Source organism: Biomphalaria glabrata, chromosome 17, assembly GCF_947242115.1.
Source record: "Biomphalaria glabrata chromosome 17, xgBioGlab47.1, whole genome shotgun sequence".
NCBI lineage: Eukaryota > Metazoa > Mollusca > Gastropoda > Planorbidae > Biomphalaria > Biomphalaria glabrata.
In genome coordinates, this window is record NC_074727.1 from 275634 (window position 1) to 419812 (window position 144179).

At 35.9% G+C, this 144179-nt stretch overlaps 1 protein-coding gene, 1 long non-coding RNA gene and 1 pseudogene across 12 annotated transcripts in view; 1 reads left to right on the plus strand and 2 right to left on the minus strand.

Annotated features, from left to right (window-relative positions):
- Positions 1 to 6537, minus strand: part of LOC129923634 (uncharacterized) — a 17659-nt gene extending 11122 nt beyond the window's left edge. The window contains exons 1-2 of one of the 11 annotated variants that reach the window (XR_008775605.1): positions 6050 to 6210; positions 223 to 897 (exon numbers count right to left, since the gene is read on the minus strand). This is a non-coding gene — a long non-coding RNA (uncharacterized LOC129923634). Of the gene's footprint in view, positions 1 to 222; positions 898 to 1532; positions 1660 to 2811; positions 3102 to 5147; positions 5230 to 5555; positions 5575 to 5878; positions 6021 to 6049; positions 6211 to 6518 lie in introns of those variants that run through there. The other 10 variants (XR_008775606.1, XR_008775614.1, XR_008775604.1 and 7 more) reach the window with 10 other exon arrangements.
- Positions 6538 to 13316: 6779 nt separating this feature from the next.
- Positions 13317 to 101057, minus strand: LOC129923713 (dynein axonemal heavy chain 6-like; annotated as a pseudogene).
- Positions 101058 to 137708: 36651 nt separating this feature from the next.
- Positions 137709 to 141371, plus strand: LOC129923714 (uncharacterized). The gene has a single exon (XM_056016177.1). The coding sequence runs from the start codon at positions 137709 to 137711 to the stop codon at positions 141369 to 141371; it is 3663 nt and encodes a 1220-aa protein (XP_055872152.1).
- The last annotated feature ends 2808 nt before the right edge of the window (positions 141372 to 144179 follow it).

Consider the following 144179-nt stretch of genomic DNA (forward strand, 5'->3'; position numbering starts at 1 on the left):
ACATGACACCAGGGTGGACCAAAAGTTAGGGCACCTTACCCAAAAAAATAAAGTCAGCTATCTAGAGAGCTGAAAGGGGCAGTCCCCATCCCCAGTTGGGTTGGGTATGCTCAAGGCATCAAGTTTTCATTCCTCTTTTCTCAACCACTATGAAACAAAATGTAAATTAATAGTAACAGCTTGAACATGAACTATTATTCAATATATAAATAAAACACTTACCTTGTATAGTATTGTTGGATAAAAATATTTAGGCTTGCTGGTGTGTTTGGCTTTGCTCTTAATCCTCCAGGCAGCTCCAGGACTGTACTGCTAGTCAAAGGTCATAAGTTATGTGAATAATAACTTGATTCCTAATCACTTTTAATAGTTTCATCAAGCATAGATTGAGTCTCATCAGAAACTAGTTCTGTTATAGTTTCATTGACAGTCCTAGGTTCAACATTACCTTGCTGAATTTGATGTTTCATTCTCATCACTTGATTACTCAGCTTCTTTGAATGTTTGTAAATCATCTGAAGTTTTTTGTAATTGTATGACCTCCTGGTCTTCGTGATCAGATGATATTGAAACAAAACCATCATCATCATGACTTTCTTTTACCTGATCATCCTCCGAAATTTCTACATCTCTTTTTGTGTGCTTTATGTGCATATTTACAGCATTGATGGGAAAATTCACATTTGATGATGCTGTACTTTCTTCAAATTCATTATTCTTGCGTACATTCCAAACATTATTGTCATCTGTATCACTCATTTCACTTGGTACCTTCATTGTCTCATAATTGTTATTATTACTTTTCATCACTGGAGAACTTGTGCAGATGGTTATTTTATACTATTAATGTTTAATCACAACATTGAAGAAAACTTTGAAAGACTTTATGAGCAAATCCTATTAGAAAAAAAAAAATTGAATTATTTCATTTTATGTGTACACTTTTGACAAGCTTAATTCAAATTGTTTGTTCTTAATAATATAAGGTGTAAATGTCTATTTTGTTTTCAATCTTAACTTAGTAGAACTAGCTGGTAGCCTTACAATATTATTTTCAGCCATGTTATCATTAATATAATACTGGAATTGCTTTATCAAGTGTGATCTTCACCGTTTAGAAGTTAATAGAACTAAGCACCTTAACACACTGCAGCTAGTTCGGAGGCATAGTGGCTGAGCAGTACATCGCTTTGCTGGTGAACCTGGGTCCCGATTCAAATCCTGATGAAGACTGGGGTTTTTAATTTTAGGATCTTTGGGCACCTACCCAGCTCTAATGAGTACCTGACTTTAGTTGGGGAAAGTAAAGGTGGTTGGTCATTGTGCTAGCCAAATGACACCCTCATTAACTATGGGCCACAGAAACAGACAACCTTTACATCATCTTCCCTATAGATTGCAAGGTCTGAAAGGCGAGCTTTATTTTACCTTTACTTTACTTTACTATGGATATAATTCAATTAATTTCACAAGCTGTCTGTATATTATATGCTTCTCTAGTGGTTGTGCAGAGTAGAGTTAGAACTACTTACTCAACTTACAATTACTGGTTAATTGAAAACTTATGAATGGGTTAACTAGAACTAGCTGCAGTGTGTTAAGGTGCTTAGTTCTATTAACTTCTAAACGGTGAAGATCACACTTGATAAAGCAATTCCAGTATTATATTAAAGATAGATTGTAGAATATTAACATTCTGAAATGAAGCTTCCCAATCAAATTGTATAAAGGCAGATTAAATAAATACAATCTATATCTAGTCATACACAAAATACATTGAAGTGACAGTAATAAAGTCTAAACTATACAAAAGATTAGATACAGAAAACAGCAAGGCTCTTAAAAATGGTACCTCAATCCCTGTATAATAGAACACAGTAAACCAAGTGTCCCTCTTATTTAATTATATAGGTTACATACGTTTATTCAAAAAATAGATAATTATGTCTTTCTAATTATGAATTTCATGTGTCAGTCTAGTCATACATGTTAATCAGTGACTTAAACTCTGCTAAGTAATTGTTTTTCCCAACTGATTCATGAAACGAACTACACGCTCATTTAAACTATACTATTCTTAACAACACTCTTCATATAGCTATTTCTACAAGAGAGGTCATTAGTACTATCAAAGCAAAGATGGACTGGCTTAATGGGCATTCTGGCAAATGTTCAAATGCCTGATGGGTAGACACTACAACTGGACCAGTGGACCACTGAATAGGCCCTTTGAATGATATTAAGGCCTGTTTAAGTTTTTAATATTTTTTGTAAAAGGTGTCCTTTTACCTTTTTAAAGATCTTTTTATAAAATGTACAGTGTATACTAGCCTTATACACATTTTTGATAATGATAGAATGGATTATATGATATAATATATGGCCTAAATTCAAAATATTAGGTGCATATAAGGACTGTAGTGCATCTTACGGCAAGGTGCAGGGCATAGTAGGCCTATTATTTTCGGTATTGTACTGACTACAGTTCAGTGACTGTACTGTTAATAAAGTACAATACATTTTAATCAAACATTTAGAAAAAAATCAAGTCTTGATAAAAAAAAAAGCAATTACTTTTGTGATTTAATAACTCATATCTACGGTGTACGTCTACGTTATTATTTAAATTTAGACTATTTATTATACTAGATCTAGACAATCTTAGTCAATCTAGTAACTAGTCTAGATCTAGATCTAATTCTAATCAAGTCTAATGTTTTGTTATTTCAATGAAATCAATGCAATGATGTAAAATCATAAAGAATCTACACACAAAAAGTACAATAATCAAGTTATATTTAATACTGGTACTTTTCATTTGTTGAACAAAAGAACGTCATTTAACCTCGTTCTTCTTTCGACATAGATTCTATCTAAAAAAGGAAAGAGAATACAATCATAACAATGTGAGCCACCATAGTCCATACTGATGCTTTTACTGTTGTCAACAATAATATTACGGTGTATAAGCAAAAAGTCCCCTGAGAAATGTTGAGAATGCTGTACAACTATAAACCTAGATCTAGAACAGGGGTTCTTAACCTGTGGTCGCGACCCCTTTGGACGTCAAATGACCATTTCACATGGTCGCCTAAGACCATCAGAAAATTGGAATTGGGGGGGGGGGGGGGGATTTTATAATTTTTATCGCTAGTTTTTTTTGTTCTTATGTGTTGTAACATTTTTGTACCACAGTGGATATAGATTTATATTGCAAATTATAGAGATGGGACATTACTCAAATAGCATTATTACCAAATAAATTTAGAAACGATCGTCAAGTTTCAATTTTTTAAAAAAGTGGCGGTGACAAATATAATAATAAGGCTAGTCTTCGAGTCTGAATTTTAAGATTAGTGAGGAATGCAGTATTTCCCATGGCTGCGCAGTCCCAGCTGTGACCTACATATAACATAGACATACCCTATATATTGCAAGACGATACAGAGGGTACTTTTTAGTGAAAGTAACATCCTTGTTTGATAGTAGTTTGTTATTTTTATTTGTTCTTCTTTGTGTTTCTTTTTTTTTATAATTGTCATTCAAAAATCGATGTTACAGACCACATCTTTGTTGTTGCAAAATATATTTTTCAAGAAATAAATTTACTGTCTATCAATGCATCGAAACACCATTGTGGGATCAAACATTTCTTTGGTGAAAATATAATCACGTCGTGAAGAGAATTCAATTAATAAATATGCCATCATATTATAGTCAATGGAAAAAAGTTCATTATGTAACAACTCACGAACACGGACTTGTAACAAAAGAAGGTTAATAAAAGAAAAGAGAATGACGATTTTTTAATATTTTTTTTTTGCGGTATAGTTTTAGCAGAAACCCGACGCAACATTTGTAATGAAGTTCTCTCTGCCATATGTATTGAGGTCGAACAAACATCCAAACTTTGCCGATTATGACATACAGTGGTTTAGTTTAGATGGTTTAGACTCATATGGCAAGTACCATAATTGAAACATATCAGCCTATGAATCTTCTTGTTTGGTAGCTGTCAGAATCGCCAGAGTTCTGAAACCTCACACCACTACCAAGCAGTTATTGTCAGTGGCTAAAGATATGATTGGAGCCAAATTTATTAATAAATTTAGTGTAATTTGCATAAATAATGACACTATTTACAGGAGATTAGTTGACATGTCTTCTGATATTAAGGAAATGATATCTGCTTCTTTTACAATATTTAGCATCCAGCTTGATGAATCCACAGGCGTTGTAAATTGTTCACAATTACTAGTTCTGGTAAGATATACCAGTATACACAAAGGAGATTTTCAAAGATTAGTTTCAATGCAAAACTCTATAAACGACCTCTACAGCGCCTGATGTAATTGACAAAGTTGGTTAAATTTGAAAAAGCAAAAGACTTCTTGGAAAAATAATTGTGGCATCTGAACAGATGGTGCTCTAAGTATGCTTGGATGTCGGTCTAGAGGTTCTATCTTTGGTATAGAATGAGTCCTCATAAGAATTCATCCTAATTCACTGTATGATTTATCGACATATATTAGCAACGTCAATAGCAATGCATCTAAATATTTCTCTTCAATGTCAATTACAAAATTCTGGATCAATTGTTTGCAGTCATATCTTCACAACATAAATAACATATATACACACACACATATATATATATATATATATCTTTAAATACAAATTATAAATTCTAAGCTTTTACTTTAATTACTATAATCTACATGTATGTTTGAACATTTCATTTTTTTATATATAATATTCACATAGATAGGCCTACCTACTACTACTATAGTCTATATTACTATATTAGTATTAATCAAACTTTGTAGCACCTATGTTAAAAGTTAACTCTATTTTAAATAAAAGATCTAATAGATCTATAAATATTTATTGGCTGACAGAGTAGTCAGTAGATCTTATCAAATATAGAGCTAATTAACTGGATCTTCTAACTCTTTGAGTACTTAGACTGATTTTTATACTAGAACTAGATAATCAAGAATGTCTAGATCTAATCAAGATGTCATTTTAATTCTATAATAGTAAAAGAGTAGATCCTTCAATTTACACCTATCTATATCTAGGTCTAATAAACAAACTAGATCTAGAATCTAGTAAGTATTAAGTATTAGAGATCTAGACATACTCACAATAGTCTCTGAGTCTAAGTCTAGACTTTAACTTGTCTAGGAATAGAGTGTCACTAGAGTACTGCTAGCTGCTAGAGCTACTAGTTAACTAGATATTATATTTTCTCTAGATTTAGTTAGGTCTAGCGGCAGTCTAGCCTAAACCTAAATCCAAATTACTCTAGATTTAGTTCTAGATCTAGATCTTGAAATTTGATCTAGACACTAATTTAGTAATGATAGAAGACTAGCCCTAGCTAGAATCATCTACTTGATCTAGAGTAGAGTCTTGCATTTTTTAAAATACGTTTTTTATAATTAGATCTAGATCTAAAATCTAGATTTAATTAGATCTAGACTTTAAAAGTAGAATATTATTTATTTTTTTAGATCTCTATATCTGATAATAGATTATAATAGATAATCTACTTTTGATCTACGCTGCTTCTGCCCAGGGACTAGTCACTAGAGTGACTAGACTCTAGTAACTCTACTAGTCACTCTAAGTCTAGACCTACCTGCCTAGTCGGCTAGTGGTAGATTGTAACTACTGTAAGATTCTAACTAAATATTCAAATTATCTAGATCTTATAGTTAATAATCATTGACATCGATCTATCATTATCATCTACTGAGATGATCTAGACTAGACTTAGACTATATAATAAATATACTAAATATAGATCTAGATCTAACTATCATCATCATGATTATTCATAATCATACGACGATGCGGATGATACGGTTATTACGGTAATTTCGCATTTTCATTTTCGGGTAAATACGTTCAACTTCTAAAATCATTTTAAAATGTAGAAATAGATCTAGAATCTAGATCTCTAGACTTGATTTAGCCTCTATGTCTGGTTTCCTGGTTTCAATTTTTATGCCGGCAGATCAAACTTATTAGAACTAGATCTTACTAAATTAGGCGTCTCAGGCCGGGGCCTTACTGATTTGTTTCTAAATTTTGTTTACGTTTTTGATAAAAAGCGAAAGTTCGGAAAAAAGCGCATGCGCCGTAACTTAAGAATTGTAACTTCCTGTCTTTCTTTGAATTCGACTTATTAAGTTTTAGTTTGAAAGATCAAAACGTGAATGCGAAAAAAAAAAAAAAAGTCCTATACCGAGCCGGCAATCAGTCGTACTGGCATTTGCCGGCAAGCTTTTTTTTTTTACTTCGATTTTGCCGGCATGCCGGATAGCTGGCGATCTTGCATCCATGACAAATTTTTTGTTATGGTTGGGGGTCGCCTCCTAGTGAAAAGTTGTGTTAGGGGGTCGCGGAGCTAAAAAGGTTAAGAACCGCTGATCTAGAGTGAGAATATAGACTATATCTACTTCTGATAACTTAAACTCACTAAACCTGTAGCATAAAAATAAATGACAAACCTAGATCTAGTCAATTAATTGTTTCTTCTACAATAATAAGGCTTCTCTTCGAGTCCGAAGATTAACGAGGAATTCATATTTCCCGTGGCTATAATACGCATTTATTGTCAGCATAATCTAGACTACTATCTGACCTAGGTCAATATAAAGAATGACGAGCGCTATAAAACAAGTAGATCTAGATTTCCAAGGGTACGCTATTCTGCCTCAAAGTGGCACACTGGGTGGAAACGATTACTTAAGTAATTAGGCTAAATGAATAGCAAAACAAAACTCCTGTGGGAGTGTCCAAGGGAATGCCAGAGCTTTCCCATTGCACGGTGCGGAGTTGAAAGTTTCCACGTCCCTGTCGATAATCCATGTGCCGTTCCTCAAGGAACCGTTACAATAATGGCGAGTCCTGCACGGTTAGCTTGGTAAAACATAGGGAAATGGCGGGGTGTTCCCGGTTTGCTCGGCCTTCGGCCATGTATTCTAGTCCATGCGATCGGAAACAGCAATGTCTTACATAGGCATTGACTTGGACCTCTTTCAGACAGAACGGTTTGTTCAAGCAGGCTTCGGCTCAACTCTTTTGACAATCACAAGGATCTAGATTTCATTTTCTATACCCACACCATTCGGACACGCAAGTCAAATTGAATAAAGTTTTCGCCGCTCTTTGTAGATCTATCAAGATCTGTCAATGATGTCACAATTAAAATTCTACATTGTAAAATCATAGATTGTTTCTTGATTAAATTTGAATTAAGCTAAAGGCCTAAAAAAAAAACTCGTCTTTTTATATTTTTTATCAATTTATCATGTTCCGTCAAAATAATATTATGAAAGAAATTTTGAGAAATATTGAAATGAGCAGAGTAGTTAAGTAATCCTATCAGACCTTGTGGTCTATTTTGGGCTAATGTTGAAAAGGTTATATGTTTCTATGTCCGACGGTTAACTAGAATGTCATGTGGCCAGCACAACGATCAAGTTCTGCCATGTTACATGCTACATGTAATGCCCTCGAGGGGACAACTCTAGAATAGTTCTGCCATGTTACACGCTACATGTAAAGCCCTAGAGGGGACAACTCTAGAATTTTCTGCCATGTTACACGCTACATGTAATGCCCTTGAGGTGACACCTCTAGAATGTTCTGCCATGTTACACGCTACATGTAATGCCCTCGAGGGGACAGCTCTAGAATGTTCTGCCATGTTACACGCTTCATGTAATGCCCTCGAGGGGACAACTCTAGAATAGTTCTGCCATGTTACACGCTACATGTAATGCCCTCGAGGGGACAACTCCAGAATAGTTCTGCCATGTTACACGCTACATGTGATGCCCTCGAGGTGACACCTCTAGAATAGTTCTGCCATGTTACACGCTACATGTAATGTCCTCGAGGGGACACCTCTAGAATAGTTCTGCCATAATAAACGCTACATGTAATGCCCTAGAGGGGACAACTCTAGAATGTTCTGCCATGTTACACGCTTCATGTAATGTACTCGAGGGGACAAGTCTAGAATAGTTCTGCCATGTTACACGCTACATGTAATGCCCTCGAGGGGACAACTCTAGAATAGTTCTGCCATGTTACACGCTACATGTAATGCCCTCGAGGGGATAACTCTAGAATAGTTCTGCCATGTTACACACTACATGTAATGCCCTCGAGGGGACACCTCTAGAATAGTTCTGCCATGTTACACGCTACATGTAATGCCCTCGAGGGGACACCTCTAGAATAGTTCTGCCATGTTACACGCTACATGTAATGCCCTCGAGTGGACAACTCTAGAATGTTCTGCCATGTTACACGCTTCATGTAATGCCTTCGAGGGGACAACTCTAGAATAGTTCTGCCATGTTACACGCTACATGTAATGCCCTCGAGGGGACAACTCTAGAATGTTCTGCCATGTTACACGCTTCATGTAATGCCCTCGAGGGGACAACTCTAGAATAGTTCTGCCATGTTACACGCTTCATGTAATGCACTCGAGGGGACAACTCTAGAATAGTTCTGCCATGTTACACGCTACATGTAATGCCCTCGAGGGGACACCTCTAGAATAGTTCTGCCATGTTACACGCTACATGTAATGCCCTCGAGTGGACAACTCTAGAATGTTCTGCCATGTTACACGCTTCATGTAATGCCCTCGAGGGGACAACTCTAGAATAATTCTGCCATGTTACACGCTACATGTAATGCCCTCGAGGGGACAACTCTAGAATGTTCTGCCATGTTACACGCTTCATGTAATGCCCTCGAGGGGACAACTCCAGAATAGTTCTGCCATGTTACACGCTACATGTAATGCTCTCGAGGGGACAACTCCAGAATAGTTCTGCCATGTTACACGCTACATGTAATGCTCTCGAGGGGATAACTCTAGAATGTTCTGCCATGTTACACGCTTCATGTAATGCCCTCGAGGGGACAACTCTAGAATAGTTCTGCCATGTTACACGCTACATGCTATGCCCTCGAGGTGACACCTCTAGAATAGTTCTGCCATGTTACACGCTACAAACGGTTCGAGATGTGTAAAGAGAAGACAAATCCGTAACAGTGCAAGTGTTATTTCACAACGAGGATGTCTACATACATACATAGCTATTGCAGGTGAACAAAATCAATGGGCAAACTGCCTTTACGTTTTCCTACTTAAGTCAGGTACCCATTTTGAGATGGCTGGACTCAGGGGCGTCCTAAAAATAAAAAAAATTCAAATAGTCTACCATTCTTTTCTGGTATTTGAACCTGACTAAGACTAAGACTAAGACTGCTTTATTGATCCTTACGGAAATTTGTTGTGATTACAAGGACTTGTTTCTCATATAAAGACAACACAACAGAAAAATACACATAAATACAACAGACAACATAAAGAGTTCATTCAGCGACTACACACAGGTATCTTGGTGCATTTCATGTTCCCTGATCAATGAGTGGCGGTGATAGAGTCTGACCGAGTGAGGTACGAACGAGTTTTTGTACCGCTCCGTTCTTGTTTTGATTGACAGCAGTCGCCCACTTCGCGACGACCTGGCGTAGTTCTGATGGAGCGGGTGGCCGTTGTCTTCCAAGATTTTTTCGATTTTTCTTAGGCACGTTTGTTCAAAAAGTTCCTTTAAATGTGGTAATGTTGTGAGTGTAATTTTTGATGCTTTTTTAATGTTTTCTAGACGTTGCAACAGTTTAGATGAGGCGTTGCCTTGCCAACAACTTATTCCGTATGTTAGCAGATTTTGTACTGTCGCGCCGTAAAATGTCTCAAGGATCTTCTTGTTTAATTTAAAACTGTTGAGTTTGTATAGAAAAAAGAGTCGCTGGGCTATTTTCTTTGTCAGAGTTCCAAGGTGGTCTTCCCATGAAAGCTTGTTGTTGATGACCTCGGACCTCGATTCGAAAGTCAAGCCCATGACCGTTCGGCCGTCACATCCTCCCCTCCCCTCTTCCAAAGAGCAGAGTAATATGTTTCAAGAGTTGATATTTCGCTTTCAAAACTTAATATAATTAAAAGAGGCCAATACGAGATGCGCATGTTACATTTTAGCAGGTCTATATTCTATTTCTTGGTCTACAATTCTAGAATAATTAGAAATCTACTTGATTAGTAGTAGGTGGGACTTAACTATTGTAGCCTAAGTAAAGTAAAAAAAATAAAAATAAAGTTCCCTTTTAGATCTTGCAATCTATTGAGCAGATGATGTAAAGGTAATCTGTTTCTCTGGCCCATGGTTAACAATAAGGGTGTCATGTGGGCAGCACAACAACCAACTGAAATGACTTTTCCCCAACTATTGTCAGGTACTTCTATAAGAGTTGGGCGGAATCAGGCTAAATAGTAGTAAAGCATTCAAACTTTATTATAGCGGTAAAATATTTCCACTTTATAATAGCAAGTGCTTGAATACTTTATATTATGTCTTTGGCAGCATACACATAGCTTCAGAAAGAATGGTCAATTTCAATTGGAGAAACAGAGGAGTGATTTTTAATTCAATATTTATAGTCAATATTTTATAACTATTTAATCTACTGTGCACCTTTTATATTAGTAGAATATGTAACTAAACATGAACAGAATTAACTACAACATTAAATTGTCTGCTTGTATGTTTATATATTCAATAATAGCTGTAAATAGAAAATTGTTAAGTATTTAAAGACCAGTAGTTCTTCAGTTACAAAAAATATTCCTTACATATTTAGTTTAAAATTTGTGCTCTGTGTATTATTGCTTCTTAAGTTTTTACCATTTACCTGCACCTGTACCAACTGTATTTGGTTATACTATTATTTATATGAATGTAGAATGACTTATTTAAAGAATCACGACACATAACCTATGATAAAAGCAGCACTAAGCTACCAAGGTTATTGAGAGACGAGTAAAAAAGTAAAGTTCTCCTTTCAGACCTTGCAATCTATAGGACAGATGACCTTTATATCATATATGTGGCCTATATATGTGGCCCACGGTTAACAAGGGTGTCATGTGGCCAGCACTATGACTAATCTCCTTTACTTTCACCAACTAATGTCAGGTACCCATTAGAGTTGGGTGGACTCAAGAGGTGTCCAAAGATACTGAAATAAAAAATCACAGAGAAGAAAATATGAAGAAATATAGACATGTCCCTTGTAGAACTCAAACCACTAAACTGACATGGCACCATTGTCTCGCCGTGACCAGGTATCATTCTAACACTCTCTGTCCCGCACTCCAAAAAAAAAAAAAAAAAGCATTTGCATACAGATAACTTTTTTGAAGTGCTAGTAATTAGATTAATGACACAAATGAGCTACCTTAGTGCTGCTATCATTATATGTTACAGTGTTACAGGTTATGTTTATTTATAATTTGTTTTAGCACTCAAAGCTTCAATGTCCATTAATGTTTTGCGAGAACCGTGATCACATTTAGACGACCACAGTAGATGTTGAGATGAGATCTGTATACTACTCAATTGTTCGTCCAGTTTTGTTGTTAATCATTTTGACTAAGTCTACACTAGAAACTCTCTAGACTTAAAGACACATAGTGCAAGGAAATGGAACACAAAATGCATGCACACAGTTAAAATAACAACATAAACAGAAGAAGACATAAACCAGACTTGTCGATTTTTTAAATTTTAAAACTCAAAGTAAAAATAAAAGACTTAAGTATATAGGTAAGTGTTACTGAACTGTTCTAGGACTAAATATTAACCCATTTATGCCAAAGGTTGCAATGTGTTGAGTATTTTTCTGCATGAAATTCACATATGTTTTGTAGAAAAAATTTAAGAAACATGAATTGGAAGAGAACAAAAAAGCTGTATCCTCTTCCATTTTTGAGTTATGAGTTGCTCCAAAATTAGAACTCTAAGCAATCCACTACAACAATAAATAAAAGTATTACCTGCTGCTGAGTGTGATTTCACAAATAAGGTAACATATTATTCATAACAAAATGTTTTGTTTTTATAACATTGCGCACACTGTGCTTTTCCTGTTTGACATTCAGGTTATCATAACATGATTCATTGTTGTGCTGTTGAGAATGTCTTTCTTTTCCGCCTAGGTCAGAAGGCTGGCCATGGTTCTTTAAACAATAACATGCAATAAGTCACCAACTCCAGAAGATCCACAAGCTTCTTATAATGTGTTTTATGTAAATGCCATTTATTTTGAGAAACAAGTTCAAAACATAACAATGAAGAACTTGATTATCATTTCCAAGGAATGATGCCTAATATTTTCATCAATGTTTTTATCAGCTCTGTCTACATCTCCAATGAAATGCTATTAGACTCTAATATATTAGATGTCATGATTAGATCTACGATCTAAATCTAGATCATTAGAGATGATATCTAGACTAGATCTGGAACTATGTCTAAGACTTTATGTCTATATAATGAATATAATCTACTCTAGATCTAGGCTCAAGAGTGTTACCGATGCCGTGGATCCGCTACAAACGTAGACCGTAGGTCTATTCTATACTAAGACTAAGAATCTAGCCTAGATCTAGACTATATGGTAGTTATCGATCTAGATCTAGTCAATCTAAATTTTAAATCATACTAAAACTAATTTCTACTAATGAACTTACAAAAAAAAAAAAAGTCACGTTGGTGTTTCAGCTAACTGACGGTACCAACCTGGTACCAACCCGCCACTCCCTCACTCTCGCGTTCTTCATTTCTAGACATCTAATTGCTATTTAGAACCAATCAACGTATAGATCTGGGCACATTGTGTTCACCCCACCTTTTCTGTTTCCCCTCTCTCCCCACAGGCGGGCTTAGCGTGACCTCCTTGACCGCTTGTAAGCTAGTCTAGAGAGGAGAAAAAAAAAAGGATACGAAAATGCGTAACGCGACGGGTTAAAAGCGTATTTGCGTACTGGCGGTCATTTTTGGGAGATTTTGCGTAACGAATGCGCATTTTGCGTAACGGTAGGCAGGTCTGTTAGAGCATGGAATGAGTTGCCTGAGCTAGCCAGGAAAACCAGTGACTTGGCAGAATTTAGGTCATTGGTTAATATGCATGACTAGATTGACTAGGGACACGGGTAGGACATGATCATTTTCTTTTTGAAGTAACATCTGTATTTTATAAGATCAAATAATGTGGCTCTTTCTACTTTATTTGAGCACAACATATGGCAATTTGTCAATGCGATACTTCTAACTATACCTGTTGCTTCATTGAACTGGGCAAAACCAAAAGTGAAATGCTAGTGAAAAAGGTATTAAACACAAAATAGTATTATCCAATAAACTGCAGAACAAGAATCGCACTGACATTGTAATCTTCATAATTATTATCTGGGCATTTTTACAAATATTGCTGAGACCAGAAAAAGAAAAATAGACTCCTAGACTGGTTAAACCAGACCAACTTGAAGCTAAAATGAATGGTCTTATACAAATAAATTGTTTGCACCCATGACAATCATGTTAATGTACCATGGATAATTTAATCAAGGCTGAAATATAATAGATCTATATTTTACTTGAATTAAATTTTCTGTATTGAGTTCATTAAGTTCTTTTATGGGAGGTCACAGATTAGAAAATTTGCATTTTCAGTGTCATACAAGTTTGAAACTATGGTTACAAAGCGATCAGGTCTCATTGCAACACTTAAACATTATGTGCTTCTGTTCTTCATCCCCAGAGAGATTCTACAGGTTTAAAAGGAATAGCTATTATTAGTGATACTGGATTTGCCTGGATACTGGAACATACAAAATTAGAAGCCTATAATTAATCCAACAATCATAACTTTTCACAGCATCAGTATTACAGAAATAATACATGAAAAAATTTTTTAGTACTTGACATAAGTTCAGAAAAGTTATTTTCATTAACCTTCATAGGTTTCAAAAATGTTCAGAAAATGTTCATTACTTTTTTACAAGGCTGCAGAACACCAATCTCTGCAATGCTGTGATAGTAAGGGGTATTCCATGAAAGCTTATTTGAATAAAAAAAAGCACATTCCCGTGGTGGACTAGAACAGTAGGATATAAATAAGTACCAAGGGGGTCGGTGTTCCAATAATGGATCACTTGGCATAAATGGGTTATTGCCAAAACATACAAGAGGAAGTAGATATGCATACAAATAACAACAACATGAATACTAAAAAACAGTCAAAGTCTATGTGAAAGTACTTTAACATACAGAATGAACTCCACAGTTCTGAATACTACAATGTTTGAATTAAAAAAAAAAAAATTTTTTGTAGGACTTGTATAACAAAAAATGCCTTTCAATGTTTAGAACACAATGTGGCATCAAATTTATGTTTTGAACACAATATGGTGTTACAATGTAAGTGATAATACACAATATTAAAAAAGTCAAATGTTTAAAAAAAACCAACTATAATAACACTGTAAAACTTTTAAAATACAACACTTGTAAATGCAATTTAAAAAATGTCAAAAAGATAAACTCATATTTGCTAAAGCTTTAACCACAAGAGCATTACCCAACAATCAACATTACATTGGCATCATTAAGAAATGGCATCAGTTAGTAGAACTGTGCTTTACCTATCAAATTATTAATATCAAGAGTTTTTCATTAGGATATTTGCCAGTTCCATAGTACTTACATTCTATAAAAAATCTCTCCAGCCAGAAATGACCTCTGGTGAGGGTTTACTGACAGCTGTCCATATTTTAACCTTGAACTTGATGATGACGACCAGACTACATGAAACTATTCAGGGCCTAAGACTTGACTCAGTCAGTTAAAGGCTTTTGTTTTTGCTGCGCATCATGAGACTAAAGTAGATGTGAGTGAAAAATTCAACAAGTTGTACACAAACACCTGTGTATTCATTATAGTTGTGCTTCTTTTAGAAGTGGACTGACCCTTCTCCTTGTCACCTTGTTTTCTGCTCCAATGCTTGTACACACTGGAGAGGCCACTTGGGAGTCACACACATTGATGCTGGTTGAAGGACAGAGCTGAAATAGTCAACCAATAATGAATTGTTTGCTAAACATTTTCTATTCATCATCAATAGCATTGTACAAGTTTGTAATTCAAATAAATTTATTATAGTTAACTCTTTCAGTCAGTAAATAGAGATTGTAGCATTAAGTAAATTGGGAATGTTTTCATTAAATCAATAAGTAATAATTACCTTCAATCAAAAAGGAATGTTCATAATAAGAAAACAAAACTTATTTTAGAAGACCTGTCTTCTTTGATTTGTTTTACATGTTTTCAAAAAGAGTAAAAAAAAAAATAAGTTCCATTGTTTTTTTTAATCTAGCACTCATTAGCTAAATAAGAGAAAAACAATCACTCTATAAGTTGTATAAAGGAGGTATTGTCTTTTTAAAAAAGTATTTTTAATGTTTTTATTTTAAATTTGTTTGGCTTAAAATTCTCAGAAATACTTTATTTTTCTTTATTCTTTTCATTCTATGTTTAGGTTTTATATATCTAAAACAAACAACTTTTAATTTATGTCCCAATAAACAAATGTAACCTTGGTGACATGAATGCTAAACAACTACTCACACAATGTCCCCAACAAGGAGTTAAGAGATAGACGCTGGCTTGGTGATGACATAGGCTGCCCATCATGGAGTAGCCTTCAGACCTGAAATATATATAAACTGAACTTACAAACAATGTCTAAAAGTCCTCTGACTTAATAATTCTCTTTTTGTTGAAAAAAAAAGACAGTTGATAATGATTGCTTTGACACTTAGTCAGATTCTACTTTCATGTGTGATGTATGTGGCAAGAATGCCTCTCAAGAATAGGGCATAATAACCACCGCAAGAACTGCTCCTAAAGATGAGCCAAAATCAATTTATGACTGAAGGCAGCCAACGAAGAAAAAGATGAAATTTGTAACCAATATCATATTTTAAGCTCTGATTTGATCAAAATTATTAACAGAAGTATTTTGGTCTTTAACTCATTGTTTCTGATTTTGTTATCCATCATTGTAGTTCTCAGCAAAAACACATTTCAATTAGAATAATACATTAAAAAAAAGAAAAATGAAACAAATTCGAACCTTGTCTAGTTCATGAGCTTAGGGGATATTTTATTTTTACAAAAGAGATTTAACATCTTATCTTCTTATCTTAACATTAACAACCATCAGGGTTGGAAAGAGACCGAGCTAGTTTCAGAGTCATTTTGTTGAAGTCCACTACTTGTGGAGGACATGGCACAAGATAAAACAGTTTTTTACATGAAAAGAAGGTAGTGAAAGAACAGGACTAAATTTAAAGACTTTAAATAAAAGCATTAATAAATGTTAATTTATGGGTATGATGCTAAATAATTCTGGACATATTTTTGTTTTTGTTATTAAATAATTTGGTCTTCATTATTTTTTTGTTCTAAAAAAATTCATGCCTTCCACTAGATCAGCCAAACCTACTCAAATACTTAGATTCACAATGATAGAGGCCCATATCTTACTCCATAGGCTAGGTCCTACAAGTGCTTCTTCTTCCCTAGTGCCAGTAGAGAATGGAATGGCTTGAATCAGCCAGTACAGGAAACCCAACCACTTAGCAGAGTTTAAGTCACAGATTAACATAAATGACTAGAAATGTGATGAATGTAATTATCTTCTTTTTTGAGATAACATCTGTAATCTATACAATATGATGTAAATCACTACAGTCTGTAAATGTCAAGCAGAGATTAAGAGTATTACTAAATAAGAAGGTTAATTAACTTAGGACATTTTATGAGTCTAAGAGACAGTCTCTGGATTTATCCTAAGTTAATCAACTTGACATACTTTTAGATCAATTATTTCAGACCTTTGAAAGCTTTGAAATTGATCCGATTCTTTTTTATTTTCTTGTCTATGTGTTGATTCTTTTAGCAATCTTTAAATCTGATGACAATAATTTATAATTATTAATTTGATATTTACCTGTGTTTAACTGTTGTGGTCAGCTTTATGTCCAGAATAACTTGAATCATATACCTCTAGGTTGTCCACTGACTGGGTTCTGTAGATAGCAAATGGTACTTGCCTACCTGTCGACATAAGTCTTCGTACAGGTGACCATACATCTGGTACTTCCTGACAGTAGCTTTCTTCACTAGAATCTGGGGATAAAAAGTTCAGGGATTTTATAAAATATATTCAGGCATGACAGATAACAGCCATGGACCTAGAGTTGTTGTTTTTTAAATTTGAATCAGAAAATTTCCTAATCTCAGGATTCCCTTTGAGTATTTTTTTGTTGAAGAAATTAAAGACGGATCATTATGTTGATCAAATGTCACCTACATCAGTAACAGGTTAAATAGCTAGCTAGGGAAACTGTAGGCATAGTTAGTCAAATTAATGAAACATCGATATAAATGATTTGCATAACCACAAGGACGGAAGAATTGATGATGCGCGGTGGTTGAGTGCATAAGCACTAGGGTCCTGGGTTTGAATCCCAGTGAAGACTGGGAGTTAGAATTTCGGGCACTCATGAGTCCACACAACTCTGATGGGTACCTGACTTCAGTTAGGAAAAGTAGAGGCGGTTGGTGCTGGTCACATGACATCCTGCTCTTTAACCATCATCTGCCCTATAGATCACAAGGTCTAAAAGGGGGGAACAATAAATAAGTCATCCCATCTCCAGTAGAACAACCGGTATTATTGCATGCTAAGAGAGCAATCTATTGTTAGGTATTATTGCATGCTAAGAGAGCAATCTATTATGTTAGGTAGTATTGCATGCTAAGAGAGCAATCTATTATGTTAGGTATTATTGCATGCTAAGAGAGCAATCTATTATGTTAGGTATTATTGCATGCTAAGAGAGCAATCTACTGTTAGGTATTATTACATGCTAAGAGAGCAATCTACTGTTAGGTATTATTACATGCTAAGAGAGCAATCTACTGTTAGGTATTATTGCATGCTAAGAGAGTAATCTACTGTTAGGTATTATTGCATGCTAAGAGAGCAATCTACTGTTAGGTATTATTGCATGCTAAGAGAGCAATTTACTGTTAGGTATTATTGCATGCCAAGAGAGCAATCTATTATATTAGGTATTGCATGATAAAAACTAAGACACTACTATATAAAGCTAAACAATAAAGCATCACAAGAACTAAAAGACTATCATGTAATACTAGGAACTATGGAATGATAGGATCACTAACAATATTAGAAACAGAAAGGCCTACTAAGAATTAAAAGGATGGCCTAGGATAAAGGAATATGGAAATCTATTGCTGATGGCCCATACTTCAATAGGGGTGATGGACTGTAAGTAAAGTAAGTACTAAGAATTAAAAGGATGGCCTAGGATAAAGGAATATGGAAATCCATTGCTGGTGGCCCATACTTCAATAGGGGTGATGGACTGTAAGTAAAGTAAGTACTAAGAATTAAAAACTACCATTTTTACTTGGAACTAATAATATTAGTACGTACTGTAAACATATTGGGATTCGCTCTTTCAATATCCAGTTTGTCAATCAATCGATCCAGGACAGCCTCAGCAAGTTCATAAGTAATATCATCATTAGACATCCAACCATCAGCTGCTACGATTCTCGGTTGAACATCAAGTATTGTAGCTAGATAAAAATTTGTTTTACTCCTTTAGTTCTGCATGAACAAAAATTTTTGTCTTAAATTCCAAACAACCCACCCTTTTTTTGTTGATTTATTTGAATGAGAAGAATCAATTGATTTATTAGTGCTGCTAACAAAACAGTAAGCTCAAGGTAATAGGTGAGCAAAACAGATATATAAAGCAAGAGTTTCGAACTGGTTTGAATGTTCTTCTTGAACATTATCAAATGTGGTTCTCCTGAGATCAACAAAAAGCAAGTTCTAAACGACCCACAATCTGAATCTTTTTAGAGAGAAAAGTGGCAAAGGAGTCTGTCCATAGAGCATAAGACTCACTGATAGCTACAATGTTGTAAGCTATAATAAAGCAGTGTAAAAAAGATTATATGCCAATTTATTATATGACAATGAATCATATTCTTAACTAAAGTATTTCAAAACAAAACCAGTGTAAGTGTATATAGCAGTAAATTGCGACTGTTTTTGTTTCTATACTAGCATTAGCAAAACAAACACAGTCTTACCAAGTAAAGCATTGGTTTCATTCAACTGAAAGGCTATGTTTGCATTCTCATGGAGCCCAAAGATTTCTGGCTCATCTATAAGTGGTAGAGATTCAATGTAAGCCTTGACAGTAGCCAATGTCTTGACAAGAGGTGGATAGTAAATACCTTCAAAAATAGATTAAATTTACAAAATTACCTTCCATGGCCCATTGTATTTAATACAAAACAATAACTTTTTTTCTCAAAGACATTCTTTCTTATGAGGCTGATGACTTTTGGTAAGCAATTACTTTGCTATTAATTACTAATGAATACTACATTTTAAACAAAAGAACAATTCCCTCTCCCCCATACCTTGTTGATGTCTAAGAGCTGAGCCGAAGGCTCTTCGAGCTCTAAGTTTGAAAAAAAACCTGTTTGGACGCCAAACAGTAAAAAAAAACAAACCTGTGTGAACACACAGTTCTGTTTGGGAGAGACCCTAGACAATGCCTATGTAAGGCATTGCTGTTGACCGATGCGTTCGGCCCCCGACACGTGGGCTAGAGACACGGCCGAAGGCCGAGAATGCACCGGGGACTTCTGCCATTTTCCTTCAATGTACCAAGCTAACTGTGCGGGATCCGCCATTTATGTAACGGTCCCTTTGAGGAACAGCGCATGGATTGGTGACGTGTTTGTGGGGACTTTATTACAACTCCGCCCGTGCAATGGGTGGACTCTCGTCTACCCGTGGGCATCCCCACGGGAGTCCTGTGTTGCTACCCATTTAGCCTAGCCAATTCCTCTAATGGCCGTTTCCACGCGGGCGCCACGATGAGGCAGGGCAACGTGCCCGCGCTCCCCCATACCTGAAATAAATCAAGGTTAAGGGCATGTATAAATCTAGTCAGAATATATAAAATTCTAGATAGGTGATACAGATGCAGACATGGCAATATTTTAAAAAAGGGTAGCCTAGACTAGACTACTGGATCTAGATATTAATACAAGTAATCAAAGTTTCAAAGATGTCAAATGTTCTTGAAAAAGTTGAATGTATTTTTTGAACTCTTTGACCTCCAGACAAAATTTAATTGTAAGAAATTTATATTTTTAAAAATTATAATGGTCAAACAAGTTTCAAGTGCGGCCAATTAGCTAGTTATTCTTTTCCCAAAGTTATACTTAAACTGTTAAATTTGTTAGAGCTATTTTTGAGATCTGTGTCCATCCAAGTTTTTTTTTTTTTTAACCCTTTTGCCAGCTGATAAAAGGAATAGTAAAATAAACAATGTATCACGAGCTAAAAAGTTCCTCACCCTGACAGACTAACTAAAACAGTCTTAATCAAATCTACTTTCACTATGTTAAATCTTTGCTCAAGTTGCATAGGATTCTGAAGTCAGATTAGAATGGATTTAATCTAATTTGTTATATCAATTTTGATTAGGCTCATACTTCAATTCTGTAACTGGTTATAATTTATGTATGTTTTTTGTTTGCATATTTTTGAAAAGGAATTTTTGCTTTGATCACTCCATGCAACTATTTTAAAGTGCATGTTACACCCATCTCTATGACATTGATCTTAATAGCAATACAAACTTTTTGATCAGTTGTCAACACTTCTAAACCCTGCAGCTTCTCTACAATCAATAGAGATCTAAATAATGTTGATGTGCCATAAGCTATTGACTATACCAGCATCTTAATCTTTTACAAATTATTAGTAGAACATTATACAAACTTACTGATGAGAAATCAATTTTGAATATTTGTATTTTACATCAAAATATGTTGATCAGTGTTAAGGACAATGTGTGTATGTGTGTGTGTACTGAATGAAGTAATACTTGTACGAAGACGAAGATGCTACTTTCAAAGGTTAGATCACAGATATGGTGTATAAAAAGAAAAAAAGGAAACAGATCCTCAATTTATTTTAGTCCTAGTTTGAAACCTGCTAATAAACATCAACATCTGCCGCAAATAAATGAATAGGACTTCCTTTATATTGAACATACAATTACCTGATTCCGAGTATTTATATTTTGGTTTTAAGGTTTCAGGTCTGAAAAAAAACTTTAAAATTGTCCTTAGACATCTTTGATCTTGGGCATCTGTGACTCGACCACCATAGGTAATCTGTGGTGATAAAAGAAGTTTTAAATCATTCAACTAATTGTGTATTATACTGTACAAAAAAATAATCATTCATAAATGTTAACCTAAAATTTGAAAATTAACGAATATAGATTAATGTATGAAGTCTTTTATGGATGTATGTAGTTTGAAAATTGTGGTGGTATTTTATTTTAAAATGTTAAAATGCACAATTGCATTTTAAGAAATGTGATAATAATTAAATGTGAGCCATCTGTGGTCTGATGACAAAATGATACTTTTCTCTCTTGACTCAATTTAGCCCACTTCTGTTACTCCTTTAATTCAGCTTGGTCTCAAAGCCTGATATTGCATGTCTAGCTGCTGAGCAAAATCCATATAGAATATATGATATAATGTGCACTGTTTTGTCATTTTCGCTCCACATGAAGTGGGCATACATGTCTGGTCAATTCCAATTACAAAATTATTAAATAAGTTGTCTCAAACTATTACAATAATTTCCTTTAAATTTTTTCTTTTTAATTACATGTTTATAACAAAGTCATGAAAAGTCAAGAGATAAATATTTTTGGCTTAGTGTTTTAGAAAGAAACTAAAATATTTATATCTCATGAGCAAATGACAATACACACAATACTCTACCTCTCCTGTTATATAGATCAGTGTCTCCCAAGGGATGTAACCATCTTTACAAAACATTTCCATGTTGAGCAATGCACACTCTCTATCACTATCACTAAAAGCGTACTAAAATAAAAATAGATACGACTTATTTATAAGAAAAACTGTATACATACATTTTGTTTTCTAAAAAGATAATATTTTGAAATGAATTACTTTAGGAAAGTGAAGAAATGATCATCCAGAGAGGACTAGTGACATTCAGAAACCCTATATAAAGAAAAAGAGAGAGTTGCAGAGTCAAGACAGTCTAGCACAGTGGAGTCCAGTACAAGATCAGAACAGTACAACAGTTATTCAATTAGAAATTTTGTGTTGCCAATAGTACACTATTTGGCATGTAATACATCAGACTCAATAAAGTACACTATTTGGCATGTAATACATCAGACTCAATAAAGTACACTATTTGGCATGTAATACATCAGACTTAATAAGGTACACTATTTGGCATGTAATACATCAGACTTAATAAAGTACACTATTTGGCATGTAATACATCAGACTTAATAAAGTACACTATTTGGCATGTAATACATCAGACTCAATAAAGTACACTATTTGGCATGTAATACATCAGACTTAATAAAGTACACTATTTGGCATGTAATACATCAGACTTAATAAAGTACACTATTTGGCATGTAATACATCAGACTCAATAAAGTACACTATTTGGCATGTAATACATCAGACTCAATAAAGTACACTATTTGGCATGTAATACATTAGACTCAATAAAGTATCACCCTATTTAGAATCTGAGTTGCCACATTCTCGCAATTGGTGGTAGCTGTTTTGATTTCAATCAAGAAACAAAGGAGAGAGACACAACAATATCATTATTGTTAACTGTGTTAAGTTCATTATGATTTATTAGTTGTTTAATTAACAGGTCCATATTGCTGCATGTTTTGATGCTGAACATTTTCTTTTTTAAAAAATAAAAGAAATATTTATACTTTATATGTGTGTTTGTTATATTTTTGTGTGTGTTGAGCATTTTTTTTTTTTATATTCATGAGCCACCAATTTTAGAACTTGCATTGCCAGGATGGTCTGTACTGAACAAAAACACAATTTTCTTCCCCAATTGCATTTTCTATTTTAAATTGAACAAATCTAGTCTACCATATATCACAGTAGCTACTCCCATAATACAGCCTCTCATTACTTTCAAACATTGATTATCTCTTTATCTCTTTCTCTTTTTTTTTTTCTACACAGCACAGGGAATACATTTTTCTAATACATAACTTCCTTTGCCAGTTGATTAATGTCTGCCAGGAATCTTTTATCCAAATAAGATTTAATAACAATATTATATAAGTAATCATCCAGCTTCAATTAATTCTGACTCTATACTGGTATAGTCTTTCACAATTGTTATAAGGAAAGGTCAAAAAATGTATTTTCAATATACCAGGTAGATGAATTTTCTCGAAAAAAAAAGGTTGTTAGACAATTATAAATGTTTAACAAAATGTCCTAGTAACCTAGAGAAAAGATTTATTTTTGAATATCCAGCACTAAATGAAATTTAATAATCTTAACACAGTCAGATGCCCCATGCCTAATTAGCATTAAGTAAGGCCAACTCTCGTCAAATTATTATTTTATATCAGCTTCATGTCATAATTAATTTAATGGGACAAGCCTTAATAAACAAGTTGATTCTTTTGGAATAAAAACAAACATTAAGTTCTAATAATAACAATAGAAACACTAAAAAAACAACAACATAATTCCTAAGCTTTTTCTTTATAGCCTCACTGTTTTTTTTTCCAGCTATTTTTTAACATAAATAACTTTTGATTTTTTAGATAACTTCATGACACATGTTGCTGAGATTGCTTTTCTATTCCTTTTCATTGTTCAGATTGTAAGGTTTTCTTTGCTGGAGGTGGTAATGGCAATAAGCACTATACTACTACTGGAATGACATGGGAGCAAATGAAGAAAGCTGCTCAGAACCGAGTTTGGTGGAGAGGTGTGGTTGTGGCCCTATGCTCCCCTGGGAGTGCACAGGATTAAGTCAAATAAGTCGCCAACTACAGCATTCATTTTCGTGACTGAAGGATTATATATATATATATATATATATTTCTATGAATAAAGATAGGACAAAAGCAATTAAGAAAACTACATGACAAATGTAGAGAGTATAGATTCCCTATTCATCATGAACTGCCAGGTTTCTTTAATCCACTTAGTTTGCAATCTTAGGTACCCTACCCTGATTAAGTGTTGCCTGAAAAAGTATTTTGAGCACTGGTGCTAGCTCGTGGCTTAGTTCTTTAAATTAAGCTAATATGAGTTTTCTTTGCCTCAACTCTTTTCTTCTGACCCACACATAAGTCAGCTCTGCAAAGATCTCTATCTGCAGCTGGGCAGATTAGACCAGATCTGACCATATTTGACAACAGAGTCAACAAAAAAAAGTTAGCTGTGATATTCATACTCTCCTGCCTTGACTACTGCAATCCCGTGCTAGCAGGTAGGTATACAGGACAACATCATCATTCAGCTAGAGCAGGGGTTCTCAACCTGTGGGTCGCGACCCCCTTGGGGGTCGATTGACAATTTGCCAGGGGTCGCCTAAGACCATCGAAAATATAGATTGTTTTTTTCTATTCTTCTATTGCTGTGTGTGTGTGTGTTAGGGGGGGTCGCGTTAGAGTGGGGGATTCTAAAAGGGGTCGGCGACCTTAAAAGGTTGAAAACCGCTGAGCTAGAGCAAATTCAGAACAATGCTGCATGAATGGTCCTATGAAAAACAAGAAGTGATTCTGCTACTGCTCTCTTGTGTACACTCCATTGAATGCAAGAATTGACTACAAAACTAAGAATGTCCTTTTACTTTAGTGAACTGATCACTCCATATGTTAGAGAGAGAGCCCTGCAGTCCATGGACTCAATGTGACATGTTTCTCACTAAAAAGTTACAGTTTGTGGGCCTTTTCAGTGCTTGTCTAAAGGTTTCGAACTCACTCCCCATTGATCTCAGACAAACAGCTTGCTTCACTACTACATTCAAGAAGAACATTAAGACCTATCTGTTCAAAACTTTTTTTTTAGATTAATGGGTCATTTTAACACTTGAGTTTATGTCTGTTATGTAATAGCTTTAATAGTATCTAAAAAACAAAAAAAATTGAATGGGTCCTTACACTAATACATAATATTCCAGTTCTTAACATTACTCTTACTGTAATATTATGGTTCTACACTCTAACTGTAATATCCCAGTTCTACAGTCTTAACATGACTCTTACTGTAATATTCCAGCCTAATGGTCCAAATTTTTTCCTCTCAAGAATAACAGCATGAAAAAAACAAATGCCAAAAATGATCTTCCTCCAGTCCATTCCCAGAGCTGTTATAAAAATTTTTTTAAATTTATATAGAAACAATAACACAAGTTAAGTCAGTCATTATTATTACTAATCTTTAAAATGTCTTTTTTTTGTCATTTTTAAATTAAAAAATCAATCAACCTACACTATAATAACAAATATAACAAATATGGAAAAGCTCCAGACCTTTGTTAACAGATGCCTACGCCGCATATTAGGAATTATGTGGCCAGAAAAGATAACTGCTATCGATTTGTGGGCGAGAACTAGACAAAAGCCCATAGCCCAAGACATCACAAAATGAAAATGGAGCTGGATAGGACACACCCTGTGAAAACCAGCTACCAATGTTGCAAGGCAGGCACTTGACTGGAACCCACAAGGAAAGAGGAAAGTGGGCAGACCCAAGCAAACCTGGAAGAGGTCAGTCATCAGTGAAGCTGAGGGTACTGGAATGACATGGCAGCAGATTAAGAAAGCTGCTCAGAACCGAGTTCAGTGGAGAGGTGTGGCTGCGGCCCTATGCTCCCCTGGGAGTGCACAGGATTAAACCAACACTATAATAATCCATACACAATACATAGTGTAAATAACATTATTACTATTAACACAGAGGACTACATTATCATCTCTCAATACTATCATAGTGTTGGAATTTATTGTTAATTATTAAACAATTCTCTAACAAAAACAAAAAAGTCTTACGGTGGTCTTCAAAAAATGAAGTTGACATATCTATGAATGCCCTTCTTAGATTGGCTCTAATGCCCTTAGGTGGCTCATTAGTGACTTTGACACTATTCTGAAGAACACTGACAAGGAAATGTTTGGCAGGCATTGAAGACAGATAAGAGTCTAAAGTTACTGTGTAAAAGTGAACTGGTCTCCTGGATATTTTTTATAATGTCTTCCATGGCATTCATCCATGAAGCGGCTAAATGGCAATTCTAAAAAGAATTTTTCAGTTAAATTTAAACTAAATGTTTTGGTTTAAATAACTTTTTAAAGCAAAAAATGTTAAGTCTTTTAAAATTAATACAATCAAATTTTTAATTAATATATTTATAAATCTGGGGAAAAAAAATCTATGTTTATACAAAAATAACAAACATTGGTTTCTGTTTAGTCAATGGTTAGGAGAGATTATAATATAACAGTTACCTATATACTTTTTGAAAATGACAATAGGAAAGGTCTAAGAAAAAAAAAATGCTAGCTTCTGTTCCTTACCTGTACAAAAACCCATTCACCAAATTTGGTTGCATTCTTGATCATTTTATCCGCCACTGGACCTTGACCTTGGCCAAGTGAAATTGATTTCACACTATAAGTGAATAGTTAAAATAAGGAATCAAACCTACAAATTACTTTCTAAATGTGATGAGGATTTAATAAAAACAACCACAATGTAATTAAGCAATAACTAATCATCCATAAATAAAATTTAGGAAATGTCATGTCTTTCGTTAGCTCTAATAATAACATAATAATTAAATTTCCCTCAGGAGAAATTCAGAGAGAGACAGACCCCTTTACATCGTTTTCGTTGATCTTACTAAAGCCTTTGATATGGTCAGCAGAAGTGGCCTTTTCAAACTCCTAAGGATAATAGGTTGCCCTCCCAAACTACTGAAGTTCATTGAGTGCTTTCATGAGGAAACGAAATGTACTGTCAATTCAATGGAGCCCAATCAACACCTTTTGAGGTGAGCAGTGGTGTCAAGCAGGAATGTGTGCTTGCACCTACTCTGTTTGGCATATTCTTCTCCTGTCTACTGCATCATGCGTACAACGACATCAACGAAGGTGTGTTTCTCCATACAAGATCCTCTGGAAAACTATTTAATGTATCAAAGCTGCGGGCAAAAACCAAGGTTAGGAAGCTACTTATCAGGGAACTCCTGTATGTTGATGATGCAGCTATTGTGGCTGATTCTGATATTCAGCTTCAATTCCTAGTTGACAAACTATCTGCTGCTAGCCAGTTAGGCTTAAAAATTAGTCAAAGTAAGACTAAGATACTAGTCCAGAACACAAATACTGCACCTCAAGTAAACATTAATGGCCAACCACTAGAAATTGTGGATCACTTTTGCTATCTCAGCTCCATCATATCCAACAATACTCTACTGGATAAAGACATTAACAACAGGATAGCCAAAGCAATGGCCACCATGTCACAGTTGCAGAAAAGAGTGTGGGACAACATATTGCTGACTAACAATACTAAAGCCCTAGTCTACTGGACCTGTGTGGTTGAGCACCTTGCTATACGGAAGTGAAACTTGGTCAACTTACTCATGGCAGAAAAAAAGCTGAATGTCTTCCACCTCCGATGCCTAAGGCGGATCTTTAAAATAAGGTGGCAAGATAGGATAACCAATAAGGAAGTGCTACAAAGAGCAGGATGCCAGGACATGCGCTCTGTTATCAGCAGCAGATGCCTTGGCTGGCTTGGCCACGTTCGTAGAATGCCAGTAGATCGACTTCCACAAGATATTCTGTATGGTGATCTAATAGAAGGCAGGAGAGCCGCTGGTCGCCCACTTTTACGTTATATGGATGTATGCAAAAGCGACATGAAGCTCTTCAAAATCGACACTAGCAGCTTGGAAAAAGTAGCTTTGGATAGATCTACAAGAAGAGTGAGCATAAAGGAAGGGTCTCGGATTGCAGATGCCATACACTACAGAAGCAGAAAGAAGGGTGATAATGCAATGGCGCCTGGTGATCACATATGCCCAACCTGCGATCACAGCTGTGTATCAAGGATTGGCCTCTTTAGTCACACAAGATGTTGCAAAGGGAAAAGATCGTCTCTCCTGACGTAAAATGCCACAGAAATTTCCCTTAGCCAGCTTGCTCCAAATTAAAAGTTATACAAAGAAGAATTTATCAAATATATAATTAAACTGTATAAAGATAAAACAAATAAAAAATTGATAGGTTTCAAATAAGTAACACTTCTATCCTTCTGATGGTATTTATATTGTATCATCAGAGGGATAACATACCATCAGAACTTTTAAAATACAATGGCTCAAATATAACAAAATTTTTAGGACAATCTGACAGAAAATATGGGATTAAAAAATATTGCCACAAGAATAAAACCAAATTTTTTTTTATTCCACTGCTCCAGAAAGAAACTTGAGACAATAAAAAAACAAACAAACTATAGAACGATAAAGTCTAATAGTTATCCAAGCAAAATAATGCTGAAAATAATTTCAACAGACTCAAAAGTTGAGGAGGTCCTTTGCAAAGGTAGAAGCATTCTTGAACATATATTTAACATTAGACTGTTAAAGGAGAAAATGTCTTTAACAGCTAAATAAACTGGTACACGACTTCACAGATTTAAGAAAAAAACGTTTGACTGGTTTTGGCATCATGGTATGTGGTAAGTGATGGGGGAGTTCAGCTTGGATAAAAACATTATCAATAATATCGAAGCCCTACACCCTAAGGTAAACAGCTCAATACTTCTGAACAACAAAGTTGGAGAAAGTTTTAGGACATCCATTGGAGTGAGGTAAGGATGCATTATCTCTCCAGCTCTTATTAACATATTTCTGAAGCATATTATGATGGAAACTCAAGAAGGATTTACTCCTACTTGACCATATGGGCAGCCTTTGTCCATCTCGGGTTTGAAGACGATATAGACCTCATTGGGGAAATTTCAGACCAGGTACAAGATATTACTTCAAAACTGTATACTAGAGCAGTCTGCATGGAAATCAGTGCTGATAAATTCAAAATACTAGTTTGTGCTGGAGATATAATGAGATGTTGAGGATGTTGGGGTACAGTCGAACGAACTAACATTAGAAGAAGTTGACTCATTTAAATACCTATGGTCAAACATTGGAAGAGATGGACTTCAAATCAATAAGAAATAAAAACCCTTTTAAGCTTGGCAGTTGCTGTCATAAGCAATCTAGAGAATCTGGAAAAGTAACAGCTGCATTCTTCCCTAGTGGTCTCTGAACCCCCACATGGTTGTGTAAGTTGGATACTGAACACAGAAAGAAAAAATTCAAATAAATGCTACAGAAAAATGCTGGGTTTTTACTCTTACAAGTCAACACTCTGGATGACAAAAAAAGGAGGAACTTCTCAAGTCTATAATGTGAAAAGACAAAGCTGAGCTGTTTCAGTCATATGGGTAAATTTGAGGAGATTACAGAAACTCTTGGAAAATGAGGAAGCAGGGGGAACACTGTAATAAGAAACTCTCAGTCTAACTAGAGTTAGAGCCTTGACTTTGTGAATGAGATGATGTAGATCTACTTGTATTAAAAGCTAGTGTTGCAAAGAAATCTAGTTCCCTATGTTGTTTCGTTTAAAACTTAATTTTCAAGAACTAACTGATATGAAAGGGCAGCAGACTGACACCAGACAAAAAAGATGTCACAAAAATGGCAGCAGTTTCTCCATGTAAGCTTTATGTTTCTCTTTTCCATAACAATCATATTTAAATTCCCATAGAATTTAGCTTAATTTAAAGAAGACATTTATGGTAGAAAACTAATTTAATGAATATATTTATTGAAAAATGTCTGTGTTTACTTTTCATGAACTCCCATATCTTTAGCAAAATGTAGAAATGATGTCATTGGATCTGATCCTGGAGAAAGAACGAAGACCAGTGGAGTAGTCTTAGACATACTTTCATAGAGTTCTGGCAATGTGACAGGAGGACTTTCAACAAATTGTTTCCCTAAACATTCAGAAACAAACTCTGTCACTGCAAATGTTGTCTAGGATAAAAACAGAATTGACATAATATAAAAGTTAACAATAAATCCAAAAAGGATATAATTAATTTTTATTCACATAAAACCCAAGAAAAATATCTTTGTTGAAAAAATTTACACACAGTGCTTTATAGTTAGAAGATTATTTTGATCCTAACTGCTACTTTTTTCTATCATTTTTAATGGATCAACAATCTCAATAGCCCCAAGATATCTATTAGCATTGAAGGATAACCCTAGCATCAATTTAGATTAATCTAGATCTAGATCTATTCAATTAGTCTTTCTACCTCAACATTAAGTTAATTCATGTTACAGAGAATATCAACTCCTTTTAAACATTTGAACATTGTGAGTGTAAGCATTATTTTTAATTCATCATATTGTAAAAAGCCAGAATGAGCCTTTAACTGGGAAGAAGTTTGGTTAGCAGGCCATAGATCTAGATTATCCATTTGACTGCCCTAACCCAGGGATCTAAGATGTGATGTGATTTTACAGAGAACCTGTGCCGCAGAACATAGATCTAATATTTAAACTATGACCATGGTAAGAAAACTTAAGGCTATGGCGCAAGATCCTTTGATCCCCTTTGCCAGTTTCACAGTTAGAATAGTAGGTCTATGTACTGGTTTGTAAGACGTGAGTGTGATGCTCTTTCTTGGGCACACAACAAAACTTTTAATTGAAAACTCACCCTTTCCTCACGGAAAACTTTAACAAACATTAATTTTTGAAACGCTGTCAGGCAATCATTCCAATTTCCATTAACTCTATCTGGAAGAGGCAGATCACCATCGTTATATTCAGGGGGATCCAAGACAGCGTAGAGAAAGCGCTCCGGAGGAGGATTTGCTTGAACCTAAAGTTTTTGATATAAAAAAAATCATGCTTTCTCAGTTATAATCTATACAATTTTAAAACGCAAAAACTTTCACAAGCTTCTTGCATTCATAACATTGTAAAACCTAGACCTAAAGGCCCAAGTCAAGCTGAATATAAAATACATCCTTGTTAATAAAATGAGCCTTTTTAAAAATTTTTAACAGTTATTGTAAAGAAAAACACTTTTTTTCTCTTGCCTCCTGGAGTCGAAATACACTGAATGACTACACAACACACATCTCTAATATTTGCTGAACACATTCTTATGGAAAGTTACAAGCACACGTTAACATAACAACAACAACTGATACATTAAATCATTTTCATAACATTCACCCCATACCCCCTCCAGTTCAAATTGTGCCTAGGATTTACAAGGAAAGAACTAAACTAACCATACACCAAAATAATTGTTATCTTGTTCATTTTCTTTATTTCCAACAGTTATTGTATAAACTTTATGTCCATTGCTTACATAGATTGATAAATCATTATGTAAAATGGGAATACCCACTAGAGAAAGTGAAATAAAAAACTTTATGTTTGTCACAAGGCACTATTGTTTTGTTATTGTCACAAGCACTACAATTTTTGTGTGAAAGATGCCAACTCACTTAATTGTTCCTAGTTGGAGGCTCAAATTTACACTCTTGAATTTAAAGGTTTATGTCTGCATCTTCTGCCTGTTGTTCCTTATGTCTGTATCTTCAAGGTGTTTTTCTTATGTCTGCATTTTCTGCTAATTGTTTCTTGTCTTAATCTTCATGCTTGTTTCTTTTGTCTGCAAGCTTGCTGGTTGTTTGTTAAGTCTGAATTTTTGTGGGCGTCTCCTTAATCTGCATCTTCTGCTTTTGTTTTGTTTTTTTATGTTTGCACTTTTGTGGGTTTTTTTTCATCAGATAACTGGCTTGATCAATAAAATGCATTTTGACCTCATGAATATTATCATCATAAGGTTCAACAAAAGCTGTTGCATTTTTGGTGCAAAGATAGCAACTATCTGCTCTTAATTTTACGATCTTCATTTGGTCCATTTGTTCAGCTTTTTAAGATAGTAATAGAGCTTCGTGAGTTTGTGGTCAGGAAATCCTGATATGAAGCTAAGAACTAACCAACCCAATAAATGTGACTGGACTTGCAATCTGAGTCTAATTCAGTAACACTGGAACTAAAGTACAGAGAGCTGTACACAGTATACATTAATGATTTCAACGACAGATTTTTATTATAGGTTCATCCAAATGTGTTCAGACTAATGTGAATTCTTTATGACCATAAGAAATATAGGGCTTATTTTGATTGTTCATTGCTTTATGTGTATTGGCTCACCAGGCTATATACTATTACAGAAAATGTGTTTGGCTAGCATTACAGAGTAAACAGAAGGGGTAGCAAGAGACTCTTGGGCACAGGATTAAAACAATGAATCTAGAATGACAAAACTAAATTTAGTCATCCTGTACGGAGGCCCCATCAGTTTCTTTATCAAATTGCAATATACTGCAGACAATTTAAAAATTATAATCACAGAATTAATGGGAAATAAAAGTAAGAATTCAAAACATTAAAACACATTTTGTTTTTAAGAGATTGGTAATGAGCCTGGGCTCACGGAACCCATTTGTGCCATGGTTACTATGCCACAAACTGTAAAATATTTTGTATAATTTAGAACCACAATAAAACAATTTAATATATGACAAGTGATTAAGGCATATTTCTCATTCTAAATGCTAGGACAAATTCTTAAAAGTGCTATTTATTTCCTATGCCTGAAATGGGTTGCCTGAATCAGCCAGAAAAACAATGCCTTTGCAGAGTTAAGTCTCTCATTATTATGTACAAATAGATTAAAGAGACAGATTTCAAAGAATGAAATGATCTTTATTGAAGATATGTCCTAATTATTAAGATATGTAGCCTTCAGTTTGATTGAGACTGATTGTTTTAATATTTTTTTATATGGGTAATGCATTTTGTTATCGTTATCATTACCTCAGGGCCTTCATCCAGTCTTATCCATACAGGTGTTTTATCCAAATCATAATGGATGTAACGGAAGTTTTCAAATGTGTCACTCATCTCGCAGGCCATTTTCCAAACATTTAATGGAAGCCACGTTGTGTTTTCTGGTTTGGGGACATTTTGCTGTAGAAAATGTAATGGCTTTTAATTACAATAAAAGAAAAAAAGTTTTTATTTTGATAGAAGTTGTGTGTTCTATAATTGTTTAACCTTCCTCTTTCAATGAGATTCTAAATAATCCATAAATATGTCAAGTTGTCAGTGGTGACAAAGTGTGTTGATTCTCAATGGTTATATAAATTTAAACTCTCAAATCTAATTGATTTGAATAAGCTACAATCTTTAAGATGTACAGAAAATTCTGTGGCATTCAGCATTTTACATCTGTTGAAACTTATAATCTTCCCTTTGTAACTTCTCTTCTGTCTTTTCTGCATAAAGAGGCTAATCATCGATACACAGCCACGGTCACAGAAAATCACTACTCCATACAAGTGTACTATTATTTAAAACTTTTTATTCCTAATGTATATAATAAAATGATAACATATTTATATATCTCTAGGATCTCTAGAAAGTCATTTCATTTCTGTGAAGGCATTTCCTAAAATAAATGAAGTTGAAATAAGAGAAGAAGAGAAATATTAATCAAAATGTCTAGTACCTTCTCTATACCTCCAATAGGTCCATGGAGAAAAAAATTCCACTCCAAGGGAGTTATTTCCCCTTCAGTTTTCATAATCTCTGAGCAAAGCAAAAATGAAAATACAAGCTTGTGTTTTTCAAAGAGACCTCTGAAAGAAAATCAAAGCAACCACTAGAGGAATATCTCATTTCACATGTCACATTAATCTGTAAGTAAGATCAAAGTTAATTTAGTTAATGAATTCTTTAAGATTTACAATATAAATAATGGGTACTTGACATTAGCTAAGAACACCCTTGTTAACCATCAGTAATAGAAACAGATGACCTTTGCATTATCTGCATCTGAAGGATGTGAAAGGGGACCAAGCATACTACAAAATAAAGCATGACCCACAAAACCATATACTAGAGGCACTATGAGATATATTTGATTATTTTATGGCCTCCTTCAGTTATGAAACAACTACTGGTCTCATGTAATTGAGATGAATACATAGGCTATGATTGGAACCATGTCACACATGGAGCAGTCCTCCCCCCCTTCCCCTTGCAACCAGCTGATCTATCCAAATGAAGGTTAATGCCAATAAAGTTAAGGAGTAAATTTTATCGGCATCGCAGACTCTGTAAGCTACCCAAGGGTCACTGGCTCTTGATTTTTCTTCAGGGTTGACTCCTGAAAAGTTTCCCCATGTTTGGATATAGCTGCAATGAGTAGAGATTTGAATTAGAGTTTTCCTTCTCCTAGGTGGGTAGCCAGCAAGCTAAGGAGCCCCTTCCTGCCTGAAGATTACTTGTTAAAGCACCAGTGCTCTTCTTTACAGATAACAGTTCAAGCCGGATCCAATATCTGAGTTGGACTAGTTGTCAGAGGGCTATTTGAGACGCATGCCTTTGGAAGCATTTTATAGGCAGTGGAGTGCTTTTTTTTGCATTACACCAATTCCAGTAATGTCAATATTACTGAAACCATGAGACACAATGCAGGTAACAATACAAGAATTACCTAGAAACATTCTTGTAAATACATACTGTAGTCTCTTCTAAGCAAATGTCCAGTCGTGTTTGAAGGTCATCAGACTTCTCACTGGTTGAGATTGTATTGTTAAATAGCTGAATAAAATTTTAAAATAATAAAATGGTTAAGATGTTTCTGACTGAATCCTAAGCATTTGAAACATTGGAAAAATAAAGACTAAAATTCAAATTAAACTCAGACATGATTGCCTAACTTTGGACTGGACCAATTTTCCTTTCAGACAATCAGATGATGGGGAGGGAGATTTTTTTTTTTTTTTAAATTTTATGAGTAATGTGGGTGTAGGGGAGAAAACTACTCTATTCTAGCATCATTTCATTTTTCAAATTTGTTTCAGATTTTCTAAAAAATACACCAAACTAATTTCTACTTCATACACATACAGATGGCTCCTCGGTCCTTTTGACTACTGCCTAGTCCTGTTTTCGAACCCTACCAATTTATTACAGAGGCACAGATGACAAAAATGTTGACACCTTGTAATTCATTCTTTTAATCACAAAGAAACAATGGATTTTACAGAAGAATCCCATCTAGCCTTGTCAAGAACCATAGCTGCAGTGCTAAAATTTGTTGCAGGTTGGCATCATTATCATCTTATATACCGTCATTGTCATCTAATATACCATCTAGCAAAGCATTCATGGATAATAAAGATTATTATTATAATCGGCTTACAGAGGTAATGTTTAAAGTGGTTCTGCCCATCAGCAACACAATACACAAAGAAGCTAAACATTTTAAAATGAATTTTCTAAATTAGTTAATAATGACACTGTATTTCAAACTTTAACTGTAAATAATGGATATTTTGGATAAGACATATACTGATTGTCAAAGAATATGAGAAAAAAACACATGTGCTTATACATGAGTAAATTATCTGTTTTTATTGTTATGACTATCTATCTGGCTTCCTGGAAACACTGGACTCAGATTGCCGGGTACTTTATCAACTCTAATAAACTATGTCAAATACTGTACAGTTGGAAGTTTGAAAGACTGCACAAGCACTTCACTGTAGAGAACCTTACAAAAAGGTACTGCTCTACTTAATTGAATCATACTAGACTATCTGTTTTGTCCAGAACTGAACTGAACCTGGACTCTACCAGACTATCTTGACTCTGCCACCTCTTCTCTTTATAAAGGGCCAATGAAGGCCTTCTAGGAAATGACAGAATGTCCCCAGACCTTTTTTAGACAAATCACATGACCACATCACAACCTATTTTCAAGTAGAGTGTTCCTGAAGGGCCATCCCTCATCCTGGTTTAATGCTAGCAGTAGATGGCTTCTGTCACCTGTGTGAGCGCGTCATATGCACATCTAACCTTACCCATATCAATAAGTTCATTTATAACAATATCCTTTTTAAATACTTGCAAAATGTATATGAAGTAAATATGGGTAAAGTTAAAAATTTTACATTTATGCATGGGCCCACTACCATTTGAAAGAGACCAACTTTGGGTACTAAGATCAATACTTATTGGTTTAGGAATGTAAATTACACATACTAATGTGATGATTTTATTGGCTTATCCATTCCTTTACCTGTTTAAAATACTTGAGAGAGAATTGATACATGGGATCTACTTCCCCCATGTCAGACACGAAAGTACATAACCGAACCCCTCTCAGCAACACAGCGATATTTCTCCCGGGCCACACTGATCTTTGCTTCTGTTGTCTCGGATTCAGCAAGTCTTTGTTTGATAACTGTTGAGGTGACCTGTCAAGAAACAATTCAATGTAAGTCTTTGATAACTGCTGAGGTGACCTGTCAAGAAACCATTCAATATTTTTCTTTAAGTTGATCAGAATTAAAAACTAGTTAATACATGTCTGCTATGAATTTTACATCTGAACTTATTTCAACAAGTGTATCTACACTGTTACTTGATGTTTTTACTTTAAATTGGCAACTAAAACCAATTTTTTCCCAATAGCAGTAAAATTTATTGGTAGACACCCTCATGATATAATTTTCTGGTAACATTGTTAGACCCATTTTAATCTTAGAATTTTGTTTAACTTTATGAACATTGTTTTTTCTTGAACCAAGTCTAATAAAACATGATGGTATTTTTTCTGTTTGATTTCTAGTCTTCTACATCTTTGTTTTCTAAATCACATTATAATTATATGATCATTATTATATATTAAACTCTGCTACTGGAATTATAAAAAAAATTATTTTAGTGCTGTGTTACTTCTGCAGAGAGATATAAGGAATGAGAGATCCTCAAGATGTACTTGGGACATTTGAATGATGCTTTAATGGTTATAAACACCCACATTACCAATGGAAACAAGTGAAACTCACACACTTCAAGGCCTATGTGATACTTGCCTTAGAATCATTCAATGTATTGATAAGTTCTTCATTGTCCAATATATTTCCTTCCGATTCAAAAAGTAACTTCAGAATTTTATCTTCAATAGATTTCAGCTGGTTCTTATCAGCATTGATTCTCATGATGATTTCATTTCTTTGTTCTTCCAAGTCTGGTCTCTCTAAACTGACAACATCACTACAACCAATAGAAAGAAAAACAACCTTTTCATGTCTGACCTATTAAATGTAACTAGTTGAAATTTTTACTGCTCCTAGTTAAAAATTAGTCTATTTAAAAACAGATTGTATTCCCAAAAAAATTATATATTTTCATAATCAAAACAATAAAACAACATTTACATAAAAGTAGATTTTATAGTAGTAATAAAAATTGTAATGTATTTAGTTTAACCAATCTTATTTTTTTTTTTTTAAACTTTTTAACAATTCGACTGGTTAATTTAGTCTTGAAAGAATGCTTTGGATGTTAAGCCAGAGCTAAAATAAAATGTATGTAACAAGAAAAAAAAAAAATAGATGCGAAAGAAATTTTCAACCTAAGAAGTTGATCTTCAAGGCCTTTCTTGGTGACTGTGAAATTGATAACTGTTACTTTGATGCAGACTTCTGGCAAGTAATGTGGATTAGAAAGTTTGGTGGTCATATAGAAGCGAAAGTTTCGATCATAGTCTATATCGCTATCCCCCAAGCGAATCAACACACGCCCACCCTGAAAAAGACAACGAAAAAAAAGATTAAAAAGTAATTTTTATTAAATCAGAATGTTGGCCTAAAACTCTATACATTGGGTATCACTTTGAAAATTTAGTTTTTAACTGCAAGTTCTATCCTTCCAATTTCCTTTTAAGCTCATTCATGACAAATTCAATTATAATTTCACTCATGTTGATTTTATTTATAATAATCTCATTCATTACTAGTTGATTCATCATGATTCTATTTATGGTCATTTCATTTATTATAATATTATTCATGCTAAAATTTGTCATTATTTAATTGATGGGAGTCAGGTAGTGTGATATGCTGGCTGGACTGTTGTTCGGATGGTCTCAATAGTACCAGATTCATATCCTACAGTTCAGCGAGAGGTTTGGTTAGGATGAAATTACCATCAAATCTGAAGGAACATGTGAAATATTTTACATGTGAATAGACTTCATTACTTTTAGAAATATTACAAGATAAACTAACTTTTGTTTTAATTTTAAAGATTACATCCAAATAGCTGTTCATTGAATATTTCCTGTAAACATGAGACAGGAGCTAAGTAAAAGTAAAGTTGCCCCTTTCAGACCTTGCTATCTATGGGGTAGATGATGTTAAGGTCATCTGTTTCTATGGCCAACAGTTAACAAGCAGGGTGTTATGTGGCCAGTACATGACCAACCGCCTTTACATTCCACAACTAAAGTCGGGTACCCATTAGAGTTGGGTGGACTCAGGGGCAAATGAACTCCATCTTATATTTTCTTATAATTCCAATAAAATCTATTGTGAGCCTAAACATAAAACTTAGTTCATTCCCTTAGAAAAGGAAAGAAAAATTATCATAAATCAGCCTATAACATAGTTATAATGAGAATGATATTCGAGAATGTTTAAAATATCATTATCTAGATTTCAATCTGCAAAGGAATATGGTAAGCAGACAAGATAGGATAAGATGATCTGTTCTCTGCTATAATATAACAAGTAGGCTGTGACCAGAAAATAATTTTCTAATTGGAAATACGTTATGACTACAAATACTCTATTAAAAAAAAACCAGGAACATTCCAAGACAACCACTAAGGAGACCAGATACAACACTAAGAAATTCATTGAAAGCATTGGCAAATGGGGAGGGGGGAGGCATTCCATAAAATCATCCTTAACCTTTTATGTATTATCATTTTAGCCTCGCATTTTTTCATTCACAGTTACCTACAACACTATACTATTTATTTTTGTACAAAATATATTTTGATAACTTCAGCAACCAAGATTAGTGTTCTAAAAAATTACAGTAACATTTTTTTTCCTCTCTGTTCAACAATACATTTGCATCTGAACACTCTGCATTAACACTGTTCTGGGCATCTCTTTGAGAATCCTGGGATTAAAGCAAGCAATAGCTTTACTTCACAAATACCTAATTAGGAACACCAAAAAACTCAAAATTTTTGAATCTACTCTTATAGAGAAACATGTTAAGTCCTTAGAAATGAAGCATTTTCATAATGTCAAATTTGATAAAAGTGACCTTACTTATAAATATATAACTGAAAAAAGTCAATAAGGTTACATAAAAGGTTCAAATACCTAAAGGAGTTTAAAGCTTGATATGTTACTTGTCATGTAAAGCACTTTAGTTATAGATGGAGAAATGAATTGAATGTTGCACTGACCAAACCCAAGGGTAGATTACGTGAAGTTGTAACAAGTCAGGAGACATTACTCCATCATTAAACCTTTTTGCTTTTACAAACACAGCTTTTACACACACAGAGAAAATTTTGGTATACAATAAAGTGTTTAAATGTTTAGATGTAATAGAAAAATGTTACCTGTATAAAGGTTTGTTTTAACAAGACAGGTTCTAGTGCTGGATCCAAAGCTTCACCAACATCCTCCATCAAAACAGGTAAACCTGCTCTTATGCAAGCTTCAAGTGTTCTCAGAAAGTTGGAATTTGATAATTTAATAATTTTAAGCTTATTTAGAGCCTCTCTATTTCTGATCCATCTGTTGGCCTGAAAGAAGTGTCAACAATAATACTCAGCTTTAATCAATACAAGTACATACTAGAAATATTATTTGTTTACTTAAAAACTTTACCTGTTCTTGTGGGTCAATCATCAAAGGCCACCTGCGACCTTTAGTTACAAGAACAGCGTTTTCAATTGACACAGCATCTCTTGGCAAACTCAGCATTCCATTGTCGAATTTCATATATATCTGCCAAGACTGACACAAGAGTCATATTTTCTGTTGCAGGTATTTGAAGCTCAATCAATCGTTTAGTCCAACCTGTAGAAAAGTTTTTGTATCCAAATTATTAAATACATTCAAATGTCTTATAATGAATCTAAGTATTCATGCTAGATACATCAGAGTATTTCAGTCATATCAATTGGTCGTTGTGGTAATATTTAGGTTATGTTATGCTACTTTCTTAAAAATGTTCTTTCTTAATATAAATATTTCTAAAAGTTTTTAACAAATAATTAAATGTGAGAAATACAAGATACAGTTAAGTTAATAATAGTAAAGTAAAGTTCCCCTTTCAGACCTTGTGGTCTATAGGGCAGATGATGTAAAGGTCATCTGATTCTGTGGCCTACAGTTAACGAGGGTGTCATGTGGCCAGCTCAACGACCAACCGCCTTTACTTTTCCCCAACTAATGTCAGGTACCCATTAGAGCTGGGTGGACTCAGAGGCGCCCAAGGATCCTGAAATTAAATATCCCAGTCTTCACTAGGATTCAAACCCCGGACAACGGTTAGGAAGTCGCGCTTTACCGCTCAGCCACCGCGCCTTCTAAGTTAATAATAATTGAAGTAAAATATTTTGTTTCTAACTACTAAATCATATATCTGAGAGTAAAGCATAACTAAATAATGAAAAATCAAGCTAGACCTTGTAATATTTTCAAGAGTTATGAGAACAAGAAGTTTGTATAATTTGGTGTTTGGCCAGGAAGGTATACAGTCTCAAATGATCAATTCAAAAGCAGAAAGCAGGAGGTTTGGACTAGAAAGTAGATTATCTTTATCTTTGAAGGAACATCCGTAACATGTAAAACATTTTATAAACATTTTTTTAGAAACAGCCTTCACCATTTTCAAAACCTAATTCATTTTGTACTTTTCATATTTTCTTATTGAGGATGATTAGTTGCCATGTATCAAGATTAATGGGCAATTAAGAAAACTTACAACTGAAATGAATCAAAAGCTGCTACAAAGGTCTAAAAAATTTATTTATGTATCCAACACAATACTTAAGCTAGTCAAAAAACAATCAGTTAATATGGTATAAGCAGACATTGCATTAATAAAGGTTTTGTTTTTTAAGTTTTGGACATTCATTCAGAAATTAAGATTATCATGTACCAATCTAAACTTCTTGAGAACCAAAGCAGACAGCAGTGGGAAGGGTTCAAACTGATGACAGTTCTAAAGGCATACCACACGACCAGTTTTCTCTCTTAATGGTACTAGTTTTCAAGGGTGTCTGTATCTAAACATTTTAAAAGTACATTGTTTTTGATGTTTAGACTTACCTTCTACAAGTTTTTGCCTGTAAGTAGAAGTAAAGGCTCCATAGTAAGCTACACAAGCTGCTGCTATAAAAACATCTCCTACTACATTTTTCAACTGTACATCAAAGTTGGCAACACTTTCCTCCCAACGAACCTATAAGAAACATGATGTAGAAAGAGAACAAATACTATGGCCTCTTTCAGTTGCAAAATTACTATGGAAATGAGAAATGAGATGAATGCCTGGGCATTAGTTATGGTTGGAACAATGTAACCCAAACAGCTATTTTCCAATTTCTCAGCACAGCTGATGAATCCAAAAGAACAGCAAGTGCTGATACAGAATGCGAAATGCGGTGGCGCAGGCTCTGCAAACTGCCTTAAGGTTGTCTGCTCCTTATTTTTCCTCAAGATAGACTCCCAAAGCCTTTCACATATTTGGGTATAGCCGCAAGGCAGCAGAGGTTTGAATTCAGTTTTCCTTCCCCTAGGTGGGTAGCCAACCAAGGCTAATGAGCCCCTTAAGCCTGAAGCTTACTGGTTTAGGCACTGGTTACACATTTTCCCCAGTTAGTGATAACATTTCTCCCATATCTAACATCTAACGGGTAGAGGCTGTTTGTCAGAGGCTATCTGAAAGCCATTGAAAGTATTTTTTAGGTAGTGGAGTGCTTATATCCATTACCACTTTTAACAACCTTGCAGAACAGAGAATAAATATTTCAAGGAGCAGAGAATAAATATTTCAAGGAGCAGAGAATAAATATTTCAAGGAGCAGAGAATAAATATTTCAATGATAAAGAAGAGAACTAAATGAGTTTCTAGTAATGTCCCATCCTTATTTAAACATGAAATCATGAGATTGAGATGTTGTTTCAAAGATAGTTGAGCTATTGAAATGTATATTTTTTTAAAGTAGAAATATGAAAAAAAAAATCACACCAAAAAAGTGACAAAATCATTGTAGTCTCACACTTCTTTCTAAGACTGTGTGCCATGCATGTCTCATCTCCAGTATGGAAATATGGTTTTAGTGAATGAATGCACATATTTTCAAATCGTTAATTTATTCCTCAAGGTGATATTTTTGTTTGATCATTTCAATTTATCTTTGATATTATAAAAACTACGCCCAGTAGGCCAAGTCTGACTAAGAATCATATTTTAATGTTATAATAGTTCTCATAGATTTTAAAATAACCTACTTGTTCATCAGCTAAGGCTGTTGTCAGTTTGGAAGAGCGTTTCAATCTGGCGGCAGTCACAGCCATGTTTCTTTCCATACTCTTGTCAAAGACAGCCTGAAGATTTTTAATTTGTTTCTCCACTTCAGCCAGTTGGTCTTGTTTAGCTTTGAGGACACTTAAAACCTCATTGAGAACGTCTTGAGCCTCAGCCAGTCTGACAAGGAAGAGATAATACATCTTGTAATAATAATATACCAACTATACATATACTTCTGTAATAATACTATATATATATATATCCCATGTTCCACTGTCAAAGTGACATCATTATGATTTAGTACAAAGTTTACTAATTAATGACCACTAAAGTTGTATTAAAACAAGTCTAAGAAAACAAATATAATTGAATATTTTTTTACTTAGACCTAGAATGATTTAAAAAATAGCAACACTTTGACTGCTAATTATTTAATGCCTTGACTGCTAATTACTTACGCTTGTTTCTTTGGCTCAACTTGTTTAGCTACAGCAGAGTAAACATCAATTGCTCGAACCCATAGGACTAAAGTTTTACAAGCCTGGACGAAGAATAGATTTATCAAACAACATTCCATCATTACTCTGTGGTTATAACAATCTTCAAAACATTAAATCACAAATATTTTCAGGTAAGTAGTTAATGATTTAAGATGTACATTCACTATGAAACTTTTCCATAAACAATGTGATTACAAAATATAATGTCTACTAAAAAAAAAATAATAATGCATCTATAGACATTTTTTTCCACACCAAATACAGAAATTGTTTTTCTGCTTAGAAGACTGCTGGTTGGCAAATAAAAAAGAAGCAAAAAAACAAACAAAACAAAACAACATTCAATGAAAAGTGGAATTGTTTTGACATACTGTGGGCTTAACTTATTAGACAGATCATTTTATTAGTACAACATTTGTGGGTGAATGTTAGACTGTGTTACTCTTCAAGTCTCTGAACCAAATAAAAGAAATGATTTCACATTCACATTTTGTTGTGTAGTGACAGTTGTTTTTTTTAACACCAGATCTTCTGTAGAATATTAAACACATGACTAGCCTAGTTGATCTAATTTTAAACATCTATGTTAATCATCCCTCTTTGCTTATGATGCTTTCAATATAGACAATATCATCTCTTTCTACTAGGTTTTCTCCTTGACGTTGTAGTGGTTTTTTTTGGTTTTATTTATTCTCAACACCTGAGTTTTCTTTTCATTGATTTTTAAACCAGTTTTCTCCACTTCTATAATGATCTTGTTTAATTTTATACGAGCATGTTGTAGTTTTTGGAGGCAGATATCATCTTGTGAAATCTAGATCCTCCATTTTTTTGTCCATTGAATGCATGTGTTGCCAGCTTTTTACCTTTTCATTATCCAGTCTAATGAGTTTTTAGAAATAATTTAATGATTTTTAGAAATTATTTAACAATTAAATTAGTTATCTTTGAAACTTTGGCTACAACGTCAGGTACAAAACTTGGCATGGATGTATATTTCCTGACTTTAGCCAGCTTGGCGGCTGGGACATTTTCTTTGTCATATTCATAAATTTTTTTTAAGAAGTTTGTGTCTGCCAGCATGGCTTTACAACTCGCCCAGTCTGTCCTGAAAGACATTATTGCATATGCAATCAACATTTTAGTGCAATGAATTACTGAAGGTCACGGTCATTAGACGTTCACCAAGTATAAAACATTAATGTTTCGTTTGTTTATTCCACTTACTTGTTGCCTAAGAGTATGGCAACAGCTTCTAGAACTGTCTGAACAAGTTCTGGAGGTTTGGTAAATACTCGTATCTCAGCAATGTCATTTTTGTCTAGTGCTAACAAAGCCTGAACGCGCAGAGTCATAACAGATCATTGTCATTCTTATTATAAAAACTAAAACAAATAAATTCCACTTATCTTACTCATGGTTAACCAGTAACACAGACTAAAAACGCAAAATACTTAGGTGTTATGATAAATGAAAAACTGCCATGGAATCCCCATATTGATTAAACTATCAAAAAAAAATCAAACAAAGCATTAAGCATAACTAAAATGTTTGTTAAGCTCATAATAGAATATGCATCCTCTGTTTGGGACCCCTCAACTCAAGAAAACATTAAGAAACTGGAACAGACACAAAATAGAGCAGTGAGATTTATAACAAACAAATATTCACATTTGACTAGAGTAACACCTTTAGTAAAATCACTAAATTTAGAAAGCCTTCAGGATAGAAGATTCAAAAGTAAGGAATCAATTATACATAAAACATTGAACCAGAATCTTCAAATACAAAAACAAAACCTAATAAAATACTCAGAAAGACAGAAAGGCATATTCCTCGTTCCACATGCTATGACAAATTTGTACAAATGCTCTTTCTTCCCCAGTGCTATTAGAGCTTGGAATGGGTTGCCTGATCTAGCCAGGAAAATCAGTGACTTAGCAGAATTTAGGTCATAGGTTAATACTCATGACTAAATGCATGACGCGTAGGATGTAGTCATCTTCTTACAAGACTGTCAATTATTTTCTTATAGAATGTCACAATTTAATTGAACTGAACAACCTAGAATAACTAACACTCTGTAAGGCAGTGTGGAACAACTAGGAAGAACAGCATGCCACTGCAGAGAGCCTACAGCTAAGCTGAGTAGATGAAGAAGATGAGAAAATGTGGTAGAGCTCATGAGTTTAATACAATTAATTTATTGTTTCCCCAGCATTAAACTCTTCAGTGCTTTCCAGCAATCAACTCTTCTAGGGGGATAAGTTATCAATACTTCATATGCATAGTGGTTAGGTGTAGATCTTTTCTGAGAGTTTCATTAGTTCACATATATATAGTTTTTTAAAGTTTAAATTTAACTTAACATTAGGTGTTTAAAATTTTAATGAAGTGGTTAATATGAAATTTAAAATTTATTTTATGTGTTTAAAATTTGAAAAAAAAAACAGCATAAAACAAGACAAAGGCAAAAGTCAAATATGATTAAATCAGAGATCTGCTATTCACATATGGCTGCACTTTACTTCCCTCAAATATAGTGGGTCTTCAAAAGAGCTTGACCCTCTTCACTAAGGCAAAAACTTTGGCTTCAATATCAATGCAGCAAAGACAAAAGTTCTGTACCAACCTCCTCCCAATAAAATTGCCAAGAAACAAGACATTTTTAAAGATGGCCAGAAACTAGTAAGCGTAAAAATGTTTGTCTATCTGGTAACTAAATGCCAGCCTATATGCTGAGGTAGACTTCCATGTTGCATGCCACAGTGCCTCAGACTTTAAAAACAAGTATGGTCAAGAAGACTAAGCACTTGTACAAAAATTAAAAATTGACAATACTGTAGTCCTTCTATGCTTCAGATTCCTGGACCTTATGTTCCAGTCACATCAAAAAGCTGAACTCTTACCATCTCTGATGTCTAAAAACTTAACCAGTTAAAAATGTTTGACTACATATGAGATTTTAAGATCTTTTGCCACATCAAAAAGGTCAGAACTATGATGGGCTGAACATGTAGTTCTTTTGCCTGAAAATTGCCTCCCCAAATGACATTTTATGTGGAGCTATGAGCTGGAAAGTGCTCCCAAGTGATATATAGGCAACTCTCAAGAGATCCCACAAAGAAAATGAAATTGACATTTATGACTGTGAAATGCTATTTATTATTGCACCTCATGGCATGAAGCCGCGTATGGCAGTATTATGAGATTGAAGACAAGGAGATTATGGTCATCAGTAAAGAACATTCTCGCAAATTTTTTTTTTATCAAAGTGGGCAACTCTCAAGATACCCAACCTTTTCATGCCATGTGTGCGTCCAGTTTTTCAAATGAAGATAATCTTCCCTAGCAGTTTTTGAGTTAAAAGAAAATGAGATCATTTTTCAATGACAGAGAAGGAACTACTACCTTGTCATGCAATGACACTTTGTGAATGACAGAAGATTAAAAAGTAAAGTAATAATACATTCTTTCAAGGAAAACCAAGAAAATAATATACAAAACCATAACAAGACCAGCAGCAATGCGTGGAAGTGAGACCTGGACACTGACTAAGACATCTGAAAATTTAATTAATACTTGGGAACAAAAATTCTTAGGAAAATCTATGGTGCCATACAGGATGAAACTGGGTGGAGGACACACATTAACCAAGAGATATATCAATTATATGAAGACCCACCAATAGTGACCGAAATAAAAAAAGAACAGACTATGTTAGGCAGGTCACCTTGAAAGAATGTCAGATAACAGAGGAGAGAAAATCGTATACAGACAAAAAACAAAAGGCAGGCAACCCAAAGGCAGACCCTGAATGCGATGGATTGATGATGTGGAAGCAGATCTTTAACAGTTTGGGGTTAGAGCATGGAGACGAAGGGCCCAGGAGAGATCTGAATGGAAGGATGTGTTGAAACAGGCCAGAGCCCTCCATGGGATGGGATGGAATAATAATACATAAAACACTTAACCATAAGTTATAAATACAAAAACACAACCTAATGAAATACTCCAAAAGACACAAAGATAAAGTAACAAGTAAAATTTCTTATTCCATCTGGTAGGACAATTGGTACAAGTGTTTCTTCCCTATTGCTATTGCAGCAAGGAACATGTTGCCTGAATCATCCAGGGCAATCAAGACTTAGGTGAGTTTAAGTCTGTTATTAACTTACATGACTAGATTAACAAATGGATATGCTTAATCTATAACTCTCTTCTGTTTGTAAGAGTGTCTGTAATTTATAAAAATGTTTTACTTTCTCTGCAACTTCCAGCGCAGGTAGCGCCTCGTTCAAGTCTCGCTGAGCATCATCTGCTATAGCCTGAGTTTCTTCAGCAGTTGTTTTCGCTTTCGCTTCATCGATAGCCACCTGTTTCTGAACCTGATTGATAAATTGAAAGAAACTGTTATCCATACATATTAAATATTTCATATTGATTAGAGCTCTGAAACAATCCACAGCAGCCATTTCTGAGCCTAATCAGAACATACTAAAATAGATCAAAAGCAGCCTAGAATCTCATTAGTGCATGGAAATACTGATGGAGGTCTTTTGTTCTTAAATGTTGACTGGTTTCTACATCAAATATTAACTTTAATAATCACTCAACTTATAATTGTTATTATCAGTGAATTTTATTACACTGCAATTGTTCAGGGAACAGTACCAGGAAAAAGAAGAGGCAAAGAAAGTGAATGGAAGACAACATCAAAGAGTGGACAAGCCTATCACTGGAAGAGATTCTACTTAAGGAAAAGAAAAGGAAAATGGTCTACAGTTCATGTGTAGTGTCCCAACAGTTGAACAGACAAAGGGTTAGGTGAAGGTGATGTTTTCATGGTCTAGAAGTGCCGACTTTTCAGGTATTTGAAACTAGAACAGTAATTTCAATAGCCCTTGAATTTCAATATAATATACAAAAAAGCAGAGATTTGTTTTCTTCTTATTTCCTACAAATCAAACATTAAATAGTCCCAAACAAAGTCATAGGGCTTCAGACCTCAACTATAATTTATCTACATAATAGTGTCACCCCTTTTATATCTATTGATTGAATCAGGTACATTTGCATTTTGTTGTGTTAGGTACTATTCAGCCATTGCTTGTCCTTTTTTTTAAAAATACTAATTGCCAAAACAGCCCTTAGTTCATCAAATCTTAAAATGTATCATTAAAAAGAACAATTAGTAAACAATGACCTATGTACAATTTTATTTTCTTAGCGACCACATTTAAAAAAGGAACATCAATACTATATTACTACTAAAAATCAGTAAGTTTAAAGTACAAATTATATTTTGACATGATTGTTTCTTTAAAGTAAACTTTATTAACATTCTGACTTCTTTAGTCACGTTTTGTAATCCTATTTCAAATATAGTGATAATATAAAGTTCATTTCTGTCTCTCTTTGAATATATATACATATATTTTTTTTTTTCAAAAGCTAAATTAGAGTTTGACAGCAATCATCCTATACTTTCTTAATAATTACCAATACTACCATACACCTGATGATCATTTATTAAAATTCCATCATTCAACGAAACTTGAACTCATACAACATTACTTGTCCCAACTTCAAAAATTAAATAGTTAAGATAATTGAATGATGAATGCACAAAAATAATGCATTATGTTATAAATAGAAACGTCCTATTTCCAAATGTCAACTTACAACATTAGCTTTCTCTTGATCTATTTTAAGTCTTTCCATCAAGGCAGCAGTGTCAGCAGACTTCTGTTTAAGTTCAGGCTCTAAGGCAACAAGTTCTTTCTTCATATTGTCAACCAAATCATTGGTTGAAAACAGTTTGGAAAGTCCATTAGCTACTCTCTCACGAGCAGTCTTAATATTACTACAAGAAATATATGCAACAGAAGCATATTAAATAAACCAACATGAGTGTCACAGTCCAGTTTTAGAACCTCTGTGACATGAAGTGACACTCAGTCACCTATTGTAATATTCCGTGCTGAGAACACGAGAATAAGTTTAAGGGACTCAAAAATAAGGGTCAATATTAATCAGTTAGTGAAGAACTCCAGCAGAGAGTGGCTGTAATATAATTTTCTCTGTCTGTAACGTGTACTATAACCAACTTGATCTAGTGTTAACTTAAGAGATTTCTTCGGACTTATATTGTGAACATTTTGTTGATTACTTATTCTACATGGCATGAGCAGCCAGTATTTTATTGGTTTATATTTTGTGATGGCTGAAGTCGCCAATATCTTTTGTGATCTATATCTTATATGTAATAAAATTCTTGTCTGCTACAAGAGCGTTTATTAATAATTCAGAACGTTTGTGCTTGGAGAATTCAGTACGCTAGTGTACTCACGCACCTGCAAATCTAGTGCGTATGAGAAAGTACTTAATTAAAGAACATTACAGCAATATCTACAACACTCGGACACATTCGCGTCGTCACGCCTACAACCAGAACCAGGCAGCGACAATGAGTAAAGCTATTAACATTTTCTACAGCCTAATCTAATACGTTAGTATTCTTTAGTTGATCCTGATTTGTGCTTACATTATAAGATGTCTGAGTAACAAATATATTACTTTTATTATGACTAAAGATAATCCTAGCTTTAAAATATGTCTAAAAAACTAATTGATGTCTGTGGACACTTATAATGATACCATTTGAACTATCCCTTTTTAATACAACTACACTATAATAATAGTAAGGCTTTTTCTTTGAGTCCAAAGATTAATGAGGAGTACAAAATTTTACATGGCTACACAGTCCCAGCTGTGACCTGCAACTGCACTATAGAATAGTAGCACAAAAAATGACTAAATTAGGATAAGCATTAAGAATTAGCCACCAGCAATATATATCAGTGCATCCAGAACCAAGGAGATGAACCATTTAGTGACAGTCATAACTTAGATAGAAAGATCAAACTTCCGTTATATCCAGATTTAGCTTACTATATTTACAGCCATCAGCTCTACTACAACTTAGCTATTTTTAACTAACCTCATTTGACAAATCTAATAACTTATTCTTAACCAATAATATATACTTATGTCAAAGTCAAGCAAAAGAACATTACTTTAAGGATAAAAAAATAGAGAAAGATTAAAGGGCTGAGAAGAGTCTCTCTGAAAAGGATAGATTTGTGCAATGGTCGAAAAGGATAGATTTGTGCAATGGTTGAAAAGGAAGAGCAAGATTTAGTACAATCCAAGATAAATGTTGTTTTTTTTACATTAATAACATCCAAAAATGTGAAATAAGTCTGGCTTTATTTAATAAAAAAATATTTATAAGGAAGAACTGACATTTTTATTTTGAAATATTAGAACAATAGACGGTAGTTTCTATTCTAGGATTTAATAGGAAGTGCAATTTATGATCACTTCTTTCAAATTATATTTATTTAGAAGAAATTAGTGTACCTTGTTTTCTCTTGTACCATGGTAATGTACAGGTTGATCAGCTCAAGGTAGGAAGTGGGTGTGGTGTAGTAACGACGCTTTAGCTCGGTGAAGAATCTCTCTGACATTTCTGTAACACTCATATGAATTTCTACACACATTTTAGATACATTGTCCTGTAAATGAAATACTCAAACTATTACAAAATTTGTGGGACATGATAGTCAAATGATGAAGCACTTGGCTTCAAACTGATGAGAGGGATTCAAGTTTGAAAAACAGTGAAGAGTTTTAATTTTGAGATTTTTTGGAGGCCCCTGAGTGCACCCAACTTTAATGGGTACCTGATATATGATTTTTGGATGCCCCTGAGTGCACCTACTCTAATGGGTACCTGATATATGATTTTTGGATGCCCCTGAGTGTACCTACTCTAATGGGTACCTGATATATGATTTATTTTGAGGCCTTGAGTGCACCCAACTCTAATGGGTACCTGATATATGATAGGTACAGAAAAGGCAGTTGGCATTGTGCTGGCCACGTGACACCCTAGTTAACCTTTGGTTATAGAAACAGATAAGCTTGTTTGTTAAACATGTTTCAGATGTTACTTCAGAATAGAATATCCTTATTTCCTAGCCCCCACCTCCTTCAGGTTGACAGGGGAAACCAGTGCGCAGAGTTTGAACCCGGGGCATCAAGATGACAGTCTGGAGTAAATACTGCTTGATCAGGCAACACAAGTTTTATTCATATGCCTTTATAGATCACAAGTTCAGAAAGAGGAACCTCTATATAATATGTGTTTAGGGCAATAAAATAGCAATGTCAAACCTATGTAATCAAGTCCTTTTGATAAAACACCAATGTAAAATGAATAAGAACTTTCTTGTTGTAATGGTTCAGATGCTACACTTAATTGTAACTTGTTGACAAAATATTTTGCTACAAAATATTTAAATTTGTTTTGCTCTAAATTAAACATTTCTTGTATGTCTATTTGTATTAAGTGTCAATATTAATATTTTTTTAAGAACAATTTTAACTATTGAGTTTTGTTTGTTTACTTAAATAGTAAACATTATTTGTTTGAAGATTAGTTTGCTTCATATTTTTAAGTGGTAGTTTCTAGAAAAATGCAAGTCAAGTTTTTCAATTGAAGACTTGAGTGAATGTTAATGATCATAGATATTTGAGAATCACATTTTCTTTCTAATGCTCAATAAAATAATAATTTAGTGTAAAACTTACTTTGATTTCATCTGAACATCCTAAAGATACGGTTTTAAAGAAAGACTGTGCCACTCCTAAAAGAGCTTCTTTCGGCCATTCAATGAACCAGTCTATGGTGCAACAGTTGACCAAAGATGGAAACATCTGGCATCTTGATCGAAAGGCAGAGCCCACGGGAGACATGCACAATACTATGTGCAGATTATTTCTGGAAAAAAATACAGACCGATAAAGTGCAATTAAATTTAAAGGACAGCTTTACAGAAAATAATATTAAACAAATTTATTATGTCTGGATTAAAATATTACAACAGTACAGAGTCTTAAAGAATTTATTTCTCTGAAAAGTTTTCTTCATAACCATCAAAATAATTTTTCTATCTTATCAGTCTACAGATATTCCTTGTTAATCTAGTTATGCACATTAATTTTAGACCTTAACACTTTTGTAATTTCAGCTCTTTTGTTTTCTTTTTAAGAATGTCCAAATGAAGATCTAAAGGGTAAAAGTGTTGACTCTATCACAACATGATATCTATACTCTAAATTCACTTTAATTGCTCTCAACAAATCTGCAACTAATAGTTCATTCTTGAGTGCCTTCTAATCATCTTGTCTTACTTTTTTTTTTATTTTGTAAAATAATGTTTTACATGTTTCGGATGTTCCTTCAGAGTTGAAGATAGTTTACTTCCTAGCCCAAACCTCCCGCAGGACGACGGGGGATGGGAGCGGGCAGGGTTTGAACCCTCGACCGTCGATAAATCCGAACGACAGTCCAGCGCACAAACCGCATGACCAGGCAGCCATCCTAACTTTTAACTTTTACTGTGACTGTTCATTCGTCAAATATATATTTACCTATGCATGCACAAATTGTTAACTTGTATCACATACAAAGATTATATTTTCAAACTTGGAAATCCAAAACAGGATTACAATTTACAATGGCAACCAAGCCCCATGATGACCTTCTGACCACTGTTAAAAAACACAAGTTAAGACTGTACAGTGAGATTCTCAGGGCTCGCAAGAACTTGTCTGCAGGTAACAGTACCAGGGAAATAAAGAAGGTGGTGTAAATGGAAAGGATTGGGAGGACAACATTAAGGAATGGATGGGGCTGTCTACGGAAGAAACTCTAATCCTGATAGAGAGAGAAATGGAGAAAAACTGTTAACAGATGTTTATGGTGCCCCAACAGTTCAACAGACTGAATGACAGGGTAAGGTGAAGATACTTATATGTATGTAGTGCTACACACCAGTCAAGTGACAAGCACAATTCTCTGAACAGATGTTTATGGTGCCCCAACAGTCCGACGGACTAAATGACAGGGTATGGTGAAGGATGGCTGCCTGGTCGTGCGGTTTGTGCGCTGGACTGTCGTTCGGATTCATACATGAAATATAGTAAGGTCATATGTGCCTGACGGTTAAAACAATAATGTCAACTGTACCTGACACAATGGATACAGTTAGGTCTAGTGTCATTTATACATGAAATATAGTAAGGTCATATGTGCCTGACGGTTAAAACAATAATGTCAACTGTACCTGACACAATGGATACAATAGTCATAGATAGCATCTCTATTTCCTTCAGGAATTCCTGCCTCTTTAGCACCTGGTCTGCAGCCTATTATCAACCTCTCATACTCGTCAGGTTCAAACAAGTTTGGAACTTCTCCAGAGTTCAGCATGTTGTTAATATCTTCTAGAAATTCTTCTACCACAATCTGTAAGATGACAAAACTCACATATTTTTTTCTGTCTTTATGTTGTAGTATAGCTAGCACATTAAAAAACTATTGAGCAGTGGTGCACATGTATGATTATTGATGTTTATGGTCAATTATATTGAAATTAGTGCAAGGGAAACATTGATGACAAGGCATTTGACCACCATCTTTTGTAAGACAAGTTTTGTGGATGTTATTTTGTTGTGGCCATATTTAGAGGGGATCATTGTGACCTACTTGTAAAGGAATGTTATCTAAACAAATTAAGTGGACACCCATAAAGGCAAGACACAGATAGTCAAAGGTAATTGTACTGAGAAAGGCTTCAAGATAATGGATTGCTTTGTTTTGGAAAAAATTCCAAGAGGATGGGAGAAGGGTTGCATTGCAAGAAAAAACAATTTCTAAAACTAGTTAAAATGTAGATTCTATTGTTGCTAATTGAAAAAAAAAAAGTGCATAAACACTAAATATTTTAATAAGACATAATAATATGGACTAATTAATTAAAATAAGTACTATATGCATAGTTCTATACAGGATTTTACAAATCAAGTTTTCATATAGATCTAATGATTTTAAAAATGTTTGTTATCTTTAATGATCTCAGTATAGGCATAAAATGAATATTTGTGTATGCAATATACAATTTTTAGGTTATTTAAATATCAAATATTTATGACTATGAAACTGATCAAATAGACAGTTTACACCAATCTACTTTTATCTACAGTAGATCCAATGGCTTTTTAACCTGTCTTGACTTATCATCAAAATGAAGAAACTGCATATCCTGATCAGGGACTGCTGTTCACGACAATAAGGTGCACACCTACCATTTGCAAGAAAGATCACAAAAACTAGTAAATGCTCTGGTTGTTGCATGTCAAGGGTTCAGACTTACAATAAGTCTCACCAAGACTCAAGTCTTGCACAAGAAAAAGCTTCTGCAGCAGTGGCAAGACTCTCTAATTATGTCTGTGAAAATACCAAACTGACCACAGCGACCAAAAAAGCTGCATAGTGTGAACTCTTCTTAATGGTAGTGAGAGCTGGTCAACAAGCATACATCACGAGAATAGATTAAACAGTTTACCCTTGCACTGCCTGTGACACATAATGTCCTTTTCCTGCAGGGTTTGTGTCTCCCATCAGGAAGTTTTGAAATTAGCCAATACACACAATATCTATAATATTATGACACAGAAAAAGACTAAGTTGGCTTGGACATGTCACTTGCATGCCAAATGAAAGTTTCCTAAGCCCAACCACTATGCCAAGATTATGGAGTCTCACCCAAGGGATGCCCAAGACTAACCAAGCAAGATTTGATGATCACAGGCTTCAATGAAAGTATGTGGGAGAAGAATCACCCAAGATTGGACATACTGGTACAAACATCACCCAAGATTGGACAGGGTGGAGGTAGACTGTGCACACTGGTACAAACATCACCCAAGATTGAATAGCATGAAGGTAGAATGTGCACACTGGTACAAACATCACCCAAGATTGGACAGGGTGAAGGTAGACTGTGCATACTGGTACAAACATCACCCAAGATTGGACATCGTGAAGGTAGACTGTGCATACTGGTACAAACATCACCCAAGATTGGTCAGCATGAAGGTAGACTGTGCACACTGTTACAAACATCACCCAAGATTGAACAGCATGAAGGTAGACTGTGCATACTGGTACAAACATCACCCAAGATTGAACAGCATGAAGGTAGACTGTGCATACTGGTACAAACATCACCCAAGATTGAACAGCATGAAGGTAGACTGTGCATACTGGTACAAACCTCATTGAGAACAAAAGGAATGAAGCAGCTAGAGACAAAAAGATGATAAAGAAAGCTGTCCTGTCACATAGCCCTTTAACAGGTGCATTCATATACACTAACTGTGGCAAACATTGACACTTAAGAATTGGCTTGTTTAATAACACCAGATTCTGCCCAGACTCAAGAAGAAACTAAAACCGATGATGCATCTAGGCTTATCCATTGTCTTTCAAATAGAAGAAGCCATATAGTATAGTACCAGTATTAGATTTTTCAAATATTAATATGTATCACATTAGTTTGACAAACACACATGATCACACAGATATTCACATACATACAGTTTGACAAACACACATGATCACACAGATATTCACATACATACAGTTTGACAAACACACATGATCACACATATATTCACATACATACAGTTTGACAAACACACATGATCACACAGATATTCACATACATACAGTTTGACAAACACACATGATCAAACAGATATTCACATACATACAGTTTGACAAACACACATGATCACACAGATATTCACATACATACAGTTTGACAAACACACATGATCACACAGATATTCACATACATACTGGAGTGATCGTTAAATGAACTTGTGTGTTACCCGTGCTTGTAATCGTGCTAGTATTTGTAATCGTGTTCGCATTATCGTAGTCTGTGAATCGTGACCAGTCTGTACTGTGTTATTGTGTGTATCAGTCGTGTTTTATTGAAATAAAGCCTTGTTTCTAAGGTTATGAATTGACTTAGTATATTACAATTTATTTCAATAAAACCATTCTTAAATGGACAAGTTTTTGCGTCCCAATAGACTGGATGCTGATCCTAGTTCAACTAATGCTTCAGTTACATGGAAACATTGGATTTCTTGTTTTGACAGATTCGCAACAAAGGTAGGGGCTAGTGAAAGCGAACAGTTTGACCTGCTATGCAACTTTGTGTCTCCATCCTTATATCAGTATATTTCTACCTGTTCTAAATACTCAGAAGCAAAATCTATTCTTGAGAATTTATTTGTGAAGGCCCCTAATGAAACATTGGCCAGACATTTGCTTGCAACTTGCAAACAAGAAGTCGATCAAAGTCTTGATCAATTTGTACACAAGCTGAGAGTGATGGCCAGAGATTGTCAGTTCCGAGCTGTCAGTGCTGACAAAAATGAAGAGGACGCCATTCGCGATGCCTTTGTTAGCGGCATGCGTTCGAGTGTAATTAGACAGAGGCTACTTGAGAAAAGATCCCTTGACTTGAAAATGGCTTTAGATATTGCCAAGACTCTCGACATGGCCCAAAAAGAATCCAGTTCGTTTAGTACTCCGTCTCAATTGGTAGAGTCACCTCTTTCGTCATCGGCAATCTCAACCGAAGAAATGGTGGACTCAGAAACAATCGCAACAGTGAATACTAAATGTTTCTTTTGCGGAGGTAGTCGGCATCTCAGAGCGAAATGCCCTGCCAAAGACTGCATGTGTCATTCGTGCGGGAAAAATGGACATTTTTCGAAGGTTTGCAGGTCTCGCAACACTCCTATAACCAAAACAAAAGTCAAAACATCTCCTAGCCACGAGATTAAAAGACAATCTTGTAAAGATTGTAGCTGCATTAAGGACTCTACACATCTAACATCACTAATTGCTACTTCGTCTGTACCTGGTTTAACTAAATCAACAGTACACATCTCTGTAAATGGCGTGAACCTAAAAGCCCTAATTGATACAGGTAGCAGGGAAAGCTACATTTCTTCAAACATACCAAGAGAGTACGATTGGTCAGTGACACGTTCAAAGCACAAAATTTCTATGGCGTCATCTCAACTGTCAAGCGTCACAAGAGGCCACACGTTTGCATCGCTAAAATACAAAGGGGAAGTTTACAATCAATTCAAACTTTCGTTACTAGATGAACTTTGCACTGATGTAGTGCTTGGGTTAGATTTCCTCGCATTACACAAAGAACTGATAATTCCATTCAACGGTGGTCGACCTGCATTTCATGTCTGCTCGCTCAATGCTATTAAGGTAGAGGCACCACAATTGTTTGCAAATTTATCCCCTGATTGCAGACCTATTGCTACTAAATCTCATCGTTACTCCTTCCAAGACACACAATTTATTAAAGCTGAAGTTGAGAAATTGATACGAAACGGTATCATTGAACCTTCCAAATCACATTGGAGAGCTCAAGTCCTTGTCACGACCAATGAGCGGCACAAAAAGCGAATGGTCGTTGATTATAGCCAAACTATAAATAGATTTACTTACCTGGACGCTTACCCCATGCCTAGAGTGGATGAAATGGTGGAGAAAATTTCCAGGTATGAAATCTTTAGCACATTGGATCTGGAGAGTGCTTATCACCAAATACCTATCCAACAGAGCGAAAAGAAATACACAGCCTTCGAAGCTTGTGGTAAACTCTACCAGTTTTGCAGAATACCCTTTGGGGTCACTAACGGTGTAGCTTGCTTCCAGAAAACCATAGACACTATTATAGAAAAAGAAAAGTTGTCTGACACGTTTGCCTATGTCGACAATGTAACAATATGTTATACAGATGTAGACTCCCATAACAAAAATCTGTTGCATTTTCAGAAGGTAGCTCTGGAATACGGAATAACTTTCAACGAAAGTAAAAGTGTATTTGCTACTAAGAAGGTAAAGCTGCTTGGATATGAAATATCCAAAGGGCATTTGAAGCCGGACCCTGATAGATTTCAAGCTCTGCGAGATTTGCCACCTCCAAAAGATCTGAAGTCTCAGAAAAGGATTGTAGGACTTTTGGCATATTATGCTCACTGGATACCAAATTTCTCCGACAAAATGTATCCTATAATGAAAAATCAAATTTTTCCTGTACCTACAGAAGTAAAAACAGCGTTGGAAGACTTGAAAGAAGAATTGCAGAAAGCAGCAATTTTCACCATAAAGTATGACCATCCTCTAATTGTGGAAACTGACGCTTCTGACATCGCAGTAGCTGCCACTTTAAATCAGGAGGGAAGACCTATTGCATTCTTCTCTAGAACTCTTTCACCTACTGAAAGGCATCAATCTGCCATAGAGAAAGAAGCCACTGCAATAATTGAAGCCATACGCAAATGGAAGCATTATTTGTTTGGCAATCACTTTACCCTTATTACGGACCAGCGGTCTATTTCATACATATTTAAAGACACTCATGACAAGAAAATTAAAAACGATAAGATACAAAGGTGGAAATTGGAACTAGCAAGCTTCAAGTTTGATATACAGTATAGACCTGGGAACGCCAACACAGCAGCAGACACCTTGTCTAGAGGGCACTGTGCAACCATGACGAAACAAAGTAGCCTGAAGACGTACCATGACTACCTGTGTCATCCAGGTGTCACTAGACTTCTACATTATGTCAGGTCAAAGAACTTACCCTTCTCGGTTGAAGAGGTCAGACAGACCATTCAACAATGCAGAACCTGCAATAGAATTAAATCGCAATTCTATAAGGAATTTGCAGGTACGCTCATCAAGGCCACACAGCCGTTTGAAAGAATAAGTGTTGACTTTAAAGGTCCTTTGCCATCAGCTACTCGCAACAAGTATTTGTTAACAATGATTGACGAATATTCGCGGTTTCCATTCGCTTTTCCCTGTCCTGATATGACATCTAAGACAGTAATAAAGTGCTTCGACCAGTTATTTTTCCTCTTTGGAACACCCAGTTACATCCACTCTGATCGTGGCACATCATTTATGTCCACAGAAACTACAGAATATCTACATTCTAAGGGCATAGCCACTAGCAGGACAACGCCCTATAATGCCAAAGGAAATGGGCAAATAGAAAAGCTGAATAAAACATTGTGGCAGGCTATTTTATTAGCATTGGACTCAGGGAAGTTGGAACTATCACAGTGGGAATCTGTGTTGCCCCAGGCACTTCACTCAATTCGATCATTACTGTGTACTTCTACTAATGAAACTCCACACGAACGGATCTTCAAATTCAACAGAAGATCGCCAACGGGAACATCCTTGCCTACTTGGCTACAGAACCCAGGCAAAGTATTACTAAAATCCCCTGTAAGATCTTCAAAATTTGACCCATTGGTACAAGAGGTTGAACTTATTAGCTGCAACCCACAGTACGCCCACATACGATTTCCAAACGGCCGGGAGGAGACAGAGTCGCTTAGGCACCTGGCACCAAAGGAAAGTTCCACGAACGACTATTTCGAACCAGAGAACGGTATTCTGCCTCAAGAGGTCGGTGACTCTTTGGATCTCTCACCAGGGAGTCGCTACGGGCCTGAAACTATCAGTAATTCACAGAGTCCCACCCCAATGATGTACAACCAGCCAGAAGTCATCAGTGACTCACAGGGGAGCCACCCAATGCCAGAGGCCAATATTGACTCGAGTCCCGTACAGGACAGTTACAACTTGCAAGGAGAAAAGTCTACGCCAGAGATACCTCCGGATCCTTCCCTTCATACGCATGGTTATAACCTAAGACCCAGAAAGAAATAAAGGAGGGGTAAATGGAGTGATCGTTAAATGAACTTGTGTGTTACCCGTGCTTGTAATCGTGCTAGTATTTGTAATCGTGTTCGCATTATCGTAGTCTGTGAATCGTGACCAGTCTGTACTGTGTTATTGTGTGTATCAGTCGTGTTTTATTGAAATAAAGCCTTGTTTCTAAGGTTATGAATTGACTTAGTATATTACACATACATATGTCTCTCTCTCTCTCTCTATATATATATATATATATATATATATAAACTCTTTTGCCAACCTGTGTATCAGTAAATAAAAAAATTGTGGGTTTATTTTGAATGCCTGCTGTATCATACAATTTTTTCAGGTCATCGTGGAATGAAGAATAGTCATAGCCTCGAAAGAGCTCAATCTGGAAGCAGCGATAGTTACACATGTGGGCAGACAGATTGCACACAAAAAAAAAAAAAATCACATACTTAGGTGTGTTTTTATCTACTAGTATATATAAATGTTCTTTTAAAACTGTAAAAAAATGATTATTTAAACTCAACAATCTGGTAAAAATATTATAGATATTTATATATTGAACCTTGTTGATGACTGTTTTCCTGTTCCTCCCACTCCAACCAATAAGGCATTGCCTCTTTCTTGTTGAATCATCCTGACTAGTCGAGTAATATGTTCCATTGCATCCATAAAGAACACATAACGCATTTCTTTAGGTGATGTAAGGTTAAGGTCATCTAGATACTGTCTCAAACAGAAGGAATTTCTACATAAGTAAGTATTACAAGCTTTGTAGAGTTCTATATAAGATGTATTTTAATTTAGATGATTTAATAAAATATAGAGGTTAGACTATGAAGTGCTTGATGATAACTTTTGAAATGGTAAAAAACATTATACCTATGTAACTATTTGAAGTATAAAACTAAGTTTCCAAATGTCTAGAACTTTATCGTTTTATTTTGATATTTTCATATGAAATTTTCATTACACAATATAAATTTTAGAAATCATTAAATAGCAGTTTGTTACCTCCCCTAAAACATGTTGAAGTTTGTTCATGTCAGATATCTCCTCATACAATTTCTCTTCTGGTGGGCATCCCATCTTTATGAAATTACCAAACAGTAAAGGATCTTTGATAAATGAATGCGGATCAAAGTTCTGAAAATAATTAAAAGAATTCTTTACTGGCATTGATATTTGATGAGGGTCAGATATTTGGAGTTAATTTAAAATTTTTTTAAAAATTGACATTTGTATTTTAGATAGGATGGCCAAGTGATAAAATGATGGTCTAATAAATAGGGTAGTAAGATCTTGACAATCTCAGTTCAGGTCAGGAGAATGAATGAGATTTAGGCTGGTTTGTAGCTTCATTATTCATGCTTATGGTAGTGCGCTATGGTGTGAGTATGGGCTATCTGTGAGAAATTTCTGTGCTGCCTTCAGGAACCCAGCAAACACAACTCAGATCTTAGTCGGGTTATGAGCTTGAGCCCCTTTGATGGATAGCACAGCAGTTTAAGCTTTTCCGCCACTCTTCACAGATCCTCTCCCCCCCCCCTCCAATTTTAAATGAAATATAGATTCCATTGCACTGAGCTAACTAAAAACTATTAAACATGTATGTTATGGAGTGTGTGCCCATGTTTGTATTGACAGAGAACTGTTGCTGCTAAATTCAGATTTCTACAGTTGGTAAAAGAAGCTTAGCAGCTGATGAAAGAAGTAGGAGATGAGAGACAGAATGTGTGTTGATTGTAGGTGTTGAAACATTTTCAGAATTTATTTAGAGTTTTGTATCAAGTAAGCTAAATGCTTACTAGAACTACAACACAATGACAAGCTCATCAACAATGGAATAAATTTCTATACAAACATTCATCAATCTGAATGAATGTTCACATTGTAATATGAATAGGAACAAGACTGTTTGCACTTCTTACACCAATTTAAGAGCATTGACCTAAATGTTCACATTTTAAAGAGTTATTAATAAAGATTATTTTGCCTCTATTGATGCTATTACTTCTATTGATGATTGTATTTATTTCAGTTCTAATTAACATTACTGATTAGATTGGAAACAATAATTAAATAAATTAAAAATAATGATAACAGTAATTTAAACAGAACCTCATTGAATGTTTTGTACACAATTTCTGCCATAAGTTTGTGGAAGAAAAGCTTGTCTTCATTGTTAATCAGTCGATCATGGAACACTCTTTGAGTCTCGTGAATAAATAGACGAACAATTTGAATTTTTTCACGGAAGATTCCTGCATCAGCCTGCAATATACCTACAAAACAATAAAATGTCATTACAAATTTGAAAATTCTAACAGAAAATGAAATTGAGATTCTAGCAATAAAATTACAAGGAAATGGTTTGTTAAAAAAAAAAAAAAGAGTAAAAGTGAAAGAAGAAATAGAATTTTTGCTATAATTTCATCCTATGAAAATATCAATCTAAAAATACTATTAAAAAAAAAAATTCAGAAAGTCCAAACCATTTTTGTGAGACTTTGTAATCTATTTTTAAAAAATGTGTTTAATTAACCCCTGCTTTAGTTACTGTAAATTAATGTAGCTCTAATTAAAAAATCTGTGCTTTTATTGTGGAATTATTTAAAGTTGTTTGATATGAAATTGAATTTATCAACTTCTTCATTGAAGAGCTGTTTCTCAATAAAGTTAGTTTACTTTTATTTGTAATCAGAACCAGTCTGCATTCTAGGCCTTATGGTCACTCTCGAGCTTTGAGGTGATAATAATTTTCAAACAACAATTCTTTCACTTAGACATTCTAAAGCTTTGTAGTGAGATTTGGCAGGCGTAGGAAGTAGGTCTGAGCTCATTCTAAAATAGAGTTCAACAGCTGAGTTAACTATTGGTTCAGCTAATGTACGGGCATTGCGAGAGAAGTCTAGTAAAAACCCATTGATGATTGCCTGGAAGTAAAAGTGAAGTCAAACATAATAGGCCCAATAACCTAAACTATGTTTTTATTATTAAGTAAATACTTCGTTCAATGACTGAAAGAGGCCAACAAAGTCTTTATCAAATGTATTTTAATTTACTAGTCAAAAAAGTTATATTTTATCTAATTATCTTTTTTTTTTCCACAAATAGTTGAAAACATTTTATATTTCAATAAATTGTAATTTATTTCAATGTGTGTTACAGGACAGACATTCTATCTGAATTGAAGATTAGAACATCCTAGTCCAGACCTGACAGGAGTGACCAACATGACAACATTCACAAATACTAAATGACCAGGCAGTTTACCCTGACATTTGAGAATGCAGTCAATACAATTTACAATCACTATTTTTTAACTGAAAATATATATTACACTCAATATTAATATTTTAAGTATAAAATATCAATACCATTAAAAATTAAATTATAACATGTTTAAGTGAGGCCCTTGTTAAAATGGTTGCCTGATGATACGGTAGGAGCTCTGGACTATTGTCTGAATGGTTCCTAGTTCAAACACAGTCACCATCCTCCACTACCTGAGGGAGGTTTGGGCTACAATGTAATAATCTTTTAATTTTGAAGGAACATCAAAAACACATAAAAAGCAAAAACAAATATTGTACTAAAGAAAAGTATCCATAAAAAAAACAACTTACTAAAAACATCTGTTTTAGGCTCATTTCAGTTGGGGATGGGATGGTGAACATGGAAAAATGTCGAAATAACCTTGGTGACACAGGATTTCTACCGCCACCAGGAGGCGAACAGGCAGCAGCAAGGGTTACATCCTGTAACAGAGAAAATTGTTTGAGTCAGTGCACAAAGCTGTGTAGCAGTGCATCAGCTTTTTTTCTTTTAAAATGGACTAAAAGAGAATTTGAAAGATTATTTCATGGAATCTTGAACACAGGATTAAATATGTCCACTTTGCTGATTGTCAGTAATGGTTTCTCTGGTTTGATGATAGATTATTTTGTGAAAGCCTATATATCTCCACACCTGTACCTTCTTGGCAGCACTAAATTCTCTATATAATTCTGATAATATAACTTCTGGTAGCCCAACTTTCACTTCAGAATAGATTCAGAAACAGGACTATCATTTCAAACCAAATTTCTTAAGTGAAATAAACACTCAAAATATCTTAAAGAATGTTAAATATTAAAAGTGCTACTTGAAACTCTTTGCTGAGTGAAAATATTTGAATTAAATTGATCATCTGAACTTCTGTGTTGCAAAGCCTATTTATTCTCTTATCAAAATCTATCCCATCATTTAATGACATTAACACACACACATATATACTTTTTTTTGGGGGTAAGTTTCTACAAGGCTGGAGGAGTAAAGATGATAAAGACACTTTTTAAGATTTGCAACAGGATCTGGCAGTCAAGAGACTGGCCCAAGCCCTGGTTTCAATCACTCATCATCACCCTGCTAAAAAAAGGCTATTTGCAACTCTGTCAAAACTACCATGCCTCATAAGCCATCCCAGCAAAGTCCTGTTAAAAATTATATTATACCATCTAAAACCAATAGATGACAAAAATTTTAGTAGGACAAGCAGGTTTTAGACAAGGTCACAGCACAACAGAAAAAAATCCTAAGCTTCAGGATACTCTGTCAAGTCTTAATAGATTTTAAGAAAGCTTTCAACATCAAAGGTTACAAAGGTACTGCAAGCATTAAAGGAAGAAAAATTACTAACTTGTGCTTTGCTGAATACATAGATGGTCTGGCAGGGACTAGTTTACTAGTTGCTCAAAGACAAGACTTCCACAGCATAGGGTGTGCAAATCAATGTTGAAAAAACACTAATTATGACTCTAATAGCCAACAGACATTAGTATTGGAGGCTTAAAGAAAGTTGACAAGTAAATTTAAATACCTAAGAGCTATTGTTTCAGATAAAGAAACCAAAACTGAACTACTGGCCAGTTCACAGGAGCACTTGGTTAACTCATAGCAATTTAGAAAGACAAAGGTATAGCCCTCCACACTTAAATCAGACTTTGGCCATGGCCACATTCTTATATGCTTGAACTGCAGAACTATAGAGGAGGATCCTGGCCATAGATATATGCTACAGAATGATCCTAATTATCACATACAAAGACTGAAACATAAACAAAAGATTAGATACTGGATCACAATGACAATCGGGCCCAGAGATGACCTGCTAACCACTGTCAATAACAGAAAACTAAAACTTTATGACCATATTCCTTTATGACCACAAGGTCTTCAGGGCTCGCAAAAAACTTTCTGCAGGGAACAGAACCAGGAAATAGAAGAGGCAGCACAGAAAGAGATAGGAAGACAACATAAAAGAATGGATGACCAGTCATTGAAAGAGATTCTATTAAAGGCAAAAAAAAACAACCAGAGAGGAATGGAGAAAGATAGTCGACAGATCATGCGTGGTGTCCCAACAGTTAAACAGGCTAAAGGATATGTGAATTCTTTAAATGATATTTGCAATGACAAAATTGAATACTTTTATATTTATGCCTATTTAAAACAACTTTATAGTCTCTTCACAGCTTGTCAGTCCAAGGTGGAATTAGTTTTAATAATTTCAAAATTGCAGTCAAAGAGGGTTTCCAGTATGAGCCATTCTGAATCTTTTAAAATTATTTAACATTTTATATCATGGCGAGCCAGTATATTAAGAATGCTACCCTCTAAATATATAAAGGGTAAAAAAAAGTGGTCCACATTGCAAGACTCTCCCCATTGTTCTTTGGCTGTTGTTATCATGCCAGGTACATCAGTTTACAAGAATCGATTACAAGGTCGCCACACTTTGTCATCAGTGTATATAAAAACAATGAGATGCCCCTGTACATTAGAGAACTGATTACTCCATAAGTCCCCCAGAGAGCCCTACGCTTTTAGTGGTTCCATGTTTCTCCCTCAAAAGCTACGGTCTGCGGGCTTTTTCAGTGCACGGACCCAAGGTTTGGAACACACTCCCCATTGATCTCAGACAGACAACATGCTATACCACTTTTAAGAAGGACATTAAGACCTACTTGTTTAAAACTTTTTTAGATTAGTTTTTTATTTCTATTGTCGTGTTTGTGTTTGTAATGTTATTACAGCGCCTTGAGCCTACATTTTGTTTGTTAACAGCGCTTTATAAATAAAACTATTATTATTATCAGTTTAATCAAAAATCTTCAACTCATACACATGCACTCAAACAGTAAACATTTTGTTATCCTTTATGAAAAAAAAAACGTTCGCAATTATTTTTAGCACCTGAATCTCTTTCCAGGTCATTGTTTCTCTGTCATATAAACCATCAAAGTCTAGATACTGTCGTAAAAGTTCAATAGGTGGCTGAGAGCCGTACGTGTCCAGTTTGGGCATGTTGAGATCGTCAATAAATATGACCACTCGTTTACCTTGAGGTGCACCTGTACACAGAGAAAAGCATGACAGAAGGACATTGGTATGAATAATGAACATTGATCAAAGTTTTGAGGAATTAAGATGTAAGTCTACTGGTACTTTTCAAGAGTTGTATGTTACTACTATGGTCTTGTATGTCAGCCATTAAGGATAGGATGGCTGCATGGTCATGTGATTTTCGCACTGGACTATCGTTCAGATTTATCAATAGTCCAGGGTTCAAACCCTGCCCGCTCCCATCCCCCTCATCCTGCAGGAGGTTTGGACTAGGAAATAATTATCTTCAACTCTAAAAGAACATTCGAAACATGTAAAACATTTTACAAATATGTAAGTAAAGGCGGGGCTTTAAGTCAAAAGGGCAGGTCGTCACAAATTCTCAAAAAAACATAATCTGATGCGCTATCGAAAATGTAAGACTACAGTTGAGATGCTTATAGAAACAAGTATAAATGATGGTCAATTATAGCCCCTGCCACTTCTTTGTTCCCAACCTACATCTATTGGACTGTATTGTTTTTTTAATTGTTCTAAAAGTGGAGTTCAATTTTCTAAAATTTTGTAATTAAACATTAATACTACTGAAACATTAGGTCAGTTTTAGACTATAATGTCACCATGCATTAGTTAAACATTGAAATTGTTCTTATTCTTAATTTCAATCAATCAAAAAGTTAGTTAATTTAATGTATTAAAAATTGCTCTAGGACATGTTGACCTCCAATCATGATGAAGCATGTGGGAAATATTAAAAGTACAATTAGGCTGCAAGCAGATACCAGGTCACTATGCTGTCATTATTCTGAACTACCTAACAGCACAATGTTATGTACAAAACAAAACTACAGTTGATGTGTGAAAAGCAAACAAGAAAAAAGAAATGCAGGTTAAATTAAGACCTGACAAGTTTTCTTGAAAGAACTTGAAAAAAACATTTAATGGTGCAACTGATCACTGCCTCAGAAACATTTCATGAGTTTACTAGGTAGACCTGAGAGAATCAGGAAAAAAAGAACTAAAACTACACAAAGCATAGACTAAAAATCAGCTTGCTGAGTTCATTGGGTCAGGGCATTATAAAAAGAAATGCCAAAGCTGAAAGGGAAAAAAAATTGTTGTAGCTGCTATTGGAACTGTCCAAAACAGGATATAAAAACCACTCTTTCACCACCAGCAGGTATATTGAAAGGACAAAGTCTATTTTTCATACTGCTTTTAGCCACAACCATGATCCAATTATGGTGATTTGTGTGTGGGTGATTTGTTACCCCAAGCCATGTAACTTTAAAAAAAAAAAAGAAAAAAAAAAGAAATGTAGCCTATTTTGTTTGTTCTACTAATTGTTTGAATGCATTTGTTGCAATGTGTGAAGTGTGTTACTTATACATAGATGTAACCCATCCAGACATTATTTGTTAAACAGATGTAACCCATCCAGACATCATTTGTTAAACAGATGTAACCCATCCAGACAATCATTTGGGGCGGGGAACCACTCTAGATCCTTAAAGCATAGCTGGCAAAGCGTATCAAGTGAACATAACTTTTTTTTATATGTGTTTCAAACATTGAAGATGTTATAGAACTATATGTGTGTTAGTCATTAAAGACATATATGTTAGTTTTTAAAAGATTTTTGTTGGTCATTAGAGAAGTACATATTAGCAGTTGAACACAAAATGTTTGTTAGTAGTTGAGGAAGAACATGATCTCTTTCTCAACTTGCGCTCTTCATGTAAATTTTTTTTTTTGCAATAAGCCCCTGTCGATTCTTTTTGCACATAAGATCAAAACAGTAGCCTATATAGCCTGCAAACTTGGACTCAATTGGTAGGGTTTTGAAAATATAGAAAATTATTTTATTTTAAGTAATCAATTTTTAACATAAAATGATATTTAATTTTATAATTACTGAAATTAATTTTAGTACTAAAATTATCTTGAGAGAGTAAATAAAGAAATTAATAAGTCAGGATATTAACCAAAAAGACATACAAAAGACATACAAAAAAAAAACAAAAAAAAAACTGAGATCAGACATTTAGTTTAAAACATAAGACTGTATAAGAAGTTAAAATGTTACAGTTATAGACAAAAAAATTAATTTACCAATAACATTTTTCTTTCGTTTCTCCAACTTCCCTTCAATAATTTCTTGAGTTCTTCCGCTGCTGGTTTGTGCAGAAAAGTTAATGTAAACTGGTACGTAGTTCATTCTCTCAGAGATGCGATCAAGTAAATCTAGAGCAAGTTGAAGGAGACAATATATTCATTCTTTCAGATATGCAGTCAATTATTTCAATTACACAAACATTAACCAATCAAGATATATTCAGAAGTTGCAACATTTTTTTATTAGTTATAGTTTAAACAAAAACATTAAATCAACATCTTATAATCATATCTTTAATGAAGGTAAATTGGTAAACTAATTTCATACTACCTTGCCCACGCCTGTCCCTCCTGTAAAGAGCACTGGTTTTTGAACAGAAAGTAACCGCTCTAGGAAGTAGCCATAACGTGCTGTGTCCACAGTGGGCACCATCATTTTAAAAAATGAAATGGATTTGTCAAATCGAAAGGATGAGACAAGACGTTCCCACAGATCCATTCTCTTTGAGTCCACCTCAATGTAATAGCTCCATAAAGGATATGTTCCTGGCAGCTGAAAGGTTATATTAATAATAGAGAAACACTCCATCTTGCAAATAATTTCAATGTTCATAACTTCAGTATTCTTTTTAAGGACAACATAACATGTTGTCATTTCAATAGTACTTCAGCAGTGCATCTAGAATGCACTACATCTAGACTTCTTTCCAGCTACTAGATTACTCAATGAAGTAAGCTATAAGCAAGCATCAGTATTCAAAATGCACTCAAGACTCACGTCTCTGTATCCAATAAAAAAAAACTATTTTTTATGCTTATAAAGAAGACTCCTTGGTGTATGTTTTGTTAATTGTTTTCTACTATCACTACCAATGTAGTCTTTTACTAGATGGGTTTAGTTTTTAATAAAGTCAATAGGTTTAGTGAGTAGAAGAAATATACCCAGTTCTTTAAGGTCCAAATTTGTTGTTATATTATCCAACAATGAAATCAACTCTGAGCCAGTTCAGCACTAAATTGTCTATGATGTATAAATAGAATATCTGATTGAAACTATCAACACATAATATTGTTTCAGTTACCTTGGCATCTTGATTTTCATCAAATTGTTGTCGTATAAACAGATCAAAAGCATCTCTGTACTCATCATTGAGGTTACCCCCAAGAGCCCAAAGGTAACAAAACACAAAGATCTGGCACAGAAATCGAAACATCTTGGAGGATTCTAGTGACCAGTCAAATTACCAAGATTGTAGAAGAAAATGGCTTCAAGCAATTTACAAAATGAGTTTATTTTGCTGATATCTACCTGGAAAATAAGAGTACAGATCTAAATGTTGAGAATTCTTAAGTCTACATTGAAACTAATTTGTTCTTACTGGTATGGATATAGTTCTTTAAGATACTTTGTATTTAATGCACGCATGCCATTAGGAGTATTTTATAGACAATGGGAGCTTAACCCCATTGACACCCCTGGCCATGACAACCTTTGAAAGTCCAGCACCTGGCCTGCTCGTGTGGCTTAGATATTAAGCCCGGCGAAACTGTTCTTACTAACAGGTGAAGGGGTGAAGGCGGATACCTGGCGCCACAAAACCGGGAGCTTCGGGCAGATGGAGCTCGTCAGCCTAGTAAGGCAGTTCATCTAGGAGAGGGGTACTCTGACTTCAAACCCCCGCTGCCTTGCGGTACTGAGGCTTCAGGAGACAACCTCGAGGAGAAATCAGGAGTGAAGCCCCTTAGGCGTTGGGAGTATCAGCTGCGAAATTCCCTCCGGCAGCTTCTGCAACTGAGTTGGTGCCAAATGTAATGCGATGCGTTCCTTTGGATCACATCAGCAAGGTCGAGAGAGGGATCATGACGCATGGGCCACCCATGACCCCTTTATCCAAGGCCCAGGAATGCGCCCCGGAGAGGAAACTCTGGTGCTGCTGCAAAGCGGCTAAAACAACACGGGAGACAACAGTTACGGGTTATAAGTCCAACTTGATTGGCGTAATGTATGGACGCCACGGGTTGTCTCTGACGGTGGGAGAGGTCTTCGCGCCTCACTGATCAGCTACCGCCCGCCTCAACCTGGGCAGCCCCCAGTCAGTTAGGTGCTGATCCGCCACAGCCTGCCTGCTCTAATGGGTGCTTAGAGCTTAGTTTAAAACGACAAGTAGGCTGGAAACTTGCACCAAGCAACAAAAGAAGAAAAATTAAACTGAAAAAGAAAATCCCTGTCATGCGACTGGCCACTTGGAATGTCAGGACAATGTGTCCTGGTCTCACTGATGATCTAAGGCAGATCGACGATGCAAGGAAGACGGCAGTTATAAACAACGAGCTAAAAAGGCTACATATCGACATTGCAGCCCTGCAAGAAACCCGACTGGCCGAAAACGGCATGCTCCGCGAGACTGACTACACTTTCTTTTGGAAAGGGAAAGCACAGGATGAGACTCCAATACATGGTGTGGGCTTTGCTGTCAAGAACAGTCTTCTTCCCATGATAGTCCCTCCAGTTGGTGGCTCGGAACGGCTACTAAGCATAAGTATGATGACAGCATCTGGAAAAGTCACTCTAATTAGTGCTTATGCCCCCACACTAAGCTCGCTTCAGGAGGACAAAGACAAGTTCTATGAAGACCTCAAAGAAGCCATTGCAAACATTCCTCAAAAAGAACATATGATCCTTCTAGGTGACTTCAATGCCAGAGTAGGATCAGATAACACTACCTGGCCAGACTGTCTTGGGCTTTTTGGAATCGGAAAGATGAATGAGAACGGACAAAGACTGCTTGAATTCTGCACATACCATAAGCTCTGCATTACCAACACATACTTCAGAACAAAACCACAGCACTGTGTCTCATGGAGGCACCCTAGGTCTGGGCACTGGCACCAGCTGGATATGATACTGACACGAAAAAAGGACATTGGAAATATACTGCTGACACGTAGCTACCAAAGCGCGGATTGTGATACTGATCATACTTTAGTGTCCTGCCGGACAAGACTGCTGCCAACTAAGATCCACACATCACAGGGAAAAAGAAAATCACGCCTGAATACTACTAGCACAAAAAATCCTGATCTTTGCACCGAATTTGAGAACAAATTAGAGGAAGCTTTTAAAAACTTCTCTGTGACTGAGGTAGAAAAAAGCTGGACGTTTATGCGTGATACAATCTACCAAACATCATCACTGGTCTTTGGAAACAAAATCAAGAAAAGCAAAGACTGGTTTGAAGCTAGTCTACCAGAAATGGAAACTGCCACTACGAACAAGAGAGCAGCCATGCTAATCTACAAGAAGGATCCCACCCCAAGCAACTTAAAAAGGCTCAGAGCTGCACGTAACAATGCCCAAAGAGTAGCGAGACAATATGCTAACAAATACTGGCAGGAGCTATGCGAAGATATTCAATCTTGTGCCGACTGTGGTAACATAAGAGGACTATATGAGGGCATGAGAAAAGCCTTTGGACCTCACACCAGCAAGTGTGCTCCGCTCAAGTCAAAAGATGGCTCAATCATCAGCGATCGTGCGCTGCAAATGGAACGTTGGGTTGAACACTATGCAGAACTCTACCAGATTGAAAACGCCATCTCACCAAATGCTGTTTCCAACTTTCCATCACTTCCAGTTTTGACGGAATTAGACGAAACGCCCTCAGTAAAGGAGATGAGCATTGCCATTGACATGCTTGCACATGGGAAAACACCCGGAGGAGATGGCATTCCTGCTGAAGTAATTCAGGCTGGAAAACTTGCCCTAATCAAACCACTCCATGAACTGCTAAGCTTGTGCTGGGAACAAGGAATGGTCCCCCAGGAATTGAAAGACTCCAACATTGTTACAATTTATAAAAATAAAGGCGACCGCTCTGATTGTAACAATTACAGAGGCATCTCACTGCTTAGCATAGTCGGAAAGGCTTTTGCTAGAGTATTACTAAAGCGATTACAGATCCTGGCAGATCGTGTTTATCCAGAGTCGCAGTGTGGCTTTAGGGCAGGTAGATCTACAACAGATATGATTTTCTCTCTTCGGCAGCTACAGGAGAAGAGCAGAGAACAAAAGCAGCCCCTCTTCATAGCATTTATTGATTTGACCAAGGCCTTTGACCTTGTTAGCAGAAGCGGTCTGTTTGCTGTACTAGAGAGAATCGGCTGCCCAAATAAGTTAAGAAAACTAGTGTCAGCTTTTCATGAAAATATGCAGGGCACCGTTCAGTTTGAAAGTTCTTCCTCCAGGCCATTCTCCATTAAGAGCGGTGTCAAACAAGGATGTGTACTGGCCCCTACACTATTTGGCATCTTCTTCTCAGTCGTACTATCCAGTGCTTTTAAATCCCTGGAAGACGGAATATACATCCATAGCAGATCCGATGGAAGGCTCTTTAACCTGGCACGTCTTAAAGCCAAAACGAAAAGGCGTCGTATCTTGATAAGAGAGCTGCTGTTTGCCGATGACGCGGCACTCGTATCTCACTCACAAGGAGGTCTACAGAAGCTAGTGAACGCCTTAGCAGCTGCTTGTCAAGAGTTTAGCCTTACTATAAGTCTCTCCAAGACCGAAATCCTGGCACAAGACGTCGCAGAAATACCTATAATACAAATTGGGAACCACACCCTTTCAGTGGTGCAGGAATTTACCTACTTGGGTTCAACAATTGTCAGTAACCTAGACTTAGACATCGAGCTGACAAAAAGGATAGGAAAAGCTACCACAGCATTGGCAAAACTCTCCAAGCGCGTCTGGGAAAATGGTAAATTGACCACAGCGACCAAAATCCTAGTCTACAACGCCTGTGTTGTGAGCACTCTCCTTTATGGCAGTGAGAGCTGGTCAACATACATGTACCAAGAGCACAGATTGAATAGTTTCCACTTGCGCTGCCTGAGACGCATAATGGGCATCTCTTGGAGGGACCATGTCTCCAATCAGGAAGTTTTAAGATTGGCCAATATGAACAGCATGTATGCTCTCCTGACACAAAGAAGATTACGCTGGCTCGGACATGTCACCCGCATGCCAGATGGCAGAATCCCGAAAGATATCTTATATGCTGAGCTTGTGGAAGGAGTCAGACCCAAGGGCCGCCCAAGACTAACATATAGAGATGTCTGCAAGCGAGATATGAGAGCCTCAGGCATCAGCGAAAGTATGTGGGAAAACATAGCCAAAGACCGGAGTGCATGGAGACAGACTGTGCGTGCTGGGACAACCCTTGCTGAGAACAAAAGAATTGAAGCGGCTTTAATCAAGAGGGATAAAAAGAAAGCTGCCCTGTCTGCTAGCCCTAAATCAGAGGCATACACAAGTACGAATTGTGGCAAAGTCTGCCGTTCTAGAATTGGCTTGATTAGCCACACCAGATTCTGCCCTGTCTCAAGATTAAGCCAAAACCAGTGACTCATTTGGGCGCATCCATTGCCTTTTGAGACAAAAGGAGCCATATATATATTTAATGCAACATCATTTTTAAAAAGCACTGGAATCTTTCTTGGCACCCTGATGGGTCAACCTTAGCTAATAGCATCTGCATGCTTCTATCATTACATTATTCACTACCTTCCATCTCTATCCATTTAACAGTGTAATGATATAATCTTGAAATTCAAAAAGGTGAATACACATTATCATATACACTGCACAACATTTTTTTTTTTGGTTAAATAATTAGAGTTTAAAAAAAATTTTGTTTGATTTTCAATATGAATAAATGTGTTGCCAATTATGTCTTAGTAACTCTTAAGCATAGCATCTATTACAATGTATTACAATCTATTACTATGGACACTTTGACCCCCCCCACCCCCCCACCCCCTAAAAAAATAGAAATGTTATGTTTATGTTAGGGCAAAAATTGTGAAAAAATTGCTACTTTTTCACATTTCTAGGACAATTCACACATAAAGGTGTTGACCAAACTTAGTGTATAGGTTCCCTTTTTTTTTTTAACATTTAAATGTCATAATTACATCAACATACAAAAATTACATTTCAAAATAAGACAAATCAACACACATTATCATTGTCGCGGGTGAAGCTACGGCAAGATCCTGCACCTCAACGATCATGTGGATGTAGGGTGTAAATTTGATTCTCTCACTATTGGCTAAGCATAACATTTTGTTGTCGTCTAACACTGTGTTCATGTTCTCTATCCATAATGCATCCACAGGGCCGTCACATACTATCCACTGATGATCTTTGGTTGTGTCCTAAAGAGTTCAAAATAATGCCAAATGTATTCACAGGCTAGTCACAATAATATACATTTACACTTCATACTCATGTGAATAATGTAACCTACCCTTAAGTAAACAATAGATTCTAACACTTATCTTAACGCAATATTTTCCTGCACATTTTCAAACTAAATCTAACTGCTAAACTCTTACGTTGACACAAAACCTGACAGTCAGTCCCATCAGCCCATCTTTCCACTCAAGCGTTTGTTTGTCCACACCTCCATATAATTCATTCATAGTAATAGATTTTGGATTCATAACATACACATGAACTGGTTGATAGAATTCATTCTGTACACCTTGATTGTACAAACTGGTCAAGGCTTTTTCTAGAATCTAATGAAACAAGTCATCAAAACTTTAAAACATTTTTTTGCTTACATAGATAGGGTTTTTATTGATTTAGTACCATGAAAATGAAGAAGAGGCAGACAGAGAAATCAATGGGAGGACAACATAAAAGAATGGATGGGCCTGCCATTGAAAGAGGTTCTAACTAAGGCAAAAGTCCGAGAGGAATGGAGAAAGACAGTCGATGAATCTTGCCATGGTGCCCCAATGGTCCAACAGACTAAGGGATAGGTAAAGGTAAATTGATTTAGAATTAAAATACATATTATACCTATTCTAATGTTATGTCCTTTCCAATGTAATATCAGATCTGATGCTTAATCTAATGCCTTAATAAGGTTGAAGCACAAACACTACACAATACACATTCACCAAACTTTAGGCATTGGCAGTAGTTAATCTTTTCATTCACAATAACTGAATATTTATTTTTTTTTAAATTGTGTAAAAAAATATTATGAACAGAATGAAAAGTGTTTAGGTTACAAGCTAAATAGTTAGGAAGGAACTGCACCAAATAACTAGCAATGAGTCTGACTACCCTACAAAACATCAGGGGTAGGTAACAAAGAGCTCAGATCATTTAAACAACTGCACAACAAAGCCTGCCAGGTGTCAAAATTTGTATTGATTCTTTTTACTTTCCAAATAACTGTCTTTTATTTTCTTTTTTCATTTTAATGATGCTGTTAGAATATTTTCAAAGAAAATTTGACAACAGTTAATAATTGTTTATTTTGGTTGAGTAAAAAATTTCAGATAACCCTTTAGCAGCTGTATGCATTGTAAGACATAATTGCCTTAAAATATCAATGATTCTTAACCTACACCTACATCATGAAAAAATTCAGAAAACTCGGAATCTGTCCAAAATAGCTAAAATAACACATGTATTTTTTACATCTAACAGTCCATCTTTAAATGTTCTAAGTGTAAAAGATAGTCTTTAATATATTTTAACTCTTTCTCTCCTACTGACGATACCAGCGTTGATTCCACCAGAATGTGGTAAATAATTATGGAGAGAAAGAGTTAAATTTGTTCAAATTGTTATACATAATTCCAAGGGAGGAGCCTATTTTATTTCTTGTCTTTGTCTCACTGGTGCCACAGAGAAAGTTGATATTGAATGTGTTTAATTATTGATTGTTATTAACAAGGTCATTGTACAACAAAAGGACATAATGTGGATAGATGACTATATATTTTTTTTAAATACTAGCTTAGTAGATCATGTACTTTTGATGGATTCCTTATTAGCATCATTAAACTCTGCTTTTAGGCCCTGTTTCAAACTTTTCAAATGCAAGAACATAAAGTCATTAATTTAAAAACAAATGCAATCTTTCATTTGTAGAAAATATGCTTGAATGTGATGACTGAGAATTGTGTGAGTCACAGAGTGAATGAAAACTTACAAGTTTAATATTTACGTACCTAGATTTGATTTGATTTGGATTTTAGGCACATCAGCACAATTTAGGCCATGTCGTGCCTGCAGTCCCTTAAGGACTACTCTCTCTCTACATAACAGGGGCTAAATTCTATACAGTTAAATCATTAAAATCAAGGTCTATTCACAGTTAAAATAGTAAGGGTAGTAAAAATTTAATAATTTGGTAAAAATCTAATGTAAATAGTACATGTTCACAGATTCATAAATCAGATCTTTGTAGACAACCCCACTTCCCGGATAAAGCCCAGTACCTTCCCAGGGTCGACATTGTCGAATAGTGTTTTTAAGTTAGTGGCTCTAAAACACTACAATTAGAATGGCTACAAATTAATACACTACCCTGTAAATTGTGGTCTTTCCACCCCCAGTTGGTCCAACTAACATAACACCATGTCTGACAATCATAGTCTCCAAGAACTGTATCACTTTCACAACTTGCGTGTCCACCACTTGGAGCTTCATTTCTAGTTGGATGTTCATGATCTCATCTTTCAGCTGGCCATAATCATGTTCTGGTATGTTAACACCAGGAAAAAGATCTGAAAGTATGGCCTGCAAAACATTATAAAACCACTCAGTGAACAAGTTTCATAACTATTTCTTCACATTATTAATACTTTTTTTTATTCCACCCAAAATATAATTTTTAAAATTTTGATTTATCTGTAAGAAATATTCTATTTAATGCTGGTGATAAAACCATAAGAAAACTTTCCACAAATGAATTGATAATTCATAGATAACAATGTTTGTCTAAAAACTAATTAAAAGCTTAAGCTCCATGTAAGTAAATACACATTATTAACATGTAATATGAGTGATAATTTAGTTTATGGCATAATAATAATATACAGTCTTTACTATTGTATGGTTCAGTAAGCTTATAGTCAGAAGTAGGGCCTACAAAAATAGACGTAGTGGTTTATTAATCAACAGATTGATTTATCCATTCATCAAATGGTTCACATTTATTACAGGGCTTAACACTGTGGTTTTTACTTCATCTTTCTTTTGTTTTGACATTTGTTGGAAGAGTTTATATATATAGCGGTTAGTCTTTTATAACAGTTCAAAGCATAAAAATAAACAAATAATAGTGATACTTATACTAATAATAATAATAAATGAAAAAGTAAAAACCGAGTTACTTTAAACAGTTTAGCATCGTTGAACAAAAACTTTGGAAGATTTCTATCACGAAGCGCTCGAATCAGAACTACATCTTCCATTTTGTCAGGATTCTGTCTTTTTAAACTGCCAGCCATAACCAGGACAGATTTTACAGCTCGCATACCTAAAACAAAATGTGTATATTATCATAAATTTGCATATTTTATTTGAGTGTGTACATGTCTTTATTTTTAGGATATAATTATTCATGAGTGTCTACTATTTTTAGGACATTATTATTTATGAGTGTGTACTTTTTTTCTAGGAAATACTTATTGATGAATGTGTCAAGGTTATTACCAAAGTCATAATGATCTTGTTGCGAGAGTTGTTCACTACACAGTTTGTACATTTGAACCATTTTCTTGGCTAATGTTCTGGAGGACTCAAATCCTTCTGAGTACAAGATAACTTCAGCAATCAGACCTAAAAGAAAAGAAGCAATAAAATATTAGAACTGGAAATAATTTATCTACAAGGAGTCACTTTGTACAGGAGTGACAATAAACTACATATAAACATCATCTGTAAGTTGATAAAAATGATATATAATAAACACTGCAGCTGCATACATAAACTAAAAGAAAAAGAGAACACATAAGGACTAATGGCATTAATGGAAAAAGCTTCATTTGTCTTACAGCTGAAAATGAATGAATATTGAGAGGAGATGAAATGAATTAGCCCAAGTTCCCAACATCTAAATAGAGAGACAATATAGCAAATCTAGCATAAGATCCAAGCCACCAGAGGCTGAGAAAGAAATTGCATGTGATACCAGAGATAAAAGTAATAAAACATTCAAAAGGATCACTCAACTTTAAACTGGTTCATAGGTTTAGGTTCTATTTTTGTTGTCTTATAAATTAAATACATAAATAAATGTCCTTAGGAGTCAAACTTTGGCCCGAACCATGCAAAGTACAAGACAATACACGACAATGGCCTGTTCTGCACAATGAACAGTTTGTTCAGGCATCCATGACAGGCATCATATGTAGTTGCAGATTTGGGCCTTTTGGGATTTTTCTAAACACTTAGCCATTGTTGTACTTTTAGCTTTTGAATACTACTAAGGAAAAGACCTTCTAGATGTTTCATCATCTTACCATAATCTGGTACCATCATTGATATAGGTCTAAACAAAGCCTGTAAATTATCAGGTAATTCTGTCCGTCCAGCGTAACCAGGATTCATAGTGATGAAGGCTGCACATGTATAAACCAGTTTGATCTCACGCCCTTCAAACATGAACCTATTGAGCTATAGAGGGAGACAACATAGAAAACTTTGTTCTTACCAGTCTAGTAATCTAAAGAGAGAGACAATTTTTTTTATTGTTTCTAACACCAATCAGGTTAACCAATTTCATTACCAAATCTCCTTGACCATAACCTACATGGAAACATACATGCACTACATGCAATTACCAAGCTTCTAAGGATTTTAAAACTTAGAATAAACGCACCCACCTCTCAAACCATCACTAAAACAGAGGTAATGATAATGAATAGTCAACAGTAAATTGGAAATAATGATTATGACGATCTCAGGAATATATTAATATATGGTGTGGTGTAAAAAAGAAAATATATGAAAGTTTTAAATTGCAACATTAGAAAATACAAGAAACTGCTTGACACATAGAATTTGGAAAAATAAGTAAAACAAAAACACTGCCCATGATGAAATATTGTTGTGTTATTCTGATGAAATATTGGTGTGTTCATTTGATGAAATATTGGTGTGTTATTCTGATGAAATATTGGTGTGTTATTCTGATGAAATATTGGTGTGTTCATCTAATGAAATATTTGTGTGTTATTCTGATGAAATATTGGTGTGTTATTCTGATAACTCTTTGAAAGATTGATTTTGTTTCGCTTTTTAAACCAGAGTGGCTGATTTATTCACATTTACATACACACTTGTATCTACTGATTATAATATGGAAAGTTTGCAGTAGTATTTAGTATAAAAATTCCAATCCCATTATTCAAAATCTACAACTTAGAGAAGTCTATAGACTTGTGAGGAGCAGAATAAGTTGAATAAAATTATAGGAATGAGGTACATTTTCTCACACTGATCTTTGTATTTTATAATGATGGACTTATTGGAGTTAATATGGTGTCTTTATTTACTGTGCCTTGTACAACTGAAGCTATTTATTTCTTAGTCTGCAACACTTTTCATAAATATTACTTCCAAAAAAACTAAGCCTAATGATGTTCGCCACTTTTTCTAGAGAACAATGTTTTAGTCTGATTAATTACATTGATTGTTTAACTCCCTTTCCATATAATATTTAAAAAAAACACTCTTCTTTTAGTAGGCAATAATGGAGATTAATAAAGGACTAGATTGAAACACAAGAGGCAAGCATGTAGGCCTTGAGTTTCATGTCAAAAAAACAAACAAACAAGTAGTCCTTGAGTTTTACGCCAAAAACCAACAACAAAAAAACATGTAGGTCTTGAGTTTCATGCCGAAGTGTAATCTAATAAAGGTAAACTTTCATCTGGGTCGTTAGACCTAATAAAAACACAAGAAATCTTCATTCAGAAACCTAGAACCCAAGTATTTACTTTCATGCACAATGTTCAATATGAAAATATTATTTTCTCATTAGATTCTTTTGCTAATATTTTTTTTTTGTCTTTATTACAGTTTATCCTATATTATGATAACCGTATTAAAGTGATTACATTTTGATAAAAGTCACTTTATCTTGATTAGTTATTATTTTATTTATTTTTGGGCTACACTTTATAATTGACACTTCCCTTGATGGTAAGACATGCTTCATATTAGCTGCTTTAGCTTCATGCCTATGTTACTTTTGAATCCTGCCTTATGTACTTTTGATTCCTACCTTAGCTACTTTGGCATTTCTGATAGTAATAAGTTGTTGAGCAATAACAGATAAAACTTCAATATTGATTCGGTTGAACTCATCAAAACAGCACCAGGCCCCTGACTGTGCTAGCCCAGAGAAGAATCCTCCCATCATCTGGAAGAATACAATGGAAATTGAAACTATCAGTTATGTTAAAATAACATAAAATTTTAACATCTAATAATTGCTCAATAAAACAGTATTTAATATAGCTGAAGAAGTCAAACCATAGAGCAGTGATGCCCAACCTAATTCGACCTGCAGGCCATTTTAATTTCCGACACTCGTGTCGCAGGCCACATAACCGAAAAAGTAACAAAAATAAATGCAGAAATGAAATTGACATTAAACTAATTTTATGAGAAACCCATGGATGTAGTACTTACATTAACTAATGGGATATTTGAATTTTTTTTTCACGCATCGAAAAATGGGTTTATTTCTCTACTTCAAATGTGAGCAACATTTTAGCTTTTCCCACCGACCCATTTTCTTGTCTCTTTGTGTTAAATATTCCCATCAATACTGCTATATTTGTTTCATAATGCTGTTCATATGCTGGTTTTTTTTTTGTTAAACAGCCACACTTTCTTTATAAAACAAATATGTTGGCTTATTATCATGTTCCGAACAAAAAGTAAAGATCTGTTCACTTTTTCTGTTACATTTTACATCTAAGTGTTAAATGTCATGGTACCAATCCATTAGAAAAAAGAGAGAGCCCTAACGTAGGTAAAGTTACATTTTTCAACCTTTTTTTTGGGGGGCAGAAGGTATGGGTGAATATCTTAATTTGGTTTGGCGTTTCAGCGGGCCGGATAGAACCACGTCATCTGGCCCGCGGGCCGTACTTTGGGCATCACTGCCATAGAGTAATCATTATCATCATTGACAGACCTCTGTCCTAAGATGACTATGGCTATCCCATAGAGCCTTCCTTGTTAGGGCTATAGCGCCAATGCATACTATGTAGAACCTGGTAGTTCCAGTCTTTTCCATTTAACTGGCTAGGTCAGCTGAGATCATTGCTACATCATTGCTGCATTGCTGCTACATCATTGCTACATTGCTGCTACATCATTGCTGCTACATCATTGCTGCATTGCTGCTACATCATTGCTACAACATCATTGCTACATCATTGCTGCATTGCTGCTACATCATTGCTGCATTGCTGCTACATGGCTGTTCATTGAGTGTCTCTCTACCACTTCTCTACACATGGTGAAGTCTAGATCTATGTCCATGTCTTCCCAAGCATTTATATGCTCTTCTATTCGTTATTGTTACGATCTCTCCTCTACTGCCCAGGCTCTCTTCAAACTGCACCACACGACACAACAAACTCAAAGAACCTCACAACTCATCAGGGCTCCAAAGTAACAGTAGCAATTTAATTTCAAATACATTAGAAATACTGTACGGTTGGCAACAACATCACACTAACTGTCCAAAACCTAGCCTAGCTCCGCCTGACTTCACACACCGTCTGTCTCTAACTTCGCCTCGTCTGGTCACATTGTGAGGTAACGTGAAGTGCAGTCTTTCTAACACACTCACTCTTATATAGAGTCTCTACCGGCCTTCTAGAATGGGATGGAACGTTCTTGGCCACTCAGAATGATCACAATCGCCATGACTTGCGTGCGTAATATTTACACACAGGTCGTTGCCGAACTGGCGTGTACTGTCACTGGTCACAGTTGACCGCTCATCCTGCACTGGACTGTGGCGATTTGAGTAGGCTAAAAACACACAGCACTACCCCCAACTGTGTCACCACCAGGTTTACAACAATATGATTTGATGCATTCTGAAAGCTTCATTTGTACATGATGATCACACCTTTATCATCAAGAGAGTTAAGCAACTATTTTCTTTTTAAAAGTAGGGATCACCACAAAAGTTGTTTTTTTTTTTCCTTTTGATCACATCCACTTGGCAGAGGTGGGGACTTGTTTCACATACATTGACCATGTTTTGTACTCAGAACGCATGTATTGTAGACTTGCATCTTTTTGGGGTGAGTTTTAGTTTTATCAGACTTGTGAGCCTAGTCTAATGAAAATGGAAGCAGCCTTCCCTTCCAATAGCATATTAAGAAATACATGAAGTTTAGAACACTAGAGCATCGCCAATAAAAACACACACAAAAATATAAATCTAGAGAGGATTAATTTACTTCTGTTATAGAATTTATTTATCTTAAAATATATTGTTATATAATTATCTAAGTCACTGAGCCTTGTGGAGTTATATGTCATTCAGTTTTGTAGTGTTTATGTCACCCAGTCTCATCAGTCACATGTCTGTATGTAAGCCATTAGCCATGGTGTTTTTCAATGAAAGTAAGCTTCTCTATACCATTTAGCTATGGTTTGTCTGCCCCTCAGCCATGGTGTCTCTGCCTAAAGGCAGCACGGAAAACCAACTCCTAGATACCCCCTCCCCCCCACCGGTCCACAAATGAGATTGGACCAAAAGCGCTCTGAGCATGCTATAAGCATGAAAGTAGCGCTATATAAAAGCTATAATAATAATAATAAGTCAATGAACAATTTGAACTAAATATTCAATATTCACTAATTCAAATAAAGTCTTTATAAAAGAAACATAATTATATTTAAGGTCCTAATCACCTTATAATCCAAGCTGTCTGAACAATTAAACACTACACACCATATAGCCAAAGCTTTAGCCAAATCTTTAGTTGTTTCAGTCTTTCCAGTACCAGCTGGACCTACAGGTGCTCCACCTAGATCAAGTTGTAGGGCTCCCATAAGGCAGAGATGGCATCTGTCCTATGAATGAGCAATGTGGCATGAATAGAAAACTAAAGATAGAGATGGTTGCTGTTTTAATGCATAAACTAGAAAGATGAAACTTATCCTTCTAGGAGGGAGAAAAAATTTTGTCAATGTCTCTATGATTGTGCTTTGATTGTGCTTATAACTATTTGTCAAAAAGTAACATCTGGCATCACTTACAGATTTTGAGCTCCCATTCTACTAGATTACTAATGAATAAGGTACTAATATGTTAATCATAAAATCTTCAGGCTAGTTAAGCAACTGAGAATTTACAATTTAAAAGTAGGGATCTACACAAAAGTGGTAGCTGTTTTTTTTTAAACTAAAAGCATTGCTATTAAGTTTATTTAAAACTAAAGAATTTATTAGCAATTAATTCTGTTGTGTTCAGTAAATTTGTTAAACGTGTTTGCCCAGTTAATAATCATTGATGTAATAGATATGTCAACTTAGTTATTCAATTATTTTATTTTTTTAATTCAATAGAAATATCCACTTGAATCCTAAAATAGTCAGCTAGGCATGTTCTGAAAATTAGTCAGGTCATGTCATATTATTCAAATGTTTTATCCTGACATTAATTCAAATGTTTTATCCTATCAATTGATCAAACAAATATGCCTGTCACTTGGAAAAATATAAATAGTCCAACGATACCCATATCAATAAACTTACAGTCAGAGGTGTAATCACTAGTCTAGGACAGGCTCCAAGGTACTCATAGCCATAGGTGTAGACAGCAATTGACATTCAGACAACACAGTTATATCTGAGTTGTTTTTGCCATTCAAAACTTAAAAGTTCTGATACCTGTCAACACAAGTTTTGTTGTTTCTTCATTTAACAAACAAATGAAAGAAGGCCAAAGAGATTCATGAATCTAGTAGATCAAAAGAAATGCCACACCAAAAAACTTGGCTAAAGAGATTTTAAAACTGCCAGCAGCTACAACTTACAATTTGAAATATATATAAGATATATTTCCTCTAGATTGTAAATGTTTTGAATGCACATGCAATGTTTCCATTCATGTGCAGAAAAGAAAATGTTTTTGTTTTGTTCCTAGCATTATACTGATCCCCCAGAAAGATTTTTTATTTATATGCAAATGATAATGACACAGACCTAAAGAGACTAAAATGAGTCCTATAGTTACAAATGTAAAAGAGGTAAAGCACTGTGCTACATTTCATCACCATTACCGAAACTATTCTTTATTTTTAAAAACAAAAAATTTTCCCAAAACACAGTTTGTAAAAGCGAAAGAATGAAACTGTAACTTGTGATTTTCCTTTCTATCTTTTTAAAAAGAAGATCTTGTGTTTATTTAAACGATGTTTTTCTAAATGCTCTTTTTTTTTTTGACCATGAAGTCTTGAGTGCTGATTAATATAGGCATAATTAACCAAATTTGGGACAATTAGGATTTTGTCTTTTTTACAATGGATTACCATTTTTAAAATTCCATTTGACTGATTAATTTGTAAAGCTTTGATTTTTTTTCAGACATACTATTTTTAAGATATTAGCTATAGATATTACATTCTAATACAAGATTTTAAAGCTTTTGGTAATCTCAGGGCTGCATGTAAAACATTTCTGTTACCTCAAGGGTCACACAAAATGGTCTTTCTTTTTGCACAGCATGGAGGGATAGATAGGGTACTTGGGGCACTATAAGGTGTTGTCATTACAGATTTTACAATGAATACATTTCATTTAAAAATATTTTTAATGCACATTTCACCAGTCATCTTTTAAGAAGAGGTCTTTGTTGCACGAAGCAATATGTATTTTCTAATGATGTCAAAAAAATTGATTTAGCCATCAAATGGAATTTAATAATATTAGGAAGATGAAAAAGTTCAATGTCAAAAAATGTCTGACCTGTTTTTTCACCATTTCTGAAATTATGTCTTGTGCATGAACATTGATTGTAATAAGAGCGCAGAGTGTAGCTCGTGCCAGTTTAGGAAGTTCTCCTCTCACTGCCCCAGCTAGAAGATTTAACTCCTGTTGATAGAAAGTGATTTTGAAAGTACTGATATATTTTAAGTGCTGATACATAATGGTAGAAAAGATAAGTTTTGTGAAATATAAAATCAAATAAAAATTTTTACTGTAAAGCTTCTTTGTTCGAAGTCCCTCATTCCCCTGATAACTGTTCGAGAGTCTCTAAGAATAGCTGTGACATCACGGGTCCACATCATTTGACATATTGTTAGAACAACCTAAGAACAGAATTGATGTTGAAGAACAATGATAAAAATGGTTAGCTCTATCATATACAAAAGTCTGAGATCAATATGTGTCTGAACTCCAACATAGCAGCAAATGAATTCATTAAGTTTTTCCAAAGCGTAGGACAAATACAAATTAATGAAAGTAGAAATAAAGATGTAAACTCAGAAATCCAAGATAAAATTAAAGAAAACAATCCAGCTTACTCCTTGGGAATGACCACTAATCTTAAAATGAAGGAACTAGATGAATCCCTAAAAGTCCTCAAACCAAAACAAGCCCCGGGTCCAGACAAATTATCAAATGACATGCTTCTTCACTTGGGTCCTCAAGCCAAAAGAAAACTGCTACAAATATTCAATGCTAGCTGGAAATCTGGCAGAATTCCAAACATCTGGAAAAAAGCCATTATGATCCCTATAATAAAGCACTGCAAACCAAGAAATAAACTGGATAGCTACCGTCCCATCATCCTCACTAGCTGTACTTGCAAACTGATGGAAAGAGTGATAAATAGAAGGCTGACATGGATCCTTGAGTCAAATAACCTACTCACTGAAGCCCAGGCTGGCTTTAGAAAAGGCAGATCAACAGAAGATCAAATTGCCTTCATCACACAAGAAATAGAAGACGGCTTTCAAGAAAAGAAACCAACAACAATTGTGTGGGTTGACTTAGAAAAAGCATTTGACAAAGTCTGGGAACAAGGTCTCTTGCTCAAGCTAATCCAGCATCACATATCCCACAGAATGTACAACTGGATAAAGGAATACCTAAATAACAGAAAAGCCTTAGTTTGCATGCAAGGACAAAGAAGCCACACAGTGGGTATAAAAAATGGCATCCCCCAAGGAGGAGTCCTATCCCCAACAATTTTTCTAATATTCATAAACGATCTAAATCAAAACCTACCCAAAAAAGTTAAAAGCAGCATGTATGCAGATGACCTTGCCTTAATTAGCACAGAAGAATATGTAGGAACATCGAAATTTCGATTACAAGATGCTCTTGATAAACTCAATAATTGGTCCAAAGACTGGGGCATGTCCATTAACACAAAAAAGACAACATATACCATATTCTCACTGTCAACAAAACAACAAACAATAAAATTAACATTAGATAAGGAAGCTTTAGAAAAAAATGACAGCCCTACTTATCTTGGAGTCACCTATGACCCGAGACTAACCTGGAAAAACCAAATAGATAAAACACAGAGTAAAGGCATCCAGAGACTATCCCTCTTGAAAAAATTAGCTGGCACAGATTGGGGAGCTAATCACAACATCCTGAAAAAGACCTATACCAGTTATGTAAGACCTGTACTAGAATATGGTGCCACAGCATGGGGCTCAGCAGCCCAAACCAACCTAAGAAAAATAGACAAGGTTCAAAATATTGGTTTAAGGATAATGACAGGAGCAATCAAAACAACACTCATTAGAACTATGGAGGAAACCGCTGCCCTGATCTCTCTGGATGAAAGAAGAGAAATAAAAATCCTTTCCCAATTCACTAAATTGGAAACCTTTGAAAGGCACCCACTTAGAACAAAAATCCACAAAACTGGCACAAAAAACATCTCAAAAGGACCAATTTCATACAGGAATCTCTAAACCTAAAAAAGAAACACCAACTTGAAAAAATTACTCTGGAATCCTCGATACACTATAACGAATTTCCACCCTGGGACGAAAGCCCTATTCCTACTATAAGGGACCATATTGAAAACATAAAAAGAAAATCTGATTACAGACCAACAGAGCTCAAGGAAATAGTGAACTGTTTTCTACATACCAATTACCCTAGCAATCAGTGGATCAGAGTTTACACGGATGGCTCATCCCATAAAGCCACCACAAATGGAGGAGCTGGAATACTTATCGAATGGCCAGATGGAGGAAAACTAGAAAAATCCATTGCAACTGGAGAGCTCTCTGACAGTCACAGAGCAGAAAGGGAAGCACTAGCACTAGCTGCTACCATGCTAGCAAATCATCCAAGTTCCCCTCACAGTCAGATTGTCTTGCTAACCGATGCAAAAACAACCCTCCAAAGCTTGCAAAACTCTGATTCCTCTTTTATTAAAAACCTCAGAACAGCACTTACAAAGCTCAACAACAAGAGCAAAAAAACTGTTATTCAATGGATATTAGCCCATATACAACTAGAAGGAAATGAGAAGGCTGACACACTCGCCAAGAGTGGGAGAACTAACTCTCAAATAAACTCTGCACTCTATCCAGAAGAAATGAAGAAATTAATTGTAAACAAAATAAATGAGAAATGGACGAGCTCTCATCCAAATCACAAGAAAGATGAAGCTTACTATAAGCTATCCCGACAAAACCAACGTCTAATCTTTCTCAGGACCGGACACAACAGAATGCGACAACACATGCACCGGAAGCTCAAAATTGGAGCCAGTGAAATCTGCCCATGTGGAGTATCACCAGAGAATGCCGACCACGTCCTCCAAAACTGCTCTCTTTACCAAGAGGCCCATATAAGACATTGGCCCCAAATCACCCCAATAGAAAGAAAACTATATGGAGAGCTCCCTGATTTGGAAACCACCGCGCAGTTCATCTCATGTATTGGTCTAGTCATATGAACACTCCAACATAACAATGAGAACGATGAAGAAGAAGAAGAAGAATTAGTTATTAAGAGTTACGAGCAAAGTAATCCCTCTTACAAAAAAGGAGGGATTGTCTTTTTTTTTACAACTTCTTTTTATGTTACTTGCATACTTAGAATGAGAACAATACACTGACCTAGACAAGAATAGTGAAAGAAAGAGGGACAGAAGGAAAAAACAAGAGAGACATAGAGAGAGGACAATGGAAAATTCAAGCTAAACTAAGCAACAAGACCTAAAAGACAGTGGTCTATGTCTAGCAGAATAGAACAAACTAAATGTTGATGACTAGCGTACTGATTAACTATTGATAAAGATTTCATCTCATATTATACTGACTACATGTTTGTGTAAACTCTTAAAAATTTCAATACCTCAAACTAGCTAGATCTAACATGGACTCATTACTTTTTTTTTTATTTAAATACACAAAACTTTATTCTTGGCTAGTGGTCTATGTTCTCCTATAAGGTTGTTAAAGTTTGACATTTAATGCTGAGGTTGACTGAAAGAAAAACCAAAGTCTTTGAGAGAATAGAACAGAAAAATGCAGGGTATCAAATACCAGGAAAAGAAGACTGGCTGGCAAAAAGGAGGAGCTCCTCAATACTGTGAAGAGATGAAAGCTGATGAACTGGTTTGGTCATATTGTAAGACATGACTCATTGCCTAAAATCATTCTTCAAGGTACAGTGGAGGGAACATGAAGAAAGGGTCAATCTGGCTGGATAACATAAAATAATAGATCTTAATATCCTGCTAAGAACACCTGCTGATGAGGTAAAGTGGAAGCATTTGGTTATGTGAGCTGTCAAAGTACCCCTAGACCAAAAGTCAAGGGACAAATGAAACGAAGTGATAGGGAAAAATGAATGACTAGATTAAAGCACAAATAGAACAAATAAACAACTAGATTAACACATTAATAGTAACTACCAATACATCTATAAATAACAAGAAACAGGATCAGTTACTGATAATACTTTAGATACTGTACCTCCAAATACTTCCAGTCATGTAACAGACCAATGGGAAATGAGCTAATGTATCCAGGAACAAAGCGTCAGGCCTGAAACATTTAAAAAAAAACAAAAGGCTATTATTAAAATATTCACTTTATTAAAAAAATGCTAAAAAAATTTTGATAGACAATACTAATTCAAGATATTTCTTTATAAACCCATACTAGTAAAAACAACTAAAAATGAAAAGATGTGACACGAAAAAAAACTACTATATTTTGTGCAGAAAACTACGCCATAGGACGATCCCAAGCCCAGCTGAGAAAGGAGGAAGTTTGGGCATAGGGAAAAACCTTTAGCTTCAGTAATAACAAATGGCAAATAAACAGAGGACACAGACCTGGAAGAAGATGGACCTCCAGCTTGAAGGTTTAAGATGGGCAAGACATGGGAGGGGGAGTCAGTGGCTGAATAGTTAAGTGCTTAGCTTCAATACCTGGGGATTTTTAGGGCACCCCGGAGTCCACCCAACTCTAATGGGTACCTGAATTTAGTTGGGGAAAGTAAAGGTGGTTGGTAATTGTGCTAGCCACATGACACCTTTCTTATTAATTGTTGGCCAAAGAAACAGATGACCTTAACATCATATGCATCAAGGTCTGAAATGGGAACTTTACCTATTTTTTTTAAGACATGAGAGCAGTTGGAGAGACTCGCCCAGAACTGAGACTCCTAAAGGAAGATGGTTGGTAGCCTATGCCACAGACAAGACAACAGGCAGAGATGAGATGATGAGACCTAGGAATTTTTTTTATTTCATTGCCTATACTTATAAAAATATTTTATTATACTTACTGGTCTTCAAGTAACACAACTATTGGACTGAAAGCATATGGGTCAATGGAAGAAAATCACAAGGGAATGATAAAGTTGAATATTCCTCCTGAAGCATGCTCTGCCAAGAGTTTAACTAACTGGTTAAATCACCTGGTGGCATTCTTGTAAGCACAATGTGGAAAGACCTGACAAATGAAACACAATGATTGGATAACAAAAGTACATTATAACATTGATGTGTAAGTTGTTCAGAAACTGAACTTTATATGTAGTGTAGACCAAAGTTACTGCCCTTTGATAAGTTTAATTTTTTTTCAATCAAGAATTCAACATTGTTATCCAAAAACATCACAGAGATAGATGAACCAGTATTTCTTCTTCTTCTAGCCAGCTTTAGTGCTGCTGAGCTGTGAGCTCTTTTGCAGACTGTGCCAAGGAAAAAAAAGTGTGCTGTTTTCTTCAGTTGTTCAGCACTGCCGTACATGGTGTTGGTTTTATTGGGATGTAGTGGAAGTAGGGTCTGCCTAAGGTGGATTAGGGAGGGGCATTCAAAGAGGATATGGTTTACGGTTTCAAAGGGGTGGGCGCAATGTCTGCAAAGGGGTAGTTGTGTGGAGTTCATTTTGCTCAGGTGGTAATTTAATAGTGGTGTGTGTCCTGTTCTTAGTTGGAAGATTGTAGATTGTTCTTTGCGGGGGAGGAAGTTAATACTGTCCAGTTTGTTAGGAGTAGTCATTTCTCTGTACATGGCTCTGCCTGTGTTTCCTGATGCCCATTGGTTGAGCCACTCCTCTTTGTGATTGTTGACTAACTCTGGTTGTTCCATAGATGAACCTGCCTTTGATAGCTTATCTGCCTTTTCATTTCCCATGATGTCAATGTGTCCAGGGATCCACTGTAGCGTAATATTGATATTTAATTTTGATATCATCTGGTGGATTATCACAATGAGTGTTGTCAATTCTCTTGGGCTGTTTGAGGTGCTGCTGTTAAGTGCTTGCAGAGTAGATTGGGAGTCTGTAAAGACAACAATATCTGATGGTGGTTGCACTCCTTCATATAATTTGTTTTCCCCTGTCTGGAGTGCTATGGTAATTGCCTCAATTTCGGCTTGGAAGTTTGAGCAGTAATCACCACAGGGTGCGCTTATCTCAAAGTGTTTATTTTTAGGGAAGACCAGGAAGGCACCAAGACCAGCATTGATGGTAGCTTTGAAAGCCGATCCGTCTGTATAAATATGGATAGCTGTTTTTTGATAGCTTTCGATAGTTTCAAGCGTGCCTACTTTGAGCTCCAGTGGATTTGATTCTTTTGTTAAGGTGTTATTTAGTAAATGTGTTTTGATGGTTGGTTGTTTGTAGTTTAGTCCGGGTGTAATGTTTGAAAACCTGGTAATTTTTTCTCTTTTATTGGGTAGGTGGTGTTTTAGGGCTAGTTCGTCAGTAAGTTGGATCAGAGTCCTTTGCTTTTTTTGGTTGTTTTTCCTATTTCTCTGTGTTCGTAATTTATTAGGATGATCGTCCTCCAACCTTCTGTATCTCTCAATAGCTTCTAATGCTGCTCTGTTGCGCCTTAACTTAAGAGGTTCAATATTGGAGTCTATTTCACAGGCTGCTGTGGGAGTAGTTCTCATACCTCCACTAATTAGCCGCAAGGCTTGGTTTTGGATTGTATCTAATGATGATTGATAGGTTTTGTTGGCAGCTACTTGTATGGAGAGACAGTTATCCATTACAGATCTGACATATCCAGTGTATAACTGTCTTAAGGTTTTCTTTTCAGCTCCCCAGGATATTCCTGCTAGGTGTTTTATTATGTTTAATCTTTGTGATGCCTTTTCTTTTAAATCTGCCATAAAGTGTTTTAGAGACAGTCTTTGGTCTAGTTTTACACCAAGATATGTTGGATTTTCTTCTTTATTTATTGGCTGAGAGTCTATTTTTAGGATGTAGTTTCTTTTTGCTGTTTTGTTGCTGTGGCTAAAGATTGAATAAACTGACTTTTCTTTTCAGTATTTCCATTTTCCATAATTTTGAATATGTGGAGATAGTTGTGAGGGCTCTATTTAGTTTGGATCTAGTCAGCACTGGATGTTTCTCTGTAGTCCAAATTAAAAGGTCATCTGCATAAAGTGCCTTATTGACCGAAATGAAGTCCGGGAGGTCATTCATGAAGATTAGAAAGAGAGTGCAGCTAAGGGCTGAACCTTGTGGTAGTACTTCTTCCAAACTTTTTTTACTAGAGATGGCACCTTCGAGTCGGGTTTGAATGGTTCTGTTTTTTAAGAATGCCCTGATCCAGCTGTACATTTTTCCATGGATGCCCATTTTTTTCATCTTCAAAAATAGACCTTTTCTCCACACTTTATCATAGGCTTGCTGCAAATCTATAAATACTGCTGTAGTGTGCTTGTTTTCATGAAACCCTTCCACTGTGTCCTGGATAAAATGAAAGAGGTGGTCTTCTGTTCTACTTGCTTTCCTGAAGCCAGCTTGTGCATTGTGGAGTGAGCAAGTACTTTCTAGCCACCAATAAAGTCGGTTATTGATAATTTTTTCTGCCATTTTGCCAATGTTGGATGTTAGAGATATTGGTCTATAACTTTTTGAGTCTCCAGGTGGTTTATTTTTCTTTAAAATGGGTATTATGTTTGCGGTTCTCCATTCCTGTGGTATGTCTCCAGTTTTCCATGTATGGTTGATAAAGTTAAGTATACAGTTTTGTGCCTGTGGTCCTAGTCCCCGAATCATTTCATTTGTTATTTTATCGGGTCCAGGGGATTTTCTTGACTTGAGGCTTTTTAGGGCAGTATTGAGCTCATGTAGAGTGAAGGGAGTGTCAAAGATCTGACAGTTGACTGTTGGAGCTTTTTCTTCTTTCTTTAAGATATTACTGAAGGCCTGGTCCAGTTGTTTTCTTGGCTTTGACTTGTTAATGCTGGCAAAATATTTATTGAAGGTTTCAGCCTTTTTAAGATTTTCTGTTATTATGTCGTCAGTGCCTTTTATAGGTTGGGGGTTTGTTATTTGTATGAACCAGTATATGACACATTGTTAGCAGGAAAAACATGTTTTGTTATTTTACAGTATTTTTTTAGACCTACTATTATTTGACATATTATTTATATTTGCATTCTTACTGTACTATCTTATGCCCTACAAATCCAGAATTTCTCTATCTTTATTAGACAGAGTATGTTGGAGTATGCATTCTAATACATCCTAATTATCTTGGCCATAAAGTATGTTGTGAGAGACATAAGGTTATATTATAAGTGTGCTTAGAAAAATTGAAGCTTTCGTCAGAGTATTCATTTTATATGACAGGGTTGTTAGCCCTGCGCACAACCGTCTGGGGGAGTGAGCCTTTTGCCTCTATCAATAGCTGCCTTTTATTTTTGTGTAAGCTGCTCTAACCCTTTGTAGATCCCTCCACATCCTGCAAGGCAGCAAATTTGATTTTGCTTCACCAAGGGTATGTTATATTATGAGAGTGCTAAGAAAAATTGAATTTTTCAAAATAACAACTAAGATCTAAGTTTACCTTTCCCAATTTCCCCATTCTAAGCAGCACAAAGATCTTGGTTCTAGCCTGATGTGAAAGTTTGTTTTGCCAAAACCTGATGACATTGTCATGGGGGGATGTCAATTGTTAATCTGAAAAAAAATATTAAAAATATATATATATAAATATGAAAATAGAGACTTTATTGTACAGATGTCCTTGTTGGAATGAAAAATGTGGAATGCGGAATATACACGCATTAATTGTCTGTCATCATTTGGTCATTACAACAATGAAATAAAGAAGGCTACATTTAGACACCATATTTCAAGTTGCTAAGAACTTATTGTATTTGCCTATGATTTTGTCTACCCTGACATAATCTAACCCTTAGTCCCAGCTGTTTCATGTCTTTGAAAAATGTTTGTTGTGAGTTTGGCAAAGACTAGTGATGCTCAGTTTCCATCATCATCATCACTCCTTTGAGTTCCTCATGGAACATAGGGCCTCGACAAAAACATGCCACTCTCCACGGTCTCTTGCTAGTTTTTTAATGGTTTCCCAACTCTTACCGGTCTTCTCTGCTTCTTCAAGTACACTGCGTCGCCATGTTCTTTTTGGTCATCCTCTGAGTCTTGCTCCCTGGGGGTTCCACTCTAAGGCCTGCCTAGCTCTGTTGCTGGTATCTTTTCTAAGGGTGTGACCAATCCATCTCCACTTCCTCTCTAAGATCGGCACTTCTATATTTTTCTGTCCACTCATCTCCCACAGTTTGGTGTTTTCTAATTTGTCATACCAGTGTATTTTTTAGGATATTTCTCAGGCATCTGTTGATGAAGGTCTGTATTTTTTTTTTGTTGTGGCTTCAGTTGTTCTCCATGTTTCAGAACCATACAGTAGGACAGCCTTGACATTAGAGTTAAAGATTCTTAGTTTAGTCTTGTTTGAGATGTGAGGAGATTTCCAGGTTGGTTTTAACTGTGTAAATATCTGACGCGCTAGATGCACACCTGATGCACATACCTTGCCGTGGTGTGACAGCTTGAGTGCCTCAATGACCCTCAGAGCTATACCGGCGGGAGCTCATCACTCCTGGCAGGTACTACCAAGCCAGACAGGTCTGCTAGGAAAGAGGCCAGACAAAAGGTGCATCCCCCTTCCCGGGACACAGGTATTGTTTGATAGGCTAACAACCTGTCCATTGAAAAAATAGTGTTATAGAAACCAGAACAAAAACACAAACACTAAACATTGTCAGAGGCGAAAGTAGAGCTCCACAAAGGAGACTTATGAAGCTATGCAGGGAAAGTCTAACGAATCCTGTGAGGCCGACCACTCTACTTAAACCAATGAAAAAGAAACACTTCCTTATTCAGAAGGCAGCATTTAACTTGGGAACATGGAATGTCCGTACTTTACTAGAACCAGGTAGATGTGCACAAATTGCAAAGGAAATGGCCAACTACAAACTACAGATCCTGGGAATGAGTGAAGTTCGATGGAACACATTCGGTGAAACAAGACTGCAATTAGGAGAAACCCTTCTCTTCTCTGGAAAGGAAAAAGAAGATGACTTACATGAAAATGGTGTAGCACTACTACTAAACAAGGAAGCTTTCAAAAGTCTCAGTTTCAGAACGAATAATTAGAGCAAAATTTTTGTCTAAGTTCAAAAATGTTCATATCATTATGTGCTATGCTCCCACCAACCTTGCAAGTGATACCGACAAAAATACATTTTATGACCAACTGCAAAGTATAGTTGACAAAATGTTTTGATCTTCATGGGAGACTCGAATGCCAAAGTGGGAAGTGACACAGAGAGAGAGAGAAAAGTATGGGCACCCTGGGACTTGGCATCATAAATGAAAATGGAGAAATGTTTGCAGACTTCTTCACATTTAATGAATTAGTTATAGGAGGCAGCATTTTCCCCCACAAAAAATGCCACAAAGTGACATGGGTTTCACCAGACAATAAAACAGAAAATCAAATCAACCACGTTACCATACGGCGGAACTGGAGAAGCACATTACTAGACGTTACCGCTCAGCCACCGTGCCTTCAGCTGAGGCTTGTGGGAAGTTTTTTGTGTTAGGGTGAATAGATTGTGCAGGTTTTCCCTTATAACCCTCCACATCATACTGTGGAAGTCATGACCACCTGCAACCCTGCCATATCCTAGAGGCCTCTGAAGTTTTGTGGGAGAAAGACGAAAAAAAACCTGCATGTCATTTGCCAACATAACCCATGATTAAAGATTACTTACCTCAAGCCTTTCTTTATCATGTGGTAGTCTAACTATTCATTTGTGTTTGTTTTGTTATAAGTTCTATGCCATGAGAATCAAAGCGAAATAGCTGACAAAATTAAACTATTTTGTTATTCAATTTTAAAAAATTTAGCCACATATCTCTTTGCAAGTTGATATGATTCAATCTTCTGTAAAATGACTCCCAAGCTGAGGTTACCTCATCAAATCTGTAGTAGTTTTGTTATTTTATAAGAGGCTTAAAGTACAACTCTTTTAAAGTGCTATTAATGGTCCTATATTTAAGCAATGGCCTCACCTCTAAGTTAGGATTACCATAAAACTCATTCAGGAAGTCTATCAGGCTGTCAAGAGATAATGTTGTAGAACAGACAATCACATGCTTCTTGATCTTAGTTAGACCCTAACTGTAGTCTCCACCACAGTTAACTCTTTCCATGTATGTGGCTAAAATTCCTTGAATCTAGAATGGATTTATAACAATGAACCAGTTAGAAGAAATGAGTTAAAATGTTTAAGTTCCATTGGAATATTTGTAGTAAAGTAAAGTATCCCTTTACTTAGCTAGATTGGGAGACTTGAGTATGATTACATGGCTAGGTATAAAAACAAAGGCCAGGGTAATGGTTAGAATCATAAAAAGTTGGCCCAGCCAAATGTCAGGAGAAAATTCTCCATATCCAACAGTGGAGAACATGACAACAACAAAACAGAAAGACTCAAAAATTGTGAAGTTTGTGCTGCTGCTTCCTCTCTGAATGTGTTGAATAGTGCAGTATACTTAAGGGAAGGAAATCAAGGAGAAATCTTCAAGTTAACTCAAGTGTCAACTTATTTATATTTATGTTTATTACTGACAGAAAATAAGGCAAGCTATTGACTCTAGAAACTGGGTCAGAGAATACATGGTCACTTAATTTTAACTAATCATATATTCAAATAAACTCATGTAACTCTATCAAAAACTAAATTTATAGTGCAATTTCTAGGCTATATTTTACATTCTGTAGCACTATATGGCTATACAGTACATATATTTCACAGTATACAGCACAATACCTAGGCTATATCTAGGCTACAAAGCACAATAATTAAATATTAGTATATAAATCTATATATATAAATATATATATATATATCTATTGAATTAGATACTAGTAATGCAGATGAATGCCTGCCTGTTCATGTGATCATTGATCATGCTGTTTGTTGCTTTTACATGTTTCTGATATTCCTTCAGATTTGAAAATTTATTACATCCTAACACAAACCTCCTAAGAATTGCAAGAGATGATGACAGGGGATAGTGAATTCTCAAGTGAAGCAGTATGAGTCCAGAATAGGTAGAGAGTTTAGTATGGCAGTACAGCAATTTAGAGTTTAGTAAAGCATTTTTAGCCAGTGTATCCTGTAGCCAATTGTGTAGTATTGGATGTGATTTGTTTGTTATTAAGAACCACATTATTTTGGAACTCTTGTTGTCAAGTTCTTGAGTTGGATGTGTTGTGTTGATCTGTGTTTTACAGAAGGCCTGTTGGAGAGAATCAGTCATTACAATATATAAAACCAAACAAATAAATTTATTTCCAAAAAATATTGAGAGAAGATTTGTTTTTCAGTAGCCTCACATGCTAAATAAAAAAACAAGTGATGTTGACAAACAGTAGCACCGTCTGCTAAAGTAATGTCACTGACATAGTTTGGTTTGTTAGGTGGAGATCATTCTGCCAGAAAATTATTGTGTTATTTCATTAGTGTGATGGTCTGGAGAATCAAAGGGAACCTTATGATACTTTTATTTTTTTTAAGACAAAGATCATTGTCTAAGAATGTATTGGAAAAAATAAACTAATGGGTTCATTATTAAGAGTTGCAGAACCAGGAGAATAATAATAAAACTTCCTTTGCTAAGCAGATCTTAAAATAGCCTATTGGCTGAAATAAAAGGAATGACTAGCAGCAGGCTACTAGCATTTTATAGCACCCAGCACATATTAGAAGCAAAAGTAAAGTGTATATCAATGAAAAGAAAAAAAAAGTATATATAAACATCATAAGACCAGTAGCCATGTATGCAAGTGAGACCTGGGCACTGACAAAAACTACAGAAACTCTGCTAAATACTTGGAGATAACAAATCCTTAGAAAAATGTATAAAAAAGATCAGATTACATTGGGAAGATTTGCCCAAAAGAATGTCAGAGAACAGAGGAGCGAAAAAAGTATATATATACCAACAAAAAACAAAGGGCAGAACATAAATAAAATGGATTGAAGATATAGCGACAGATCTACAACAACTTAGAGTTTCGGCATAGAGATAAAAAGCTAAAGAGACATCTGAATGGAAAGATTTTACTAAACTCTAAACTACATACTAAATTTAAAGCAACGGTATTTTAAGAATATTATAGACTCATGATTCTTGTTCTTGAAAAGCATACTCTCTGAAGAAGCTGAAAGGAGAAGGTGACAACAACAAAGACAGTTGACAGCCATTCTCTGATTCTGAGACTAAGAATAAGACTACTTAAGTTAAAGATCTAGATAGATTCAAGTCATATCAAAGTTATCATAGTAATCTTTATTGTTATAGACTTAATTAAAGATCTAGATTGATTCAAGTCATATCAAAGAATTCTCAGTAATCTTAACTGTTATAGACGTAGTTAGATCTAGATGTCTTTATGAATCATATTATTGTCACATTGACTATCATGAATACTGTTGCAGGCATTTCGAAGCAATGAGTTTATTCAGACTCTATTGACTAGATCTATAGGATATAGATGTAGTGATAAACCTAGTTATCAGGACATCATATATGTGATAATATAATGTGATCATCATATAGATTATACATAATGTCATAAATCATACAGACTTAGTCATAGGTCAGACTAAATTTCTAGATGCATTAAGATTCTACATCATGCAACAATACAGCATTACACTTTACAGGCAGCACTTTCACTTTCTTACTAAGTGTTATTGTAATACTAGAATACCTAGATCTAGTACTAAGTAGTAGGGACCACATTGATCTAGATTTCTATATATATAGAATATCTGTGTGGCATTTTACGTCTCGAGAGACTATCTTTTCCCTTTGCAACTTCTTGTGTGACTAAAGAGGCCAATCCTTGATACACAGCTGCGATCGCAGGTTGGGCATATATAATCACCAGGCGCCATTGCATTTTCACCCTTCTTTCTGCTTCTGTTGTGTATGACATCTGCAATCTGTGACCCTTCCTTTATGCTCTCTCTCCATGTGGATCTGTCCAGTGCCACCTCTTCCCAGTTGCCAGTGTCGATTTTGAAGAGCTTCATATCGCGTTTGCATACATCCGTATAACGTAAAAGTGGGCGACCAGCGGCTCTCCTGCCTTCTATTAGATCGCCATACAGGATGTCCTGTGGAAGTCGACCTACTGGCATTCTACGAACGTGGCCAAGCCAGCCAAGGCGTCTGCTGCTGATAACAGAGCGGATGTCCTGGCATCCTGCTCTATGTAGCACTTCCTCATTGGTTATCTTATCTTGCCACCTTATTTTAAAGATCCGCCTTAGGCATCGGAGGTGGAAGACATTCAGCTTTTTTTCCTGCCATGAGTAGATTGACCATGTTTCACTTCCGTACAGCAAGGTGCTCAACACACAGGTCCGGTAGACTAGGGCTTTGGTACTGCTAGTCAGCAATATGTTGTCCCAGACTCTTTTCTGCAACCGTGACATGGTGGCCATTGCCTTGGCTATCCTGTTGTTTATGTCTTTATCCAGTAGAGTGTTGTTGGATATGATGGAGCCAAGGTAACAAAAGTGATCAACAACTTCTAGTGGTTGGCCATTAATGCTTACTTGAGGTGCAGTGTTTGTGTTTTGGACAAGTATCTTAGTCTTGCTTTGACTGATGTTTAAGCCGAACTTCTGGCAAGCAGCAGATAGTTTGTCAACCATGGACTGTAGCTGAATATCAGAATCAGCCACAATAGCTGCATCATCAGCATACAGGAGTTCCCTGACGAGTAGCTTCCTAACCTTGGTTTTTGCCCGCAGCCTTGATACATTAAATAGTTTTCCAGAGGATCTTGTATGGAGAAACACACCTTAGTTTAGATATATAGAATATAGACTTATAGATTCTATCTAGATCTATATCATAGACTAGTGTTGGCGTGGGTGTGTGAGTTACTGTGAGACTGAACTCTTAATCTGTGACTGTGACTCACTGTACTGTAAGTGTTATTCACTGATGTCAGTGTCGTCAGTGATGAGTGTGAGTAAGAGACTGTCTCTGACTCTTAACTTAACTCAGACTGTCACTGTGAGTCACTGTAGTTACTATAGTAGTTTATTTATTTCGGACATTACATGAATTCGGACATTCGCTGTTTTTTGTGGTCATTAAATAATTATTTTAATATGTATTATAAAAATAGCGCGCTGTATAATGTGCTATTCCATTTTCCAATGATTCTGACCCAATTTCCTTCCATTTACCTGTCTTTTTATGTAAGAAAAACGAATTTCAAATTTGTTAGTCAGATTGTTGTTTTTTCCTATGTTATTCGGATGAAAATTTATTAAATTAATAAACAAAAAAACATAAACATTCAACACACATCTAATCATGCAAAACCCCAAACATTCAACACACATAAAATAAACAAACATAAAATAATTCCAGAAGTCGGTGCAGAAATCACTATTCCAGTGACCTAATTTTGGTAGAATAAGTGTGATCATATTTTTATTTTTTGTGTTCGTATTTATGCATAGTTTGAAAACATCGTAATGATTTCATGTGAGGGGCTATGCCTGGGGATCTTAAAATTTAGTTAATGTTAATATAGAATTAAAATCTGAGTTTATTGATGCCTAAATATAGAGATTGTCCGAAATAAATTATGGTGTCCGGAATCAAATAATGTGGGTCAAATGTGTCCGAATTAAATGAAAACACACAGCCTCTTTGACCTTAAATATAATAACAAATATAGGTTAGGGGAACAAATATAAGTAGTCATCCTTATTCTCCTTTAAGTTTAAGTAAAGAAGATTTTGATATACGTCATTTTCTTTTCTATGTCAAACCATTGTAAAAAAATGCGCTGTCAAAGTTAAACTTTCAAATTTGGGCCTATAGGTGTCCGAATAGCATTAACTACTCTAGTAACTTACAACTTTTGAACTTATATTGAACTTACACTCATTACAGTCAGTTACACTGACTTACACTGTACCACTCGCGGCTGAGTGAGTGTACCTGGGCTGTGGTCTTCATCGCCATCGATTTATAAATGTATGAAATTTATGAATAATTCAGAAAATACTAGAGTAGATTCTAGATCTAGTAACTATAAAGATCTAGATTACCGTGATGAAATATCTAGCGTCTATATACCAGACTGTAAATTAAAGTCTAATAGTCAATAGAGCTAGCTAGTCATGTTAGTTTCAGACGTCAATAATAAAAACGTGTTGCGGAAGTCATCTTTTTTTATAGATCTAATGGGAGCATCCATTGTCTTCTAAGACATGGGGAGCCATCATTTATAATTTTAAGTCCTCACTTTCTGGTCTTCGCTTTTTCTTTTTTAAACTTTAAATGCTCTAAATTTTAGATGATCTCGAATTAAGTAATTTTAGATCGATCTAAATAAGAAGGAATACTATCATAACAAATATAGATCAATTGTCATTCATTGTTTGAATGGCTGCCTGGTCGAGGATGGCTGCCTGGTCGTGCGGTTTGCACGCTGGACTGTCGTTCAGATTCATCGAGGGTCCCGGGTTCAAACCCTGCCCGCTCCCATCCCCCGTCGTCCTGCGGGAGGTTTGGACTAGCAATTAATTATCTTCAACTCCTGAGGGAACACCCGAAACATATAAAACATTTTACGAATGTAGAATGTGTGAACGTTGTTAACTTTCCCACCTCTTAACATGTTCAGATGATTCATTTAATTGAACAAGCCATTGCGATAGCTAAGTCTAGATATAGATCTAAAATCTAATTTAAAAAAATTAAAAAAAAAAACAGAAATATAATTTTGTAGTGTACTTGTTGCTTTTCTGAATAGATTTTTGAATGATCTTACTCTTATCCAGCAATGCAAATAACCTGGAACAAAAAGGTCTTTCAGAAGTACTGGATACACAATCTGGACACGAATAGGAACAAGAAAAAGGCAAAATATAGAAATACTTTAAAAAAAAAAAAAACTTTTATAGGAGGAAGAACTCCACCTTCGCAACAATAAATTTCAATATTGTAGAAGCTATTTTAATTTTTCCATATCAAAATAATTGATAACCAATATATAATGGACCTCATTCACGAATCGTAAACAAACAACATTTAGCCACGTGGTTTTCTATCTCTTCTATATAATTAACGATCTCGTGTTTAATTCATGTTGGTTGCCACGTGACAGTTTTTTTCCGTTGTTTTATCAATAAAATCACGTGACTAAATGTTGTTTGTTTACAATTGGTTAACTTTTAATTGATTCATGTTTTTTTAGGTACAAAAAAAAATAATCTTTAAAGTTTCAACTTGATCCGAAAATAGATGTGGGAGAAATAACGTGTACAATTATCTATGGGGACGAAACCCTACATATTTAGCATATCTGTGACTGTTAAATGATTAATTTCCTTTGTTGGCATTAAACAAAATATTTAATTACCAGTACTTAAAAATTGATTAATTGGTTAATTTTTTTTGTTATAATTGTGCAAAATTTAAGCATGATCCAAGAATGGGTATGGGAGAAATAACGTGTTAAACTTTAGACCAGACAGAGTGAGTTGATCTAAGCTGTGTAAAGACAGGTTGATTGTGTAAGTGATCTCCCAATTTAAAGTTTTGTTTTTTTCAAGTTTCGTACACTTATTTTGAAATGAAGATAATTCATTCCAGACCAAACCTCATGCGTGACATCAGGGGATGACGTCATTGACGACTAGCATTAAAACGCATATCACTCGAACAGGCGGCCACACATTTTTTTACTAAGCGTATATCAACTCTCTCTGTCTGTCTGGTAAAAAGTTTGTACAGTTTTTTCTAAAAGTATTTTTTATATTTTCTTTTTCATATACTAATTTTTAAGACGGGAGGGTATTTCAAGTCACTGTCCACTGAGAGCAAACCTAGATAAAAGTCGGCGCTATAGCATGAGCAACTAAACGTGTGTCACTAGAGCAGTGTTTCACAAACTGTTTCCTTAAAGCAGGGGTCTCAAACACGTGGCACGCGGGCCACAAGTGACCCCGCGAAACTATTTTGTGTGGCCCGCGGACACTTCCGCAAATTAAAAAAAAAAATAGATAAAATTTACAATGACCACATATCAGCCGTGAAATGATTTACAACTCCACAAATCAGTAAATGAGGTGTCACTGTCGCCCACCGACCGCTTAGGCTTTCAGAAGAAACTGGGTGAACGGTGGCCTGATTCTAACCGCTGGCCGCTAGCGAGTCAGCGACAAATGTTCAACAGCAACTGATTGCCGCTGCAAAAGACTTTGTAGCATATTCCATTGCACTGGACGAGTCTACTGGTGTAACAGACACCGCATACTGTGCTGTATTTATTCGTGGGGTCGACGAAAACTTGAACATTGTTGAAGAGCTATTGGACTTACTACCCATGAAAGGAAAGACGACTGGACGAGACGTGTTTCAAGATTTGGAAGCTTGTATTGTCAGCTGTGGGCTACCGTGAGAAAAACTTGTTTCAGTGGCTACGGACGGTGCACCAGCAATGTGTTCAGAGAAGGTTGGTGTTGTTGGATTAATGGTAGAGAAACGGAATCAGCTCACCTTGGCGGGACCTTTTGCAGCCATACATTGCATTCAGCACCAAGAATGCACTCTGTGGCAAAAGTCTACAAATGAAGAACGTGATGGATGTTGTCGTAAAGACGGTGAACTTCATACGTGCACGGGGTCTCAACCACAGACAGTTTGTGTCATGTCTAGCTGATTTAGAAACGGAATACGGAGAGTTGCTGTATCGCAGTTGACGTGAAAAACGTTCCAGAGGAAGTCCAGATGGATCTACTGGACCTGCAGTGTGACACTGTTCTGAAGCAAAAATACGCTGATGTTGGCGTTTCAGATTTTCTACCAGTTTCTTCCCAGAGAGAAGCTTCCAAACTTATTCTGCGCAGCTGCTAGAATTCTAGCGATGTTTGGGAGTACGTACGTTTGCGAACAGTTTTTCTCCAGAATGAAGATCAACAAAACAGCATTACGATCAAGACTGACTGATGAGCATCTGAGAGCATCCTTGCGGCTTGCCACTACACGCGACTGCATGCCTAACGTCGATGGTCTGGTCTCTGCCAAATGCTCTCAGATTAGTGGACAGAAACATGAGTGACGAGCTAACTGCAGTAAATGTAATTAATAATTATAAAAACTTTATTTTAGCATTTAACTGCAGTGTTCGTAAAATTTAATGGAAAAACATACTCTTTTCGTGGTGCGGCCCGCTGACTGGTTGTTACTTCCCACTGCGGCCCACATGCTGATATGAGTTTGAGACCCCTGCCTTAAAGGAACACTTCGCACGTTCTGAGTATTTAGCTGAGCACTTCGCTTATTTTTTCTATTCACGTGGTGGCCTTGTTAAGGTGTGTTTGTGTGTGTGTATTTATATGGTAAGGGTGGGGAGAGGTTAGCGGTTGTGAATGATGCAATATAGGTGGCATTGACGTCATTTGGTCTTAGTTAGGACAGACGACTCCAGAACGGAAGACTGAACGGTTGATTTATTGTAGTGAGTTAGATCTTGTTAAGAAATATGAATTATTACTTAAGGCTACTACATCTATTTCATTAATCACAAGTTGATTTTGTTTATATTATAATTAAAATGTTATTTAGTTTGTTCACAAAAGGAAGTTATTCAAGTTATTTGAAGTTTTTAAGTTAAGATGCATTACGCCTAACAACGGTTTAGTTGTCTTCCAGCAGTCTGGTGCTACAAGTCAACGACCGGTAACAACCGTGACTTTCGTGATATATCGAAGGCGCCGTAACAACAGGCCTACTAGTTAATTATTCTAGTAGTCCGCGGAACACCTATTCAGGCCTCGCGGAACCCTACAGTTCTGCGGAACACAGTTTCGGAAACACTAATCTAGAGAATGCTGACCACGTCCTTCAAAGCTGGCAACTTAATCAAGATGTCAAACAAGTTCATTCAGAATATTCAGATTATGTTATGTTTTCCCTTTTTCTTATTCCGAGTTCAGAATTTCAAATCGGGTATTTAATTTATGTGACATCAGTATATGTGAATATTAGAATATCTCAATATGCGTCCTTTGTTTGGGTTGGCTGCCTGGGCGTGTGGTATGCACACTCGACTGTCATTCGAAAGGTCCCATTGGTCCTTGGTTTATACCCTGCCCACTGCCATCCTGCGTTGACCTGCTGGATGTTTGAGCTCGGATAAAATTATCTTCAAATCTGAAAGAACATACGAACGTAAAACATTTTGCAAACCTTCAACTGAAGAAAACATGAAGACATTCGAACAGACGCGTTATATTAAAAACCTCAGAACAGCACTCACAAAGCTCAACCACAACAGCAAAAAACTGTTATTCAATGGATACCAGCTCACATACAACTAGCAGGAAATGAGAAGGCTGACACACTCGCCAAGAGTGGGAGAACAAACTCACAAGTAAACTCTGCACTCTATCCATAAGAAATGAAGAAATTAATTGTAGATAAAATAAATGAGAAATGGACAAGCTCCCATCCAAATCACAAGAAAGATGATGCTTACTATAAGCTATCCCGACAAGACCAACGTCTAATCTTTCGACTCAGGACCGGACACAACAGAATGCGACAACACATGTTCCGGAAGCTCAAAATTGGAACCAGTGAAATCTGCCCATGTGGAGTATCACCAGAAAATGCCGACCACGTCCTCCAAAACTGCTCTCTCTACCAAGAGGCCCGTATAAGACATTGGCCCCAAATCACCCCAATAGAAAGAAAACTATATGGAGAGCTCCCTGATTTGGAAACCACTGCGCAGTTCATCTCATGTATTGGTCTAGTCATATGAACACTCCAACATAACAATGAGAACGATGAAGAAGAAGAAGAAGAAGAACAGACGCGGCCTCGAGATTTATAGCAAACAAATATTCAGATCTGACTAGAGTAACGCCAATAGTCAATTCACGCAATTTATAGACACTTTAGCACAGAAGAATGACAATATAGTAGCAATAATACATTGAACCATAACTTACAAATGCAAAAATACAACTCAATAAAAAAGAAACTCAGACACAACGATAAAGGTACATTTCTTATCCTATATACTAGAACAAATTTTTGCAAGTACTTCTTCTCCATAGTGCCATTAGAGCATAAAATAGATTGCCTGAATCAGCCAGGAAAACCAAAAACCTGAGAGTTTAAGTTCCTAATTAACACGCGTGACTAGATTAACAAATGTATTCGATTAGGACGTAATTATCTTTTTGAGAAACGTATGTAATTTATAACATCAGATAAGAAGTATTCTTATAGCAACCCAGTTCATTAGAGTAGAAGTAAACAAGAGATTGTTACGTAAGACTTGAGACTGATTTTGGTACTTTATTATATGGATATTTGTTTAAAAGATGTCCGGCTAAATTAGAGTTAGAATTAGGATTAGATTAGGTGGACGTATGGGCGTTCTAAGAATCCACGTAGAATGCACTATTTCTGTTCTCTAAATGATTTGTGTATTTCTGGTCACACAAATGATTATAATTCAAAACCCATCTCCCATTCAATTCATCATTAGTGAGTGAGTTTAAGTGATTAAAGAAGAAGATGTAAAGGATTGATTTAGATGGCGTTATAATTTGGCTTTGTACTATACAACAATTGAAAGCCGGACATTTTCACATTTTAGACCAGTGATGCCCAACCTAATTCGGTCCGTGGGCCATTTTAATTTTTAACACTCGTGTCGCGGGCCACACCACCGAAATGATCAAATAAAAAAGAAAGAAAGAACATTGACTTGAAATCATTTTTATGTAATTATTCACACATTAATTGCTTGTTAGAAATTTATTCGAAAACATACTTCTGAATATCCGGCTGCATAGATGAGACACTAAGTCAGAGCACTGAATCCAGACTCTCGTCCGTAATACGAGGATTTAATATTGGTTTCGCCTGTTTCATCACTGAAAAAGTTTGTGCTTGTAAACAAGGTGACCATCCTTAACTCTTGTTTCGGGGGATTTAGACAAGTTTCTGCAGGCACCACGGAGTAGAAATCAATTGTCTGCATGGTTAAAAATGTATCAAGAAGTGATGTCTGGCTTTGTAAGTCAATCAGTTCCAGTTACAGGGATGACAGGGCTCTTGACACATCAGCCGCTAATGGATTTTCGAAAAGACTTATTTCATTCTTTAAAAATGTGAAAATCGATAAATCTTTCAGTGAATAATCCTTCATTGGCCTCAGAAATTAGATCGTTTTTTTTTTATCTTTTTGGGATAGACATATTAAGCTGCTTGTATTTTTGTAGAGCGGTACAGGCTAGAACTTGAAAAGATGCACCCCTTCCCATGCTGAATGAAGAGCTGCAATGTCAGCATAAGACATGCTAAGAGAAATCAACTTGTAGTTTGATATTGAGTTCATTCCGATGTGATGTAATGTCTCATCAAATAGCCAAATCCCACAACTTTGTGTGGTAGTTCAGTTGAGATACTTGCTTTGAATGCTCTGTCTCAAATATTGATTTAAAAAAAAAAACGTTTTAGTACCTTATCATATGCTCCAGGTTTAAACCCTTGTCACAGAGGTTTAGTTGGTGAATAAAGCAATGAAGCTGCAGACACTTGGTTCCATTTGACTCGACAACCTTTCTAATAACTCTTGCTTCCAGTCCACAGTGGAATCCAACCATACTTTTAATTTAAGTCATTGGTTAATATGCATGACTAAATGCATGACGCGTAGGACGTAATCATCTTCTTTTTTGAAGTAACGTCTGTATTATATAAGATAAGATACTTCTGGCGCCATCAGAAGCCACTCTCATAACTTTCTCAAAAGAAAAATATCCTTTATGATGGTTGAAACCTTTTTGAACAGGTCTTTGCGTGATGGTCCCATGCATCCTCCTTATAGCTATTAACTCCTCTATTATTGCAATATTGCTGCTTATACTGTAAATACCAAGAGTTAAGCGGTACCAGATATGCCTGTTTCATTATGTTTTTGTTTTTTAAAACATCCACAGTATCTTATCAAACAAATATGTTGACTCACTATCATGTTCCTAAAAAAAAAGTAAAGGTCGTTCACTTTTCCAGGAAGATTTCAAATTGAAGTTTAAAAGGTCATGGTACCAATCTATCTATGAAAGCGTGACTGTCCTAACATAGGGAAAAATACATTTTCATCTTTTATTTTCGGAAGGGGGAAGATTTTCTAAGCTCTGTGCTGACGTTTCGGCGGGCCGGATGGAACGACGTCGCGAGCCGGATCTGGCCCGAGGGCCGTATTTTGGGCATCACTGTTTTACACTATCACCCAGCCACACCCCTAAAATGAAGTCTCTTTAGTTGGCTACCCGGTAAACGGTTGCCTAAATAAACATGATTAAATATAGATTGACGTGTGTTTGTTCTCAGAGGGTGATTAGACAGAGCCCAGCTTGTGTGATATGCCGTAAAGATCATTAAAGTTTATGTGTTTGATCTAGTGATTTAATTGTTTTATTTCGTTAACTACAGCTGATCAAGGGACACATAGAGACGTATAGAGACTTAAGGTAGATTCTATCGAGTTATAAGTAGATAGTTATATAATAGGAAAGCTGTGACATATTTTGGAGGCTCGTTTATCTAGTTACTCGACTTAGTCTTGGAAGACAGGCAGAACTGCGGTTTGCCATTGTGAAAAGGTCAAGGACCAAGAAGGCCGTGAAGTGTGTGCGCTCACGTGTAACGGCGGGAGAAAAAAAACTAAGTCAATCAGCCGAGACGAAACTAGGTCAAACAGAGTGATAAAATAATTTGTTTTGTTTATATTTGATGCTACACACATAAACAAGAATGGCAGACAAATTATCACAGATAATAGCCGCTGGAAAAGAGATGGGATTGACTGGAACCGCTTTACAAGAGTGGGTAAAAAAAAAAGAGAAGACAAAGATCGAGATGAAAGAGCTAAAGAGAGGAAAGTGAGAGCTAAAGAGAAAGAAGCTGATGTAGAAATACACAAATTGAGAGTAAGAGAGTTGGAGCTTAGGGAGACGAAAGGAGAACTTAAAGAGCATATAAAACCTGTATGGAAACCAAAGTTGCCACCTTTTAATGAGAACGTGGATCAAATGGATGCATATTTGGCGAGATTTGAAGTACATGGCTCAAGCTACAGAAATACCTAAAACTCAGTGGGGAAGTCATCTATACACATTGTCACAGGGAAAGGCACTGCAAGCTTGTATCAACTTTTCTAAGAAAGATTTAGAGGAATAAGCAAGTGAAGAAAGTACTTTCTAGATATGATGATATATTGACGGATGTACCAGGGAGAACTGCAGCAATTAAACACGACATCATTCTCAAAGACTCTGAACCGGTGAAACAGAAACCGTATCCAGTACCTTTAGGGTATATGAAGGAAGTGGAAGAAGAGATTCAGTTGATGCTGAAATTAGACATTATATCACCAACAGAGTCACCTTACACAGCACCTATGGTGGTAGTTAGGAAAAAATCAGGCGCAGTAAGAATATGTGTTGACTACAGGAAGCTTAACAAAGTTACTGTGCTTGATTCGGAACCATTACCCAATCCTGAAGACTTGTTACCTCAAATGGAAGACGCAGCAGTTTTTAAAAAGCTAGACCTGACCCGTGGGTATTGGCAGATACCTTTGGTAGATAAAGCTAAACCACTTACAGCGTTTAGTAGTCCTTTTGGTTTATTTCAATTTAATGTCATGAGTTTCGGGCTAGTCAACGCACCAGCAATGTTCAGCAGAATGATGAGAAAGGTATTGCAATAATCTACCCCATGTACTGTGCTACCTAGACGACATCTGCATTCATGACATTACTTGGTCAGATCACCTACAACATCTAGAAATGGTTCTAGATACATTGAGGAGAAATGGTTTAACCGTGAGACTATCTAAAGTGGAGATTGGTTGCAAGAACATTTCCTTTCTAGGATATGTAATTGGAGGACACTCACTGAAACCGCAACCTGAACTACGACAACGGATTATGAATCTTCGTCAGCCAACAACCAAGAGACAGGTCCGTAGTTTATTAGGACTCTGCAACTTCTATCGAAGATTTATAGCAGATTTTGCGGAGATGACTGAGCCACTCACAAACCTGACCAGACACCCAATGTGATCAGATGGTCACATGACTGTGAAATATCGCTGCAGAAGATAAGAAGATAAAGAAGGCGTTTGCTGAGGAACCGATCCTGCGTCTACCTGAATGTCAGAAGGAATTCATACTAGCTACTGATGCATCTGCTGTTGCTATCGGGGGATGCCTAGCACAGGAATCACAGGGCATTCTACATCCCGTTATGTACGTCAGTAGAAAGTTGTCTTCAGCAGAACAACGATACAGCACCGTAAAAAGAGAGTGCTTGGCAGTTGTTTGGGCAGTAACCAAGTTGGCCAGGTACCTGTTAGGCAGAACATTCGTACTCCGCACAGATCACGCACCCTTACGTTGTTTAAACACAAGTAAGTCGGTGAATTCCAGGACTTTCAGTTCGAAGTGCAGCATATTCCAGGTAAAGGAAACGTGGTAGCGGACATTCTGTCACGCTTATCATGAATATAAGCCTACGTGGCTTCTTACAAGCATGTGTTGCCTGATCAAAGACTGTGTGTCATCAACTAAGACTGTGTGTCTTCAACTAAGACTGTGTGTCTTCATCTTCTAAGACTGTGTGTCTTTATCTTCTAAGACTGTGTGTCTTTATCTTCTAAGACTGTGGTTCTTATACTAAGACTGTGTGTCTTAAATATAGACTGTGTGCCTATTACATTGAAGTCTGTGTGACTACATTGAAATCTTTGTGACTATGTTTAAGTCTGAATGACTACATAACCGCCTGTGTGGCATATTCAGAGCCTTTGTGGCCTATCGAACGAACATTTTTGTTGTATTGTGGTGTAATGTTTACTATTTGTTTTATAATCGTTTTATTTAGTAATCTTTGTAAAAATCGATTATAATTTTAGGAGGGGCGAGATGTCACGGCTGAATGTGTGTATGTATGTAATTCTAATCTATTTTTACACTCTGCGCGATTGACCGGAAGTGTGTTTGTTCTCAGAGGGTGATTAGACAGAGCCCAGCTTGTGTGATATGCCGTAAAGATCATTAAAGTTTATGCATTTGATCTAGTGATTTAATTGTTTTATTTCGTTAACTACATCTGAACCAGGGCCACATAGAAACGTAGCGAGACCTATGGTAGATTCTATCGAGTGATAAGTAGATAGAGTTATATAATAGGAAAGCTGTGACAACTACCATATGCCAAAGGCAATATTTTTTTAGTGAGCTGAAAGGTGGTCGAAATAACCCCCCTCCCCCTTTTTTTCCCCCGAAACGCTTTAAAGGTCAGCTTGCTTTAAATGACATAGAAGAGAGCACCTGGCAGCAGGTGACTTACAAATAAAACACCAAAATTTACAATGTTTGAAATGTTCAGTTGAAACTGGAACATTCCAAAACCTAAAGCGGCCATGACCTTCGAACATTTGTTTTAACCAAACAGGATGAATAATAAAAAGAGAGGGAAACAAACGCTTTTGTAACGTTTAGACGTTAAATCAAGAAATTCGCCCCCCTCTCCCTTTTTAAGGCCTACTAAAATACTTTGATAAACGCAGAAGATAGATTTCTTATGATTTCTTATCCTGAAGAGCGTGACATGTGACCCTATATCTATGCATCAGTCAAGCAGAAGACAGTGAAAAAAATCCGTGGCCTGGAGTGGGAACAATGTCTCCATTATCTTCATAATTAGATTTACATGATGGGAAGTGAAAGAAGATAAAATTGCAGCACTGTCATGAGAAGAATGAATCTTCGGTACAGTTTATTTCTTTTTGAGCTCATTCGGAGGGGCCTGCTGAGTGGTATAGCGCTTGGCTTCCGAACCGGGCGTCACAGGTTCAAATCCTGGTAAAGACTGGGATTCTTAATTTCGGGAAGGGTACCTGACATTAGTTTTGGAAACGTAAAGGCGGTTGGTCGTTGTGCTGGCCACATGACACCCTCGTTAATCGTAGGCCACAGAAACAGATGACCATTACATCGATCTGCCCTATAGATCGCAAGGTCTGAAAGGGGAACTTTACTAGTTCATAGGGCGTGTGAATGGGGGATATCTGGATTCCGGAGATACTAATTATGGCAGTGATGCCTAGCTTACAGGCCTCTAGAATCTCCGGCACGTAAAAGGACCCCATATCTCAAATAGATCAGGGACTTTTCAATTCTAAACACGGCACTGAGGTTGGATAACTATTGACTTATGGGAAGTTGGAAACCTCTATTATGTAAATGCTCTCGTGTCGTTTTACGGTGTGAAGTTACGCTATCAATTGATGGAATGGGTGATTCAATGGTGAGATGAATGGTTTATGTATTAATAGTTACATAGCAAGTGACCTAGCTAGGGCGGGGGGCGGAGGTAACTCACCAGGTGACATCCGTCAGTGCTGACACCACAGTGAATAAATTTAACTTTTGCAAAAGAAAGCTACAAATATTTTTTAAAAATTTATTCCTACTTAATGTTCAAATAACAGAATGAACTGAACATTCCTATTAGTCATTGTGCAAACAAAAAAAGTGAAACAAATGCCATTATGTGATCAAACCCACGACATTGTTGTTATTAGCGCTATGCTCGATCAACTTAGCTATCCAGCTGTTACAATCCGCCTATACATGGGAGGTTACCCCTGCTGGATGTGAAAGTCGTTTAGAGGGTGGGATCACTGGCGAGCAACTCCAAACCCTAGTTCAGTCTCTTGACGACTGGAACATCTTATGTAATAGTGGAGGATTAACATACTCTATAAAGAGACACAACTCAGAACTTTATAGTTAATGAAACACTTTATTGACTATACACATTGTTTGCTAGTACGTTTGTGGATCATCAGATCAATGGAGCTCATTCACCAATCGTAAACAAACAACATTTAGCCACGTGGTGCTCTGTCTCTTCTATATAATTTACGATCTCATGTTTAATTCATGATGGTTGTCACGTGACAGTTTTTTTCGTTGTTTTATCAATAAGATCACATGACTAAATGTTGTTTGTTTACGATTGGTGAATGAGGTCCATTCAACAAAAATACATCGTCCAACATGGACTATCTACGATAGGAAAAAACTTTTCTACTCTCAAAACTCTCCACTAACTCTCTCTCTAACTTTAGTCTGCGACTCTGACAATATCCGTACTCTCACTCTCTCGGAGCCCAGTCACCAACTAACTTAAAAATTCCTACATCTCATCTCTCCCTACACACATTCACGTGGATCTGTTGATCACAATCTCACTATCTCGTGCAAGCCATAGTAGAGTAAAACTATACATTTATCCCTACCATTACAATAAGCAAACACAGCTTGTAACATCAGCCATACTTTTATTTGCGAAATTTGAGCTTGAAATACTTGTGCCTTTTACCTCGTTCCAGTTTTTGACCTCCCTCCACATTTTATTGACAATAAAAATAAATAAATAAAAAGAAGTAAAAAAAAAACAGGCATCTCAAATATTTTTTAATACTAATAAATGGACCGGCCTCTCCCTTCATATCCTGCTAAGAACCACTGCTGACCTTAAAAAGTGGAGGGTTTTGTTATGCGAGCTGTCACAGCACCTCTACGACTAAATTCAAGGAACAGATGATGATGATTATAAATAGAATACTTAGATACTGTCCTTGCGAACGCCGGTATGGACAGTATAGAGAGACTTCTTTTGGTCCGACAGCACGCTGGATAGGGCACGTATCCCGTATGGGAGACGAACGTATGCCAAAGGCAGTCTTTTTTTGGTGAGCTAAAAGGTGGTCTACGTAACAGAGGCGCCCCACGGAAACGCTTCAAAGACCAGCTTAGGCGTCAACTTTCCTTGGCTGACATAGAAGAGAGCACCTGGTTGCATGCGCCTCAGAACGAGACAGCTGGAGGTCACTCACGAAGGCCGCGGGATACACATTTGAGACCAAAAGAAAATCCGCTGCCGAGGAAAAACGCAGACAACGATAAGAAAATCTAAATCGACCACCTGCGGACAATGGTTATGCTTGCCTTGGATGTGGCAAAATATGTAGGTCACAGCTAGGGCTGCGCAGCCACTTGAAATACTGCACACCTCACTAATCTTCGGACTCGAAGACAAGCCTTATTATTATTAGATACTTATATCTTAGTTCCTTGTGTTCAAATATACGGGTAGACACTGAAAAAAAGAAGAAGCAGGACTATTGCCAAACGTCTTTTTACAAAGCTTATATTTATATTAACTCACTCCGTCTGTCTGTCTGGAAGAATTATTTTACGATTTTCTCCCTTTTCCCATTCTCAAATCAAGTGGCACATTTGCACAATTGTTGTTAGTAATGTTGATCGAAGACAATACATGAATCAATTAAAAAATAATAACCAGTTAGTTTATCAATTAGTGGTAAGTAATAAATTTTGTTTTATATTGAAAATGGATAGGCAAGCCTTGCAGTTTTGATAGATGTAGCAGTGATTGTGCAGTGCTTCCTCTAAGTAAATTTTTTAAAAGTATTTTTTTAATTAGTTTGTTTGTTTTACAAAAGCTAGAGACGCTTCAACATGTATCTCGATGAAAAAGATGAGACCTTAGATCCAAATGCTAATAAGAGGTCTCTCTCCATATCAAAACAACGTGATATTTTTGCTGAAACATTGCCGAAACAAAATATCAAAAGCGTTAGTTAATAGACAAGGGAACAAAAGATGTATTAGACTATGGTGAATAGATTGTTTTTATACACCGGGTAGAAAGAAGAGTGAAAGTGCTCAAGCGTCTGGTCACTACAGATGCTCAACTTGCGAACTTGTGACCGCGTATTAAGGATTGGCAAAGGGTGAACACTACCTATCGAGACGTAAAATGCCACAGATAAATCAGACAACGTATTCTGAATAGGCCTACTGTTTCCCTAAGCAGCTCATTAAAGAATAATAAGCAAAACATGTTTCTGGTCGCGTAAACTTCGTACTGTCACCTAGGTGGTCCGTGTCGCCCGCCGCCATGAGAGAATTTGGGGCTAGGATGTAATATATTTTTTATTCTAAAGAAACATTCGATAAATATTTGTAAAACAAAATTGTAATGGCAATTATGAATATGATTAAAATTTCATAAACAACTAATGTTTTTTTAAAATAGAATCGTTTACATTTCTTTGTTTTGTACCTATCTATCAATGTAGTAATTAGCTCTTGTATTGGGGTTCAACAACGACTTTAACACCTATCTTTTTTTTTTATTGAGCTATAAACTCACCTAACGGCACATGTGTAGAGTTGCCGTAAGTCATAAATACGTGCTTGCTCTGTCATTGCTATGAAAAGATCTTCTGCGATGTTCTACACATTTAATAACACATCGTACGTTGTATTTGCATAAAAGCCATTATATATACTTATTGGGCGCAATGATTACATGGAAAGAGTGAGAGTCTCGACCTTGAGTGACATGCCCCTAATTCATTCAATAAATTAATAAGTTTATAATAAAAACACATATGAACCAGAGTACGAAGCTAAGAGCATAGCCACCCGATGATAACAAATTTTGCAATCTTTCCAGTTTCTCCTCTCTCTCTGACTCTCTGTAGCTCACCTCCATCAAATGACTAACTAATATCTTCTTTAAATTTCCTTTTATTGAAATTGAGTCTTATGTTCGTTTCCGTGTTTGTCTTTTTTTTAAATAATTGTTTATTATTTATAATTATATAAAAGTTTCTGCTTAAAATCCATGATAGAAGTTTTCATTGAAAAATTAAAGAAAATTGATATAAGCACGTTTCATTTTCCCAATTTATTTGTATTATTTTTTTTTAAAAGGGGGAGGGGGGGGGGGGGGCTGCCATGTTTGACATTAATGTTGTACATGTTTCGGATGTTCCTCCAGAATTGAAAATAATTTACTTCCTAGTCCTAACCTCTCGCAGGACGATGGGGGATGGGAGCTAGCAGTGTATGAACCTGCGACCATCGACAAGTCCGAACAACAGTCTAGCGCGCATAGCGCGCGACCATGCAGCCATCCTACATGTATGCTAAGAATCGTTGTTTGTTTTTAAGCCAAGGATAAGAGGTCAGTTGGGGTCAACATTCCAAAGTCAGGACAGGACTGTATTTGACCAGTTGTTCTGCTACACATCCACACATACGAGTGTGTGTACACGTTGTTTTGTTTTATTTATTTTATTGTCACGTGACCAGGAGACCTGGTCCCAAAAGAGGCAGGATTGCTTGGGTACTTATGTTATATAATACAGGCGTTACTTCACCAAATAACATGATCACGTCCTACGCGTCATGCATTCAGTCATGCATATTAACCAATGACTTACATTCTGCCAAGTCACTGGTTATCCTGGCTAGCTTAGGCAACCCATTCCATGCTCTAATAGCGCTAGGGAAGAAGGAGCATTTATACAAATTTGTCCTAGCATATGGGACGAGGAATGTGCATTTATCTTTGTGTCATTCTGAGTATTTTATTAAATTTGTTTTTGTATTTGAAGATTATGGTTCAGTGTTTTATGTATAATTGCTGCTTTATTTTAGGGAGAAAGCATAGTAAAGTTCCTCTTTCAGACCCTGTAGTCTATGGGGCAGATGATGTAAAGGTCATCTGTTTCTGAGGCCTCCGGTTAACTAGGGTGTCGTGTAGCCAGCACAACAACCAACCGCCTTTACTTTTCCCCAACTAATGTAAGGTACCCATTAGATCTGGATGGACTCAGAGGCACACGAAAATTTCGAAATTTAAAATCCCAGCCTTCAGCTGGAATCGAACAAAAAGCAGTTATTTCCCTTTTACGAACGTTCGGCGTTACACAGTCATAAATAAATATATTTATAATGCCTAGTTTTTGTATTGATTGATTGGACCTGATATATTAGATTTCAGAACTGGCAAGAAGAACGAAAGGTCAACTTTGTAGGGGAGCCAATTAGTCGAGAGAAGTGAAGATGTTACTTATAAATGAGTACTCATTTTATTTTGGAAACTATAGAATCGTGTCGCTACAGGTAACTTTGGTGCATATATACTGCCCTACAGCTGAGATTCAATGTGGTAGAACAGGGGTTCTCAACCTGTGCATCGCGAAACCCTTGGGGGTCGATTGACAATTTGCCAGGGGTCACCAAAGACCATTGAAAAAATGGATTGTTATTGTCTATTCTTCAATCGCTGTGTGTGTGCGGGGGAGGGGGGGTCGCGGCTAAGTGGGGGATTGTAAAAAGGGGTCGCTGAGCATAAAAGGTTGAGAACCGCTGTGGTAGAATCTCCCACCATTTCCAGGGCTGTTAAGTTGCCACTTTGATCTGCCAAGAGATATCTGCTCTCCGTATCTAAAACAAAATTCGTAAAACCAAGTGTTATTTCTACAAGCTAGAGATGTATCTTCAACACAGAAAATATATATGTCTTACATATATCCATGTGTTAATCGACCAAAGTATGTGGAAGGAGACAGCCCAAGACCAAGGTCCCTCTCTCTCTCTCTCTCTCTCTCTTACACAATTTCAAGGGCTTTATTTTCTATTTCACTCAAATTTTGAAATTGCCTGTCTTAATTGGTACAAATACATTTGTTTTGTGTGTGTGTGAGAGTGTGTGTGTGTGTGTGAGTGTGTGTGAGTATGTGTGAGTGAGTGAGTGTGTGTGAGTGTGTGTGAGTGAGTGAGTGTGAGTGTGAGTGTGAGTGAGTGTGTGTGTGTGTGTGAGAGTGTGTGTGAATGTGTGTGTGAGTGAGTGTGAGTGAGTGAGTGAGTGAGTGAGAGAGAGAGAGAGAACCTATTCGTGGATCCTTTCAAAGCGAGACATTGCCGATAATAATTCATTCTATAAAGGATTGCTTAGGCTGCTTTTCGAAATCATGCATTCTTTAATGCGTTGCATATATATTGTTTTCTTTTAAAGAGCATTATATTCGTGTCTTTTCAGAATTAATATTCCCATGATCTTTTACTCCTTTTGTACCTCTACTGTCTTTTTTATTTATTTATTCCTAAATGGACCGATAGTTTCAGAATATAGTGACTCGAAACACAAAAGCCTTTGACGGTGGGCCGTTTTCAACTTTTCGTAAACTAATGATAATGATTATCACGATTATATTTTGGAGAGATGTGCATTTTGTCCACAAATCATCTAACATACGCTGGATTCGGAAGTGCCTATAAATTTGTCAAACACACCTCTAGGACAAAATGAAGCAACTCAGTGTTGAATATTTTTCTTCAATTGATATAAAACTGAGTAACTTAAATGTAAGCCCTTACTTACAAGAATGGGTTCTAAACTTTTAACCCAACGGCCCAGTATGTTAAAGTCAACAACACCAAATCCCCAACTCGAGTACTATGTACGGGTGCTCCACAAGGTTGTGTACTTTCTCCTGTACTATACACTCTTTACACTAATGACATAAGAAGCATCTATGACTCAATTTAAACTCATGAAATTCGCTGATGATACTGCCATAGTCAGTTTTATTTCAGGAGACGAAACTCAGTATCGAAACTCGATAGAAGAGTTTACAAACTGGTGCACCGACAACTTTCTAGAACTGAATGTAACAAAAACTAAAGAACTAATAGATTTTAGAAAGAAAAAAACAAACTATACGTGAACTGCAAATAAACACTACATCTATAGAACAAGTAAAGGCATATAAATATCTAGGCGTTATCATCAACAACAAGCTTTCATGGGAAGACCACATTGGAACTCTGACAAAGAAAACAGCCCATCGACTCTTTTTTTCTATACAAACTCAATAGCTTTAAACTAAACAAGAAGATCCTTGAGACTTTTTACGGCGCGACTATACAAAATCTGCTAACATACGGAATAACTTGTTGGCAAGACAACGCCTCATCTAAACTGTTGCGACGTCTAGAAAACATCATTAAAAAAGCATCAAAAATTACACTCACAACATTACCACATTTTGAACAAAAGTGCCTAAGAAAAATCGAAAAAATCTTGGAAGACAACGGCCACCCGCTCCCTCAGAACTACGTCAGGTCGTCGCGAAGTGGGCGACTGCTGTCAATCAAAACAAGAACGGAGCGGTACAAAAACTCGTTCGTACCTCACTCGGTCCGGCGCCTTCGACACGGAGGTCACGCTCGGTCAGACTCTTTCACCGCCCCTCATTGATCAGGGAAATGCACCAAGATACCTGTGTGTAGTCGCTGAATGAACTCTTTATGTTGTCTGTTGTATTTATGTGTATTTTTCTGTTGTGTTGTCTTTATATGAGAAAAGAGTCCTTGTAATCACAACAAATTTCCGTAAGGATCAATAAAGCAGTCTTAGTCTTAGTCTTAAAATAAATAATCCTAAGTACAAGTCATTATACATTGACTTGAAATAGGCCTAAAGCAGGTTAAGGCATTTCCTGGTGGCGACCCGTACATGATAAAATTTACGTTCGAGACTCTCTTAGAAGCTGGGGACCTAGAGGAGTGGTGTAGGCTCCCGCAGTAGGTCCGTGAGAAAAAAGTTGGTCATAAGTAAAACGCAAATAAGTTTCACTTTTCATTTTTACTAATTTAACGCTATGTTTAGAATCCAAAATTACACTGGGCCTAATGAAATTTTACTAAAACGAGTTCGTTGTCTTTAGTGTTTTTTTTTTATAGTGTTGGCTACATAATTTTAAGCGTTGTATAAAGTTCTTACTGGAGATAGAATTGAACACTCGGCGGGTTTCTGCTCAAGCCGGCAAGCGGTCTGATTTCGAGGCCGGGTCCCGGCGCTCAGCGTATTGTGGTGTTAACAGCTTCAGAAATTCTTTCTCCTTGTTTTTACACCTTTTTTTTTCGTAATAAGAAGAAAGAATATAAAAAAGGTCAATATTAATGAGTTTTCTTTTACAACGCACTATTCATCTCAGTAAAACAAAATAATCTAGTAATAAAGAGGCAGCCATGGTTAATAGTATAATTCGAGGAACATTCCAGGTCAAAAGTACAGGGGCGGACTGGCTATATGGGCAAACGGGCAAATGCCCGGAGGGCCGGTACCAAATGGGCCGGTCTGGTCGCGACGAAAGGAAAAAAAAATCAATGCAGACAACTTTTTTTTAAAAAAGTGACAGCAGCAAGACACAATGGCCCCAACACATTTTCTTTTTTTCTTATTACAATTAATTTTGTTTGAAATTCAACAAGAATATGAAAAACAAAACACTATACACTGTACGTATTATCATTTGCAAAACGTTAGGCCGTACTTTCGTACTTTCTGCTACGCACGAGCGGCATGGACTGCTTTGAAGTCTTCGAGGTTGTGTTTGGCCTAATCATTTTGCAGGTCGGCATGGGCCTTTGATGGCACTTCCATTTTTGTTCGCTCCTTCCCTCTCCCGTCTTTTAATGGTTCCAATGAAATTTAACCAAGAAGAGGGATGAGAGAGGTTAAATTAGAAAACATTGATATAACGCATCAAAAAAAATTAAATAAATAAATAAAGATAGGTGCGACAATTAGCTCTTTAACAATACTTAATAGAAATTAACTTTAACACATCCACACAGCCGCGAAATAGCAAACCACCCAACTTATTCACAGCTCAATATGGGTATAAAGCTCTACTTTCTGCGATTTGGAAAGAAAAAGAAAGTTTCTTTTTGTTTATTTTTAATAACATAGATCTACAAATACTACACTTAAGGCTTATAAAAAAAATATTTAATTAAATAATAAATCTAGATCTAAATCAATTTTTATACTATTATAATTAATGGCAAACTTATGCTTAGTATGAAGTCATTAATGATGAAAATTATTACAATAATTACAATAATTTATATAACACTGTCACATCCGATATTTATTGAAAGGAGATTTATATTTTAAATAATGGGTCATGGTATATTCATATACAAATCGCGTTTTTGAGAATGCTAGGAGGAAGCAAGAGCTTTTCACATTAAGTAAGTGCCTCTCTAACCGTTCTGCTTTCTCTTATCTTTTAATGGAATGGGTTGCCTGAGTCAGCCAGGAAAACTCTTGATTTAGCTTATTTTAAGTCACAGATCAACATGCATGACTATGCATCAATCCAGTTTTCGATGCGTTATCAAACTTTATATATTTTGTAGAGAATTAGGCTTACACCTATAATATAACACATGGGCGTAGGGGAGGGTCTTCAAACAAGCACTTGCCTCAGACCTCATTGTCTAAAAGAGAAACTTTACTTACTGCCCCAGTGCAGCCAACTTAAAGCAAACTACAGTTACCAAACTGAGCGTAACCAAAAGGGGTTTTGTGGTTTCCCTTCCCCCTCCAATACAAAAACTAAAGCATTTTACCATTTTCTACCAAACGCTGGACTACATTGAATAGCTGATTTGGTTTTTTATTTTTTTTTTTAGCAGAAGAGTAGCAGGCAAATTGCACTGTAGATACCTCAGAATATGCATTTTTTTAAGGTTAAAATAACGGAAATAATGCTTCACCCCGGACCCCACTGGGGGGAGCTCACAGCGCTCCCCCGGACTCCCTAGCTGCCCTTTGGCGGTGTGTACTGTCTTTCCACTAATTATAGGAAGAGAGTATTCTAGGGTAGAAAAAACTTTGAAAGAATGAAAGATCATAATTTAATTAATTACATATACACACACCCTAATATATATATATATATATATATATATATATATATATATATATATATATATATATATATATATATATATATATATATATATATATATATATATATATATATATATATAAATTGCGGAGTGGGGTAAAAATCCCCCCCCCCAACCGAAAATATATGACATGCCATTTGTGGGCCGGTTTATTTGGTAATGCCCGGGCCGATTTTGATACCCAGTCCGCCCCTGCAAAAGGTATATATAGCACACGGACGTCAGTAATGGGCGTGATATTTTTAAAGATCATCTTCGTGCTAAGTAAGACATCTCTGTCGCGGAGCATTTTTAAATATTTATATATAGATATTTATAAAGTAGTGAGGGGCGAGTCGATTGTTGCTGAAATTATCCTATTGGATAAACTGGCTTCTAGAAAAGAATTCATTTTAAATTATATACAGTTTTCATGTTGTGTGGAAATCCTTTCATCATGCCGATTCTTGAGGTCCCCGGATACAGTATGAGAAACATTGAGTTAAGTGCTATGTGAACTAATAGAGCGTGACTAGTCACCTTTTTTTTTTTGTTTTAGAGTTTAATGAAGAACAACACAGCTAGTTTCTAAATACTAGCCACGCAAGTGAAACTCATAGGCCTATACTAAAATCTTAAGCTATAGCACATGATAATAAAAAAACACGACCCAAAATACACGTGTCAACATAGCGACTTGAATTGAAACATTTGATCGTATAGGATCATCATTCACATGCGCATAAACACAAATACACACACACACACGCCGATACGAACACATGAAATTTATTTCCTATGAACATATTCGTGTTTTGGTTTTGTGGTGAAATAAGAGAAGCAGTACAGAAATTAATAATTGAAGAGACCAAGCACTACACGTACCCTAGACTGTTTAACCGTTGGGATACCACACATGATCTGTCGACCATCTTTCTCCATTCCTCTCTATCTTACAGGCCCGACTATTCATTTACGTTGTCCTCCCAGAGTCCCATCGCTTTCTCCGTCTGCCTATTCTTCTTTATTCTGGTGCTGTTTAATGAAGGAAGATCTTTGCAAGAAATGAGGCCTTGTGATTTGGCCATAAAGTTTTAGTTTGAGGTTTTTGACAGTTATTAGCAGGTCGTTTTGGGGTCCAATCTCGTTGTGATCTTAATGGACCTCATTCACCAATCGTAAACAAACAACATTTAGCCACGTGGTGCTTTATCTCTTCTATATAATTTACGATCTCATGTTTAATTCATGATGGTTGTCACGTGACAGTTTTTTTCATTGTTTTATCAATAAGATCACGTGACTAAATGTTATCTGTTCCTTTGTGATGCTGACTTTGTATGGGATGTCTAGGACCCTCATATATTAAATATATATCATCTAAATTTCATTGCTAGAATCTTTCTCTCTAGTTCCACAGTCATCGTCCAAGATTCACACACATACGAATGTGGCAGTGACCAGGGAGCGCATCGGTCTGAATTTAGTGTCGAGGGTTATACCTTTGTCTTTTCAGTTGTTTCAATTTTGTGCAGGTGCAGCTGTCATTTTTCTCCACAATCTTATCTCCACATTATTATATTCACATTCTCATATTAACATTCTTATCTCTACATTTTCATCTCTACATTCTCATCTTCACATTCTTCTTTCTATATTCGGTGTTTTAGTTTGTAATACATCAAATACAATGTGATTGAAAAGTTATTGACTTTTAATTTAATGTATTAACTGAACAAAATAAATAAGTATTTTAAAACATCATAAATAATGCAATGCAACGCGCATTCCGTTCAAACTCTTTCTGCATCCCTTGGGATTCGCGTAGGCTACGACACTTTGGAAAAACTGTGTTAGAAGAGACAATTAGCTGGCCGAGTCTAGATGAAACATTGTGGACTAAGGGAGCAATGGGTATGGCCATTTCAAAAAGTGTAACAATTACAAAGTTATTTTAAACAAGGTTACAAAGACAGTTGGTATGGAAACACAAACTCAAAATCAGCACCCGAAGTGGTCTACCCAGGCAGGTAAAAAGGCAGATTTCAATATTTTCAGAAAGAATATCAGAATAAAATTCTATCAAAAGCTAATGACAGAGAAGATTGGACAAAGAAAGTTGACAGATCCTGTGTGGTGCCCCAACGGTCCAGCAGACCAAGGAATAGGTGAAAGTAAAGGTGAAGCTAAATGTGAACGTGGACGGACAGACAAACCACATAAAACTAATAGCGTCGTTTCCCTTTTCGGGGGCCGCTAAAAAAAAAAGGGAGAAGACGTTGACCTTAATACCCTGTAGACTAGACATGTGTTATTGTCACGTGATTTAACCTGTGCTAAACGAGGGAAATAAGGAAGATGATGACATTGACCTAATTCATGTTGGAGTGGGAATGTATCACATAACAAGAAAAAGAAAAAAAAATAAAGCTTATATTTAGAATAATTGTATCAATTGTTTTGTATTAGTTATGTAATCCAACTTGTAAATAGATCTAGATTTTTCTAGACTTAATATTAATAGGAAAAACAGTGACTTGGCAGAATTTAAGTCATGCATGACTAAATGCATGACGCGTAGGACGTAATCATCTTTTTTGAAGTAACGTCTGTATTATATAAGATAAGAAGATAATAATAACTGTGTGCGATTGGAGACATATGTGAGAAATTGTGTACAAAACATTTTACCAGGCAGACAGAGTGAGTTGATATAAGCTTTAAAAAAAAAGTTGACCTCCCATCTTTTAACAAAGACATCGAAGTGGCTATACATTTTTTTAATCAACATTTGGTGCACTTGGTGATGGTCTTGGTACCCTCACTGACAGCGTGCTCGGCCAACTCACCAGGAAGAAGGAGACGGGCGGCAGTCTGAATCTCAGAGAAGTGATGGTGATGTGTTTGTTGTAGTGAGCTAAACTGTTAGCTTCAGTGATGGTGATGCGTGTGTTGTAGTGAGCTAAACTGTTAGCTTCAGTGGTGGTGATGTGTTTGTTGTAGTGAGCTAAACTGTTAGCTTCAGTGGTGGTGATGTGTTTGTTGTAGTGAGCTCAACTGTTAGCTTCAGTGGTGGTGATGTGTTTGTTGTAGTGAGCTAAACTGTTAGCTTCAGTGGTGGTGATGTGTTTGTTGTAGTGAGCTCAACTGTTAGCTTCAGTGGTGGTGATGTGTTTGTTGTAGTGAGCTCAACTGTTAGCTTCAGTGGTGGTGATGTGTTTGTTGTAGTGAGCTCACCTGTTAGCTTCAGTGGTGGTGATGTGTTTGTTGTAGTGAGCTCAACTGTTAGCTTCAGTGGTGGTGATGTGTTTGTTGTAGTGAGCTCAACTGTTAGCTTCAGGGGTGGTGATGTGTTTGTTGTACTGAGCTCAACTGTTAGCTTCAGTGGTGGTGATGTGTTTGTTGTAGTGAGCTCAACTGTTAGCTTCAGTGGTGGTGATGTGTTTGTTGTACTGAGCTCAACTGTTAGCTTCAGTGGTGGTGATGTGTTTGTTGTAGTGAGCTCAACTGTTAGCTTCAGTGGTGGTGATGTGTTTGTTGTACTGAGCTCAACTGTTAGCTTCAGTGGTGGTGATGTGTTTGTTGTACTGAGCTCAACTGTTAGCTTCAGTGGTGGTGATGTGTTTGTTGTAGTGAGCTCAACTGTTAGCTTCAGTGGTGGTGATGTGTTTGTTGTAGTGAGCTCAACTGTTAGCTTCAGTGGTGGTGATGTGTTTGTTGTACTGAGCTCAACTGTTAGCTTCAGTGGTGGTGATGTGTTTGTTGTAGTGAGCTAAACTGGTAGCTTCAGTGGTGGTGATGTGTTTGTTGTACTGAGCTCAACTGTTAGCTTCAGTGGTGGTGATGTGTATGTTGTAGTGAGCTCAACTGTTAGCTTCAGTGGTGGTGATGTGTTTGTTGTAGTGAGCTCAACTGTTAGCTTCAGTGGTGGTTATGTGTTTGTTGTAGTGAGCTAAACTGTTAGCTTCAGTGGTGGTGATGTGTTTGTTGTAGTGAGCTCAACTAATAGCTTCAGTGGTGGTGATGTGTTTGTTGTAGTGAGCTCAACTGTTAGCTTCAGTGGTGGTGATGTGTTTGTTGTAGTGAGCTCAACTGTTAGCTTCAGTGGTGGTGATGTGTTTGTTGTAGTGAGCTCAACTGTTAGCTTCAGTGGTGGTGATGTGTTTGTTGTAGTGAGCTAAACTGGTAGCTTCAGTGGTGGTGATGTGTTTGTTGTAGTGAGCTCAACTGTTAGCTTCAGTGGTGGTGATGTGTTTGTTGTACTGAGCTCAACTGTTAGCTTCAGTGGTGGTGATGTGTTTGTTGTAGTGAGCTCAACTGTTAGCTTCAGTGGTGGTGATGTGTTTGTTGTAGTGAGCTCAACTGTTAGCTTCAGTGGTGGTGATGTGTTTGTTGTAGTGAGCTAAACTGGTAGCTTCAGTGGTGGTGATGTGTTTGTTGTAGTGAGCTAAACTGTTAGCTTCAGTGGTGGTGATGTGTTTGTTGTAGTGAGCTCAACTGTTAGCTTCAGTGGTGGTGATGTGTTTGTTGTAGTGAGCTAAATTGTTAGCTTCAGTGGTGGTGATGTGTTTGTTGTAGTGAGCTCAACTGTTAGCTTCAGTGGTGGTGCGCCCAAAGAGTTCATTGGGTTCATGATAGAGATATGGCTTTTGAGGAGATACCTAGTGTCACAGTGCTCTTGTTTCAAAACTTTGGAAATGTAGATGCTATAGCTTACATAAGCTTTCCTTTTCTTTTACCACCGGTGCGTAAAACTCTAACCTTGCCGACTTTAATTCTTGGCTCCACTTGACGATACTTTAAGTGACCTAGTTTTCAATCTGTGCGTGACAAAATTGAGAGTGACGGACGAAGAGGTCCCTTGCGTGGAAATCGGGCGAGCATGCCACAGAAAACGAACGCGTCGAACCAAGAGGAGTGCTGCTTTTTTACACTATTAATATATATAGATCAAAGCTCCTCGAAAGAACATACACTTTATAAACCAGGTTGACACAAAATGAGTTAGTGTTGCTCCCATATGGTCTGCCTAGTACGAACTACAAACCGTCATGGGCATATAATTGGGATGTTTCGTAGCACGCTTTACATTTATTATCGTTTATATGATTGATCCCTGAAAATTTCTTCTCATAATTAGCATAGAGGGTTTTATTTTTTTTTTTAAATAAGACTTTAAAAAAAATTCCTATTTCAGACCTTGCTTAAGAAAATTGATGTCAGCTGGGTGGACTCACCAGGATTCGAACCCCGGATCCGGTTCGGAAGCCAAGCGCTTTACCACTCAGTCACCACGCCTCCAAAATAAGACTTAAATCAAAATTATTTTTTAGATACTAAGTAGATTTCAAATTAGATATATTGATATTGGGGCGATGTGGCTGATTATTTAAAGAAAAATTACGATGGTTTTTCAAATTCGGGCTATTGACATATTTAAATTCTGCGTAAAAAGTTGTGATAGTAAACATTTTTAGTTGATTCGCTACTCGACCGGCGGCGTACTATACGCCGCTATTTTGCAGGGTCGGCTTTAGGTGACCGCAGTGGGCTCCGCACTTTTGCGACAGCAGGGCGCCCCGCAATTTCATAGGACCCGCGCCAATTCTAGGTTTACGTTGTGACGTTGGGAGTTTTGATACTACTCTGAACCTTGATTCTTCATCGTCGGTGAACATTCGACCTGGCTAGAAGATACTAATGTTACCTTGAACAGTTTACAGAATCTTTGTCTTGAAATGGAATATTGATGAGGTCAATACTATTTCTACACAATACTATTGAAGTATTTAAATTGAACTATGCAAACGCGACATGAAGCTCTTAAAAATTGACACTAGCAGCTGGGAAAAAGTAGCAATGGATAAATCTACATGGAGAGAGAGCATAAAGGAAGGGTCTCGGATTGCAGATGCCATACACTACAGAAGCAGAAAGAAGGGTGATAATGCAACGGCGCCTGGTGATCACATATGCCCAACCTGCGATTGCAGCTGTGTATCAAGGATTGGCCTCTTAAGTCACACAAGAAGTTGAAAAGGGAAAAGATCGTCTCTCGAGACGTAAAATGCCACAGATTTAATTTGAACTATATCTATATATATATATATATTTATTTATATTCATTTATTATTATCATTAATCACATGTCATTTTCATTGTATAACTATTGTTATTAACCTGGTGGTGAGACAGATGGGGGTAGTGCTGTGTGTGTTTTGAACTACGCAAATCGCCCCAGGCCAGCGCTAGACGAGCGGTCAACCGTGAAGAAAAACAGTACACGCCAGTTCGGCAAAGACCCATGTTGTAAATATTACGCACACAAGTCACGGCGATTGTGATCAACCAGAGGTCAGGCGATGTTCCATCCAATTCTAGAAGGCCTATGGACCCTATATAAGTGCGAGTGTGTTAAGAGTCACGTTACCTCGCAATGTGACCAGTACGAGGCGAAGTCAGAAACAATCACCACACTGGAAATTCAACAACTCACTGTTAACAGACACAAATTACCTTAAAAACATAACAACTTTAATACAAAACACTTTCGACACAACGGACCCAAACACTAACACAGAAGACCTTTGGGAACTACTTAAATGAAGCATAAAACAACAAACAATAATAATAGCCACTTAAAACAACAAGCAGCGCACACAACAAGAAAAACATTTGAAAAGAAAAACTCCAAACACTACAAGAAGACTCAATCGACATCGAGACAACATAAGAACTACAAACACTATTAGACTGTAAATACACAGGGGCACAAAAAAGATGCAGACAAAGAATCATAACAGAAGGGCCAAACAAAGCCTTCCTAACCATAGAACAGAATATACAAAGAAAACGCAACATAGATAAAATAACAGAAACACTAGGCAACACACAAGAAGACAATAAAAATATAGCTGAGGCATTCAAACAACACTTCCAAAGCATTTACACGAAAGAAAAAACAGACGCAGAGGCACAAAATGAAACACTAAAATTTTGCAAACAACTAAAAGAAGAAGACAAAACCGCAACATAATTACTACAAACACTATTAGACTGTAAATACACAGGGGCACAAAAAAGATGCAGACAAAGAATCATAACAGAAGGGCCAAACAAAGCCTTCCTAACCATAGAACAGAATATACAAAGAAAACGCAACATAGATAAAATAACAGAAACACTAGGCAACACACAAGAAGACAATAAAAATATAGCTGAGGCATTCAAACAACACTTCCAAAGCATTTACACGAAAGAAAAAACAGACGCAGAGGCACAAAATGAAACACTAAAATTTTGCAAACAACTAAAAGAAGAAGACAAAACCGCAACAGACACACTACTAACTCTACACGACATAGAGAAAGGAGTCAACAGCCTTTAGAACGATAAAACATCCGGACCAGACGGCCTAACAGCGGAATTCTACAAAGCCTTTCTGCCCCTTATAGGCCCTATCCTTTTAACAATTTTTAATAATGCACAAGAAAATGGCAAACTTCCGCATCTCTTCAGTGAGGCTTACATCACTGTGCTAGAGAAAGACAAAAACAACCCATTACTAAACAACTACAGACCCATCTCGCTTCTCAACACAGACTACAAAATCCTAGCCAAAACACTAGCGAACAAACTACACCCAAACCAACACTGCAGCACACCAGGAAGAAACATAGATACAATGAACCACCGCATACGCGACATCATAACATACGCAGACATAAAAAAAACACACAACTAGCGCTTCTGACCAACGATCAGGAGAAGGCATTCGATAGAGTAGACCACAACTTCCTATTCAAAATTCTTGAAAGGAACAACATAGGAGACAAAATAATAAAGTGGATTAAGCTAATGTACGCTGACCCACAGAGCAGTGTACTAGTGAACCACACCTTGTCTAACCCATTTCCCGTGGAGCGATCAGTTAGACAGGGCTGCCTTCTCTCCCCCACACTATACACATTATGTATAGAACCTCTCCTACAAAAGATTAGGGAGGACACAACAATAAAAGGCCTAGCAGTCCCGGGCGACCAAACCACCATCAAAATACAAGCATACGCAGACGACACCACTTTCCTCATAACACACACAAACGACATAGCGAACATAATACAACATTTTAAAAAATAAGGCCAAGCCAGTGGTTCCAAAATAAATTTAGGGAAATCCGCCATAATGGGAGTAGGCAAATGGAAACACAGAAAAGATTTCCCCGAAGGCCTACAAAGCGGAAAGACCCTAAAGATATGCGGGATCACGAGGACGCCAAACCCCTACATACCACACAGTGAAACATGGGATACACTCATCCAAAGAGCACAGAAGACACTAGATAAATACAAACACATAGGTATGACAATCTTTGGTAGAGCCCACATATACAACACACTAATACTCCCCAAAGTCATCTATCAAGCAACCACAACAGAACCCCCACCACAGTTCATACAAACACTTAACAAAATCACTCGCAGCTTTATTTTTAAGAACACAATAGCAAACGTAAAACACACAGCACTAATACAACACAAACATAACGGCGGCATAGGACTGCAAGACCTTGCAACTAAGATTCGGGCTCTGAGGCTCAAGTACGTGGGGCAACTGGCCAAGGCACCGGAAAAGAACGGTTTTGCCATCTACCTAATCGGTCTACGTCTCCAGAAGCTGATACCAATACAGAACACTCACACACACTACTCAAACACATACACAACACCTTTTCACGAAGCAGTCATTAGGAGCATTAAAGACAACACCCAACACATACACAAAACAACAAAAGAAATATACACTCATACGGCAGCAAGCAACACCCCTCCAAAAACGCATTAAATGGCATAATGGAGACGTAGACTACCAGACGGCCTTCAGAAACCTGCACAACAAACACATCTCTGCGAGGTCACGGGAGGTCGCCTACCGTTTGATCCTCAACATGACCCCGACCTCGGAGAGAAAAGGCACAAAGCAACCGTGCAAAATGTGCAGGACCGGAAAACTGGAAGATGAGGGGCACCTTTTCTTAAGATGCCCCGTCGTCCAAGCAGCAAAAAACACCCTGTGAAGGCTACTGTCCGGGAGCACTGGGGTGCCGGTGGACGTGGACAGGGCCATCACGACAAACCAGATTCCGGCAGCCAGGAGGAGGGAGGCGGACATCCTCGGCAACATAATTGCCGCAACATACAGACAACTGGTCTGGATGACAAGGGCAAATGTCTGGAAGAAAGGCAAAGAAAAGACGGCGGAGAGACTAGAGGAGGAACTGAGAAATATGGTCGACCACCATATCCAGAAAATTAAAATATAAGCCAAAAAAAAAAAAAAGCATGGCGACCCGTTTCTGAAAAGAATCGAAACTCCTGGGGTGGCACAGGACGAAAGAATTAGGAAAAAAAAAAGTTTTAAATAGAGCCTAAACTAAGCTCTGTTTATTAAGGGAGGGAAACCGCTTGCTAGGCGGACAAAGAAAACGCTCCAGGGACACCCTTAAAGCTTCTCGAAAGGCGTTCAACATAGACCTAGCCACCTGGGAGACAAGAGGCACATGACAGAGCATCATGGCGTCGCGCTGTGAAAACTGGCGCAGAGGCTGCTGAGGAAAAGAGAACAGCGCTGGCAGAAGAAAAGCGCCAGAGACGAAAAGCAAGGCCAATGACACTAGCTCCAGTTGGAATAATCTGCCCGGTGTGCAGCCAAACATTCCGGGCTCACATAGGTCTCACCAGCCACATGAGGAGGCACCAAACCCCAGTGCAAAGCCCTCAGCCCTCTAGATGACAAAAGTGGTCATTATCGAACCACGATGGACGAACTATATAAACTAAGCAATGTAGTTATAGGGCCTTCTTAGGTTTTCTTTTTATCCTTGTCATGATTGTCTTGTTAAAATTTCTATTTAATGAGACCATAATCCTAATTATACCTAGACACGATATTAGTATTTAATACGTAAAAATAGAACAAACATCGAAAGGAGCGGGCATCCACAAGAACAAAATTAATTATAAAAAATTACACCTCCCAAATGATTTTTTAAAATGATTGACCCCTTTTCAAATAGTATATTACTCTCTTATAAAAAGAATTGCTTTTTTTTTACATTTGTATGATCACTGACATAGACTTGCAGTGGAACAACATGATTGTAATAACCTTATTTAGAACACTAAGTCTTTTTACATACGAATGACAAAACAGTTCATAACGATACAGTACACACACACACACACACAAGCTGACCTATTCTATGACTGTGCAGCTGGAAGAGTCAACCTTGCCTGGTATTGGTAATGTAGCATTATATAATCAGTAAAAAAGTTATTTATTATTATTATTATTATTATTTATTTTTTGTTTTTGAAGACTTTTATTATGTTCTAGGAAAGTTGCAAACAACTGATTGATGGCTTAATTTCCCTTAATTTTTTTTTCACACCAAAAAGTGTATTTTTTTCTGTTGATGATAAGTGATACTTTAAATAGTAATATCTTCTTTGTTTTTGAAGACTTTTATTATGTTCTAGGAAAGTTGCAAACAACTGATTGATGGCTTTAAGCCCTACTGAACTACACAACTGCATAGCAGACATAAATGTTTTTATTGCAACTGACAGTCATATGGTTAGATTTGTAAATGTTTTATAATGTGGTTGGTTAATAGTCTTCAAAACAGAGATTTGCTACTTTGTATTTTAAGAGTCCTAATTTAGTATTTGAATGTACTAATTTGGAATAATTAATGTGATACAAAATAAACACCCATACTCATTCTTTTCACTGCAAACAATTTTTTTTTTTCACATTTTTTTTTTGTATAGGGCATCTTTCATGCTTATAACAAGCTCAGTGCATTAAGATCTAATCTCTTTTAGTGGAAACATGGTGGAAAAAGAGTTTCCTTTATGCCTTTAGATGTTTAACAAACACAACTGAGCTGCAGCAAGGTTTGAAGCTCAAGCCCTTTCTATAGATAGCAAAGTGGTTTTATCCTAATCAGTTACACATCCCACTTTTTTAAACATATTATTTTTATTTTATTAATTACCCCATACAAATAAATATGCTGATAGCTGATAATGAATGTCTTTGTCTCTTTCTCTACACTCATAGATTTAGCTTTTTAAATGTATGTGTGCAGACATGAAAGAATGCTGAGTGTAAAGTAGTAGTGAATGAAATGTTAATAATCAATAAAAAAAATATTAACAAATATAAAGTTGTAGTAATATAAAAATAATTTCAAGTTTACATCCATCACCTTTTTCTAGTATCCTCATGAAATAATATTTTGTTGATCAGCCACATAAATCAACCTTGCAATATAACAATTTATTCTTAGGTCCACTAAATCCAAACTTGTTACACCCCATTTTGAGGTCAGAACCTCATGTATTTTAAGACTGTTTTTATTTGGTAGATGTTATGGTGTGTGTGTTTATATTGGTGATAGTGGGAAGAGATTAGCGATTGGTTGTGAATGCTGCAACATAGGTGGTGTTGCCATCCATTGGTGTTAGTTAGGGGAGACGGCTCCAGAACATGAGACTGAAAGTTTGTGCTATTATAGTGAGCTAGTTTTTTTTAAAGATATTATTACTAAAGTCTACTAAATTTATTTCATTTGATCACAAGTTATTTTGTCTATATTAGAAATAAAGTTATATTTAGTTTTGTTCACAAAAGTTATTCAAGTTATTTGAAGTTTTATTAGTTAAGATATATTACTCCTACAATGGTTTAGTTGTCTACCAGCAGTATGGTGCTACTAGTCAACAACCAGTAATAACAGTAGGAACATCTTTAATTTAATATAACATTAGCATATGTAACCATGGCGCAGATGATGTAAAGGTCACTCATTTTTATGTCAGATAATTAAGGAGAGTGTTATGTGACAAGCGCAACTTCCTTTGCTTTCTTCATCTAAATTCTTAAGTCAAGTAGACATTAGAATTCGGTGAAATAAAGATCAATTCCAAAAATCCTGAAATTAAAAAATCCCACTCTTGATTCACAGTAAAGTTAACCTTTCAAACTTTGCAATATATGGGGCACGCAATGTAAAGGTCATCTGATTTTGTGGCCCATGGTTAACGAGGCTGTCATGTAACCAGCACAACAACCAAGTACCTTTACTTTTCCCAAACTAATGTCAGGTACCCATTAGAGCTGGGTAGACTAAGGGGCACCCAAAAAATCCTGAAATTCAAAATCTCAGAGCTCCCTGATTTGGAAACCACTGCGCAGTTCATCTTCTGTATTGGTCTAGTCATATGAACACTCCAACATAACAATGAGAAAGAAGAAGAATAAAAATCCCAGTCTTCACAGACATTTGAACCCAGGACCACAGGTTCAGAAGCTGAGCACTTAACCACTCAGACACTGCGCCCCCATCAGTAATATGTGTTTGCAGTTAATTTTTAAAAAAAAGGAATTCAACTACTTACTTCCTACAGCATCTACTTCATCAAAGACAAGCTTTTTTAGCTATAGCCATTTCGAAAAATTCTCTGATCATTCTGGCACCCTGAAGGTATTACATAAAGAAGTAAAAGGTAAAGGTACCCATTTCGGATCTTGCATATTTTGGACACAGATGATGTCTATGGCCATTGGTTAATGAGTCATGTTGCCAGCACAAAGACCAACTGTCTTTACTTCCCCAGCAAAAGTCAAGTAACCATTAGAGTTTGGTATATTCAGGGGCATCTTAAAAAATCCTGATCTTCAAATCCTAATTTTCACCAGGATTGGAACTCTAGACCTGTTGCTTGTTGCCATGTGCTTTACTACTCATACTACACCCCATACAAGAATGTGCTAGTCAAAATTTAATAAATACCAACATTTTTTACAAACAAAAATAAAATAGAATTGAATGCATATCATGAAAACTGATTAGACATGGCAGTTGATTTTTGTGCTGGCCACGATACCCTCATTTATCATGGACTACAGAAACTGATGACCTTAACATCATCTGCTCTATAGACACATGATCTGAAAAGGGAACTACTTTACTTTTTACTTTAATCTATGGGGTGTGCTGGTAAAGAGAGTGTAAAACAGACTAAGAACAGATCAACAATGTCAAATTAATAGAGGCTGTAAAAAAATATAGTCTTTTTTCAAGAATTATTTCATTAAATTTTGAAAATACAGACATAATTCTGACAGTAGTTAGCAGCCTTGTTTACAACATAAATACAGTGTGACATCACAAGCAATAAAGAGTCACATCTAGAATAATGTTATATATCTGTGTATTTTCCCAATACCTTCCTCTATGTTCATAGTGTAAAGTAGTCATTAAATGAATAAGACACTGGTCCCAAAAACCACTATAGGGCCCTATATAGAGAAAAAACTATTAGGAGAGCTACCAGATCTGAAAACCATTGCACAGTTCAACGTATGTATGGGGTTACTTGTCTGAAACCTCCAACATATAAATGAGAACAGAGAAGTCATTGAATGTACAATTATAACTTTTTTTTCACGGAAACTACCAGATGAAAAACTTAATAAAGAGTCTAGCTATGCTAAAGAAACTCAGGCTTTTCTTCCACCTGAAATACACAAAATCAACTTGAATATAAACTATAACAGATATTTTCACATTACTATCTGTAATAGACAAACATCATAATCATTGTAATAAGGACATCCCTCAGCATTTTGTTTCTCTCTGCCGCCTTTGTTCTAAACAGCTTACTTTATGAATATGGATGTGTGGCTAAATGGCATAAACCACTAGGCTACCTATTAAGGGGACCTGATTTAAAAACCCAACTCAATCTGGGTTGTGTTTGCTGAGCATCTAAAGGCAGCTCAAAAAGGTCCTCCTCACACAGATCCACAAAAAAGCAAAAAAGATTAGACCATAGCCCCCTGAGCATGCAATAAGCATGAACAATGTGCTACACAAAAGCAATTTTTTAAAAGTTATGACCTGCTTTCTTCATTAATGAAGTATGTATTAAGCAAAGGAAAGAAAAAAAAACTTTATTAGAATTAGTTCAAGATAAATATTTTCTGCACTATGTAACAACTTTTTTTTCTATTATTGTTGTAATGAAAAGATTTTTTTAAAACACAAATGTATAGAACATGGGAGGACACCTGGTGTATCCAAGCAATCATTATCTTCAAGAAAATGATGTGAAAAAAAATATCAAAAGATATAAATAGAACTCCATTTAAGTTTATATACAATTCATGATAGTTTAGAACATAATATTAAAAACAATTTATTCTTTGGCATCTAGCCAGTTTTTTGTTGCTGATCTGTTCTTCTCAATTTTTCTGCACTACTAAACAAAATGTTGGTTACCCAAGATGTTACATGCGCATAATAGTGTGAAAGTGAAATGGTAAAATGTGTGTTGAAATAGGAAAGATAAGAGATGGATCAAAAAATGGAGTAATGTAAACGAGATGTAACATATTATTATTTGTTGAACAAGATTAAAATTCTATTGATGGCTCTATTTGGTGTATACTTAAGAGTCTCAGATGCTTGTAACAATAGTTTTTGATGTGATGGGGGTCTGACTGGATAACTTGTAGAACTTAGCTTTAAAGAGTTGACAGGCTACACAAAGAGAAACAAGGACTGTCTGGATAACTTGTAGAAGAAATACACTCTATAGAATGAATCAACTAGTTTATAATCTCTAATCAGGATATGTGGAGTCCCTTGGTAGCTGTCACTATAGAACATGTATCAATAATTATGTGAATGGGTGAAATCCAGAATCTAAGCCACTATAAATGAATACTTGTCCAGTACAGTGTAGCACAGGTGTAATGATTATTGTTTTTTTTTTTACATGTTTGGAATGTTCCTTCAAATTTGTAGATTATTACATCCTAGCCCAAAACTCCAGAAGTCTGGTGGGGGATGTCATTGGGCAGGGTTCAACCCTGTGACCCATCAAACTACCTTCTAGAGTGCAAACCACATGCTGGCAGGATCTTTAAAACTTTTTTTACTTTATTTAATTACTATATTAGGGATACTTTATTAAATCAGGTTAACATAATTATCTACTTTGTCAACCTTTCTTGTAATTGTCTTAGTCTATTTAGCAAGCTTTAACCCTGTGTGTTTCATTAAAATGTTTCTTAGTGTCATTAAAGCTATTATTAACCTCATTTAGCCAACTTTAAAATCAGCATTATATAATCATGTTTGATGAACAGCTGTGCTTTTTGTTTATAATACTATTTTAGTTCCATGATAAGAAAGTGAAGAAAAGAAAGGCATTTAAAACTCACTAATTTCAAAGCATAAATTTTACAGTGTTTTTTTTTTATAAACATTAAAATTAATTCATTCTGGTATTTTTCTATCACATTCATAAAATTACATAGTTTTTTTAATACAATCAACCATCCACATGTACAAACTAGATATGGGAATTGAACCTAACTTTTATAAAGATAAGGATAAAGATAGGGAAGAAAGAGCTGCAGAAAGAGCTCATCAGAAAGAACTAAAAGAACTAGAGACTAAACAAAAAGAGTTAGAGGCAAAACAAAAAGAAAGTCAGGACAAAGTAGAGTTGGCTAAATTAGAAGCAGCAAAAATCAACCCCTACATTATGACCCAACAAACCAGTAACAAACCATTTATCTCCAAATTTCATAAATTTAACATTAAGGAGGAAACATTAGAAAATTACCTAGTTCAGTTTGAACATATCTCATCTACTTACAATCTAAACAATGACATTATGGCAAAACATCTGCTAGCAAATTTATCAGGAGAACCCCTAAACATAATAAGCACACTCACAACTGAACAACAGAAAGATTACATAGCTGTTAAAACTAGACTCTTGGAACATTTGGGGAAAAGCGAAGACTATTATAGAAAACTCTTTAAAAAGATTAAACTAAACAAGGATGGAGACTTCAACAGAATAATTTTTGACATGAAGGCAAATATGCTTAAATGGTTAGAGCTAGCTAAATGTGATATAAAAGATCCTAATCAAATTTTAGACATGATCCTAATTGACAATGTACTATCTAATGTCACAGATTTAGTGTTCACTTTTCTTAAAGAAAAGAAAGACAGAAACTGATCTCATTACTAATTTAAACCTTTTTAAAGATAGCCATCCTGGGCACACTATGGACAAAAGAGAGCTACATCAATTGGCCGCCATAGTTAATACAGCTAACAATAGCAATAGTAATGATAGATTTAAATTTTCTAATTCAAAAACTTGCTTTAATTGTGGGAAGAAGGGCCATGTTAAAAGCCAATGCAGACAAACTAGCACTAGCAACTTCAGATATAGAAGTTACACCAATTACCACAACCCTAGCAACTACAATCAAAATAATTACAACAATCATAGTAACTATAGCAACCAATATAGAAACTACAGATCCAACCAGAGTGCAAGCCCCAGAGAAAGAAGGAGCCTTAGGAATAACAACTCCTATTACAATAACTATAATACTAATAGACAATCAAGGATGGACACATACAACCATCAGTCCAACTACAACAACTATCAAAACAGGAATAGAAATAGAGGCAATACCAATAACAATACACAAAGAGAAGAGAATGTAGCCTACTTACAAACAGACATGTCTAAGGTAAATGTTTTTCCCTCATATGTAAACTCAGTAGAAATTAAAGCAATGAGAGATACTGGTGCAACAACATCAATAGTAAGATCCAATCTAGTCAAACCAGAACAATATTTAGAAGAAACTGTTAAGGTCATTTATGCCAACATACAAAAATTTGATATATGTAAAACCGCCAAGGTCTGGATTGAATCTCCCTGGATCACAGGCGAGATAAAAGTAGTAGTAATGGATACACCCGCCCAAGACCTCATAATAGGGAACTCACATGGTGTCAAAGACTTAACAATAACTCAGCTAGATTCATGGATAAAAAACAGACAAAGAAATTGGTATCTAGACCAACATCATATATCAGCTGTTCTAACTAGATCACACAAAAATATAGTGCCAGAAATTGAATTACCAAATACTTTGTTCAATGAAATAGGAACGACCAGACAAGAATTAATCAAAATGCAAAACAGTGACCCTATAATACAAGATTTGTTAAATAAAGACTATAACAAAATAAATTTAAACAACCATCATCTTTTAGCCAACAACCTAGCCATTAGATGTAACAGAAACAAAGATAGCACAAGAATTCAAATTATAATTCCAGAAAGTCTACAACCTAAAATATTGAAAATGGCCCATGATGACCCAACAGCAGGCCACTTTGGAAAAAAGAAAACATATGCTAAAATCTCACAAAAATTCTTTTGGCCTAAGATGAAGACTCAAATTAAAGACTATATAGATTCCTGTGCAGAATGTACTAAACAAAAACTCATACTCAAGGCACCTATACAAAAATCAGATAAAGCCCATTGTTTCTGGGACAAGATAGCCATTGATATTATGGGCCCATTAAATACAAGTACCAAGGGAAATAAATATATATTAGGGATCATAGACATAGCAACCAGGTGGGCAGAAGCTTTTCCTCTTAGGGATATCAGGGCCGAAGATATATGCACCTCACTAAGAACAATATTCCTAAAGTTCGGATTCCCAAACAAAATCTTATCAGATAATGCATCTAACTTTAGATCAAACTTAAATAAAGCTTTCGCAGCTATGACTAACATAAAACTAGTGCATAGTACAGTTTATTCACCACAGTCAAACGGTGTGATTGAGAGATGGAACAAGACAATCAAAGAGATAATCTATAAATTAGAAACAGAAGCAATGAATACTTGGAATCAGACTTTAAATTATGCTATCTTTGCTTACAACACTACTACTCATGAAACAACAAAATTCAGTCCATATGAATTAGTTTTTGATAGAAAACCTAAAGGACCACTAGAACTATGGGCTGATAATATGTTAGAGCTAGAGAACTATGAAGAATACCATCCATGGATAACACAAATAAAACAAAATTTAAGACAGGGAATAAAATTAGCTGATATAAACATGGATAAAAACTTAAAGAGACATAGAGATATAAAAAATAAGAACAGAAAATTAAGGACATTGAACATAGGAGACCAAGTGTTTGTAAAAATAGAAAATAAGTATAGTAAAAACAAAAATGAAGGCCCATATGACATAGTAGGAAAAATAAATAACAAAGTGTACAAAGTAGACAGAAATGGCAAGGAATGTAAGCTGAGCATAGATAAATTAGTAAAATTTCCCAAAAGAAAAGTTGAAGAGATAGAAGTTATTGATAGGGATACAGATTCAATAGTAACTATGCAAGAATATGCTGCAAATACTATATCCATTCATACTACCACCCAAGACTCCAGTAATGATAGAACTAATATAGATAACTTGATAGAAAAATACAATGATGTCATTACATTGAAACTAGGCTGCACTGATCTAATTCAGCATTCAATACATTTAAATAAGACACTACCATCTAAAACAAAGGCATATAACATCCCAAAGGCCTATGAGGAATTAGTAAAAGTAGAACTAAAGAAATTACTAAGTGAAAACAAGATAGAAAAATCAGATGTTTGTTCTTACGCATCACCTATGGTGATTGTCAAAAAAAAAGATAACAGTGTGAGAATCTGTTGTGACTATAGAGAGCTAAACAATTGTACTATCATAGATCCTGAACCTCTACCTGATACAGAAACTATAATTAATATGCTAAGCAGAGCCTCACTATTTACCACCATGGATCTAAATAGAGGATTCTGGCAAATAAAAATGGAAGAAAAGTCTAAACAATATACTGCTTTCAAATGTATACAACCCGGGTTTGAAGGGATATATGTATGGAATGTCATGCCATTTGGATTAGTTAATAGCACAGCCACATTTCAAAAATGTATGAGCAAACTATTAGCAGGCATTGACAATGTAATCTCATATGTTGATGACATTTGTGTTTTCACTAAATCAGAAAAGGAACATCTAGACACACTAGAACAAATATTTGCTAGTTTAAAACAACATAGAATGACAATTGCTCCCAATAAATTAAATCTTGTAAAGAATGAAATTCAATTTTTAGGCTACAACATCACTAACAGTAAAATAACTCCTACCAAAGCAAACATCTGTAAAATAAGAAATATTAAGGAACCTAAAACAAAAAAGGATGTCAGAGCACTATTAGGCTTGTGCAACTTTTATAGAAAATTCATACCCAACTATGCCCAACTAATTCAGCCCTTAGTAGAATTCACTAAGAAGAAACACTCAAATATAATAAACTTAGATGATAGCAGCAGAGAGGCACTAACTAGACTAAAGGATAAGTTTAATGAGAAATTAGAGTTAGGGAGTATTGATCCTATCTCACAACTCCTACTGTACACTGATGCATCCAATAATGGTATAGGAGCATGCCTACTGCAACAGAAAGAGTCAGATCTAAAACCCATAGTCCATATAAGTAGAACATTATCTAAAGCAGAAAGAAAATATTCAATTATAGAAAAAGAACTATTAGCTATAGTATGGAGCATAGTCAAACTAAAACACTATTTGCTAGGAAGATTCTTTACAATTAAATGTGACCATAAACCGCTGTTAGCACTTAAAAGAAAAGAACTAAAGAATAATAGGATAAATAGGTGGTCATTAATTTTGTCTGATTACAAGTTTGACCTACAAAGTATACCTGGTCATGAAAATATATTAGCTGATTTTTTATCAAGGCAGGTAGATCATGAAACAGATACAAATGAGGACAATGATATTGTACATATCAGTCAAAGTATTTTAACTGAGTAACCTCACAATATAATCATAAGAAACCTGACATTTTTCAATCAGGTCAACCTGACATTTTTTCTTGCTATGATGTAACTAGGTCATGACATATTTTTGTTACACTTATTTGTACCATTTTATTGGGTCATGATGACACTTTTTTTTTTTGGAAGTTAAACAATATATTTGTCAACTATATGCAACTATTCATAGTTGAAATGAATAACATGACATCTATAATTATGTATGATTAACCAATAAGTATGGAAGTGATTAACTAGATCAAGCTTGACATAATCAATTAAGCATGCAGCAACTGATGAGAGAGCTCAACAGAGATAAAAACATTATTGATGTTATCAAAGCCCTACATCAAAATGGGACAAAATAGGACATCCATAGAAGTGTAGCAAGGATGCATTCTCTTTCCAGCTCTTTTTTCTTGACCATATTATGAGGGAAATGCTAGAAGGATTTACTCCTAGCTTGACCATAAATGAGCAGCCTATTTCCAATCTCAGGTTTGCAGATAATATACACCTCATTGGAGAAAATGCAGACCAGGTACAAGATCTTACCACAAAACTAGATGCTGCAGCTACAACAGTTGGCAAGGAAATCAGTGCTGAAAAGAGCAAAATATTAGTTTGTGATGTAGATAGTAAGAGATGTTGCATACAATAGAATGGCCAAACATTAGAAGTTGACTCGTTTAAATACTTAGGGTCTGGAACAATAAAATCAGCTTCCTAGTAAAATTAAAACTGTATTCTTCACAAGTAATCTCTGTGCTTATATATGGTTGTGAAAGTTGGACACTGAATGCTGAGGCTTTAAGAAGAATTCAAGCCTTTGAGAGTAAATGCTACAGAAAATTACTGGGTATCAGATATGAGGAAAAAAAGACAAACGAGTTTGTACATTAGCAAGTCAACACTCTGGCTGGCAAGAAGGAAGAGCTCCGCAATACTGTGAAGAGACGAAAGCTGATCTGGTTTGGTCATACTGTAAGACATGACTCACTATCAAAAGTCATTCTTTAAGGTACATTGGAGAAAGGGTCATCCAATGAATAGCTAACTAGATAACATGGAATGGACCGGCCTTTCTCTTAAAATCCTGCTTAGAACAGCTGTTGATCAAGAAAAGTGGAGGAAATTGGTTAGTGAAACTGTCACAGCATCCCAATGGCAAAAGTCAAGGGACAGGGTGATGATGAGATAAATGATTTTCTTGCTAGATCAGTGATATTTAATTATATAAAATTATAGGCAATTTCTTTACAAGGTATGCAGTAAAGTTCCCCTTTCAGACCTTGTGGTCTATAGGGTAGATGATGTAAAGGTCATCTGTTTCTGTGGCCTACAGTTAACAAGGGTGTCATGTGGCCAGCACAATGACCAACCACCTTTACTTTTCCCTAACTTATGTCAGGTACCCATTAGAGCTGGGTGGACTCAGAGACGTCTGAAAATCCCGAAATTAAAAATCCCAGTCTTCACCAGGATTCAAACTCCGGTCCTGGGTTCAGAAGTCAAGCGCTTTACCGCTCAGTCACCACGCCTCCAAGATATGCAAACACTGGAAATATTTTATCACATTTGAAAGAATTCAGATTTTAATCTTTCAGACCATTCTTGGCCGAGTCAGCAATGAATGCTTTGGCATCCTCAATACCTCAATAATCACTAATAACAAAAATATTTAAGATTTTTTTTCAGACATAATCCTAATTAGTCATTTGAACTTGTTTGTAATTAAGAAGCTGGGCTAATGAGTCTGTTGAATAGATAAACTCCCTAGCTATTGCATTCTGGGTTGTCTTGATGGTCTTGGGCTCATACCCTCCCTGTTGCCATTTCCCATCATCCTGCCATAGGTTTAAAAGGGGTAGTAAGTAGATTATAATCCTCAGCTCTGAAAGAGCATCTCAAAATTTAAACAATCAATTTGATTCTCTTTGTCCTGCTAAGAAAGATATTATGCTCAACCACCAATTCTGACAATGTAACCTTTGCCCTTCTCACTTTCATCTCAAAAGAACTCTCTCCTGAATATAGTGGCTTAAAAAAATCTAGAATGTAAATCTAGTCCTAGACACTATGCTATTAGAGCATGGAATGGGTTGTCTGAGCTAGCCAGGAAAACCAGTGACTTGGGAGAATTTAAGTCAATGGTTAATATGCATGACTGAATGAATGGCTCGTAGGATGTAATCATCTTCTTTTCTGAAGTAACATCAGTATTATATAAGATATATAAATGCAGTTTCATTACCAGTTGTTCGGTTTCAGTCTATAGGCTTTTTAAATGTATTTTAAAAATCAAAAGCAACAGTACTGTCCTGAATGTGAAATACTAGCTCAGCCAATTTTGCCCCTATTTTATTTTAGATTCTGTAAAGAATAATAAAGCACATCAATAAATCTCTTTGTAAGATGACAGGAATAGCTGCTTTTAAGTACACCTAACTCTATATCTAATAGGTCTAGATTCCTAGAGCCACTACTAGAAACTATTATATTAGTAGCCTAGTGCTACTACACCTAGTCAGTAGTTTCTATAGTAATGGACATAATCATCTTTTTTTAAGTAACATCTGTATATATAAGATAAGATATAATATAATAAGATCTTAATTGATTTAGCTCTAGAATAATTTTATATCTAAGTCTAGTACACAACTAGTTGACCTAGTCAGATCTGGAATCTAGACTAGACTATAAGTATAAAGTATTAGTATAATAGTTCTAAAAATAGATCTAGATCTGGATTTATTTTATTTTTTAGATCCTAGTTCTAGATCTAGACTAGATCTAGTTCCAAATC

What these genes read in the sequence shown, in the direction of transcription:
- LOC129923714 (XM_056016177.1), top strand. Translation starts at nt 137,709, where the DNA reads ATGGACAAAAGAGAGCTACATCAATTGGCCGCCATAGTTAATACAGCT.